The 144,179-nt window shown below is 45.3% G+C and overlaps 1 long non-coding RNA gene across 1 annotated transcript; it reads left to right on the forward strand.

Moving 5' to 3' along the window:
* The first annotated feature begins 16,927 nt into the window (after positions 1-16,927).
* On the forward strand, positions 16,928-51,008 carry LOC147584628 (uncharacterized). The gene is made up of 3 exons (XR_015255695.1): positions 16,928-17,106; positions 17,270-17,478; positions 50,466-51,008. It is a non-coding gene; the product is annotated as an uncharacterized LOC147584628 (long non-coding RNA).
* The last annotated feature ends 93,171 nt before the right edge of the window (positions 51,009-144,179 follow it).

Here is a 144,179-nt window from a genome sequence, read left to right on the forward strand (position 1 = left end):
ATTGCTTTAATGTTTGTTTATTTTTGAGAGAGAGAGCATGAGCAGGGGCGGGGCAGAGGGAGAGGGGACAGAGGATCCGAAGCAGGCTCCAGGCTCCGAGCCATCAGCCCAGAGCCCGACGTGGGGCTTGAACTCACAAACTGTGGGATCAGGACCTGAACCGAAGTCGGACGCTCAACCGACTGAGCTGCCCAGGCGCCCCTCTTGACCCATTTTAAAGCAGATGAAATTGAGAGGAGCCTGGGTGGCTCAGTCGGTTGAGTGTCCAACTCTTGATTTCAGTTCAGGTCATGATCCCTTGGTTTTGCAAATTCGGGCCCCGCTTGGGCTCTGTGCTGGCAGCTCAGAGCCTGCTTGGGTGTCTCCGTCTCTCTCTCTTTCTATCCCTCCTCCACTCGTGCTATCTCTGTCTCTCTCAAGATAAATATAAAAACTATAAAAACCATTAAAACGAATGAAATTGAAAATTATATGTGATATTGTTCTGGGCTGTCATGTGTCCTCCCTGCCCCGCCCCCCCAATTCAACTTCCTTGGAGATCAATGTCGAAAAAGTGATTAAGCTAGGGCATCTTGGTGGCTCAGTCAGTTAAGCCTCTGTGTCTGACTGTTTTTGGCTCAGGTCAAGATCTCGCAGTCGTGGGATGGGGTCCTGCATTGGGTTCTGCACTGAGCGTGGAGCCTGCTTGGGGTTCTCTGTCTCCCCCTCCCTCTGTCCCTCCCCCACCCCCTTCCTCTCTAAATAAATACATAAAAGTGATTAAGATAAAATGAGGTAGAGAGGGTAGGGCCCTGATCTGACTGGCGTCCAGCTAAGAAGTGGAAGAGAAAACCAGGGATGTGTGAACACAGACAGAAGACCGTGTGAAGAGGCAGCGAGAGGACAGCCATCTACAAGCCCCAAAGAGAACATGCAGAAGTAAACCACACCTGCTGATACCTTGATCTTGGACCTCCAGCCTCCAGAGCTGTGAGAACATCGATTCCTGCTTAAGCCATTCAGCCTGTCCTATTTTGTTGCAGCGGCCGTAACAGACCAATACAGGCGTGTTATGGGGCAATTGACTTGAAGAGGCAAGACGGGAAACCCAAACCCAAAAGTTTGGGGAATGGAGGTTTTACGTGTGACGCTGCGCATCTCAGGTGCATGTAGCTATTATTTGACATGATGAGCTGCCCGCCTGCCACTTTGATTAATACAGCAGTCACGGGTGCTTTCCTCCAGACTGGAGGGCATCTACTGTGCTTGGGGTTACTCTTTTGTTTGTTCATAAATGCTTCGTCAAGGGCCGTGTGTGGTGTCGTGCCGTGGGTCCCCTGCCTCACGGCACCATGAGAGAATCCACGAAGGACAGAATGGATAGGTGTTATTGTTCTGGTGTTAAGAAGCCAACGGTAAGTGATGTGAGTTAGACACACAAATGACTCCCCTTCAAGGCGGTGGCGTGAGTCATAATTGGAACATAAAGTCCTGAGGAGCTCTCAGGATGGTGGGATCACTTTCGTGGACGTGACCACAGGACGTTTGAATTCACCTTTTAAGGCTGAAGGTAGGATTTGAACAAGTGGCCACAGGCAGGAGGGTTCCTCTAAGTGGAAAGCTGGTGTGAAGAAAGGCACAGAGCTCTGAGAGGTCACAGGTATTTGGGGAGGGCAGTCACGCCGTCTGATGGAGGCATGGTGGTCAGGGGGCGGGGAGGGCGGGTGGGGAATGGCTGGAGGGTGTGCCAGACCTTCCCGGGGCAGCCCTGCCCATCGGTTCCAGCCCTCCTTCCGCCTCTCACTGCCTTCTCCTTTCTGTGTCAGCGCCAGAAACCTAGTTGTGACTGTCTTCCCGTGGGATGTGCTATATCACCCCCCCCCGCACAGCACGGCATCCATCCTCCTCTGTAGAAACTCGGCTCGGGTATCTGCTCCTCGGGAGAAACCTGTGTTAGTTTCCCATTGTTGCCCCTATAAGGCTGGACCACGGACCTGGTGGCCCCAGACAACCCCCAGCGTCCTCTTACACTTGTGGGGGTTACAGTCGGACACCCTGACACGGTCTCACTGGGCTCAAATCAAGGTGTCGGCACGTGTGCTTTGCTTTCCGGAGGGTCCAGGGCACAGCCTGTTTCTTGCGTTCTCCAGCTTCTAGAAACCACTCAACGGTCCTTGGCCCACAGCATCATCACCGGCAACGACAGGTTGAGTCCTTCTTACATCACGTCACACGGAACTCCTCTTCTGACTCCCCCCTTTCACTTTTAAGGACCCCTGGGATCACATCGGGTCCACCTGTACCCTCCAGGATAATCCTCCCACTTTAAAGTCAGCAGAGTAGCCAGTTTAACTCAATCTGCAGCCTTCCTCTTTATCCTTTGCCACATGACCTGATATATTCATGGACTGGGGAATTGGGTCACGGACATCTTAGAAGGGCATTATTCTGCCTCTTACAAAAACCTTCCTCACCTCTCCTATTAATGTCCTATTGCGCTCGTAATATCATTTTTTTTAATGTTTATTTATTTTTGAGAGAGAGAGAGAGACAGAGACAGAGTGAGTGGGGAAGAGCCAGAGAAAGAAGGAGACACAGGATCCGAAGCAGGCTCCAGGCCCTAAGCTGTCAGCCCAGAGCCCGATGCGGGGCTCGAACTCACGGACCGTGAGATCAGGACCTGAGCTGAAGTTGAGATCAGGACCTGAGCTGAAGTCGGACGCTCAACCGACTGAGCCACCCAGGCGCCCCATGCTCTCATAGTTTCTTATACACAGTGCATCTCAAGCTTTACAGTTACCACGAATTAAACCAATGGTTTTTGTTTTTGTTTTTGTCTTTTGGATTTTAAATACTGTTTAATTATCAGTTTATTTATCCTATCTTCCATTACACACTTGGCTTGTTGAGGGAAGATGCTGTGTTATCTTAGAATTGTTTTTGTGTCCCCAGTATCCGGCACAGGGCGGTTATCCTACAAAAGTGGGGGGTTGGGGATGGAGAATTAAATGCCTTACAAAATGATATGGCACGCATTAAATGATGAAAACGTTTCTTCAGTTACTCATGTGCGAAATTTGGAGAAAGGAGATGGCCGAATTCTTGGCATTTACAAGAGGATTCTTTAGGAGCTCCAGGTCCTGGGATCCCGGATCCACTGATGATAAAAGGGTGCCCGATGGAAAGCAGACTCGTGAATCGTCTTCAATAGTTCACCTTTTTACCTTTTCTTGCTTCTCTTAGCAAGAGAGGAATGAGAAAGCAGATAAGGAAATAGCCTGATGTTCTGCAGAAGCTGGGTTCAGCCGGGATTCCTGGGTGAGCAGGGCCAGCCCAGGTGTGTGACTTCACAAAACAATCCTGGGTCAACAAGCAGGCAGCAGAAGACCGGCTGCCTCCAGGGGGAAATGATAAGGAGGCAACATTTGCTCTGCTCGGGGCTCTCCCCTCCGCCTGCCTCCTCCCTGCCTTTCCCTTGACCTAATCCAAGAGCGCTGTTTTGAATACTGCTCCTGGTTTTGAGTAAGGCGATCCACTTATGTGACCCAAAAAGGCCCAGGAAGGTGCCAAAAGGGCTGAGTCATTTCGTGAGAGGAGTTTTAAATGATTCTCAGCCCCTCCCCATCTGCAGCCAGCCCGGGAGAGGGTCACACCGCCGGCCTGTTTGTCCCTGGAGCCCAACCTGCTTCCTCCTCTCCTACCAGGATTCATCAGCTGACTATTAGCCCTAAACAGTTGCAAGTTGGACCCGCCCAAAGGTTCGAAAATGACCCCAGATCTAAGTGTTTAAAACGATTCATTAGTTTGTTCTCTGGTCCTCCGTGGTTTCCATTTTAGCTCCTCTGTCTACTAATAGAAACCATTGCCTGAGCTCCTAGTCTGTGTCCAGGCGTGGTGTGCTTTCTGTTCCTACCTCAAAGTTCCCGCAAATAAATTTCATTCTGCCAATTTTATAGCTCGAGACACTTCCCCAAGGGGGAGTGCCTCGCTGGTCAGCCACGGAACACGACGTCACGTTGGTCTGACTCCAACGCCAGTCCGAGTTCCAGGCTGGGTACGTGGAGGGGTGAGGAGGGACAAGGTGGTTGGGAGGCTGCTGGCGCCAAGGGGAGTTAGAGGCGTAACAGCAGGTGAGCGACTTTGAACTGAGACTTTCTGCGGCTCCCTGCCAGGATGTGTTAGAGGAGGTGTCCCTGGAGAGTTTGCGAGGACAGCTTGGGTGACACCGGGGATGGATGCTGTTGGACCTGTCAGAACTCCTTCTCCTCTTCCTCCATTTTGGACGGTGGAAAAAAACGAAAAGATTTAGAACCAGCCAGCTGGACGCGGGGCAGATGATGGCCAAGGTGGAAGGTGGCGCACAAAGCGTGCCTGTCTGCGGCGGTCGCAGAGCACCCTTTCCCCCACCAGGCCCTGAGGCTGGGGCCACCTTGAGCGTTTCCTGCACTGAACGTCTTCTCGGGCTGTTTGATCTGGAGCTGCTTGACCCTGATGTCCTTGACCCACACTGTCAGGGCGTCACCCTCCATGTTTTCCGTGACCGTGTCCATGGTTGGGGAGCTGGATGGAGTCGTAGCGGAAGACATTCTCTCCCCGTGGGGGGCTCTCCCCTGGGTCGTGGGCCTGCCTCTGCAGTCCCGGGGGGGCTTGTGCAGAGGAAAGTGAGCGACCATGGATTTCTCCGGCTGGGAACACCTTTCAGCACGGGCTTCTTGACCTTCAAAGACTGCTTTGGCTTTGATTTTTGCAGAGGAGGGGTGTGGTGGCGGGGGTTTCCTTCTTGGCTTTCAACACCATCTTCATAAAAAGGATCTCTCAGGAACAGATGTTTTCTATCTCTTAGGATCCCTTGGCCCTACCACAATCGACAGAAATGAGGTAAATAAAAGGTGGACGTCGCTTTTTATGATGTTTGGAGGCCGATCACATTCATAAGCAAAAAATGATAAACCCTCAAAACGTGGCAACCGGGAACCAGCCAGAAAGCGGACCGTTTACACCGAGAGCTGCTCAATAGAACAGGTCCTCGAATTTACCCTTCCTGTGGGAGACCCACGGGTCGCTAATTACAAAAGAGTCGGGGATGCAAACTGCATCGATCGGCATCTAATTCCCAGGCAGATGACAAAAATGGCTTATCAATAAACTTCTACCACACCAGGGAAACGAACGAAATGCAGATTTGACAAATTAGCCTTGAGATTAGCGCACCGTGGGATCACTTTCGGCGTTTCGTTTTGCTTCTCGCCCAGATAAAATCCTCTCGGGGGTTACTGCCGCTGTAGCCTTCGCAGGGTGGAATCCACACATTACAGATTCACAGGCTTCGCTTTCAAAGCAGCAGTTTGAAAAATAAATTTGTGTGTTAAACGTGAAGATGAAGTTTAATACCTACTTGTTAGAAACCTTTGAAGAGAGAAAATGGGGCGCTTTGTTCTGGAATAGATCACTTGCTTGAATCTGACGTTACTTTTATCACATTTCCTTTGAAAGATGTTTCTGACTTAACGCTTGACCTCTTTGAGAAGATAAAAGTCCTATATCCTATTGACAAAAATGCGTGTTTGTGTAAATGAAATACATTCTGTAATCACAAAAGTACGGTTCAATGGCTTCAAGATTAGATGGCTTAGAACGAATTTCAAAAATGCAAGCTTGATCCTCTCCATTTCTAAACAGGTTTGCAAATATATCATGTAGATATGGTGCATATGTAATTCATAATAAAACATAAACCATCTTGAGTGGATATTCATATTCTATGCATTTAGGACAAGGATACCAGAGGAAAAAGCGACATATTTGTATTATTTTGTGTTTGTTTTTTTTTTTTTTTTTAATTTGAATGAAACATCAGAATTGTTTTACTTGGGTGAAGCACCTAGGAAAATATATATTTTTTAAAAAATCATTGATGCCTGGAGCGCACCTGAGTGGCTCAGTCGATTAAACATCTGACTCTTGATTTCAGCTCAGGTCATGATCTCGTGGTTCGTGAGTTCGAGCCCTGGGTCGGGATTCTCCTGGCTTGGGATTCTCTTTCCCTCTCTCTACCCCTTCCTTGCTCGCGGGCACACACACAACCACGAGCTCTCTCTCTCTCTCAAAATAAATAAATAAACCTTAAAAATATATATATATTGATGCCTGGTTCTTCTCCTAGAGCTCCTGATATAAATTGGGCTGCAGTGTGATACTGCGTCCAGAGGCTCAAAGACATCCCTGGTGATTCTCACCCAGTGGCAAAGCTCAGATCTAGTGTGTTAGAGCTTTATATGTTATCTGAAAAAAATGCAGTATTTCTTGAACTCCAGTAATCATCCTGTGTGCTTAAGTATACTTTTATAGTATACCCTAAACCAGGAGTGGTCAAACTTTAGCGTGTAACCAGAATCACCTGGAGAGTGGGCTGGGCCCGCCCCAGAGTTTCTGATTCAGTAAGTAGGGATGGGGCCTGATAACTTGCATTTCTAGAAAGTTCCCAGGTGATACTGATGCAGCTGTTCCTGGGACCACCATTTTCTTTTTCTTTTTAGTTTAGAGAGAGAGAGAGTGCCGGGGGCGGGGGGGGGGGGGGGGGGGAGAGGGGCAGAGGGAGAAAGAGAATCCCAAGCAGCCTCCACGCTCGGCACAGAGGCCAACGTGGGGTGCAATCTCATGGCCCTGGGATCGTGCCCCGAGCCAAAAATCACGATTTGGATGCTCAACCGACTGAGCCACCCAGCTGCTCCTGAAAACTACCATCTTAAACAGAGCTAATCACAGAGTCACTTGGGGCCTCTTTTAGGACACCGTCCAAAGTGAATCTTCCTCCCCACAAGATCCTGGCTCAGCAGAAATGGGGCACCATCGTGTTTTCAATTAGCACCTCCTGTTGTTCTGATACCGCTAGGCGTAGGAAGGACGCAAGAGTGTAATTAAATCCATGTAGCCGACGAAGGTGTGCTGTTCTACGAAGGCGAAAATCAGATACTGAATCAGTGCTGCTCTGGATTGAATGTTTACGTCTCCCCTAAGATTCACATGTCAAACCCCCAATCCCCATGTGATGGCATTAGGAGGGGCCTGTGGCAGGTCGTTAGGATTACGGGAGTTCGTGAGGGTAGGGCCCCGTGATGGGGTCGGTGTCCCCGTACGAGTCCCGGAACAGCTAGCCTCCCCTCCCCTCTCTGCCTGGGGGTACCAGAGTGTGACAGGTCAGCAGTCTGCAGCCTGAAGAGGGCTCTCACAGAACCCCACCGTGGTGGCACCCCGATCCCGGACTCCCAGCCTCCAGACGGTAAGAAAGGAGTTTCTGTTGTTTATATGCCGGTTGGTCCACGGCGTTCCTTTAGGGCAGCCTGAGCGAAGACAAGACAGTCAGAAGAAAGGTGAGGTACTTATTACTTTTCTACTGTCTTTCTAATCAAGGGCATATGTTTGAATAAAATCTTCATCATTTCTTGACGTTTATTTCTTTTTGAGGGAGAGAGAGAGAGAGAGTGGGGGAAGGCTAGAGAGAGAGACACAGGACCTGAAGCAGGCTCCAGGCTCTGAGCTGTCAGCACAGAGCCCGACTCGGGGCTCGAACCCACCAGCGGTGAGGTCATGATCTGAGCCAGAGTCGGAGGCTTAATCAACGGAGCCACCCAGGCGCGCCTCGAATAAAAACTTAACAGCATCGGTGTTAAGTGAGGGATGGTATTGACCGTCAGGTGCACGTGAGCTGTTAATGAACGAGCATCTGTCCTGAGGGCAGACCTGTGCCTGTTTTCCTCATGGGCCTGCCACTGACGGAGCGCTGGAGTGAGGAGGGCCCTGGTGGCTCTTGTCACACGCAAGAGAGAGCACAGGTGGGCACTTCTGTCGTCCCGTGTAACGTGATAGCTGGTCTTTGCAAAGCCCTCTTTATCAGTAAACTGTCTATATGTTAGTCTAATTCCTTCTCGGATTCAGGACTCAGATTTTGAAACAGAGTTCATATACATTAGGAAAAATGTGGAACTAGCATATAAAATCCAGCATTTTCCTGATATTATTTGACCACCAGCTTATCAATTATGCCACTATCATTCCTGAGGCTGCGGTGGGCATTTAGGTGTTGAAGAAGCGATCGGTTTTAAGGAACTAAAAACTAATAATATAGGTGTTACTGCAATCCACTACAAATCATGTAAGTGATAAAGTTGGGGAGCATTCTTTTGTACGAGAAAGAGTGATATTTTATGCAGATAACACAGATCTTTAACACAAGTTGGAATGCAGTGGGTTGTCCTGTAATTTATGCATGCTGTTGACAATTACTCACTCAGGAAGATTCAGACTCCCCAATATCTTCTTGAATTTCTTCTCTCTCTCTGTGTGTGTGTGTGTGTGTGTGTGTGTGTGTGTGTGTGTAATTTCCCTTTCAATGACAAGAAATTCCCTTTCAATTATTCAAGAAAGCCTGTGTCATAAGATGCTTTACAAAATGGCCATGATGCATCACAAATCTTTTTACAAAAAAGATTTCAGTGAAAACAAAAGCATGTCCCGCCCCCCCCCCCTTTTTTAAAGCAAAGAGGTTTCTTTTTAGAATCGAGAACATACAGTCTTTTAAAGTGGTATTTCTTGACATTTATAGCTTTGGTGACAAGGTCATCATTTCCATCGTAATGAGGTGCCTTTTAATAATGCATCAGCCCTGATGTGCATCTTCTCACGGGGCCACATGGCAGTGAGCATTTGCCACCGAGGCCCGGGAGCCTCTGAGTGGGTTACGTGTGGACTCAGCAGGCCCGGCGGCCTTTCGTGGATGGGTGCGCCCCGATCCCAGCTTCTCCAAACCGTGTTCCAGTCACCCCAAAGGCTTGCAGCTGAGAATTCTGTACTTTTCTGCCTTTATTTCAGGGAACGGTTAACTGCGAATAAAGGTTCTTGGCGCGTTCTCATGAGTTTTTAATGGTCATAGCTGAGAATGAGTAGGCGGTGAGAGGATTGGGTTTTGATTTTGGAAACGCTCTTGGGTTTTTTCCTAGTTTCTGGTGTAATGTCACATGCACAAGTGTTGCGGCTGCTGAGGAGAGAGACTTCGTCGTGCATGTCTGTGCTGATTGGACAGGAATGCACACAGTGAGAATTATACACTACAGACACAGCTTCGGAGGAAGCAGACATGAGCCCCTCACTCCTCCAGGCTGTGCGGGGGTCTCTGTGTACTTCTGCAGAGGCGGGCAGGGACACCCTCCGGACCCTGCCCCCTGCACTCCCCCCCGGCGCTGCAGCCGGAGATGGTGCTATATGTTTAAATGTTCTTCAAAAACAGAGTTTTAGTATTCTGCAGGTAGGAAAAATATAGCTTTCACATGGATCTTCAAAAGCATTAAGGGGCGCCTGGGTGGCTCAGCCGGTGAAGCATCTGACTCTTGGTTTTGGCTCAGGTCATGATCTCACGGTCTGTGAGTTCGAGCAGCGCATCGGGTTCTGTGCTGACAGCTCAGAGCTTGGAGCCTGCTTCGGATTCTGTGTCTCCCTTTCTCTCTGCCTATCTCCCGCTCGCTCGCTCTCTCAAGGATAAAATAAACATTAAAAAAAAAAAATAAAAGCATTAAAACTTACAGCTGAATTTGTTTTTTTAATTTATTTTTATATTTTTTTTAATGTTTATTTACTTTTGAGAGGGGTGAGGGGCAGAGTGAGAGAGAGAGAGAGAGAGAGACAGGGGTCCAGAGCTGGACGCAGGGCTCAGACTCACGAACCGTGAGATCATGACCTGAGCTGAAGTTGGACACACTTAACCAACTGAGCTACCCTGGCCCCCCAGATCTGACTGCCAAATTCGTATGGTTAAAACCACTGAGATGCTCTTAACCAGTGTTGAGCAGAGGCACGAGGTATAGACAGCATGAATGGACAATGGGGAGCCCGTCGGAGACTTCAAACCCATATGTATCGAATAACTGAGCGCAAGTCATGGCAAGCGAAAGCTGTAAAGCAGTGTTATGTGCAGAAGTGGTGGTGTTCTAGACCTGGCGGACGGGCCGTTCCCCCAGCGGGAAACAGAGGCACGCACTGCCCTCCGCTGACCCGAGTGCGCACCCCGCCCTGTGATTAAGCGGTTGCGATGCTGCGTGATCGTTATTCAGCACTCCTCTCTCTGAGATCTCTGACAGAGCTGGATTGACCATAAATTTTGCAAAATTGCTCTCGTCTCTCCCACCTGTGGTTTACTTTCATGTTTGTTGGCTTTCAAAAGTGAATCATGGGAGGATAACTATGTGCAAATGTCTGCCTCGATTTATCAGCCTTTCCATTCTCCACTAATCACTGGTGTTGTGCCGGCCGAGCTACGTGGTACCGGCAAGTGACGCTGGAACACAGAATCCTGTTGTGCGTTTCCTTGCGGGTTTGTTAGCGATGTCCAAGCTACCCCACTGCCTGTCATTTAGGGTGGTCTTTCCTGTTTGTAGAATGCTCATAGCATTACGGGTGTTAAATATGCATTTTTTTTCAACCGTCGTTTGGTGTTTCTTATTTAGTGAGTTGGATAGAGAGCTTAGCCCTTGGAGTCATGACTTTGTGTTTTTCTTGATTTGGTTTTCTTTTCTGGAGGCCCACCTGCTCCTGACCGGCGATGTGGCGTAGGAAGTCTGTCCCATGGCTGTCCTGCCTTCTCTTCCCTCCTCTGTGGGCTTGGCTTTGCATGACCGCCCTGTGGCTTTTCTGACGCAGGGATGGTTAACTTGAAGGCACACAGCTGCCCAATCTCTTTTGATGTTTCCTGCTTCACATGGTGATTACCTTTCTTACTTCTGTTTTGAGAAATTAAGGAAGACGTGCCTTTAAAGCAGTGTTATCTCACATGATTTATACTTGGGATAATGTAACGACTATCTGGAAATAACCTCAGATATTCTTAACGAAATTAGCCCCAAACTTCAGGAAATGACCCGAAGGTCATTATGATCACTGCAATCCTAAAAACCTGCATATAAGAAAAAGCGAGTTGATTACCTTATTTCGGGTTTAAGTTCATTTGATTTGCACACTGCTTTGGATAGTGGTATAAAAACATGTTTTTCGTATTCTGTGGATTTCATTTTTTTTTTTTATTATTATTTTTTTTAACGTTTATTTATTTTTGGGACAGAGAGAGACAGAGCATGAACGGGGGAGGGGCAGAGAGAGAGGGAGACACAGAATCGGAAACAGGCTCCAGGCTCTGAGCCATCAGCCCAGAGCCCGATGCGGGGCTCGAACCCACGGACCGCGAGATCGTGACCTGGCTGAAGTCGGACGCCTAACCGACTGCGCCACCCAGGCGCCCCAAGATTTCATTTTTTTCAAAAAAATTTTTTTAAATGTTTTTCTTTATTTTTGAGACAGAGAGAGAGATAGAGCACAGGCAGGGGAGGGGCAGAGAGGGAGGGAGACATAGAATCCGCAGCAGGTTCCAGGCCCTGAGCTGTCAGCACAGAGCCCGTCGCGGGGCTCACACTTGTGAACCACGAGGTCGTGACCTGGGCTGAAGTCGGACGCTCAACCGACTGAACCGCCCAGGTGCCCCATATTCTGTGGAGTTCTATTCTTACCTTGGGTAATATGTCCTAAGCACTTTTTCAAAAGTCGCCGCGCAGCACCAAAAGCAGTAAATTGCTGAAGAGCTCATTTTTGACATTGGCTTTAGCACCTTTGACCTTAAACTTACTTTATTTGCTCACTTGCTCTGTTAAACATTATGATATCATCTATCATACTTTTATTATACTTTTCTGGAGGAATTATTCTTCGGGGCGACTCCGTGTTGGAACAGTGCCGTCATAAAAGTATTTACAGTTACCATGAATATGGTTTCAAGCGCTTGCCGGAGGAACAAACATAAATATAAATTTAAGTATTCCTTCTAGATATTCTGGGGGAGAAAAAGTGTCTATTTCAAAATTTCAGAGCAGAAAAAGTGTTCCGATGTTCTGAGAGTTTATGGCTTGAAACGTCTATGTTTGATTCCACTCTGAAAACCCCTGCAGTCAGAGCTGGGCCTGGGTGTTCTTCTGCTGATGGCAAAGGTCCTTCCCTCTCCTCCTCACCGTAACCACACCGCTCATTTCTCCCCAGGTGAGTTTGCCTGGGTCAGGGGCGTTTTCCAAGGCCAAGCCGGGGAAGGTCTTGAATGAAGGTGGGTCTGTTAAGGCCTTGACTTGAGAAGATCAACAAGCGAAAACTCTGCCACCTTATCCCACGCCACGCTCTGCACTATCTTAGGCTGTTCTGTGAAGTTTCTGCACACCTTTACCACTACAGTCGGGGAGGCTGACTTCCCAGGACCCGACCTGGAGCATCTAAGCACGAAGGTATCACAGGAGCATTTCAACGTATCTGTCTGTGCAACAAAATGCCAAGGGGCCTGAACATACTTCGGCAGGACTCGGTTCTTTTTAAAAATTTTGTTTAAGAGAGAGAAAGAGCATGAGTGGGGGAGAAGCAGAGGGAGAGAGGTATGGGGGAGGGAGACAGAGAGAATCTTAAGCAGGCTTCGTGCTGGGTGTGGATCCTGGCTCGGGGCTTGATCCCATAACGCTGGGGTCATGACCTGAGCCAAAATCAAGAGTCAGACACTCAACTGACTGAGCCACCCGGGAGCCCTGAGACTCAGTTCTTGTATTTCTACTAGCACGGCCAACAATTTAAGGTATGTTAAAGAGTTCTTGCAGATCATTCCCCAAAATCAAGTACTGTGAATGGCACAACCGTTTCAGCAGTGGGCCTTCCTCTCTGAGTAACACTTTCCTAGGGTTCACAAACTGGTCTCTATGGAGACCAGATGGACGAATGATTTACCTTAGCATGATACATTGGTAGAGTCCGATTTTTCCAGCTCTAGTCATAGTTATTTCAGAAATCCAGCAATGGAAATAGCCTTCTTGCTGAGACGTATTTCCAATTAGGTACAAATATTATCATTATGGGAACGATTAACCCTGGATCTATCAATGGTTTTGCTTCACCGTGGCATTGAAAGAACTCAGTCCAGTGGAAAAATGATTTCATTTGCAGTTTGAGTTAAGATGAGCGGGAAAACAAACAAACAAACAAACAAACATGTGGCTTCCCTGGGAGTGACAGGTGTCCTGTGGATAGAGCTTGAGCCCACAATAATTATTTCAACACATCTTACCATAAAGATTCTTAGTTTACTTCTCAAGTGCTCCATTGAAACAACTGAGTGTAAAAACTCATTTTTATAGCAGAGGTAAGAAATCAGAGTGAGATCAACTTGCCTGGAATCACAGAGTCAGTTTCGCAGATGGCCCGACTCGTATGGAAAGCCAATTTCTGCCCTCCAGTCTAAGAACTGCGTTTCTCAGCATTAAGAAAAGAACTCGAGTTATATAGAAAGCTCGTGGCTGAGGTCTCCAAGGACACTGAAATAATGAAAGAGGAGTGATTTTTTTATATGACTTGGAGTCTCGAAAAAGGATACAATCATGCAGGGAGAATACAGAGGACTTAGGGTTTATGATGTGAGTTTTGAAAAGAAAAATCTGTCATTTTCTTTCTTCCACTTTTTCCAACATATTGATTACCTTGTGTGGCTGTTATTTTGGGAGAAACGGCAGTTTTGGTTCCTTTTTTGTACCTGTCCGCAGTCGATTGTCACTCTTCCTGGAGCCTTGCTGGATGTCTCTCATGCAGGAGGAGGAGTGGGACAGCCTCTCCTGGCAGAAACTACATTTACCCAGTTCTAGGGATAATGGAATGATCCACCTAACAGCTATTGCACAATTACAGGGTGGCCCGTCTGGCCTGAAATGAACAGTGAGTTTTCATCCTGCCGTGAAATGAACTCCTGAGGGCCGACGGTTTCTTGACAGAACTGTACCCCAGTTCTTGTGGGTTCCAGAGAAACGCTGAAGTGCATCTAAGTAAGGCACCGTCCACCAAGGTATAGCCTTGCATCACTGGAATCGGGCCGGAAATCCCAGGGTCATTCCCGATAATCAGTTACCAAATTGAGATTTGTGGGCTGGTAAAGTCCATTTTGTGCATTTCCGTAACTTTAGGAAGATCCACTTGGTTCCTGGTCCCGAATAAAAGCCCATTTTGGGGCGCCTGGGTGGCTCAATTGGTTGAGCATCCGACTCTTCAGGTCACGATCTCACAGTCTGTGAGTTCGATCCCCATGTCTGACTCTGAATTGACAGTGTGGAGGCTGCTTGGGATTCTCTCTCTCCGTCTCCCTCTGCCGCTTCCTTCTTGCACGCACATATGTGTGCTCTGTCTGTCTCTCTCAAAATAAATAAGCTTAAAAAGAAAAGAAAAGAAAAGAAAAGCCTAGCTTAGCTGTGTGCACAGGGACTAGGCAGAGCGGTGTGTTTTCCTCGAAGGAAGAGCACAGATTCCCTACCTGCCTAGTTTTCTTTTCATGAATTGTATATTGATTTATATTTTAATGAAACTTTGGCCGGTATGCTAAATGCGAGTTTCTCCGAGACAAGATGTTAATCTGTATTTAATGCATGTATCATAAGGTTAAATCTGGCATGAAAGGCAATGGAGATCACCACTGTTCTTGGTTCAGTGCTTTGCGGGAAAGAGCAGGAGAACAAATCTAATTTTACAAGGAAATTGCTGAAAGAATTGATGTAATAGAATGGATATAATAGAGCAAGGTATTTAAAATTTGCATGCTCAGATGGGTAATAAGCACTTAGAAATTATCTCTGGCCACTGAAAAAGGACCATTTTTTACAAAGACACCACTGTTTTTTGATAGCCGTGAGCCAGGTTATTAACTTTGCCTTTTTTCAATTTGATTTTTTACTCTTAAGGTGACTTTACCCCAAGCATATTTTATTTTATTTTGAATGATTCAAACAAAGTGTATGTGTGCCTGCATGCATTTGAGTATACACGCGTTCTCTCTGCCTTACATATGATTTCATCGGAATTTAATCACGTGTGTGTTTATTTAGGGGAAAATAAATGCAAATATATCATCTTATTATAAATACAATTAATTGGAAAGGGAGCGCGCTGCCATCCTTGGAATTTCTTTTTGCGTTTTAATTTTTCTTTCATGTTTATTTTTGAGAGACCGAGACAGAAGGCAAGCGGAGGGCGGGGGGTGGGGGGGCAGAGAGAGAGGGAGACAGAATCCGAAGCAGGCTCCAGGCTCCGAGCTGTCAGCGCAGAGACCGACGCGGGGCTCGGACCCACGCACCGTGAGATCATGACCTGAGCCGAAGCCGGATGCTTAATCAACTGAGCCACGCGGACGCCCCTCTTTTTACATTTTAAAATGTGTGGGTTTTTTGTTGTTGTTGAAGGGAAAGGAGGAGCTGAAAGTTATTTCCAAATTACTTAAAACTGCTGCTGAGTTCTGATTCCTGATCCAGAGAAGTTCTACATGTTTGGTTTGCTAGCTGTGTGCCTTAAGCAGGACAGCGTCACATCGAAAAAAGCGGGGAGCAAACCTGTGCTCAGGCTTAGGGGGTGGCTGTGCTCTCCCATCGTTGTGCCCCCCCCCGCCCCCCGCAAACAACCTCCTTGCTGCAGTGATCTTGGTCCTCAACAAGCATCAGGGTAACCCAGGAGCCTGGTGAGCCTTCAGGATTACAGGGTGATGCGTAGTGAAAGAAGACGGTGACCCAACGTTCTGATGGCCCAGACACAACACGAGCTGGCTCGTGCTGAGGGGGCTGACCTTGGAATTTTCCGGGCAGATAGAAAAGCGAGAGGGATCAGGCTGATTAAGTAAGACAGACAACTGAATATCTACTGTTCCCTCAGAGCAGTATTTGGGATGTAAAAGAAGGTTTTCAGAAAGATGTGCTGTTTTAAAATAGGAAGGGCAAATCAAATATCAAGAAATACAATAAATTCATTTCTAACTGAGAGAACTCTTGATGGTTAATGCACAAAAGGATGTTCAGGTCATGCCCCCAACCCCCACCACTGAAGTTCACCTATAAGATAGCTTCTTAATAACGATATCCCATTTCCGAGAACAATCTTAGTTGATAATAAAGGAATTGTTATGAATTTAGTCGGTGACCCTGACATTTTACACTAACAAGGGAGCAGAATATAGTGGTTTTATTAGTGGACGAATCTTTCTTGAAGCTCTGAGGTTAGAATTGTCTTTGAGGGTTAGAAGTTTGTGGATACTGAGAGTCCTACATATAGGGTCCCGGGTCACAGCCTGCCCCCAAGGGAGGCATTTGAAAAAGAAAAATGCCAAGCTGCCTGGGTTTCTCACAAAAGGGAACACGGTGACGTCAGGGATACCTTGTGCCGTGAATTTTAAGGGTTGACCAGTTTACCTGGGCAGGTGGGGGGCGTATTTCAGAAACTGGGGAGAGCTCGGAAGATGATTGAGGAGAGGAGACAGACGGAAGGAGGGCCGGATGCAGTGTTCAGGCTGGTGGGCGTGGCCTCGGGGCCGGAAGCTGGTGCTGAGCCTCGGTGGTGACCTGTGGCCTCTGGTTTGGAGGTTGCCAGGGATGCCGGCCCCGGCCCTTTGCAGCCATGAGATGCTCACTCTTTGGAGTAAAGAAATCGGGGAGGACGGGTTTGCCGTCCAGGCTGTCTCAAAAACAAGCAGCATCCGTTATCAGCTGTGGAAAGCTGGTTTTAACCTGGGGGACCATTCAAGTGGGGTACAGAGACGGAGTCCTGCTTAGGAGGATAAGCCCCGTGGAGGGCCCCACAGGGTGCAGGGGGCAGAGGCTGACTGGAAAGTTCTAGCAACCTAGGTGGCACAATTGGCCTCTTTTTCTAAGTGTCTCTGAGGAAGAGGCAACATTGTGGTGTGTCACAGATTGCATTGTGTTCCCTCCGAATTCAGATGCTGGATTCCTGAGCCTCATTACCCTAGAATGTGACCATCTTTGGAAATAGGGTCCTGGCAGATGTAATCGGTTGAGATGAGGTCACACTGCAGTGGGGGGGGGGGGGGGAGGGGCGGGTCTCTCTGAGCCAATATGATTGGTGTCCTTGTACAGAGGACAAACTTGGACACAGACACATGTCTGCAGACAGAGATGGGGGTGAAGCTTCTGCAAGCCAAGGGACACCAAAGATTGCCAGGAAACCACCAGAGGCTGGGAGAGAGGTATGGACCGGATGTCCCTCGCGGCCACCGAGGGAGCCAGCCTGCTCTCAAATTTGGTAAAGTTTGAGCAAGTGCTATTTTGAATTTCGTAAGCTTAGATGTGTGTCTTTAGGCATAGTGGATGGTCCGATTTAAAATCTCTGTGCACGTCCATTGTTTCTTGGTGGCAAATTCAACTTGTGTTTTGAGTAGTTAATTGTAGATTTGTCCGTATTTCAGCATCAAGTTTTGCTTTCAATGGCTCTTCCCAGTGAAAGTACACAACAGCCGTTTTTCAAGAGGCTGCCAGGGAGTGTCATTCGATGTCGCCAGAGGAACCCCCCCCCAACAGATCTCATGAGACAGCGCACCCAGGCAGAGTGGGCCACGACGGGCCTCCTCACTGCGGTCAGAAAGCTCAAAATTGAAAATTCCCAGTACTTCTTCAGGTCAGTGTAAGCCGGTTTGGCAAACAGCCCCTTTTCTGTGAAACATTAATGTCGTCTCTTAGATGTGGTTGTTAACACGCTAAATATAGGCTCCTTAATATTCACGCACATCTATAACAACAGGGTCCCCCGTTGTCCGTGAAGCAACCTGAGATCTTTTTCTCTTTTATGGGAAGGAGGAGGAGGAGGAGGAGGAGGAGGGGGAGGAGGAGGAAGGGGAGGAGGAGGAGGAGGAGGGGAGGCAATCTGAGGGTTTTGCGTTTGGAGATGAAGGAGGATAGGGAAGCCGGAGAGTAATCTGGAGGGATTCAAGTCCTCCTTTGGTGAGGTTTGAAAGCAGCTGAAATCAAAGAGGGCGCCGTCATTACTTGTCCTGACACAGGATCAGATAAAGCCAGAACCTACCCCCTGCTTGCAGGCACCTTGCTGAAAGTCCCGAAGGTCAGTGGGGGATAATCAGGAAACGTGTTGGGGGAGCCAGCCAGTTAACTGCAGAGACTGTGATTTTGATCTGAGAAGAGAGAGGAAGGCGGAAGAGGTAGGAGGTTACAATCACTCTGGTTCCCCAAGTGTTCCTTAGACCCAGCATAAGATAAGGATGCACCGAAGACTGAAGAAATGAGCCTCCTCTATCGTTCTGTGAAATAGAAGGTGACAGAGATCTGGATGGCGACGTCTGCCAAAGGGAAAGTGCGAACTTTGTTCTTTTTTTTGCTGACGGTGCTGTTGTATTAATAGTAACCTAGTCATCACGGTGACAGGTTCCTCCTAAAATATCTGTGGGGAAACATCTGGAGCAGGTGGAGCCGTCACCAGGGTACCTTTCGTCGGGTAAATGAGCAAAATTGTTATGAAGGAATTTGTCTTCATTCAGGCTGCTGTAACGAAATCCTACAGACTGGGGCTTGGAAACAACAGGAATTTAATTCTCGCAGTTCTGGGGGCTGGAAGCCTGAGGTCTAGGTGCTGGCCCATCCAGCGTCTGGCGAGGACACGATTCCTGGTTCACAGAACCAGATGGTGTCTTCTCCCAGTGTCCTCACCAGGTGGGAGGGCCGAGGGAGGGAGCTCTCTGGGGTCTTTTCTTTTCTTTTTTTTTTTCTTTTTTTTTTTTTTTGAACGTTTATTTATTTTTGGGACAGAGAGAGACAGAACATGAATGGGGGAGGGGCAGAGAGAGAGGGAGACACAGAATCGGAAACAGGCTCCAGGCTCTGAGCCATCAGCCCAGAGCCTGATGCGGGGCTCGAACTCCCGGACTTCGAGATCGTGACCTGGCTGAAGTCGGACGCTTAACCGACTGCGCCACCCAGGCGCCCCTCTCTGGGGTCTTTTCTAAAGGCACTGATCCCATCCTTGAGGGCTCTACCTCACTACCCAATCACCTCCCAAAGCTCCCATCTCCCAGGAACACCAATCACATTGAGGGTTAGGATTTCAACGCATGAATTCGGGGAGGATGCAAACATTCAGTCTGGAGCATACTGGAAAGACAAGATAACATATTGAAACACACGGAGGCATATCATGTTTCCCCCCTCCCCCACCTGATTGTGGGGAAGACCATAGGAAAGGAAATTTGTGGGGTGGACCCCGAAGGGGTTGTAATTCAGAGAAGCAAATAACCTTTGAGAGGCAAGGTGGTTCTGTGGATATTCTGGAAAAAGGCTTTGAACGGTAATCCGCTGCTCTGCCCAATGCTCGAAACACTGGAAAGCAGTTCTTATTCAATGAAAATAGCCGAGACGACAATCTCCAGGACTTCCTTTTCTTACAGAAATATGGTCAAGGCACAAGTTGCAAACCAGCTTTATTACTCTACGTTTAATATCCCTTATTTGTTTAGCGATTCTTTCAAAGTCCGAATGGAATGGAAGTCCAAAGTCCACCCCCGCTGCTTTTTTTTTTTTTTTTTTTTTGGTGACTCAAATAACTTTTTTCAGGAAATTGCTTGTATAGGTTTTCAAATGTTTTGTTATGAGTTTTCCAGGCCCCTCCCTAGAATGGAGCTGTTGCCCTAAAACCTGAATTTAGCTTTATATCCACCTGAGAAACTGTCTTAGCCGGGGCTCCAGGCCATCCTGCCCAATCCACGGCAACTGAAGCTTAGGGAAACTTCTGAGCTTCGCCTGGTTTTCCAGATCTTTCTCCCCACCTCCCTCCCCGCCCCCCTGCCGACAGCTGTTGCTTGTGTATCTGCAACAGGAATATCCTCTGGGTCCGATGGTCGGTTGTGCTGGGGTACAGGGAGGGTTGCAAAATCCTGACCGAGGCCCCTTAGCTCTTTGGACCCCTGGCTCACGCACCTGTTTTCCTTCTTCCCACTGACCTTCCCACCACACAAAAACCTTAAGATCAGTCATGATAACAGGATGGCAATAATACAATAATACAGTAGGTACGGTTCCTGGACAATGTATTTATTTATTTAAATAAACAAACTAACATCTGTACAGTTCTCAGACCCTTCTGTCTCTCTCTCTCTCTCTCTCTTTTTTTTTTTTACTGGTTATTTATATTTGACAGAGGGGGAGAGAGCGCAAGCAGGGGAGGGGAGGAGAGAGAGAGAGAGACAGGATCCGGAGCGGACTCTGCTCCCGCAGCAGCAAGCCCGATGTGGGGCTCGAACTCGTGAACTGTGAGATCATGACCTGAGCCGAAGCCAATGTTCAACCGACTGAGCCACCCAGGTGCCCCCTGGGTGAACAATTGATCGAAATGAAAGGACAGAGCCTGGGAGGAAGGAGAGGCTTTCCCGTGTAAACATGAGGGGCTGGAGCCCAGGGACAACCGAAAAGTCCCACGTTACTGGAGCAACAGCCCCAGGGAAGCTCAAACCGCCTGCCTGTGCGCCCGGGTGGCGGTGAGCAGAGACCCGGAGCCGATGCAAGGGGACGTTCGCCATTGTGCTGGATTGTCCTCCGTGCAGGCAAGAATGTTCAAGAAAATAAAAGCCCCCGAGATGATTTCTTACATCTTCAATTACTACAGTCTTCGTAAGATTGTAGAAGCATGCCTTCTCTGACAAGGTCAAATTTATAAATTTCAGGCCTGGGAAAACTTAAGGATTTTTCTCAACCTTTAAAAAAGATAGCAGTGGGGGGATCACGTGTCAGCGTTTGCCTTTAAAATAAAATCAAACGTGTGGGTGTTGGAATCAAGATGCTGTTGGGCAGGTATGATTTAATAAATATTTTCACGGAACAGAGGGGGAAGAGGGTCGAAGACATTGCATCAAGGGACGCTGACGCCCTTGACTAGAGGGAATCTTATAATTTAGTATAATTTATTTCCAAACGTGTTCATCTTTTAAAAACACTTTTTTTAAAGTTTATTTCTTTATTTTGAGAGAGACAGAGAGTGAGCGAGCAGGTAAGGTACAGAGAGAGAGGGAGAGAGAGAGAATCCCAAGCAGATACCACGCTGTCTGCGCAGAACCCAATGCGGGGCTTGATCTCGTGACCATGAGATCATGACCTGAGCCCAAATCAGGAGTCGGACGCTTAAGTGACTGAGCCGCCCAGGCGCCACCCCCCCCACCCCCAGAACATTTTATTCTAAAATAATTTCAGATGGATGGAAAATTTACCAAAAAAAAGGGTAGCAGGGCTCCCATACTGCCTTTTCTTGGGGTGGTAGGATGAATCATACCTACCAGGTTATACTGCCTGGAAGCAGAGAGTGTCAGCTTGTAGGGCAGAAAGAGACCTTGCAGATGGGACCCCTCTAGGACTTTGCATGGAGGGTTATCCTGCATGATCCACATGGGTCCCTACTGGTTTTGGAAATGCCCTTATAAGAGGGAGGGCAAGGGAGATTTGGCTATAAAGAGAAGTTGACGAAAGAAGCAGGACCCTCCCTGGGTGACGTACTTTGAAGCTAGAGGAAGGGGCCATGAGCCAAGGAGAGGGCCAGGGAATCTCCCCTCCCCCTGCCGGGGCGCCCCGCCCTGCCGCCCCCTGACTTCAGCTCACCGAGACCGACCTCACACTTGTGGCCTCCAGGACCTCAAGAGAATACATTTGTGTTGTTTCAAACCACTAAAGTTGTGCTAATTGGTCACAGCTGCAATAGGAAACGAATCAACCCAGATTCACTTATTCTTAACATGTTACCCCATTTGCTTTTCTGTTCCCTCATTCTTCCCCTTATGCGTATAGACGCTTTGTTATGGGTGGTGGTGCTGTAACCCCTGCGAATCAGGGGAGAGTAGTGACCCGGCATGTTTTCTGTAGTAAAATGGGGACAGGACAAGAAGTCAGACCAGGGCTGCTCTGGGAAGATCAGCTTGGTCCACCAACACACTTCATGATTTTCTACTGCCTTGGCCAGTGGAGACGTTGTCCTGTGCTGTCGACCCGTCCTTCCGGAAGATGCTTTCCACACCTTCTTGTGGGCTCTGCATGAACACATGCCTCTCGTTGGTCTGCACTGGGGAGTCCCTGCGTACCACCAGGACCTGGTGGCCCCTCTCCATCCGGACCTTGGGTCACTGTCCCCTCTGGGTCTCCCTGGGCAAGCTAGCTCCTTTGGGCCGTGGACCCTCATGCACACCTGTCCCTGCCTGTCCACTTACCTGGCGAACTCGTATTCACCCAGCAGCCTTAGCCTGCCATCATCCCCCTGGGAAAGCCTTCTTCTGTACCCCAGTTTTCCACCACCGCCCCCACCCGCATACTAGTTTAGAGTTCTGGTGGATACGTCCACATTACCTCGTGCTTTCCCGTGTAACACGTATCATTATTATAAGGACTTAATCGTGTGTGTATGTAGCATGCTGGTGAGATTCAAGCACAAAAAACATCGCCTATCTCCTACACATCTGGGATGTTCCCAATTATGGAAAAAACAAGTCATTTGACTTCCTGCCTTTGGCCATGTGGGGGTGATGCAAATCCCTCCCAGCTTGGGTATGTGAGGGGGTGCCGGATCGCTGAATCATCTTTTCAGATTTCTTTTTCCTCTGTCTTAGCAAAGGCTGCACTTCCCTTTGGCGTCTATAATGCCTGGCGAAGGAGGCAGGGGTTTTCATTAGGAGCCCACAGGTCTTTGGGAGGGAGGGGACTGAGCTCCCTGCGGTAGCCCCCATTTCAATGTGGGTGACGCCGGAGAGAGGGCGGAATGCCTGGACAAGCCTGCCGGGGGAGAGGAGAGACCGAGCTGGCATGATTTTGCAAAACTCGCAGCAACCATTTTGCCTGAAGCTGGAGCCACCTACGTGCCCAAGCATCTGGTCCTGGACCGGGTGCTTTGGGAGCGATGAGGGCGTGTGTGAGTGTGACGTAAGTAAGCGGTGCACCGGATCCTGGGTCCGCCTGCAGGCTCCCCACTGGATCTGGTGCGTGAAAGCACCTGGGGACGCTTGTGTGCTCGACTGGGAAGGGTCAGCACTACAGTATGTTTGTACCCCTGTCTAGTGAAAGTAGATCACACCAGATAGCTGTGATCGCGTCTGCCCTCCGCGACAGAGTGACAATATCTTGAGGGCAAGGCTGTGTCTCATTACCTGGGGCAGCTGATAGACCTCGCGCTGCCTGGGACGATGCTTTGTTGAATGAACGGGTGAAATGACACCACAGTAAGAAGATCCACTCGAGGGGCGCCCGCGTGGCTCAGTCAGTTGGGTTGGCTGTCCCACTTCGGCTCAGGTCCCGATCTCACGGTTTGTGAGCTCAAGCCCTGCATCGGGTTCTGTGCTGACAGCTCAGACTCTGCTTTAGGTCCTCTGTCCCTTCTCTGTCTGCCCCTCTCCTGCTCGCACGCTCCCTCTCTCTCAAAAATAAACATTAAAAAAAAAAAAAAGAATATCCTCTCCAATATCAACTTCTCCACAGACCTTCACAACTAACCTCACTCTCTTCACTTGGTTTGGTAAATGCAGGAAAGCTCTATGTTATCTACCTATCTCTGTATCTACGTGTATATATATGAGTAGTACTTGCATGTATAATATCTATTTCCAGGATCATCGTTTTTTATTTTTTTGTGCCTTTTTTTTTTTAATGTGTATTTATTTTGAGAGAGATGAGGGAGGGGTGGAGAGAGAGAGGGAGAGAGAATCCCAAGCAGGCTCTGTACTGTCAGCCCACAGCCTGACGCTGGGCTCAATCCCATGATCTGTGAGCTCATGACCTGAGCTGAAACCAAGAGCTCAACCCGTAACCACCAACTGAGCCACCCAGCAACTCCTATTTAAAAAATTTCTTTAGGGGCGCCTGGGTGGCGCAGTCGGTTAAGCGTCCGACTTCACCCAGGTCACGATCTCGCGGTCCGTGAGTTCGAGCCCCGCGTCGGGCTCTGGGCTGATGGCTCAGAGCCTGGAGCCTGTTTCTGATTCTGTGTCTCCCTCTCTCGCTGCCCCTCCCCCGTTCATGCTCTGTCTCTCTCTGTCCCAAAAAAATAAATAAATGTTAAAAAAAAATTTTTTTTAAATTTCTTTAACAATTTCTGTATTTACTGGGACACCTGGGTGGCTCAGTCAGTTGAGCATCCGACTTCGGCTCATATCATGATCTCACAGTTTTTGAGTTCAAGCCCCGAGTCGGGCTCTGTGCTGACAGCTCGGAGCCTGGAGCCCGTTTCAGATTCTGTGTCCCCTCTTTCTCTGCCCCTCCACCACTAACACTGTGTCTCTGTCTCTCTCAAAAATAAATAAACATTAAAAATTTCTGTATTTTCTGATTTGAGAAAAGCAATGGGCATATATTAATTCTAAAATTACTTTTTAAATTAAAAAATATATATATATATTTTAGAGAAAGTGCACATGAGCAGGGTGGAGGGGCAGAGGGAGAGAAACTTTTTTTTAAAGTTTGTTTATATTTATTTTGAAAGAGAGAGAGCATGTGCAGGGAAGGCCCACAGAGACAGAGAGAGAGAGAGTCTCAATCAGGCTCCATGCTGTGAGCATAGAGCCCGATTCGGGGCTTGAACCCATGAACCGTGAGATCATGACCTGAGCCAAAGTAGGGCGCTTAACCGACTGAGCCACCCAGGTGCCCCCGGTATTATTTTAAAATTCTGCACATTATGTTTGACTACTTTTCTTCTGTCTAATTGACCTACTATTTCTCTATCAGTTCTTTGGTGGGACCATAATGTTCTTTTTTAAAGTTGCATTACCTCACAACATTTTCAATTGAAAAACCTGCCTCTTTTGAAGCCCCAGAACTCCCTTCCCTCCCCCAGGACAGTAGCTGTATTCTTAGTGTCCTTTAAGAAAATACCTGTAAAATCTGAAGTTCCAGAGAGCTCACCGTTCATCAACCACTGCTCTATGTTATCCCAGAAAAACACCTACATGCTTCTCTGTACTCGAGCTGGCCTCCATGTGAGAAGACTAAACATCGTCTTCCAGGATGTAATGTAGGGGCCAGAGAGGCTCCCCCTGCACCCCAACACCTTCCCTTTAGTTGGAGAAAACATTCCTTCTACAACTGAGGGGGAGAAAAGTCCTTAGGTTGAATTCACTTTCTGCAGTCTATGCCTGGTGTGGGGTTCTGGCATTCAATCGGTGGCAGGGGCACACTGAATGACCCTTTTGAGAACCAAATAGCAAAGTCCCCCCGGGGTAGGGAAGAAATGGGCTGATAAAGAGAAGCCGGAGGTGCCAGAGATGGAGTTCACCAAGTTCACGGTTTTGTCCGGGGCGCAGGCTGGTCCTCCTTCTCTGAATGCTTTTATAACTGTTTTTGGCTGACTTGACATGGAAGTTTGCATAAAATAGGCTTATTTAATAGAAACCGACCTTGTTCTTTTTCCGGGCCCGCAATGGAAATTTTCAATCGGAGAAAGTCTGTTTAATAAATGCATTTTGTAAACATTACATCGAATTTGCCCAAAGTGTCTTTACTTTCATGCTGCTTTGCACAATGAGTTCCATCCGGGAAAAGCCACATTTTTCGGGGGTGGGAGTGAATTTCTTCTATTTTCTTCTCAGGACAGTCTGTGAAATCACCAATCTCCCTGGTGCTTTTGACCAGAAAAATGAAACTTCATGAGGTGATGGGGCAGTTGGGGGGCTGCTCGTGATGAATCAGCAGCAGTTTCTGCATGACCGTTCAATTTTTAATGCTGTGAACTGACTTTTTAGCCAGAGAGCACCTACTGGAAAGCACTGGACCCTGCAGTGTGTTAATTACCCAAGGTCCATGTTCCACCCCTTGCGATGAATTTCATTCTGCAGGTGTCTTTAGGAAATGAGAGAGTTGTCTGGGGGTGGGGGGGGGGGGTGGGTTACATTTCTTTAATAGGGCAAGATACATATCCGACGTGGGAAGGATCATGAGGAATCATCCAGGGGGCATGGCTCTTCCAAGGAGAAACCCCAAATCAAAAAGATCCCAAAGCACTAGTTGGCGGCGGGGCTATAATGATGAGGCGTTATTCTGGCTTCTAATTTGCACTGCGTGTTAGTAGAGGGATTCCTTTGGAGTCCCAGTCATTCCCAGCAAGTCTCAGGCTTAATTTGTTTTCCCAGTGGCAGGAAAATATTCACATCCATGTCCAAACTCGCAAATTGAATCCAGAAATTTACTGAAGACTGAGGAAAGTGTCCTAGGGTAATAACCACTCCTCCAAACTGTGGAAAAGCCGAAAATCTCTTTAGCACATGGAAGGCAACGGTATTGGGTTGTTGGAGGCGAGAGTTGTGTTCCTCTCCATTCCCATTTGTCTCTGTGACCTACATACAGTGTCCCCCGAAATTGTGGGGGATCCACACGGATATGAGAGCGAGCAGGGTCCCCGGCCCACCCCGGGGTTCTGGCCTGGTGCAGTCAGGTCAGCCTAAAGAGACTGAGAGGTGGGATGTTCCAGAGGGAAGAACACAGTCCCAGCTCTCTGGTATCCGTCAAGGTTTTAAGAGTGTGATTCCGTGCCCCAGGTGACAGCCAAGGATTTGCTTCTGATCCAAAGTCAGCCATCCTCAAGCTGAACAGCAATCTACAAGTTGGCCTTGCTTTAGCACTCTGACCCCAGGGGTGACTGAACACCTGACCCTTGGGGCGCCTGGGTGGCTCCCGTGGTTACGCGTCCAGCTCTTGGCTTTGGTTCAGGTCATGATCTGAGGTTGTGGGTGCGAGCCCCACACTGGGCTCTGGGCTGACAGTGCAGAGCCTGCTTGGGGTTCTCTCTCTCTGCCCCTCGTGCTCTCAAAATAACATGAAACCACCCCCCACCCCCCACCCACCGCCCAAAACACAAAAACCTGCCGCTTGTTCAAAGACTGCGAATGGAGACCCACTGAAAGGGACGCAGGAAGTTTTTGAGACGTAAGAAACACCCAGACAGCCTCAGCTTCTGTGAGTCCTGGTTATGTGGCTGCCGGATGGCTTTTCTTCGAACACATGTTTTAACCTTTCTGTGTGTTTTAACGCTCGACTGCTGCAGACCTGTGGACCTTAAGGTTGAGTGTTTGAAAGCACATGGTGGGTTAGGAATTCGGGCAGGGCTCACGATGCTACTCCTCGTGCCGTCGGCGGGTCTCACTTTTTCCTCCGCTCAGCGGACTGTTGGGGCTGAGCTGGAAGGTCCAAACAGGCTTTGCTCACGCGGCTGGCTCCGTGGAGCCCCTTTCTCGCCACATGAGCCAGCTTGAACTTTTCACCACTTGCTGACTTGGGAGTAGTCGGCCTTCCGGCATGGAGACGGGCTTCCAAGCAGCAGGCTGAAGAAAGCTGGAAGGCTGGCCTCGGCACAGGCACGGCACCACTGTTGCCACATTTTGTCGCTTGCGGCACTGTCCGAGACCAGTGGGAACCCAAGGGGAGAGGGACAAGGGTTTTCCTCCGGCTTGAGGAGCAGCATAGGCTGCCAGAGGGGTAGAGAATGGATGGTGGCCATCGTGGGAGATTGTCCCCTATGCACCCGCCCCCATTCATACGTTTGTGCCCTCACCCCCAAGGTGATGCTGTTTGGAGGAAGGGCCTTTGAGAGGTGAGTACCGTCAGATGAGGTTAGGAGTGCAATCCTTGTGACGCCATTAGGAGAAGGGACACGAGATCTCTGTCTCCCTGTCACGTGAGGCCACGGCAGCGAAGCAGCCATCTGCAAACAAAGAAGGGAGTTCGCCAGACCCTGCGTCTGCCAGCATCCGATCTCGGACTTGCAGCCTCCAGAACTCTGGGAAATAAACAGTTGTTGCTTCAGCCCCCAGACTATGGTATTTTGTGATGACAGCCCCAATGGACCAAGACGCGACAGCAAGAGACAGAATTTAACAGAGCGAGGGGCTGGTAGGACTCCTTGCCTTTGAGGCTGAAAAGTACAACTTGCGGAGACGCGCTGAGTCATCGCTGCAGGCAGCGAATGGCACGGAGGGCGCTGCTCGGTGGGCGCGGTTCTTGGCAGTGAGGACGCCGAGTAACAGGATGGAGAAGAAGGTCGTTTCTCGGAGCGACTGCATCCGACGCCTGGAAGGAGGGCACTTCTCTTCTGGGTTCCGGACCTGGCTCAGTCCGTGGAAAGTCCATATGCTTTCTCCTCCTCTCCCTTCCCTCCTGCTTCTTGCAGCCTCCTCGGATACACAGACTCGCAGCACAGACAGCCTGTGCCACCCCCCGGGGCGGGGGCAGAAGACAGCTGTGATGGCATGCCTCCCCTCCCACCCCGGTCCCCTCTCTCACCCCTGGGGCTCACCTGTCACCAGCCACTTCCAGCTGCAACGTATGAAGCCTCTCGGCAGGTGGTCACTCTGGCGTTCCTGGAGGGTGAGGGCTTTCGGTGGGTTTTGTTTTTGTTTGGAGACCGGCTCCCTTCTGGTGGCCATATGTAGCCCCTCAGGCCTCCCATAAACCACCCTGGCGACAAGGCAGGGCTCTTAACATCATTCTAGTTTTTCGTAGACGTGCTAACCTGAAATTAAGATACGATTCGTTCATCTTGTTAAGAAGATGGGTCTCTCAAGTCAGGTTAATCTACTAGTGCATTTTCCAGCCATTCACATACTCAGGGAGAGCCTTTTCTGCTCCTGAACCTTCCAACATTTCAGTCTACGCCCGGGGGCCCTAATTTGGGGCAGGACTGGGTTCCTTTCACCCCTTCTATCAATCATTTTTTGCTCCCTGTGCAAACACGGCTTTGTCATTGTTCCAAAAATAGGTGCTTTCAAGGAGCCTGGTAACTGGTTGATCTTGTTCTCCTCTATGGCTGTTTTTACTTGTAGCAACAACGAGAAGACGTGACCACCATTTTTCACTGCCGTAAAACGGTTCTCTCGTGGATATAAACAACTCACCTTTTGGCCTTGTAGTTTACTCACTGGGGAGCATGATTATTTTTTTTATTGCCTTGTAAAGTAGCTTGCCTGTCACATTATAGCTTAATTGGGAACACAACATAATAAATAATTTAAAATAGGAATATTGCTGTCTGTATAGGGAGGCGAGGAAAACACAACCCAGATTAGGTCCCTCTGGTTTTGCTCAAGGGTTCTAGACCTGTGGTGCTTTAAATAAAATTTGCACCGAGAATGCCTCTGAATCTTCTCTTTCAAAATTTGTTTAATGTTTATTTATTTTTGAGAGAGAGAGAGAGACAGCGGGGGAGGTTCAGAGAGGGAGGGAGACACAGAATCCGAAGCAGGCTCCAGGTCTGAGCTGGCGGCACAGGGCCCGACACGGGGCTTGAACCCGCGGACCGCGCGATCGTGACCCGAGTCGAAGTTGGGCATTTAACCAACTGAGCCACCCGGGCACCGCTACCTCTGGATCTTTTCTCAAGCTGTTCTGCCTCTAATTCCCCAATAAAAACAGGTCACATGGTTTTGTTTTCCCATCTGCAGATTGAGGGTTTTTTGTCGTCAGAATGTGTTCGGTGGAAAGGATCTTAATACCTTTCCTTTGTAGCTCCATGGGTTTGTTAATAGCACCCACATCACAGAGCCGCTGGCCATACACGAGACGGCCACACAGCCTGGCAAAAAGCAAAGATTGAACGACTATCAGGCGTAAAGTCAAGGGCTTTCTTCCAAACTGGACCTTTAGATGCCAACAGAGCCGACTCCGTCCCTGAAAACATGCTCGAGATGTTGCTGTGAACATAGTTTTCAGATGTGATGAACACTTTCAACCAGTTGACTTTCAGTAAAGCAGTCGTCCCCTTACTCTGAGCTCATCCCATCAGCGGAAGGCCTCAAGAGCCAATACTGAGCTTTCCAGGAGAAGGAATTTTGCCTCAAGCCCACAGCACCGAGATCCTGCCTGAACTTCGGACCTGCCAGCCTGACCTACCGACTGTAGGCTTGCCAGTCCTGTGATCACGTGAGCCAATTCTTTAAAATCACTCTGTCTCTCCAAACAGATATGTGTCTCGTTGCTTCTGTTTTTCTGAAGGGCCCCGTCTAATACACTGTGCTCCTGTGCTGTTTGAATTTATCTTTAACCGCAGCCGTGTATTATTTTCACAAAAGAAACTACTGGATTTCAGGGTGTAGATAGACGTGGGGCAGACTATTGGATGCTTCTTCATTCAACACCTGAGACGTGCAGGCATGGAGACCGTCTGCTACAGAGTCACTTCAGGAGCCCCCGGGGGGCATAAGGGTGAGGGTGTGCCAGCTTGTGGCTTCTGGACGGGCAGGTGCTAACTAGACTCGAATTCCTAAAGTGGAAGTTGGCCTCCACATAGTATCAGTTGTCAAAATGGAAAATGCTGTTTCGTGACCATTGGGAACCTATTGTGGGTAATCAGGAAATCGTGGAGTTGTTTGAGGGGAATATGTGGTATTTTTGATATAAGCACTTAATCTTTTGAAGTGTGGGGATAGTTTGGGGGACAACCAAGAAAGAATTTACTTCTGAGTAGCAGAGAAAGGGAGAAATCTAGCCATTTAACTCACTGTGCAACTGTGTGTAAACGTAAGCCTTGTTCCTTCCTAAAAACGAGAAAGTTGGAGGTAAATGATCTCGTAGATTCATTGTCCAGTTCCACAGGGTGACAGGTTCCTGAGGATACTGTCCTGACCCGTCGCGCTGTCTCTTACGCTCTTTGCCCGTGAGCGCACTCCCTTGACCAGCTGTGCTGAGAACCAGGCGGTGGTCCCAACCCAGGATGGCGTCACTGCTTGGCTGCAGGGCAGTTGGATGAGGTGGTTTGTCTGGAACTGATTAGAAGGTCCAGAGACGAGGTGGGAAACCAGAAGCAGCCTTGTGGTGGGGGACTCGGGAAAATGCCAAGAAGTTGGGCATAGCAAAGCAGCGATCGGGAGAGCCGCATGCGAGAGGAACGTGGATTTGCGTACATCCAATGGCGACGTTGCCCACAATGTTGGCCTGGACCTTGATCTGATGCGAACTGATAGCTGATGCCCTTAGGTTGGAAGTCGGTGGCGAGGCGCTTTCTCCTACCCAGTCGCTGCTGTGTGTGGAGCACTCCGCACGGGTTATGGTTAATCTGGATTAATCTTCACAACAAACCTGTGAGGTTGGCATTATTTTCCTAAGTTTATTGTATTTATTTTGAGAGAGAGGTGGGGGAGGGGCACAAAGAGAGGGAGAGAGAGAGAGAATCCCAAGCAGGCTCCACGCTGCCAGCATGGAGCCCGACGAGGGGCTTGAACTCCTGAACTGTGAGATCATGACCTGAGCCGAAATCAGAGTTGGATGCTTAACTGACTGAGCTCTCCCAAGCATCCCTTATTTCCCTAATTTTTACTACACGATGATACTGAGGCTCAGATACTGAAAGAGCTTTCCTAGGGTCAGAGAGCAGAGTATTCAACTGGGAAATAGTGGAGCTAACATTCTGCCTTCGGTCTTTCTGACCCCAAATCCATAGATGATCCATTATACACCTGTGCTTTGAGTGATTGGCTAAAGACTGAATGAACAAATGAATGCATATTTGGCCTGTTTGATATCTTACAGCAAAAAATTACCCCATCCCTTGCATAATGCACTTAAAAATAATTTTCAGGGGCTCCTGGGTGGCTCAGTCGGTTGGGCGTCCGACTTCGGCTCGGGTCACGATCTCGCAGTTGGTGAGTTTGAGCCCCGCGTCAGGCTCTGTGCGGACAGCTCAGAGCCTGGAGCCTGCTTCGGATTCTGTGTCTCCCCCTCTCTCTGCCGCTCCCCTGCTCATGCTCTGTCTCTATCCCCCAATAATGAATAAACATTAAAAAAAAGTTTAAAAAAATTTTCAAGGGGCTCAATTGGTGGTTGATTTCAGCTCAGGTCACGATCCCAGAGTCGTGGGATCAAGCCCCCTGTGGGGCTCCACACAGAGCATGGGGCCTGCTTGTGACTCTCTGTCTCTTTCTCTTTCTCCTGTGCTCTCTCAAATATAAATAAATAAATAAGTTAATTAATTAATTAATTAAGAATAATTTTCAGAATTGCACTTATAAGGGTGGAGAGGGGCCTTTAACCAATGTGGGGCTTTGGCTTTGGGACCCTCTGAGGGCAGGAAGAGCACAGAACCAATTCCGTCCTTTTTAGGCTAAGAATTCGGCCAAGTGGGGCTCGGGGAGCTGCTCAAGGGTGCTGGTTTCAGACGGATCACAGAGCCACCCATACATAAATGCTTGCTGCTTTAAGCTCTTTATCTTTTTCCAGCCTGGGATTTGGTGCCCAAAGTCTCCCCCTTCGACATGGAGCTGACACGCTGGGCAGATAAGTCCCATCAACTATGTCACTGCCTCACCTCATGGTTAGTCACGCATGCTTGTTTTTATGAATGGTGTTGAAGAAAGAATTCATGACTACGGGGCTTGACTCAGACAGGGGTCCAGATGCTGTAGTCAGAGAAGCCTCTTTCAGGGCTTTGGGAGCAAAGAAAGCACCCCGTTCTCCCTACACACAAACACACACACACACACACACACACACACACACACACACACAGACGTTCTTCTCCCAAGAAAGCCCCTCGGAGAAACGGCGATGGCACACTGTCACGAGTCACGGCTAAGTGAGACATTTTACCTAAAACCACGGAGAAGTGTGAGGGGTGAGTTGAGCAGCCTCCACTCAGCCCTCACCCCAGCATGGATTGTCTTATCAAGTCACCGTGTCCCATCCTACAGAGACAAGGGCCAGCCGGCCTCAATGTTGTGGGGCAGGCAGAAAGCCCGGGAGCCTGGTGGGGCGCAGAGGACGGCCCTGGGTTGGCTCCAGTGCGGGACTCAGGAGCTGGTAGAGGAAAACCAGAGCGTGGCCAGATACTTGTGGTTTGACAGATAGGAAATATGTGCATTCGACTCTTTGGATGTTTTGGGAGGGATTGTAAAAGCAGGTAAACTGGGGCGCCTGGGTGGCTCCGTCGGTTGAGCATCTGACTTTGGCTCAGGTCACGATCTCTTAGTTCGTGAGTTCGAGCTCCGTATCGGGCTCTCTGCTGTCAGCGCCGAACCCACTTCGGATCCTCTGTCCCTCTCTCTCTGTGCCCCTCCCCCGCCGAAGCCCCCCCCCCCCCAAATAACAAAATCATTTAAAAATTGGGCAAACCATTTTAAAGATTTGAACTCATGGGTTAGAAGTGTAAACTGATTAATGACCCCAGTTTTGAAGAATTTCAATAAAAATCATTTAGGCTTTTTTTTTTTTAGTCATAGAATTATGTTTTCTGGATGAAATATGGATCAGAGAGAACGCAGAAATGGTAGCCACACACCTTCTCTCTCCGTTTGGTTTGTTCACGGGGTCGTGAACTGCCCATGTACCTGGTGTGTGGCCTCCAGAAAGTTCTTTCACTTTTCTGAGCCTCAATGCCCTCATCTATTATTTTAAAATAAGCACATTGGATTGTACGAGCCTTCCATGACTTTCTGGGTCTGAAATTCTCGGATTTTTCCATAACTCGTTCATTTGTTTTTCCCCTGATCCAATTTCAATCAGGAAGGGGGGAGAGAAAGGGCAGCGAGGGAGGGGAAAAAAAAAAAAAGACAACTATTGAACAAGTATCAACCAAATACCAAGCACCATAGGCTCATTATTTCATTTAATTATGGTAACAAATGTGGGAAGCACATAGCATTATTGTCACATTGGACAGGTGGAGACACAGAGGTTCAACTTTGCCTGAGGTTGAGCGATTGATGTGATCGAGCTGATTATTCAAACCTGAGCCTGGACGACTCTGGAACGCCGATTCTTTCCTTTGCGCGTCTTTCCACCATGAGGCATTGTCTCCCAAGAGGGGCACAAACAGAAGGGACAGTGAGATTGGGGATCAAGGGAAGAGATGTGAGATGCTGAAGGGCCAGAGGAGATGTGATGTAGATGGAATACGGGACTGCTACCAAGTTCTTAACACTGTTCTCCCCCACGGCCCGGAGGTGGCCACACGTCCCCCGTGGCACCGAGGCTCCTCAAGCAGAGAGGTGGGCACTCTGGGCAACATTGGGGAGCCTCCCAAACTCCTCTTGGGACCTCTCACGGCCTCACTGGGGACAGTCTAGGCACCATAGCAAGGGAGACAGGCCAATCAGGGAAGGGGGGAGGAGCAGAGATAGGTATTTATCTCTTTACCCCTCTCTGGAGGACATCTCTAGACTCAAACTTGTAAGAACTATTCCAAGAAGGCCAGCTTTATGTTGCAAGGATTTAGATCCACTGTTAGCCTGCCCTTCAAAGTTGGCTGTGACTTTGGGACACAGATGCTTCCCCGTTGGCCGCCGGAGAGGGCAGGGCTGGGAGCCAACTTCTCACTGGATGTTCGAGACCTGTAGACATCCCAGTTTTGTTGCTGTAATTGCTCCTTGCTTTCGGGAGATCGGAGTTGCTACGAGGTGGGATTAGAGCTTCCAGATACGGTGGCGTGGGAGTGAGGCAGGGGCCTGTCGCTGAGAGCCGCTGTCTGTCCATGCTGAGACCCAGGCTGCTTTCCGTGGATGCCCGCCCTGCGTGGGAGCCAGTGGTGGGGTGGGTGGTAAATACCTACGACGTGTGTGTCCCTGTGTGGTCGACGTGGGCAATGTGCTGTGCCTACTGCCCGAGGTGAGGATGTCAGTGTCCTCTGTCCTGTGTCTTGTTAAAGCTGCGGTCGTCGAGGCTCCTGGGGCTTGTGCACAGCTGGGAGCACGTCCAATCTGGGGACCTGCTGGGTCACTGCCTGGCACTCATGCCCCAAACACGGTCTCCAGAGCCGGGGCTGTGCATCCAGTCCCCTGGGAGCATCCTTGATGCTTATGTCTTCCCTTCCCTGTTTGTGGCTTTTGTTTGCCTTAAATTTAAGCTTGTGTAGATTCCTTACGTTTTAAAGGAAAACGTGTTCTCTTTTCTGAAGGAGAAACATTTGATTTTTTTTTCCCCCTTAAATTATGTAGATGGAGATATGTCTGCACTCGGTTGGTCTCATGTCTACCAAGATGTCATTACTTATAGAAGAGCCTGGGATTTTCAAGAATAGTAACATGGCAATTTGTCTTTCAAATACTGTTTTACTTATAGCAGCAATAACAGGAAATGTGTACTATTTTTCAGTGTTATAATCTGATTCACCCTTTGATATAAACAGCTTTATCTCATCTCATTGTTTATATCACATTCCTATTCCTCTGGAAAGAACAATATTTTTACCCTGAAAAGTAATATATTCTTGTCTAAGAATGGCTTAAATAAGTAACAGATGGTCTTTGTGTGTGTATGTGTGTGTATGTGTGTGTGTGTGTGTCCCCTACTCCCACTCATTCTCTGCATTTGAGCAGATATTAAAATCAGTATTTTACAAAACATCGCATGAGCCTGAAGTTATAGGTATGTTTCCAGCTTGGCTTCTTTTATTTATGTGATGGTGGTGTTGCTTGGAGAGTTTTAGAATATAGACGACTGAATACATTTATTTGTGCTTATCAAATGGAATGTGCTTGAACAAATGTGCTTTCTGGTTCCTAGTGACCCAGGTTCACCAGGGGAAAGACGGACTGGAACGTTCAGTGGTGCCTTGTGACCGTGGCTATGCAACAGAGATCACTGGGCACCAGGTCCTTGCCATGCGACTTATTTTTTTTTTTTTAATTTTTTTTTAACGTTTATTTATTTTTGAGACAGAGAGAGAGACAGAGCATGAACAGGGGAGGGGCAGAGAGAGAGGGAGACACAGAATCTGAAACAGGCTCCAGGCTCTGAGCTGTCAGCAAAGAGCCCGACGCGGGGCTCGAACTCACGGACCATGAGATCATGACCTGGGCTGAAGTCAGACGCATAACCGACGGAGCCACCCAGGCGCCCCCCCCCCCCCCCGCCATGCGACTTATTTATATCTCTGTTCTAATGTTAAAGTTGGTTCCGGTACCAGGAACGAATTTTTCTGGTCAACACAAAGTTTTGTTCCTTGACTCTGCTCAGGGGAAAGACATGACATTAGAAGCCAGTTTTCTATCATTGCCTCGCTAGCACGCTGTCCCGGGACCACCTCATGCTTGTTTTTCTATCCATAGACTGCAGAAAGCTTACCTACTGCAAAGGATGTTGTGACTGTAACATGAATTAATAATAGCTATGAAGATGCTGTAAAAAGTCAGAAGCATTTTAGGTCCCAAATATCATGTTTTAGATATTCAAGTCAAGTTACACCTGTTTCATGTAAACTCTTTATCTATAACTCTGTGGTTGATAGGTCATAGGTTGATATGGTCAAATGACCTTTCCAAGGTATATTTTCTCTGCAATGGGAGTTTCAAGGAAGGAAACACACACATATGTAAGGTCATCACTGCAGACTTCTATAAGATGTCAGCCTAGAGCAGGGATTGGAGACAGTTCATTTCTGGTTCAGATGCGCACTCTACGATCCTTGGGTCTAGCAGGTGCTTAAATGTATATTGAACGAAAATATGAATATTGTGGTAGATAAAGCTGTCCTCAGTTCTTCTGTGAAAATCTTTGAATGTCAAAGGTGGTACAGTTCTGTGCTCTCCAATTACTCGTTCTTATCGTCATTGAAATTCTTTTTTTGTCCTTACCGGGTAGAAAGTTGAGGTGTGATCCCTCTTGTTGATATCTTCTCCTTGTCCCCTTGTTTTGTGGTCTGAAAAGCACGTGTTTTCATGTCATGACAAAGTTTGCACATGATGATTGGAGACAGTCCGGAAAAATAAAGACATATGAAAAGGAAATAGCCACCCGTTTTCCCATATGTATCATAGGGACAGATCTCCAACGTATACTGGTAGTGTCTAGAAAAACCAAATCATGTAACAATATTTTATGTAACAATATTTATATGACAGCAATTACGTAAGGAAAATATATGTGTGCACACAGATGACTGTGTTTCTATATGGGTATATCCATGGATATGAGTGACTAATAAAGATGGAAAAGCTAATTTATTTTATTTTTAGTTTGTAATGTTTATTTATTTATTTTGAGAGAGAGAGAGAGAATCCCCAGCAGGCTCCCTACTGTCAGCACAGAGCCAGATGTGGGGCTCGAACTCATGAACCGTGAGACCATGACCTGAGGCAAAATAAAGAGTCGGATGCTTAATGGATTGAGCCACCCAGTCACCCCTAGAGAGGCTATTTTAAAGGGATAGATTATGTCTGGAGAGCCAGTGGACAGGAGAAGTTCAGAGAGAGAAATCTTTGTGGGCAGGGATGTTTGGGAGCAGTTTCATGGAAAAGGTTGGGTTTGGGCAGAGCTTGAAGGATGGGTACAGTCTGATAAAGAGAAAGTTCGGGAAGCAGACCCCTGGTGAGGCACTGCACCTGGACAGAGGTGTGGAGGTGCGGTGTGAGGCATCGGTGTGGTGGTTGAGGGCGTATGACTAGTCTGATCCCTCATTGCGTGGATGACACAGAGCGAGCTTGGAAAGCAGGATCAGGGAGACTGGGCACTGGAAACTGCTAAGCAGGCTATCAGAATGAAGAACGAGGATCGTATGAAGACCAGTCAGATGGTGCTTGAAGTAGAACAAGCCAGAGCGGGGAGAGCCCAGAGACGGCGGCAGGACTGGGAAGGGACAGGGAAAGCCCAGGTATGCGGTGACCGATCTCAGCAGGAGGAGGAAGCCACTGCAGGTAGGTGGAATAGAGAAGAGGAAGACGCCCTGAAAAGTCACAGGACTTGGTGCCTGATGAGATGCCGTCAGCCACACAGGAGAGGAAGAAGGTAAGGTAACAGTGACAAAGGTCACAACCTAAGTGACGGGCCTATTGACAGAAGTAGGAAGGACAGGCGCCGTGTTGTGTAACAAAAAGCCTGATTATCCTATTTCTTACTGGCAAAGATCCGAATGTCAGGAGTTGGTACGGGGCTTCAATTGTCAAGATTTCAGGCTGCTAGCTCTTGGAAGTGTGATACAAAATGCTGTGATGTGGTACGTTGCCGCAAATTAGGTTATCGATTTGGTTTTGTCGAGAAATATAACATCTCAGAAACAGGCAGGCTGTTGGAAACGATACCCCACCGGCAGGTGTGGGTGCAACCGCGCGATTTCCTAGCGCGGGAACACACGAAGAGCTGACAGCGTTGACCCCGGCACAAACAACATCGAAAGCAATGCTTTCCTTTGCGAAGCCCGCTAGCTAGCAAATCGGTGTCCACCTGCCAGCCTCACCCTGCCCCGTGCAGTGATGATGCACGTGGCAGTTCCGAGTGCCATATGGAGACAAAGAAGGCCCTCTCCGTCCTTCTGGCAACGGGTTTCACAGGTAGACAAGAAGATCTCCATTTACTTTGGGCTCAGGAACAGGGGGTTGTGACTAGAGGCTGTGATTTGCAGACTCAGGACAAAAGGGCAGCACCGGCGAGAGGGAGGCGGGGGTGACCCAAAGGCGAGTTCTGGAAATGTGCTTACTGGTGTCCTGGGGTGCTCCTTCCTTTTATCGCTCACCGGCCACGAGCGTCTGCAGACTCACACAGCTGTCCCTTCGTGGGAGGACTTGTGTTTGAGAACCTGGTGGGAGTTTGTGTTTTCCAGGCTATTTCCTTGGTCTGTGGCCTTTTGTGTTGTTCTATCATTTATTTAGCTGGGATTGTGGCAACGAAATATCTTTCGCTGATAAAATTAGTATACGCCATGACAAAGATACAAATTTAACATATTTAAATATTTAAATATATTTAATGTTTAAATAATTAAATATATTTATTTTATTTTAAATATATTAAACATAGTACCAGGTTTAGCTTTAAAACACCTTAATAAAACCGTATGTTAGCACAGCTACAATCGCAAGAACTAATACATTTGTACAGTAAGAAGAACTAATACATGTATTACTATTATATCATCTTTACGTAACCTTGTTCTTGGCCCTTTAAGAATGATGCTTAAAGTCATTAAGAAGCAAATCGATTTCCTATCTTTGATAGTAACCGGCCTTTCTGGCATTGCGAGTACAAGCAGGTAAGGACAAATCAGTTCCCTGTCTTTTGATATTAATTGGTATTTCTGGCATTGGGAGTACAGGTCGGCAAGGGATCCGTCTGTTGTGAAAGTGAAGTTCGCCTGTTTTCTTAGCGTTTGAATCCTTTTTATCGGGTACCAGAAAGCGTGTGGTTTTGTTATCAACCCGTTCTGCCATTTCATCTAGACGCGATGGTGATTTTCTGCCACTATACCTGCAACGGCCATAAATGACGACCGTGATGCCCTGTTGTGGCCACTGGCTCAGAAGCCAACGCTGCCCAGAGCCTGAGCTGTCACGTGCTGGGTTCCGAGGCACGGAGGGGGCTCTAGACAGGGCTCTGCCCCGCCCCCCCCCCCCCCCCCCCCCGCTCTCCCCCTCAAAGCTGCTCTCAGTAGAGCTTTTTTTTCGTTTTGTGTTTTTGTATCCAGATCAAGTTCAATCTCAGTTGGTGGCTTGAGGAAATACCAAAGCTCTTCTGTTCTGCTGAAACTGGGCCGTGAACTCAGACGCCACAGAGAGACTGTGCGTGCGTGGGGGTGTGGTGCACGGCCTGCAGGTGGGCCACAGCCACGCAGTGGGAATGGGTGCCCTGGGTGTGAGGGAGTCGTTCCCTTTTTCAGAAATGGCCTTTCTTCTTCCTGGTTGCCCTTGAGTGGCCTGGGAGAGGCCTGAGGAACTGACTTGTCAGCGTGGCCCCCCTGCAGGTCACAGGTGTGGAAGAGAGTGCAAAAGAGGTCACTCTTTTGCGTGTGTGACAGCCCTCACACACGCCTTCCTCTGAGGCCGCCGTGTCCTGTGCTTTTAAGAAAAGACCTGTGGCTTCAGACGTCAGCCAGGAGAGAGCGAACGGACCCCATCACGTACTCACTGATTTTCCACCGGCCAGTCTATGTGCCGCTCCGGCTGAAGACATTCTCCACGGAACAGATGCCGAGGCCCCAGAATCCAGACAACCGGGTGATGTGCGAAAAACCAAAAATCTTCTCGGATAAAAAAACATTTCGGATGTGACAAACACCAGCAGTTGCAGAAAGTTTCAAGGTTGTCATCGACCATTTGCTCAACTCTTACAAAGATATTCAGGCGTCGTGCTGTATACAATCTGTCACCATTGTCTATTTCTGGAAAAACCAGTCTAAGGATTAATGTACATTTGCTTTAATTACATATTAAACCATCTAAAAGTATAAAGGATTAATACCTAGACTCTAAATAGATATTCTTAGAAGGTAAACTCAAATTAATCCAATTAATCCAAAGATTCTAACCTAGAGTTATCACAGCTAATGGAATATGTATTTGGCCTACACAGCAATTTATCACGAGGTAGAACCACCATTAAATTCACTAATAGCTTTAGTTTTAAGCTACAAATTAAATGTATTCAAACTAATTAGGTATACAGCCTTTTCTTTTATTCATATTTTTTGTTGTTGATTACTAATTTTTCATCCTAAGGATCAAAATAATAGCATCACTCCTTCGCAATGCTTTCCTTCTGTTAAATAAACAATTTTCTGGTGTTATCTCAAACAACTATAATCTCCTCGCTTTTAGTGCTCTTTCCCAAATAAATGCAGGAAAGTCTCCTGTGTCCCTACGTGTTGAGAAGGGACTGTGTAATCCCTCAGAATGTTCACTTTGGCCATCACCGCCCAGGCATTTTGCTGTTCATCTTTCTTAAGAAAACAAGTCTTTCCTCTTGAAAGCTTGGGGCTTTAAAAATAACAACTACAAAGTGTTTTTATGTGGTAAATGCTCGTCACAAATTATTTTTTTTTGCCGAGTCCTACTGTGTCTCATCTTGAAGAACGGGAGGGGGGTGGTTGGCTCTGTGATCCGCCCATCCAGGGTCCGGTCATTTGCACTAAATTAACACTTCCTGGGGAGATTTGACTAATTCTCTACCAGATGACCCAGTTACTATGGCTATTCTTAAAAAAAAACAAGCCTCTCATGGGAAACACACCCCCGCTGGGCTGAAGCAGGAAGAAAAAGCTAAACTCTGTTTCAAATCTGGACCCTTTGACCCGTGAACTCACAACCCTCTTCCTGTAGGTTCTCTGAAAGCCCTAATGACCGAGATGTGACTCCCTCTGCAACGTATGAGCCCAAGCAGACGGAGGCCGGTTTTCAAGAAGCTGTTCTAGGATTATGCGATTACCAAGAAACCAAGAGAAATCCTACTATGGGACGCAAGGAAGTTTCATATGATTATGGCCAGTGATTCAACTATTCCTGTCCAAATTCTTCAGGTCTTTGAAATAGGATGACTTTGGCAGGGATCTTCTCGCAACTAAGACTCACTGAAACAAGAGAAAGGGTAAGCTGCAAGGGTGTGCACAAAGGCACGTGAACACCTACACGTACACAAGCCACATAGCCCTATGCACCTGGGCTTTTGTTTGCCCCCCACCTGCTTTTCTTTACTGTTTTGGAGGCTGTGGAATTCTGGGCCAAGTGATGATTTGGTCTCCAACTGGTAAAAAGTCTAGTGACTAGGTTTTTTAGAGAGAGTGAAGATCATACTTGAGAGGGTGTGCTGGGGCCCCAAGTATGTGTTGCCTTGGGAACAAGTTTTTCTTCACTCAGCCAATTGATAATGTCTCGCGGTTACCTCGGCTTCGACGGGGAAACATCCACTCTCTTACCTGGGCCTTGCACTGAGGCAGGGACCAGTCTGGCACTCCCTGGGACAAGCTGGGAGCCCTGGGGGTACAATAGCATTCAAATCTCCACTCAAAAAAAAAAAAAAAAAAAAAAAAAGAAAGAAAAGAAAAGAAAAGAAGAAAAATAGCTAACCAAACCGCTGAAATGGATGCTTATTGTTGCTCTAAACTGCGTAAGGAAGACATTTTAAGCAGATCATGAAGCCCATAAAAAAAATTGATCAAGTTGACTCCAAGGAAAATTTAAATTCCATGCGAAAAAACTACGAAAGGTCGAAATACAAAAGAAGAACTGGAAACAAATACTGAAACGTCATTGAGAACAATTACTATTTGTGATATGCAAAGAGGTTTAAATGTCTGCAATAAAACATGCCCACAGAAAAGTGGATAAATCATAGAAGCGCATATTTCATACACTAAGAAGAATATCCAATATAAAATATGCTAAGTTTCAGAAAAATCAAATCCATACAAAAGAGATATTTTGACTTGGAAAGACAGATGCGAATATATAAATTTGATCACTCTCTACCGTGGCGGTGGTGGGGGGCAGGTTGGGGAAACAGGCAGTCTCATATGTTATTGATAGATGTGCAAATTAATATAAGTCTGCTGAAGAATAATTTGGCAATATCTATTATAATTTAAAATAGTCACAGCTCTGAATGATTCTAGTGGTTCCAATTTTAGGAAAGATCCTATACAAGCTCTGGTACGACCGCATAAACAAGAATATCTAAATCGCAGGAATTGTTTGTAATGATAAAGCATTCGAGTCGATCCAAACGCCTGTTATTGTGTAAAAAAATGTAAATACTTACATTGGGATGCTATACAGTCATTTGTAAAAGATACAGAGCTCCGTACACTGATGTGAAAAGGACTTGAGAGGAAGCAGTAAGGGGGTGAGATCGGCTGGACGCGTGTCATGAGCCCCAGACTCTCTTCTTTTTGTCCCTGCTGTTCCCCGAAGGCCCCTGAGCGTCCAAGTGCCCTTCACATCTCATTTTCCTTTGCTTTAGATCCTGAGCTCGTTTCTTTCCTGGACTCCAGAACATTTATGGTCACTTTGTAGATAAGGGACCAGGCTAGCTAGTATAATAATCATTTAAACCTCTTCCAGGGAAGGTGGAAATGGATGTTAATGCTTAAAATATTACTCCTTTCTGGGGAATAGGTGTGCAAGGCCAAACCAAATGAGTTGATTAATTTAAAATATTTTAAGGCAAATATGTTAATTCTTACCGGTGAAAATGCTGGGATCATTGAACGAATGGCAGAATGAGTTTGTGGGCTGGAAAGAGGTGGCGGGAAGGAGAGCCCTGCCTCTGAAATGTTTAAAACTATGCCGATGTCGCAGAGGCATCGTTGCTTGGGTTTTGTACCGTCTACTTTTCTCACTCTGCACGATGGCCCCATTAAATAGGCACACATGGCTGATTTGTAAAATTTTATTGTTTGAGTTAATATACAACAAAGTAGAGCTTTCGTTATTTTGGTCTATGCATTTTAGAATGGGTATAGATTGTGTAACCATCACCTGCATCACCTACAGAACAATTGCACCTCTCCCCAAACTTTCCCGAGCTACCGATTTCTAGTCACACCCACCGTCACCCCTGGCAACCACTGACCTGGGAGGTGCCATGACTATGTATTTTGTCCTTTTGAGAATGACAAGGAAGTGGAACCATACAGCGCAAAACCCTTCTGAGACCGGCTTCTTGTACCCAACTTAATGGCTTAATGGCCTTTGCACACGTTCATGGCTTTGAGATTCACCCAAGTTGTGTGTACCTCTGGGTCGTGCCTTTTCATTGCTAAGTAGTATTCCATTGTGTGGATGCGCAAGAAGTGGTTTCCTGTTGGAGGACATCTGGATTGTTGTTAGTTGTTGACGATTATGGACAGACCTACTGTAAACATTTGTGTTCAAGTTTCTATGTGAAAATAACTTTCAGTTTCTCTAGCATAAATACCTAGGAGTGGGGTTGCTGGATGATATGGTTCAGTGTGTGTGATTTTATAAGAAATTGGGTCTTCGGAAATGCTATTGCTTTTTGAAATTCTGGTTTCCAATTGTTTGTTGCTAGTGTATAGAAATGCAAGTAAATTTTGTGTGTTGGTCTTGTACCCTACAGTCTTACATAACTCACTTTTTCATTCTAGGAGGCTTTTTTTCTTTAATTTTTAAAATTTTTTTTAAAATTTATTTTTGAGACAGAGAGAGAGCATGAGCAGGGGAGGGGCAGAGAGAGAGGGAGACACAGAAGCCGAAGCAGGCTCCAGGCTCCGAGCTGTCATCACAGAGCCCGACGTGGGGCTTGAACTCACCGAATTCATGAGATCATGCCCTGAGCCGAAGTCGGATGCTTAACTGACCGAGCCACCCAGGCACCCCTAGGAGGCTATTTTTTAAAAAAAGTTTCCTTTGGGCGCCTGGGTGGCTCGGTCGGTTAAGCGTACGACTTTGGCTCAGGTCATGATCTCGCGGTTTGTGAGTTCGAGCCCCACGACGGGCTCTGTGCTGACAGCTCAGAACCTGGAGCCTGCTTCGGCTTCTGTGTCTCCTCCTCTCTCTGCCCCTCCCCTGCTCATGCTCTGTCTCTCTCTGTCTCAAAAATAAATAAAACATTTAAAAAAAAATAAAAAAGATTCCTTGGAACTTTTAAAAAAGACAATCGTATCATCTGCAATTAGGGACAGTTTTTTTTCATTCCTTTAGAATCTGTATGCTTCGTAGTTCTTTTTCTTATGTTATTGGGCTGAATAGGCCCTCCAGGATGAGGTTGAGTGGAGTAGTGAGAGAATGCACCCTCGACTTGTCCCCAGTCTTACGGGGAAAATAGTTGGTCTTTCATCATCAAGTACAATTTTAACTAAAGTTGTTCCTGATTGTTTGCTTGCTCTGGTTGTTGTCCTTTATCAGACATTCCCTTGTATTCCTAGTTTACTAAGAGGTTTTCTTTTTTTTTTTTTCCCTGTGTTTAAGTTATGAATGGTTGTTGAATTTTGTCAAAATTTTTTTCTTCATCAATCGATATAATCATGTGGGGTGTGTGTGTGTGTGTGTGTGTGTGTGTGTGTTTAGACTTTTAATACAGTGTAGGTTATACTGATTGAGTTTCAGATATTGAACCAACTTTGCATTCTTGAGATAAACCACAGTTGGTTGTAGTATTATTGTTTCCATATATTGTTGTGTTTGATTTGGTAATTGTTAATCCCTTTGTTAATGAGGGATAGTGTGGTTTTCTCTCCTTGTAATACTTTTGTCTGGTTTGGGTGTCAGGGCAAGGCTGGTCTGTTGGACTGTTTCCAGGTTTGGCTATTACAAATAGTCTTTCTACGAAAGGTTTTTGTATGTGCATCTGGGGTACATATGTATGAGTTTCTATTGGGTACAGAGAGTATCATTGCTACTCCACAGGATTGTCTTACTTTTTCTAATCATAGTAAAAACAAGGAAAAAGAAAAGAAAGACCTGATCTGCCACAAAAGAGTGCAGGGCATATTATTTAAAGTCTAAAACCAGTAAAAGTATTCTACGGTGACAGAGGTCAGGATGGTGTTAATCTTTGGAAAGGAGGGTGTTCGCGATATTCTATTTGTTGGTCTTGTGGCGTTTGCATAGATGTGGTTTTGCTTTGTGAAAATCCATTGGGCTGCACGCTTGCGATTCGTGTGCTTTTCATTAGGTTGGTTACACTTTAATAAAGAAGTTTATTTAAAGAATCAACAACAAGGGGCGCCTGGGTGGCGCAGTTGGTTAAGCGTCCGACTTCAGCCATGTCACGATCTCGCGGTCCGGGAGTTCGAGCCCCGCGTCGGGCTCTGGGCTGATGGCTCGGAGCCTGGAGCCTGTTTCCGATTCTGTGTCTCCCTCTCTCTCTGCCCCTCCCCCGTTCATGCTCTGTCTCTCTCTGTCCCAAAAATAAATAAACGTTGAAAAAAAAATTAAAAAAAAAAAAAGAATCAACAACAATCTACACTCAGTGTCAAGAGGCTGTTTATAGGTTAAGTTTTCACATTCGTAAACTGGGAAAGGTAGTGGTACCTACTTCATTGTTCTTTCGTGATGGTTAGAAAAGAAAATGTCTGTAAAGCGCTAAGCCCAATGGTTGACATACAGAAAAGTACCGTAGAGGTAATGGACACTATTATTATCTTTATTTGGTAGGACCTTATGGTACCAACCTGGAGAAAAATCACTGAAACTCTATTATGGAACACTCAGTACATGATACGGTCAAAAGCAAAGTGCCATGGGATGTCAGACACCCTGGTTTTAGGTGAAATGACTCCACTTCAATGGAATTGAAAAGAAACTACATTCTGCGGGACAGTATTTTTTTTCAAGTGTTTTGTGAAAAAGTGCCTCCTGGTCAAAAAACATGGGAAAGCATATCTACTGTAGTCACCCTGTTGTAGCTTGCTAGGGTTGCTGTAAGAGACTACCACAAACTGGGTGGCTCGAACAACAGTTTCTTTATTGTCTCAAGAGTGCCAGGGGCTGGAAGTGTAAGATCAAGGGGTCGGGAGTGTTGGTTTCCTTTCAGGGCTGTGAGGGAACGATCCATTTGAGCCCTCTCTCTTTGGCTGGTCGATGGCCCTCTTCATGGTCCTACGGTGTTCTCCCTCCATGGGTGTCTGTGTCCAAATTTCTCCTTTTTATAAGGACAGCAGCCATATTAGATTATGACCCATTCCAATCACCTCATCTTAACTAATTACACCGGCAATGGCCTTGTTGACAAAACAAAACAGGTTACAATGTAGGTCCTGGGAGGTAGGATTTCAACATGTGACTTTGGGAGGGAGGATATAATTCAACCCTCACGCACGCTTACCCTGAGATCCCCAGTGTATGGATTCACAAAATAATTGGAAAAATTCCGTCCTCGTTCTGTCCTCAATCGCTACGCCACGTGCATCGGTACTGTTGATGCCCAGCCAATGTCTGTTCTACCTTTCTTCCTTTGGAAGAAAACCACACTCTCGTCCAGGAGGCTAACACGCTTACAAGTCCACACTCGCTTTAGCCGGAGGTGAACATGTGATCCAGTTCTGGCCAACGCGATTTAAGTGGGAGTCTTCTGAGTAAAATTTTTGGTAATACTGAGAGCTAGCAAGAGAATTTGCCCTTCACCCATCTGCCTGGAACAGAGTCCCGAGGCCGGGAAGCGGAGTAATCACCTTGGACTGTGAAGGTCAAGGGCCTCCCTGGAAGGATGAGGCAGGAAAGTGCCTGACTCACCCGGCCAGTGGCTGGCCCAGCCCGGGTTGGTGTCACGTGAGAGAACTGCCCCCCTTTCCTCGTGCTTCTGCAACCTGATTCTGTTCCATGAGGCCGAAGGCAACATCCTGGAGACACCATATACGCGTCTCTCTGCACGTCCCTTAGGACCAGTGTTCTCGGCAGAGGCTGATTTAACCAGAAAGGGTCTTGTTCATCTTCTTCCTAATACTTTTTAGAGAACAATACGTCATGGTGTTCCTAATCGTTTCTCTAATGAAGACACCAAAATTAAGTGACTTGTTCATTGTAAACAGTGGCAGATAGATACAGAGTCTACACGTGCTGACGTTCAGCCCTGTCACCTTTTACCCCGCTGTGGGGTCGCTTTGCATTATGTCCCTTCCTGGAATGTCAGTATCCTTACTTACAAAGTACTGGAAGAAAATGGACCCTAATTCCCCGTAGAGTTAATGTGAGCACAACACTCCGTGACACACACAAAGTTAGTAAACTCTTAAGAATTTCTAGTGGAAAATCAACAAATGCATGGTGACTTGAATTGATGTCATTTCTCCTTGTTGGGCAAGAGAGAATTAGTAAAATATGTTAGCTTTTTAAAAAAAAAATTTTTTTTAACCTTTATTCACTTTTGAGCAACAGAGAGAGACGAGCATGAGCAGGGGAGGGACAGCGAGGGGACACAGAATCCAAAGCAGCCTCCAGGCTCTGAGCTGTCAGCACAGAGCCCGACACGGGGCTCAAACCCTCAAACCGTGAGATCATGACCTGAGCTGAAGTCAGAGGCTCAACCAACGGAGCCGCCCCGGCATCCCTGTTAGCTTTTGATTTAAAAATATTGATGGAAAAAAATATACACACTGATGGAAATTCTATCACGTGGCCAAGGATGCAAAAGTCAACAAGACAGAGGAACGCCTTGCCCTCATGGGTGTTACAGCCCAGAGGTGGAGATGACGTGAATCAATACTTACTGAATCGTCCGTGCAGGAAATCGTAAATTACGTTTTACGGTACGGCGTCCCTGAGACTCTTAGGCAAAGCTGAGAAGCGTGCAGGTCACGGTCTCCCCACACAACCCAGAGCTCCTTGTTGTTAACAGCTTAAGGACAATGAGAATCTCACGGCCAAGCAATTCCAGGAAATCTAGGATGTGCTTTGACAGTTTAGAAATCGGGCTTCCCTTGTCAGAGAGGACCCGTCTGTTCTGAGAGCAGTTCCTCCAAAATGAACATTTTCTTAATGTAGGTTTACTCCCAGATAGTCACACATGTGTTTGAAAACCAGACATATCTGGGTCGACTTTTGTTGCATTTTGTCTCCCCCTCCATATTCTGTAAGTTTCTCATGATCTTCCGAGAGGTGGGTCCTGCTTGAAAACTCTGATGTTTCCTTGACTTGCCGAAAGTTCGGGTTTTTTCTTTTTTCTTTTTTTCATACTGGAAGACTAGAATTGAAATGTATGTGATCAGGGATGATGGCATTAAGGAATTTAATGAATTACAGAAGTATTCTATTAAGGAATAAGAGATCACTCTTACAAACCGTGAATTAATTTTTATGAATTAGGTCCAAAGAGCTTAAGTAAAACACAGCTAATATTTCATGAGTAATTTCAGCCCTCTTTAATAGTACAAATCTCTAGTGTGTAATATTTAGGTAATGATTATCATAAAATAGACATCTTTTGAGGGCAATTATGTGTTCTCAATACTTCTTTATGAGGGACCTGGGAGGAGGATGTCATTACATCTGACAGTATATTTGTCTCCCCTAATGTTCATGATATTCTGACGGAGGAACAGTTATCTTACTATAGATGTGTATATTTTTGGAAGCACCGAATACTGATTCATGCCACTAAACCTGTTCAGACACGAAAGGCAGCTCCCAGCAGCCAAGCAGGGACTGTTTCTGGGCATGCAGAGTCTGTTGATGAAAACAACACGACATTTGCAGATGAAACGCCCCTGGGGGTGGGTGCCAGCCAGAGAGAGGGAGCTGGGTGGGAATGGGGAGCTGGGCTCCCGAGGGGGACAAAGTGACATCGCCTCTACAGACCAACGTGAGGATTTGGGGGCTGATGTTTTGGAGAAGATTGGAAAGGACTGAGGAAGGCCCCCAGGACAGGCAGTGAGCCACAGACCTCCATGTGTTCCTTTTTTTTTTTTTTTAAACTCTTCTTTTCGGGGGGCGCCTGGGTGGCGCAGTCGGTTAAGCGTCCGACTTCAGCCAGGTCACGATCTCACGGTCCGTGAGTTCGAGCCCCGCGTCGGGCTCTGGGCTGATGGCTCAGAGCCTGGAGCCTGTTTCCGATTCTGTGTCTCCCTCTCTCTCTGCCCCTCCCCCGTTCATGCTCTGTCTCTCTCTGTCCCAAAAATAAATAAACGTTGAAAAAAAAAAAAAAAAAAAAAAAAAAAAAACCTCTTCTTTTCGGACTAATTTTAACATGGAGGTTATGCTAATCCCTGTCTTTGCTATAACGTTTTCAGGTGTTCACAACCCTTTTGGAATATTTTTTTTGAACCCCCTAATATTCTGTAGGGAAAGGAATAGTCTAGTTTTCCTCATTTACGGGATTGAGAACCGAGACTCAGAATGTCCTCCAGTTAGTATATCACAAAACTGTAACCCAGAACCTTAAAATAGGCGTCCAACAGCCAGTCTGTCATCAGATGACAGGACGGTATCTGGCACATCCCACAGACTCCCAGGGATCAGCTCCCATCGCAAGCCCTAGGCTTTGTGGCTCCCACCTCAGCTACCATGTCTCAAAGCCTGAGGGGTCAGATCATAAAAGTTATTGGGTCATCTCATGGTTCAGAACTATTCTAGACTCTTCTGATGAAACTATTAAGTCCATTACCCAGGTATGAAAGAAAGAAAAAAAAAAAAAAACCACAGGAGTGAATTTGGGTTTTGTTTTGTGTTGTCTCTTGCACTTTATAATTCAGGAAAGAAGGCAGGTAGCATCTGGAAAATGAAATACTTAATCTTCTCGTCTCCATCACAGTCAGGAGGAGTTTTGGAACATAGTTGTGGGCCATTGAGGTGCAGCAGTAAGTTTCTAGGGAGAACCATACTTTTCTGGCAAACAGTAGGAGCCCAAGAGAAGAAAACCCTTCATTCTCCACGGTTTGGATTTGACGGCTGGAGGCACGGCAGCCTTCTTGTGATTCTGAAGCTGCAGTCATCAGCGAAGGTCAAGGGAGTTAGACAGACAGCGGCCCAAGTGTAGAGTCAAGGCTAGTGGCCACTGACTTCTGCAGTGAGTCTGTTTACTGAGGTTACTCTTGGTCAGGCATTCTGTTTTTTTTTTCTTTTTGTTTTTTTTGTTTTTTTGTTTTTTTGTTTTTTTGTTTTTAATGTTTATTTATTTTTTTGAGACAGAGAGAGACAGAGCATGAATGGGGGAGGGGCAGAGAGAGAGGGAGACACAGAATCGGAAGCAGGCTCCAGGCTCTGAGCCATCAGCCCAGAGCCTGACGTGGGGCTCGAACTCACGAACCGTGAGATCGTGACCTGAGCTGAAGTCGGACGCTCAACCGACTGAGCCACCCAGGCGCCCCAGGCATTCTGTTTTTAACGGACACGTGCACAGATTTATTTCCTAAACATTCATTTCTTTGATGATAAAGTGATATGCCAGAAAAGAACGGAGAAATATCAAATAAACGGTATATTTTTCAGACAGGCACTTAAAGTACTTTTCTAAACTCCAAAAAACTGTCCAGAATTCAACTCTTTCTTTCTTCTGTTTTAGATTCAAACGGATTTAATCATTTCACAGTTGCCCAGTGACCACATTGCTATTCACTGTGGTAGTGTGCCTCATTCAGTGTTTGAACCCGAATCTGCTCGTGAAGATACAAGACGGAGGCTTTTTTTCTTTTTTCTTTTAGAGAGCAAGAGAGGAAAAAAACCCACAGGTGAGCAGGGGAGAGGCAGAGAGAGAGAGAGAATCCCAAGTAGGATCCGCACTGTCAGTGCAGAGCCCGATGCGGGGCTCGATCATCCTACGACCCGGGGATCATGATCTGAGCCCAAATCAGGAGTCAGATGGTCAACCAACTGAGCCACTCAGGTGCCCCCAAAGATGGAGGTTTTCTGCCTTAGGGCCACCCAGTTGAAATCATACAGTTTTCGTTCCTTATGTATAGTAAAAATCTGTAGGCACTTTATTCGGTAACCTGCATTTGTCACAGGTTCCTGAGTCAGGGGATACGATGAGACCCCACAGACAGGACTCGGGGTCATAAACTAGTACCCCCCGGAGGTGCACAGTGCCCCAGACCGCTCCCTTCCAAAGTCCCAATTCCCTGTTTCTAGGGGTTTCCTGGGCTGTTTCACAGGGGATCTAGGGGGTTCGTGGGTGTCTGTTTCACAGCAGATCTAGGGGGTTCCTGGGTGTCTGTTTCACAGCCGATCTAAGGGGTTCCTGGGGTGTCTGTTTCACAGCCGATCTAAGGGGTTCCTGGGGTGTGTCACAGTGGGTCCAGAGCAGTCCTTTGTGCCCTTCCCCTGACCCTCCGCTTCGTTGTAATCATGTCAGTACCTGCAGTGTCATAAAGCTCTGCCTGCAGCAGGGTCCCGGACCCTGGGAGCCTCTGTCTTTGCACAAGGCACCGTCTCCCCACCTGTGCCGCGCTCCCAGGGGCCTGGGGGCCACAACCAGGCTGAATTCCAAGCCCAAGTGGGGTGATAGCCTCTGTCATCTCTACTCCAACACGAGTCCAGGCCAACACCGGGAGCTACTTGGCATTTAGAACAACGTCTGCAAATAATAAAGAGCACATGAGATTTAGAATGATTTTTCAAATACATTTTTTAATGTTTATTTATTTTGAGAGTGGGGAGGGGCAGAGAGAGGGAGACAGAGAATCCCAAGCAGGCTCCGCGCTGCCCAGCATAGGGCATAGGAGATCATGACCTGAGCCGAAATCAAGAGTTTGATGCTGAACATCCTTAATGGACTGAGCCACCCAGGTGCAATTGTTCACGGCTGAACTGAAGCCCGCACTTATCAAACACAAATACTACATCCTGGGTTTCTATCGCTTCGCGGTTATAGGTGTCAAACGCTGTTTTTATCCCTCTCTAAGTGTTCACGTTGAATGACAGGACTGGAGTAGCTCAAACTGTTATTTATACCATTTTCGTTCTCATGGTTTATGCCAAAGCTCCCGTTTAAATGCCGGAATATTTAGAAACTCAGGGACTGGGGATATGGGCTGCCTCTGCAGTGAGCTCCAACTGTCCCAAATTCTTAGGAAGTTACTCCAGAACCTTCTGTGTGGTACTTGTTTTCTGCGTACCAGGACTGTATAACTGGGGGTTCTCGGACCCTTTGTTTGTTAAAGGATGAGTCATAAAACGTGCTAATTTGAAGCTTACACGTTTTACTAAAACACAACGGTGGCTACAGTAATCGCTTAGAACTTGGGGAACAAAAGGTTTCTTTCTGGGAGGAACATTCTCATTGCCAACATTGTTTAGCTTTGCACGGTGATAACTGAAAACAGACGTTAAGTTGGTTTTATTATTGTTTTCACATTCGCTGGAGATAATACATCTTCTGCGCCCTGCAGGGGAGGGGAGGGGAGGGGCAGGGAGAGACAGCCAGCCACTTTGCCCCTAGGCAAGTCACTGCGGCTGCTGAGTTAGCCCGAGGTCAAGGCCGTGTGAGCAGAGGAGAGAGAAAAGAGTGTGGTTTTCCCAGGATTTTGTTGGGCATCTGAGAACATTGGTTCTGTCTTGCAGCCTTGTCTGTGAAAGCCTATCTTCCTTATTGGTTAAGCAGCATGAAGTCAGGGTGTTTGGGACCTTTGAGCCCCAACCATCCAACAGGATGAGGCCGGGCGTGCTGGCCCTGCCTCTCTCACCCCTGCCCAGCTCTCCCGGCTCCTGTCTGTCCCTGCTGGGTGCATGCGGGTCAGCACTATAGACAAAGCACAGGGCTCTCTTGCCCTCTGCCTCCCTGTGGGGGTTAGCGTGGGAGCACGGTGTGATTTGGGAGGCGAGGAGGGGAGGAACTTCCTCCCTTTGCCGTCCTGATGCCCCACTCTCCAGGGCCCCAGCTCCTGCCCCGGAGCATTAACATTGGGGTCTTGCTCAGCTCTGCTGACACCATCCCCTCCCCTTTCTTCCGGCCTGGGGTGGGGGCCTCCCGCACTGTGTAGGCCCCAGGGTGTTTGGGCATCCCTGGAGGTCACCCGTAAGCCAGCCCACACCTTCCAAACAATTCCCCCATTCAATGTGTTTCACCCACACCTTCCTCTTGTGTTGCTGGAACCCTGCCTGATGCTCCTTTCAGTGGGCTTTTATCATGTTCAAAGACCCTAATTAGAATCCTGATAGTTTTCTAAGTCTCTGTGACTTTTTTTTTTTTTAATTTTTTTTTTCCAACGTTTATTTATTTTTGGGACAGAGAGAGACAGAGCATGAACGGGGGAGGGGCAGAGAGAGAGGGAGACACAGAATCGGAAACAGGCTCCAGGCTCTGAGCCATCAGCCCAGAGCCTGATGCGGGGCTTGAACTCACGGACCGCGAGATCGTGACCTGGTTGAAGTCGGACGCTTAACCGACTGCGCCACCCAGGCGCCCCGAGTCTCTGTGACTTTTAACCTGAAGTCCGATTCCTGGAGAACTTTAGCTTTTCTCTGACTTCATTCTAAATTCTCTCTAACAGCTTGTCACCCATTTCTGCTATAGGTCCTTCCCTCTACCGTCTCCGAAATGACTCTCTTTTGGCAGTCTGGTTCTGGGGGTAGGGTGGGGGGTGGCTGGGAACACGGAAGAGGCAAGGCACCTAGAAAGTGTTAGAGTTCTTTTGTCTTCATCCAAATAAAAGTAACTTTTTTTGTTGCTGCTTTTCTCCACTCTCTCTAGACCTTCCCATGGAGCCCCAGTCTTGCCCGGGAAGAGGCTGGACACTTGAACCAAACTGTGGACACGGGGGTGTGCCAGTGGCCACAGCTGGGGGAGCTGCTTAAAAACATCTTCTTTGACTTACTGTTAGTCGACTCTTGGGCCCCGCAACCCTGTAGATGCGGACAGTCCTTTTCTTGTTGGCCTCCGGGTTTTTCTTTTCTGGGGCTTACTCCATCTTGGACAGCTGTGCAAAGATATCTAGAACTATCAGCCTTCTGAAAGCTGTGCCAGTGTGCTGGGGTCGCCTGAACAAAGTGCCAAGGACCGGAGAGGGGGGCGGGGGTTTCAACAACACATTTTCATTTCCTCACAGTCCCAGAGGGTCTTAGTCCCTTTGGACTGCTTGCCAGAATGCCACAGACTGGGGGGCTTAAGCAGCAGACATTTTCCCTCCCAGTTATGGAGGCTGGGCTCCCGGTGAGGGCTGTCTTCCGGGTTCACAGATGGCCACCCTCTTGCTGTGCCCACCGGTGGCAGCCCGGGCCCCACCTCCCAGTCTTTTCTAGGTCAGTCTCTACTGCCTTGATTTGCCCCAATTCCTCCACCACGTTTCTTACTAGGTAGCTATATAATTTCAGTTCTCGGTGCATTTTGTTTTAAAGAGGCAATTTCCCTTACTAGCCAAATGAGCAGTTTCAACAGCAATTTAAGAGGAAATTCAATTGATTTCATTACACAAAGGCAGATAATATGGTCTATATAAGAGGCTTTTCCAGAAAAGCATTTTGGCAGCAGAATTTTTTTTTTCCCCCAAAAGAAATCTTACTTGGAGCTTCACTGAGGTGAACAGAAGGTAGGAGCTGTTTCCTTTCCAGCGGGGGTGGGGGTATTGGGGTGGAGGGTTGGAAGAATGGCGTTCCAAGAGTCAGGCTTTGAGGCCCCGCCCTCCGTGTGAAAGGCACTGGACATCCATGCTCTAAGGTGGTTGTTAACGTCCTCCCGGCAGATTGGCCAGTGTGGGACAGACACACTGATTAAGGGCAACCAGAGGTCGGTCTTGGAGAGGTGGGTGATAATCCATCATTGAATAAGATGATGGGGTCAAGAGCATTCTTGGTAAGGTTGTGTCTACAACGTAATAAGCTGTCAAAGTGGAACAGATTTAGTAGGGGCAAGTGGAAGGCGTCTGTCTCACTGTGCTGAGGTTATACTGGTGAAGTCAAGTGGGGTATGGAGACTATGTTTCCCTTTTATACGTAACAAAAACAAAGACGTTTCGGGGTGCCAATGATTAACTCCCCATGCTAGTAAGTAAATAATTTATTGGTGAAGGAAAAGCATTAGTACTGACTTTTGTCTCCAATCTGAACAATACATATTTAGAAACGCTACATTGTTAAAAGGCATATTTCTGGAGTAACGTTCATTTCAATGACATTTTGTGCTATGAGCGTATATTTTGGGGACTTTTATCTTTTTAAGTTAATAGGCTATCTGTAGCACAGTTTCGGTTTTACAGGAAAATGGAGCAGGAAGTAGAGTTCCAGTATATCCCCGAAGTAGAGGGTTCCAGTATATCCCCGAAGTAGAGAGTTCCAGTATATCCCCTCTCAGGCTCTCCCCCACTTGGGTTAGTTTCCTCTGTTTGTAACATCTTGCATTAGCGTGGTTTATCTGATATAGTCGACGAGACCATATTGACCTAGCCTCACAACCCAAAGTGCATAGTTTACAGAAGGGTTCTGCTTTGTGTTTTACATTATTGGGGTTCAGACAAATGTATAGCTACATGTACCCACCATTTCAGCCTTGCACAGAATTGTTGCCCTTTCCTAAAGAGCTCCTGTATTTCACCTATCCACCCTTTACCCTGCCCCCTGCACCCTGGGAAACACTCCTTTTCTTTGCCCCCACAGTGTGACCATTCCCAGAATGCCGTCCAGTTGGGATCAGGTAACATACAGCCTTTTCAGATTTGTTTTGTTTCCTACAGCAACATGCATTTAAGGTTCCTTCATGCCTTTTTGAGGCTTGATAGCTCATTTCTTTGTCTTGATAAATAATATTTCATTATCTGGATTGCTCGTTTATCCATTCACGAAGTACTGAAGGACACTTGCTTGTTTCCACGTTTTGGCAATTACGAATAAAGCTGCTATTCACGGTCAGGTTTTTGTGTGAACACAAGCTTTCAAATCATTTTGGAAAGTACCAGTGAGCACACAGTCTGGATCGTATGGCAAGAGTGTGTTTTTAGTTTTCTAAGAAACTGCCAAACTCTTTTCCAAAGTGGTTATTAATTTTTTTTTTAAACTTTTTTTGTTTTCATACAGCCTTGGTCTCAACATTTTGGTAGTCAGGTGCTCGTACCATTTGTGAGTTTTCTCTTAGTTCTCTCGCCTATATTTTGCTTTAAAAAAAAGAGATCTTAAGAATACACACATTTTTATTTTAATTTTTTATAAAAAGAAAAATCCAAGAATTAATTTTGCCTCCATGTACTAGTTTCTCAGAGGTATTAAATAAATTTAAAGTCAATGTTAAAAGTTAATTTTTAACACGGTGTTTCAAAAGCACTTTCCAGATTGCTTGAAAGCACTTCCTATTTGTATTTTTTTCTTTTGCTCAACATACTTAGTTCAGGAAAGACCACGATAGTAACAATTTCCAGTCGTTTGTGATTAATACGACTGTCAAAACTAAGCCCACGGAGTTATAATTTGGTGGCTGAAACTGAGTCTAGACCTCAGGACCGGAGCTTTGTATTTCGCTGCTGTATCAACTAAATTCCCTGGCTTTCCAAAAAGGAAGATATCAAAGGTATGTATATATTTTGTTGCAATGCCCTACTCCAGATCAGAGAAGTTCCATCACAGTCTGATAAAGTGTTATCAGGGCAGAGGAAAACAGGACAACCAGGAAATTTGAATGATGAGATTAGCTGCACATCTGAGGCCATTTCTACCGATTAGCTGTCTTTGAAAACTGCTTTAATGATCGGGAATCTCCTCTCCTTGATCAGTGAAAGTGATTTCTGCTCTGCTTCGCAGGAGGTGACTGTGAGTGGGCCCACAGACGCCAGGACTCAGCAGTTAATGAACTGTGTTTGTACCAAGGAAAAAGAAAAACCTTTTCGCTGCCTGGTGAACCTTTTGGAGGGTTCCAGGGATTTAAAGATTGCTCTTTGCTAGAAACCATTACCATACCTAGGGGGGAAAATACCTGATTTTTTCATGGGAAGTTCAGGCCTGATGGTGATAACATGTAAAAAAAAAAAAAAAAAAAAATCCAGCTCTTTGTTCTATGCAGGAAAAATACACTTAAAAATTAATCGTAGGGGCGCCTGGGTGGCTCAGTCGGTTGAGTGACCAACTTCAGCTCAGGTCATGATCTCACTGTCGGTGAGTTCAAGTCTCGCATTGGGCTCTGTGCTGATGGCTCGGAGCCTGGAGCCTGGACCCTGCTTCGGATTCTGTGTCTCCCTCTCTCTCTGCCCCTCCCCTGCTCGTTCTCTCTCTTTCTCTCTCTCTCTCTCTCTCTAAAATTAATAGTAAACATTTAAAATAATAATAATAGGGGCGCCTGGGTGGCTCAGTCGGTTAAGCATCCAACTTCAGCTCAGGTCATGATCTCATGGTCCGTGAGTTCGAGCCCCTCGTCGGGCTCTGGGCTGATGGCTCAGAGCCTGGAGCCTGCTTTGGATTCTGTGTCTTCCTCTCTCTCTGACCCTCCCCCGCTCATGCTCTGTCTCTGTCTCAAGAATAAGTAAACATTAAAAAAAATTAAAAATCAATTGTATATCATCAGGTCTAATGCTCTAATTTAGTGAAAGGCTAGAAGATACCCAGTAGAGCCATAGGATTGGGACTTTTTAAGTGTCTGAGTCCAATAAGACAAGCAGATAGAACCCTGTGATACAAGACGGGCTGTGAAAAGGCATCACGGAGCGACTTCGCCATCTGGAAACTGGATTAGTTCCTCTGTTTTTGAGTCTTCTGCTTTGAGGATTCAGATTTTACCCACACTGCACGTTTCTTGGAATGTAGGTAGAGGAGCGGGGAGTGGAGTTCTCAGGCCAGGTGTTCTCTGTGGAGGTGTGGGTGCGTGGAGAGAGGGTACCTTTTCACCTGTTGGCTCCCCACCGCTGGCTGGGTTGCACCGGAGAGTGTGAGTGGGTGTTTCATGGACACCCTCTGAATTCCGCGGAAGAACCCATGATCATTGTCTAGAAAGTGCATTTTAAAGCATGCCTGGGGACAGAAGGGCATAATCGTTTCTCCAGAAGGCTTCGAAGGAAGCCCCCTGGAACCACTGGTAACAGCTACAGCTTTTCGGCGTCTTTCCCTTCCGTTTCAGGGCCTCGAATGCACGCGCTTTGATCCAGTGTCAAGTGTATACGGTAAATCTCTCCCCCGAGCAGCCCCCTTTTATGTCCTTTCAGGCAGCCCGTGGGCCGGAGAGCCGAGGTGGCCCGGCATTTATTTGTTCAAAGTGGCACCTCTAGCTGAAGCTCATTAAGTCGGGGCTCACACACGGGCCGGCACAAAGGCAAAGCCTTGCAGGTTCCGTCTCCTTTGATATAGATTTGCCACCATTGTTCCAGGTACCGCCGGAGAGAGCTGATTTCCATATGTATGGAGCCACGATATGCGTTCTCCTGCCTGTTACACTGTCACCTAATGTATTTTTAGAAATATATAATCTCAGGAAGACGCAAGATGAGGCAGGAAATCTTAAAGCGGCAACATTGGAACATTCCCTGCCACTCGAAGAATGTTAATTAAAAGATACCTCATTCCACTTATTTTAATTGCCAAGCAACACTTGATCCCCCCCCCCCCCCCCACATACACAAATTTCCTTTCCTTTCCACAAACTGCTTCGGTGCACAGCCTGTTTTCCCTTTCTCTAGGTGTGTGTCTAATGGGGACTTCAGCCGCGCCAGTGTGGGGACGGTGGAAGGACCCTGGCAATGATCTGTAGCGTCAGGGTCTTTCTCCGCTCCCAGTCGCGCGGCCCGGATGCCGAACATGTGGTTGTCAGAGAAACACAAGGAATATATTATTGGATCCGTCATAATTAGGCATTGCTGATATGTGCCAAAGGTTTAGAGCCTCATCAGAAGGTTCTTATCCCAGGCGCTTCTGCGGGGGGATGAGTGGAGGCGCCAACAAAGGGGGTCCTGACGCCCGCTCTGCGCGGGAACAAAGAGGGACCACGCAGAGGGCCTTCCTTAGGTGTGTGTGCGAGCTCTAGTGTCTTCTTTCCCAGTCAAGCGATTCCAGCGGCAGCAGGGGACGGACAAGGCCCCGGTGTCCCGGGAAGCTCGGAGCCCTCCTGGTCCCGACGGCTCCCGGAGTCTGAGTCTCCGCAGGCCCAGTGCGGACTCGGGCCGCGTGGCCGCGGGGCCGACTGGGTGTGTCCGGCCCGGCCCGTGGCAGGTAGCCCTCGGTCCCCTTCATCGGTCCCCGGTCGCCCCGCCCCACCGGGCAGGTAGCCTGGCCCTTGGCGGACGGGCCGGGGGCTGCGGGCAACCCGAGCGCGGCGTCCGCGGCTGTTTTGACACAGCGGTGCGCGCTGTTTCCCGAGTCTCCGGCGGCGCAGGTGACAATGTGCGGCCGGTATCTGGGCCGGCCACTCGCTCGCGGGCCCCGCGGGGAGTGCGGGCCGGGCCTGCGAGGGTTCCCGGCGAAGCTGTCAAAACAAACGGGCCGATTCGTCGAGCGGGCTCCCCGGCCTTTGAGTTGGGGCCGCCCCGGCCGCCCTGCTCCTCCGCCTCCCGGGTTCATTAGCGGCCAGGTACTAGTTGGCGCCAGGAGGCTGAGCTCTTCTCCCCAGGCCCTCCTCCTCCCTCCCTCCTCCTCCCTCCATCCTCCTCCCTCCTTTCCTGCTCCTCCTCCTCCCTTGTTTCCTCCTCCTTCCTCCCTCCTCCTCCTCCCCCTCCTCCCTCCCTCCCTCCTCCTCCCTCCATCCTCCTCCCTCCTTTCCTGCTCCTCCTCCTCCCTTGTTTCCTCCTCCTTCCTCCCTCCTCCTCCTCCCCCTCCTCCCTCCCTCCCTCCTCCTCCCTCCATCCTCCTCCCTCCTTTCCTGCTCCTCCTCCTCCCTTGTTTCCTCCTCCTCCCTCCCTCCTCCCTCCTCCTCCCTCCTTCCTGCTTCTCCTCCTCCTCTCTTCTCCCTCATCCCCCTCCTTTCCTGCTTCTCCTTCTTCTCCTCCTCCCTCTCCCTCCCCCATCCTCCTCCTCCTTCTCCCCTCCTTCTCCTCCCCTCCTCCCCATCTTTTTTTCCTCCTTCCCCCCTCCTCCTCCTCTCCTCCTCCTCCCTCCTCCCCTCCTTCTCCTCCCCTCCTCCTCCCCTCCTTTCCTCCTCCTCCTCCCCCCATCCTTTTTTCTCCTCCTCCTCCCCTCCTCCTCCTCCCCTCCTCCTCCTCCCCTCCTCCTCCTCCCCTCCTCCCCCTCCTCCTCTCCTTCTCCTCCCCCTCCTCCCCATCCTGTTTTTCCTCCTCCCCTCCTCCTCCCCCTCCTCCCCATCCTGTTTTTCCTCCTCCCCTCCTCCTCCCCCTCCTCCCCATCCTGTTTTTCTTCCTCCCCTCCTCCTCCCCCTCCTCCCCATCCTTTTTTTCCTCCTCTTCCTCTTCCTCCCCTCCTCCTCCTCCCCTCCTCCCCCTCCTCCCCTCCTTCTCCTCCCCCTCCTCCCCATCCTGTTTTTCCTCCTCCCCTCCTCCTCCCCCTCCTCCCCATCCTGTTTTTCCTCCTCTTCCTCTTCCTCCCCTCCTCCTCCTCCCCCCTCCTCCTCCCCTCCTCCTCCTCCCCTCCTTCTCCTCCCCTCCTTTCCTCCTCCTCCTACCCTCCTCCTCCCCCTCCTCCCCATCCTTTTTTTCTCCTCCCCCTCCTCTCCTCTTCCTCCTCCTCCTCCTCCTTGTATTATGCTCTATTAAGCAGGATCCCTCAGCTTCAGCCCTGCAATTAACAGATTCTGAGATTCTTTTTAAATATTTAAACACAATATATGATTTATTTTTTTTAAATAAGGGTAACTTTCATTATTATTCTCTTAATGTTTATTTGTTCACTTTGAGAGAGAGAGAGAGAGGGAGGGAGGGAGAGGGAGAGAGAGTGCAAGCAGGGGAAGGGGCAGAGAGAGAGGGAGAGAGAGAGAGCATCCCAAGCAGACTCCACACCGTCAGCACAGAGCCCTGATGAGAGGCTCGAACTCCTGGTCCACGAGATCATGACCTGAGCTGAAATCAAGAGGTGGACACCTAACCAACTAAGCCACTCAGGCGCCCCTCATTCTTCTCCTTCTTAAAAACAGTCCGTGTTCACCCTAGAGGTGTGGCAGCGTGCAGATACACGACAGGAGCCATCTTTGAAGCTGTGCCCACCTCAGGGGTATCCCACATGCCCTATGTTCCACTCAACTAAAATTCTTCCGACTTGTCCCACACCACATAAGGACCATCAATTTCTTGCTTTCTTTTACAGTACAGTTTAGTATCTGTCAATGCCCCTGAAGTTCCAAGCATTTGGGAAGAGCTCTTCAAATGGACTTGCTTTTTTGTTTTTTTTTTTGCCTTCCTCTGGTTTGAAGTGAGAGCCAACCTGGGATAAGAGAATCTGGGCGTCCCTTTTGAGGTGAAATCAGAGTGAATTAAAAAGAGTGATTACACCCTTCTTTAATCAAAGGCTTCAGAGATCATGTTTCTTTTAAAAGAGAAACATCAAGGAATAGACTTAGAAAATTACTTTCATATTTTCTTGAGCGTTTCAGAGCTACAGCACATTTTAAGAGTTGTCATTTGTTCTGAAATATCAGACTGTAGTATCAGTCTTTCGCTTGTCCTTCAGTGTATCCGAAAGGCTTGAGCTTGCCCTTGCTTTGTTGTGAACAAGCCGCCGCCTTCAAATGACTAATGCTCTTGGAATCTCGCTCAGGCATTTATTCTGCCTCTGTTGCCATGGGCCCTATGTTCTCTTTTGTGACTCCTAACAATATAGCAATGTATCTAAAGTTTTGCCCCAACCCAAAGGGACTGAGTCATATCATGATTTTGCTTGAAATAATGATTGTAAAAATGATCAAATATACCAATGAACAGGTCTGTCATATACACTTGGGTGGGGTGTCCACTGCACAAGGCCAAGCGGTCCATTCTGATTTTAATCTATCTGAACAGGTTTAAAACAAGTGTCTGTTTGTGTGTATGTTTGTAATGAGTCATATGCACTAATTAACCTGAAATAATGTTACAACAGTGAAAGCAGAAGACCCTCAAATTCACACAGCCAGTGTTCATTTAAACATTTCACAATGGCTAGGGGGAAATACTACGCCTTTGCAAGTCTTAAAACTAAGAACAACTTATTTGAAATTAATGAATTGGCATTAACAGCATTTCACGTTGAAATCCTTCTTTGCATTATTTAAAAATAATCCTTTTTTTTTTTTTTTTAGAAAAAAACACCATCAGTTGTTAAAATTTTAGAGTGATAAACAGCCTTTAAAAATAAATGTTTCCTGTCTGCTTACAAGAATTTGATTGGCTGAACTCTTTGCAAATGCCAGGTCTCGTACTTTCATTTGGGGAATAATAGAGAAAGGGATAAAAAGCATATAAATGTGTGTTTGTTGCTTGACCTGAGACATTTAAAAACCACCGGAGGCCAGAATCAATTAGTAGTGGCAGAATTCTCTCTCTTTTGGCTTCTGTTTTACTGGTTTGTGCCCAGTTTAATTAGAAAATAATACAATTACGCTATTAATTTTACTTGGCAAGCTCTATTTCTACTGCATTATTGGCATTATGGGAAGTGGGATCAGTTTTTTTTTTTTTTTTTCGAGAGGCTAAGAATTCTTAAGGTCTAAAACTATATTACTCTTTTGATCTTTTTCTAACCATAGATTGTTTCAAAAAATTATGTTGGACTAATCAATTTCTTTAAAATTTTTTTTTTTTTTCAACGTTTATTTATTTTTGGGACAGAGAGAGACAGAGCATGAACGGGGGAGGGGCAGAGAGAGAGGGAGACACAGAATCGGAAACAGGCTCCAGGCTCTGAGCCATCAGCCCAGAGCCCGACGCGGGGCTCGAACTCACGGACCGCGAGATCGTGACCTGGCTGAAGTCGGACGCTTAACTGACTGCGCCACCCAGGCGCCCCAGGACTAATCAATTTCTTGATGAATACTTATGATTAAGACTAAAATTTTCTCATGTCCTGGGAAACTGCAAACACTTTAAAATGAAAATATGATTTTTAACATTTCTTATTTTATATTACTCTATTTATTGGCCAATTTCTAAGGATAAGCACTTAATATATAAGGCTAATTTTCTCAATTGTATAATGTTTCTTTGGAAATTCTGCAATGACTACACTTAACATTTTAATATCATTGCCCTTGGGGCGCCTGGGTGGCTCCCTCGGTTGAGCATTCGACTTCGGCTCAGGTCATGAGCTCCCAGTTTGTGGGTTCGAGCCCGGCGTCAGGCTGTGTGCTGACGGCTGGGAGCCTGGAGCCTGCTTCAGATTCTGTGTCTCCTCTCTCAGCCCCTCCCCAACTTGTGCTCTGTCTCTCAAAAATAAATAAATGTAAAAAAAAAAATTTTTGATATCGTTGCTCTTTATTGAAAGATATTTGATGTCCGAGTTGCTAGGCTGATGATAAAATTTAAATATATACGTGAGTTAAAAGGATCTGCATTAGATCCAATTTGTGTTAAATGCTACCATTAGTATTGTTTCAATGAAACTGACCCGATGTATCATTGTTATTAAACTCCACATTATTTTGTTCTGCGGCTTTGATACCTCCGCAGCTCACCTCTTGACTGTTTCTGCAGTCTGGACCAAAAGTTGCATTTACACAAAGATATAAAATTCCCTTCATTTCATTCTTTTAACATCATGTGTCCTGCATGTCTACAGAGTAAGCATATGGTGATGGCACGCAGATAATATTATTTAAGTGAATAATAAAGTGATAATATTATATAAGTGAATATATAAAGTGAATAATAACACACAGCATGCATGTTAACAAAGTAACTTTAACACCCACTGTTTAAGTGTAGCTCCTCATTAGGATGGCCATTACAAGCATTAATACTGATGCACCTGATAAATACATAAGACACCGATGAAGTCTACGTGAAGAGGTGCCGTGGAGGGTATGCCATTTGATAAAACAAAGCTAAACGTTGATGGCTTCAGCATCATTTCCTTTTATGAGGCAGAGGAGGTATGTGAACTTGAATTGTATATGTGAGGTTTTATTGCCTTTCGACAAAAGCGACGGAACACGAGCTTCTGAAACCTAGGCCTGAACTTTTCCTCAGCCAATGAGATGATGCTTTCAAATGAATGCATTATTTGGATTTGAACTTTTTTTTTTTTATGCTAGTGTTTTAATTACCCTTATTTTTATTATCCCTTGAAGCTAGAGGTTAGGTAAAACAGAGAAATAGGACGTTTGCATTCTTTCAGTAATCTTTTTAATCCAATTCAAGACTTTTTTTTTTTTTTAATTTTTTTTTTTTTTTTTCCAACGTTTATTTTTGGGACAGAGAGAGACAGAGCATGAACGGGGGAGGGGCAGAGAGAGAGGGAGACACAGAATCGGAAACAGGCTCCAGGCTCTGAGCCATCAGCCCAGAGCCCGACACGGGGCTCGAACTCACGGACTGCGAGATCGTGACCTGGCTGAAGTCGGACGCTTAACCGACTGCGCCACCCAGGCGCCCCTCAAGACTTTTATAAAGAACTAGGAATTGGGATTCCCAGACAACGTAATATTTGTGCTAACCTGCTTCTGGTCAGCAGACGCATTCCTGGTGGACGGCACCAAGTCGGCTGGTGTATGGGACAGCAAAGCTTGCCTGGTCTTAAGTGACTTTGAGTGGAGCAGACAGCATGCATATTTCTATAGAATGCTCATAATTACCTGTTTTTCTTGACAAAGGTAATGGGGCTCTTGAATGTATTACGCTCTCAAATATTATATTTGGTGTAAAATGTAATTCATTGTTTTCAAGTACATTCCTTGTATATTTACTAATTTTACAAAGTAACTTCTTAAACTGGGGCTAGGACAAAGTCTCTCTCTGGTTATCAATTAGGGCTATTTGAGGGGCGCTGGGTGGCTCAGTCCAACTTCGACTCAGGTCGTCATCTCACGGTTGGTGAGTTCGAACCCCCCACGCCCCCCCCCCCCCCCATCCCACCATGTCAGGCTCTGTGCTGACAGCTCAGAGCCTGGAGCCTGCCTTGGAGTCTGTGTCTCCCTCTCTCTCTGCCCCTTTACCTGCTCCTGCTCTGTCTCTCTCTCCTTCAAAAATAAACGTTGAAAAAAATTTAAAAAAATAATGAGGGCTGTTCTACACAATAAAGCACCGCATTATAGTGCATTGTACCTGTTCGTGGCAATGCCCGAAAGTCAGCAGAAGGCGAATTCTGTTGCCTTCATCGAGTGTACATAGGGTTTGGAGTGAGTTCAAAGTAATTGTTTTACCTGACAGTAATGACATGTTAATGATGTTGGAACAGTTCAGGCCTCCTGAGTGACTAACCTTTTCACACTTTGAGTTGATTTTCCCCGTGAATTAAATTAAAATAGCAACGATGCGGTGAAAAGTTTTAGGTTGGTTCACTCAGAGTGTTTTGTTTAAAATGCGTTCTTCTTTTAGCTGTCAGTAAAGTCTTCGGTAAGCCGTGTAGAAATTTTTGTTCGGCCTGGCTTATTTATTTCATTTTTGACAAAAATGCAGTTTGTAAGTATAATAGCAAAGGTTTTCCCTGATTTTTGGTGGCTGCTGTGGGAGACGGGAACGTATCTGCTGCAAACGTAGACTCCACATGTGTTTCTCAATCAGGGTAAACTGAGAGGTGTTCACAAGGAGATTTATTTTTAACGTTTGATAGCCTTTATTTTTGAATTGTAATTGTATGTATCTCTTTCAGGGACAAGTATACACCCAATAGGGTCACTTCTGACTGACCCGGTGATACTTTATAGGCTCAAAAAAGTAATTTCCAAGGGGAATATACTACAAACCTTTGAAGAAAGATCCTTCAGAAATGATCTTTTCCCAAAAAGTAGAATTCCAGATTTCAGGAAGCAGCAAGCAAACGCAGCTGCAAAAAACATTCAGGTTGAAATTTTGATCACCTTTCTACGAAAATGAACTTGAAAGCAACGTTGAGGTCATGACCAGATTCACTGGGCTGCGTTTGGAGAATTGCTTTCCCTGCTCGTAGGGCAGTAGTTCCTGACTGGGGTTTACTCGGCTCCCTCACCTCTTCCTGTGTAATCTTTAGGTGAATTTTTTTTCCCCTCCTTAATAAAATAGGCACGGTTTTTAAAGAAACAAAATGCAGCCTGGAAGACACAGCAGTTTCATTTTGTGCGGGGGCCCAGACGTTTCTCAGAAACTTCCCCGGTGTCTTTGTGTCCCGTCTCCTGAATCCAGGGCTGGGGTGACAGCCGGGCAGGGCCAGCGAGGTCTGTCAAAGCCCCAGGATATATTACAGCATCTAGCCTTTTGCAAAAGAAAAGAAGCCTTATTTATAGTTAGGGAAACCCTTGCAATTTCCTTGTCTCTGAATGCCAAATATTTTATAGGACTTCTCTGTTGACAAATCATAAGCAGCATTTTCACTTGAGACATCCAGCCTATCCTCTGAGTCTCTGTGTTCTTTACCCGGTGTTCAATCTTTACGGGCCTGGGTGATAACTTTAAAGACCTGCCATGAAGTCGAATTGTTGTCTTTCTGATTTGCTTCTCTGGAGAGAAATGCAGCGTGTTTCCTTTTTAACGTGAGTGAAAAAATAACAGAAAGGAAAAAAGTGACGGCAGCGAGAGGGGGCTCGCATCCCTGGCTGGAGCTGAGTGGGCCCTCCGATTAGGAAAATCCCTGGGCTCAGGCCTACGGGGGCCCGTACCTGCTAAAATGGCGGTCTGATAGTTTGGTTTTGAGATGGAAAGGGTGCCCAGCTCTACAGCTGACTTGGGGATGGCGCCTCTTCCCCACTTCCTGAGTTTGTAACAGCCAATTTGTAGATACCTGGGAACTGGGGGGCAGGGGGCTCTTCGGGCAGCGGAGTGATGCCAGACTTCTGCTACCTCAGAAGCTTTTCTTATCTTCCCGTCCTGTCAGGACAGCAGTATCTGGCTTACACAGCCGGGATCCGGGGGCCCTGGGTTTTACTTGCCAGGCCTATCTTTATTTCTTGTACCTAGATATCGGTGGCCTTTAAATTGGGAAAACAGGCTGCAATCTCCTTTGATAAGGGGATTTTGGACCTCAAGCTTTACTACGTAAGGGCTAGATAGACATCTGTTAGTGGGAGTTACCTTGGGGGACTAGATCATGGGGGGAATCTACACTGCAAGCCAAAGCCTGGGTTTCAAGTCAATAGGATAAGTGGAATTTAAGCAGGAAACCGGGCTTCTAAATCAATTTAGTCCCACCACTATTTTTATGTGCCAGTAGGGCTGGCGAGCGGTGGCCTCCCTGCGTGTACAGAACAGAGCCCGTCTGTGCGTCTCATCTCAGAGATCAAAGCCGACTCGAATACCAACTTCTTATGGGGGCAGATTTGTCACCCCTGCTGCTCTGAATTCCTTCGTGTCCCTCCCAATTTTCCAACCTTCAAAGCGCGTGTTCGGTCTCAAATAGCACCCTACCAACGTGCAGCCACCTCTTATCTGGCACCTACTCTGTGCTTCTGTGGCTCAGAGTCCGGGATGCATCATGGTCTCTGGAGCCACGTAACAGCTGCGTGGCCTCGGATAAAATTCCTAACTTCTCTGCCGTTCGTTACCAAAGGGACATAACGGTAGTACTGGGTCGTTGGGAGGTTTACGTGTTAATATACGGACCTGTGGAGGTACCTCGTTTACATCCCTCCCCTGCCCCTGGAAGGTGAGAAGCATTCTTTCTTACGTTCTGCCTTAGCCCTGGTTCCTTTGATTTTTTTTTTTTTTTTTAATGTTCATTTATTTTTTGAAAGAGAGAGAGACAGAGAGACAGAGAGCGAGCATGAACAGGGGAGGGGCAGAGATAGAGAGACAGAGAGAGACAAAGAGACAGAATCTGAAGCAGGTTCCAGGCTCCGAGCTGTCGGCACAGAGCCCGATGCGGGCCTCGATCTCACGAACCGTAAGATCATGACCTGAGCCGAAATTGGAGCCACCCAGGCGCCCCAGCCCTGGTTCCTCTGAAAGCGAAGCCTGTGCCCAGTAAATAATTCCAGAGAGCTGGAGTAAAAGACTGGGGAGGGAACCAGGGGCAGAGGGAAAGCCAATACAAGCATGTACTTTGAAGTTGTCCCCCCAGTGGGCTGGACACGATTCCATGGGGCCCCTTGGAAAGGCTTGAGAAATGCATCCCAGAAGTGTCTACCTGGTGGGCAGAAGGGAGAATGTTTATCCCTCGGCTTCCATTGTCCCATCAGTCAAGGCCGATGAGTAGCTGCTAACCGCCCCGTTTGTGCCTGCTGGGGCGTGTTCCACGGGTACCACACGCAGGGGTGTTAAAAGACATCCCAGGGCAGCCTCAAAGGAGCTGCTCTCCCCCTTGACCTTCTCAAAGCTGGTGGGACTTAGGTGCAGCTGATCTCTCCAGCGGTGGCTGAAGGAAGAAGCCGGGCAGAGAATATTTGGAGTCCTGCACAAGCATCTAATACATACCCATTTTACAGATACGGAAACCGAGTGTCTCCAAGAGAGTAACCAAGGCCACCTTGTTAATCACTCACAGTCACCTTTGTGACTCTGAAGCCTGGCTTTTTCCGTTCTGCCGCAAATCTCTAACTGTGGGCAAACCTCCTTCACGATGCATAAGGATGTATTTATTTCTGCCTAAAAGTGTAATTCTGAGCACGTAGACGATTGGGAGAGAAAAGTAGCGAAAGGATTTAAAAACTTGAGATTAAAAAGGGGACAATTTTTATATTGGGAAGCGATTCAAAACGCAAAAGTGTAGTACCACATGAGCACCTTCAAATCTGAGTTAACACGTTTTAATTTCTGTTGCGGTTTTGTTTTCGAAAGTGATATTCAATGTTAATAGAGATGAAAGGAAACTCAGTGAAAAAATGGGAATGTTGCCAGTGGTACATTTTTAGTCTGAAATTAGAATGACTAAAAAAGCCTTCTTTCTTGGTCTCCTCCCCCACCCCCTGTGCTCAAAGTAAAGTGCGTGTGTTTTCCCGTGTACTTGGGGATGTGACTGTCTCCCAAAGAAACAATACCATTAGGGCAGTGTTTCCAAAAGACAGGAACCAAACCCGATCGTTTTACTTTTGAATCATACCTAATGTAATTTATGATTTTCTTGTAATTATACATGCGATGTATCTAGGATGATAATACGCAATTTGAACAGTATGGAAGAAAGGCCGCGACTAACGTTTGATTGAGGACATTTTTTTTCCCTCAGAACTTTACATATGAGAAATTTCTCAAATTACAAGCATCAGTGTCTCTGGCTTTAAAAAGCAAATAAAAAGAGAAGTCCCGATCAGATCCATTCATTCATTTGTTCTAAAAATATTTATGGCAAGCTTTGCGCCCCGTGCTGGAGAGAGAAAGACAAAAAGCCATTTGGTGCCTTCTGGAAGCCTACAGGGCTTTTTGGAAGGTAGACAATAATTGTAGTTAGAAGGCTCACCGGTTTTGGATTATGATAACAGTGTTTTCCCTGATTTTTCTACAGTCACATGCCTGTCTACCCCTAGCCCTTCTTCCCCACCCCCAGCTGCTGCTTCCTCACCTGTTCTCCTGTGCCTCCCCTCTTGGCCCCACAAATCTGAACCTGCTGCCAGAAAGGTGTTTTTTGCCCGTCTCACATTTGTTCATTCCACTGCCTAGCACAGATTCCTTCAATAGCTCCTCATGGGATCCAGGAGAAAAACTGTGGCTAACTCAAAGGCATACATGCACCCCGGTGTTTATAGCATCATTATGAGCAAATAGCCAAATTATGGAAACTGCCCAAATGTCCATCGACTGATGAGTGGCTAAAGAAGAAATATTACTCAGTCATAAAAAAGAATGAAATCTGGCGAATCGCAGCAACGCGGATGCAGCTAGAGAGATAATGCTAAGTGAAATAAGCCAGTCAGAGAAAGACAAATAACCAGTCACCCTTATGTGGAATTTAAGAGAACAGATGAACGAAGGGAAAAAAAAGACAGACGAACCAAGACAAACCGAGACTCTGAATGCACTGACGGTAACCGGAGGAAAGGGGGTGGGGGGATGGGGTAAATAAGGGATGCAGATTAAGGAGTGCCCTTGTCACGATGGGCACCGGGTGTTTGAAATAAAAACTAAAAAGGAAATGTGTGGCTCTGATTCACAGCACGTGGCTCCCTCGCCTGTCTCGGGCTTTTTGCTGCCATTGGATGCAGCACCCATCAGCCCCTTGTGCCTTATGGAAGCTTCTGGACTCTCGTATCATTCCTGCTTAAAATCGTGTTCTCAGGGGCGCTTGGGAGGCTCAGTCGGTTGAGCGTCCTACTTGGGGTTCGTGGGTTCGAGCCCCGTGTCGGGCTCCATGCTGACAGCTCAGAGCCTGGAGCCTGCTTCAGATTCTGTGTCTTCCTCGCTCTCTGCCCCTCCCCCATTCACACTCTGTCTCTCTCTCTCTCTCTCTCTCTCAAAAATAAACATTAAAAAATCGTGTTTTCAGATGATGAGTATATCTTCTGATTTTGATACAGAATGAAGACTCGATCTTTATCACTGGTTTTGGGCACTTGGATTTTGATGTGCCTTTGCGTAATTTTCTTCATCTTTCTTTTGTATGGGGTTTGTGGAATTTCTTGGATGTGTGAGTCTTTGGTTTTCATCAAATATGAAATGACTCTAAAAAATCTCTAATAATTGTCTTTGCTTTGTCTGATGTCAACATAGCCATTCCTGCTTTCTTCTGATAGTGTCAGCACAGTATATCTTTTACAATTCACTTACTTTTAACCTACATGTGTTCAATATTCAATTTTTTTTAATGTTTTATTTATTTTTGGGAGAGAGAGAGAGAGAGAGAGAGAGAGAGAGAGACAGCACGAGCAGGGGAGGGACAGACAGAGAGGGAGCCACAGAATCCAAAGATAGGCTCCAGGCTCCAAGTTAGTTGTCAGCATAGAGCCTGACTCGGGGCTCGAACCCATGAACCGGGAGATCGTGACCTGAGCCGAAGTCAGATGCTCATCCGACTGAGCCACCCAGGCGCCCCTTTGTGTTCAATATTTAAAGTGGGCTTGTTGAAGGCAGCAGATAGTTGGATCTTCTTTTTTATCTAATTTGACAACGACTGCATTTACTTGGTGTGTTTCCACCATTATAGTTAACATAATTGTTGCAACTGGGCCCGGATCTGCCAGGTTGCTTCTGTTTTCTCCTTGCCTCATCGGCTCTTTGTTTTTCTTTTCTTCATTTCCTGTCTTATTTTGGATCCATTTTGTGTTTCTTCCCTGGTTTTGGGCGATTTGATTTCGACATGTCTTTGTGGAGTTTTCTTCGTGTTTCTTTTTCTTGGAGCGTGTTGAGTTTCTTGGATGTGTGGGCACAGAGATCTCACCAACTTTTGAAAACGTTTTGGATTTTAAATCCTCGATTATTTTCTCAGTCTCCTCCTTCTCTCCTTACGGGGACTCCAATGACCCCTCTCTTAGGCCTCTTGAACCTGTCCCATAGCTCAGGGATACTCTACCCTGCAAACTACGGCACCCTTCGCTCCTCCAGACCTTTCCCAGCTCGGTCTCCTCAATTTCCAGAGTCAGCCTGGATTTTCGCTTCTGGTGGCTCAGCTTGGAAACTTTCTGCAGGAAGTGAGCTGGGGCGATGGTGGGACTCACCCTGTTCATGTCCTCTAGCATCATTGTCTTTGTTGTTAAATATCCAGTGCCTTGAAATTGTTATTTCATACATAGGTTTCTGGTTTACTGGATGTACAGGTAAGAGGCTAAATGCAGTCTCTGATACTTCTGGCTGGAATTTGTATTTTTCCTACACGTATCAAAGTTTTAGATTCCAGACAGACTTCTGGTAAAATTTCGGTATGTACAGAGAAAAGTTCAGACTGGAGGAAAAAAGTTTAAATTATAACCTTGAAATGAGAAATAATTTATATTCTTTTCTTTTCTTTCTTTCTCTCTTCCTTTCTTTTTGAGCGAGAGGACACAAGTGAGAGAGGAACAGAGAGAGAGAGAGAGAAAAGCAGGGATCACCCGAAGTGGGGCTCATGCTCACCTGATGCGGGGCTCGAACTCACGAATTGTGAGATCATGACTTGAGCTGAAGTCAGATGCTTAACTGACTGAGCCTCCCAGGTGCCCCCTTTATATTGTTTTCTGTTTGGAACATTTACTACGCGTGGAAGAGAATAACCAGAGGCGTGGCTGTAAAATTAAGCAGAGAGAAGCTAAAATTGTAGTCTTAAGTTCCCAATGATGCCTTTTTTACAAGAAAGTTTATTTATTTATTTTTGAGAGGTGGGGGGAGTCAGTGGGGGAAGGACAGAGAGAGACGAACAGAGGATCCAAGCTGGGCTCTGCGCTGACAGCACGATAGAGAGAGGGGAGAATCAGGACAGCGTAATATCACACAGTTCCTGGGAAGAGAGAGTTTCAGGAAGGATGGAGGGTGAAAAACAGGTGCATGCGGCTGCTGGACAGTCATTGGTGGGTGGCCTTCAGATCATTTCAGTAACTGACAAGTATCGAAGGGGATCGCGATGGGCCCAAGAGGGTGATGAAGGAGGAGCATATGAGGAACCTGTCTCTTCAGGGAAGAGTTCGTGCTGATCAGGGATCAGCGGGTGAGTAGATTGAGGGGTGAGCCTGGTGAGGGCAAGAATTCCCTCTGCACGCCACGCAGCATACAATTTTACAAGGACACATTGGAGACGGAGTCAGACATCAGAGCAGGCTGGCGCGGGAGGGTCCTTCTGGCAGTGGTGGATTTTCAGTGTTTTTTGTGTTACCGGACTCGTAGGGCGTCTCTGTGTGTATATTCTCCATCCTCCAGGCAACTGGGTGGCCCAGGCGGTTGAGCGTCCGACTTCGGCTCAGATCATGATCTCACAGTCCGTGAGTTCGAGCCCTGTGTCAGGCTCTGTGCTGACAGCTCAGAGCCTGGAGCCTCCTTCCGATTCTGTGTCTCCCTCTCTTTCTGCCCCTCCCCTGCTCATGCTCTGTCTCTCTCTCTGTGTCAAAAATAAACATTAAAATAAAAAATGTATATTCTCCATCCTTTGTTGCTTACCTCCTTATACGCCAGGCCTACCTGGTGAGCTCGTTCCCATGAAGATTCCGGGGCCCCGCTTTACAGATTCGGTTTCAGTAGGTCTAGGGTGGGGCCCCGGAGTCTCCCCGCACACAAAAATATTTATTTACTTTTTGAGCAGGCAACACGTTCACGTGGTCCAAAAGATGCAAAAGGAATGGGGTGAAAAGCCGCCTTTCCACATGTGTTCATCACTCAGTCTCCTTATTCCAGAACATTCCATTGTATCAGATTCCTTTGTCACCTCTGGGGGTTTTTGTTTGCCTTTTGGTGTTCTCATCTTTAATAAATGCGGAAGCTAGAGTGTATATAATCACAAGGCAAGGGCTGGAAGGAATTGATAGAGGATTGCGCTGCACTTACAGGTAGGATTTGTGGCTGGCGTAAACATTAAGTGAAGCTTCTCCTCTTTAGGGGTCTCGAATTTTCAAAGCGCGAAGAGCGATGGTGTCGACCTGGATGAAGCAAATGGTCTCCAAACCTACATCAGTTTCAGCGCTCAAAACCTTGAATGTGTGCATGGGGACCATGGTCAGTTACAGGTGTGTCTGTTTTTATTATTAATTGTCTATTTTTATTTATACCACATGTATTGGACTAAAAGAGGGATTAAAAACTTGCCTCTGTGGTTCCTTGCAAACATGAGCTCTAGGTGGCTTTCATGTTTTTCTTTGGCTGTCTGGTCATATGATCTCAAACAGCATTAAATGGATTCAAAAGATATGACTTTCCAGCACCAAAAACATTTTAATAAATAAAGATGAGCACACAGGCTGCTGACTTCCTCTTGGTTCTGTCATGTTCTACTTACCTACCTCACCCCCTGCATTTTATTTATTTATTTATTTATTCAACGTTTTTTTATTTTTTTATTTTTTTTATTTTTGAGACAGAGAGAGACAGAGCATGAACGGGGGAGGGGCAGAGAGAGAGGGAGACACAGAATCGGAAACAGGCTCCAGGCTCTGAGCCATCAGCCCAGAGCCCGACGCAGGGCTCGAACTCACGGACCGTGAGATGGTGACCTGAGCTGAAGTCGGATGCTTAACCGACTGCGCCACCCAGGCGCCTCACCCCCTGCATTTTAAATAACCCTCTGTCAACACTGTGGGTGTTCAAGTTTCAAATGTCATCTAAAGGTAAATGGCTCTTTTACTAATAAGATTTTCCAGTTCCTCGCGTATTTTTGGTAAGAGCTTGTTAAAAATCCACATTGGCAGTAAAGAGTAAAGCGTCTGAGAAGTTTTGTGTTATTCTACTTTGAGGTGTGTTATTATGTTTCTTCAAGGGCACTTCTTATTTTATGCAGTTGTTATTAAAGGGATGGTAATTTTGGGAAGTCCAACTCAAATATTAGTTTATTTATTTTTAATTAAAAAAATTTTTTTAAATGGTTTATTTATTTTTGAGACAGAGAGAGACAGAGCATGAGCCGGGAAGGGGCAGAGAGTGAGGGAGACACAGAATCCGAAGCAGGCTCCAGGCTCTGAGCTGTCAGCACAGAGCCTGATGCGGGGCTCGAACTCACAAACCTCGAGATCATGACCTGAGCCAAAGTCGGATGCCCAACCGACTGAGCCACTCAGGTGCCCCTCAAATATCAGTTTAGATGAACATCTTTCTCCGACTCTTCTTAAGGTCTTGTGCAAAGGCTCAGAAAGCAACCACCCCAGTTAAAGAATCTTCCCACTGAGACAGGACCCAATCCCTGGTGTGCATGGGGGCTCTGGGGCAGATTTACAGAATTACTCCTCGAAATGGGCTGGGGATACAGATTCAGGCTGAAGAATATGCTTGACAATCTTAACAATGACTGGATGCTTCAGGGGGGACAAAAGAATGAGATGAGAGATTATAGTAAATGTTAAACATGAAGGGGAAAATGTTTTTTCTTTTGCAGATTTTTTCCTTTAAATTACACAGACGACAGTTAGCTTGCTGGTTATGGATGTGGGTTTTTTTCTTTTTCTTGCACCAACGTTTATTTTTTTAAATACTTCCGTATATATGTGTGTATTTAGTTTTAGACAGAAAGAGTGCACGTGAGTGGGGGCAGGAGAGAGGGAAAGAGAGAGAGAGAGAGAGAGAGAGAGAGAGGGAGAGTCTCATGCAGGCTCTGTGCTCAGCTCAGAACCAGACTTGGGGCTCGATTCTATGACCCTGGGATCATGACCTGAGTCGGACACTCAACCGACTGAGCCACCCAGGTGCCAACTTCTTGCACCAACATTTAGGTAAACTTATGTTTCAGATCTGTCAATGCCCATTGGGCGCAGCCAATTTACGTCGAGGTAAGTCGAAGACATTATTTTAACCTAATTGGGAAGATGTATAAAAATGAGGTGATTCGTGGGGCGCCTGGGTAGCTCAGTCGTTTGAGTGTCCAACTTCGGCTCAGGTCACGATCTCATGGTTTGTGGGTTCGAGCCCCGCGTCGGGCTCTGTGCTGACAGATTGGAGCCTGAAGCCTGTTTCGGATTCTGTCCCCCTGTCTCTCTGCCCCACCCTTGCCTGCACTCTGTCTCTCTCTCAGAAATGAATAAACGTCAAAAAAAAATTTTAAAAATGAGGTGATTCTCTATAGCATTAAGAAGTGAAAGAAATTCCTGTCATTTTGTCTTTACATTCATTTTTACTTGGATGTTTCTACTAAAAGTAGCTATATAAAATAATTCAGAGTAATAGAAAAATGGATAAAAATTGTTTTGTGACTTTTTAGGGTGGTATTTATTATTAGAGGGAGAACTGAAATAAGCATTTGATGGTATTTTCTAAAGGATATTCAAAATATCCTAGCTCAAGGTAAAATATGAATATGGCGTTATTACATTTTATTTCTTATAAATAAATAACAAGTACATAAGTGTAGATTATTCGAACTAGAAAATGATTTGAGAACATTTTGAGAGCATGAGAAGGTAGGTAGGTTGAAATAACATTTTCCAATTACGTAAAAGAAACATAAATGCAAATTTGGTTCTGCATCTATCTTATGTTAAAATATGGGAGGTAAACCTACCTTATAAAAAAATGTCTGCAGCTCCAAAATTTAATTATATAATTATCACCAAAGTTGATGGAAAACTTAAAAATAAGCAAGGAGTGCCATTATATATATGTATACATATATTTAGAAGAAGAGCAACAAACTTGATTGGAACCTTGGGGACGCCTGGGTGGTTCAGTCGGTAAAGCGTCCACGTCTTGGTTTTGGGTCAGGTCAGGATCTCATGATTCGTGAGTTCGAGCCCCGCATTGGGCTCTGCACTGACAGTGTGGAGCCTGCTTGGGATTCTCTTTCTCCCTTTTTCTCGGGGTTCTCTCCCCTGCTCGTGTTTTCTCTCTTTCAAAATAAATAAGTAAACTTAAAAAAAAAAAAGAACTAGTAACGCCTCTCAGCTTGCCAATTTAAAGAAAGTCAGGGACTTCCTTTTTTTTTTTTTCCCCAGTTTTTTATTTTTGAGAGAGAGACAGAGTGTGAGCGGGGGAGGGGCAGAGAGCGAGGGAGACACAGGATCCGAAGCAGGCTCGAGGCTCCGACCTGTCAGCACAGAGGGGGCTTGAACTCACGAAGCGCACGATTATGACCTGAGCTGAAGTCCGATGCTCAACCGACTGAGCCCCCCGGGCGCCCCAAGAAAGTCAGGGACTTCTAACACGAATAATATATAAACATAAAACGGGAATAGGCAGGGGGCTTGCCGCATTGCACCCAGAGCTCAGAAAAGTAAATACCTATAAAATAGTTCATTGATTAGGAAAATATGCTAGATTTTAATCGCATAGTAATGGTTAAAGAATGATCTGAGTAATCTATGTGACCGCGATGGTTTCCCGTGTGATAACCATCCCTGTTTCGGAAGGCGGTGCTTGCGTCACCACAAGGCCGTGGTGGTAGGAAGAGACATCGAAGGAAAGTGAACTTGAGAATTGTATGTTAGGTGGCGGCATCATCTGTTTCATGCATTTTAATACGTGTCTTGGAAATTTAATTTTGAGAAACTGGAAGAATCGGACAAAACAAAGTGCCCATGTAAAGAATAAGTCTAACTTTTCCCCCTCTAAACAGTATCTTTGCTGCAAAGTCTCAGATTCATTGTATTTGAAAGGCCAAAGTATAGCTACCTCAAAGAGATGACATTGAATTCAGGGCCCGGGAGGGCTTCCCAGAGACGCAGCTTTCCTGCCTTTGTTACCCCTTTGATGGCAAAGATAGTCCTTTCTGTGCTGATGCTAAGTCATTCGGGAGATCTATTTCATCAGTTAAGAATCAAAAAGGAAAAAGGGGAAGGGGACTAAGGGTAGAATTTTGAAGCTTGGCACTAAAAAATTATTGCTTAGATGAACACATTTTAATAGCACACAGGAGGGATGGTCGGTCTTCAGACTTCTGTCAAAACACGGGACCTGGGTGCTGGCTCCCGGAGGTGAGAAGGAGAATCACCAGATATTCCTGCGGGCTCACAGATCTCCCTGCAGAAGGTGGAATAGAAATCACACCCAGCCTGGCCCCTGGGGACGTGGGGGTTCTTTATCACGAGGCCCTTTCTTGCTGATGTGGGCCTCAGTTTCCAAAGTGCTGATTGTTTTTGCTCTCGGCAGGAGACTGCTTGCAGCTGAGTCAACGGGGGATCCAAAGTGTTATGGAAAGAAATCCACCAGGAACCTGAGAATCTTCCTTGTGACTATTTCAAAACCGTAGGCAAAGTTTCAGAACACTGCAGGGTCAAGTGTGGCTTTGGGTCGCAAGATAACACGAGCATTTAATTTCAATAGTTCCCTTTTACTTCTTTTTGCCACGAGACAAAATTTTATTGTTATAAACGCTCCTCTAAAGCATCAGTATTAGTAGGCTGAGATTCGCTTTATGATGAATAAAGGTGAAAGAGGGAGTATTTAGAAAAATGTTTTCTGTGTATGAGTAGTGGGAAATTTTTGCCTCTTAAAAACATCCGCTTTTAAGAAGAAAATTAGAAACTTGTTAGTTTACATCTTTTTGAAATTATCGCTCATTTCTTAGTGAAGCCACCTTTGTTCCTGTTCAAGCAGGTGTGAAACAAAGTCATTTTTGCCTTCTCATTTATCTTAACAGAAAATAACAGATGCTTTGAGGTACTTTTCGAGAGCAAATTTATTAATAGAAGAAATGTCCCCTTTTTTTTGGACACGAAGATGCTGCTGGTCTTTTAATTTTTGTCTTTAAAGGGCAAGTTCTAAATTTCTTTTTCATGTGGATGAAATGAATCTCGCTGAAAGATTGAGAAAAGATTTTAAACATGCAAGGGGAGTAATTTAATTTAATTCTGTTAACTTCGGTGTCTACTTTTGAGTGGGTGATTTCCTATTGTCCTGACTCGGGAACAGCTCGGAAATGTGCTTGTGACGCAAAATAGACACTTAAAAGTTTTGAAATTCACCACCCATGTCCCCGCCCCCCCTTTTCTTTCTCCGTTATTTTTTACTCTGATTAAAGTAAAATAGACCAAAAGAAACAACCAAAAAGCAACTAAACAAACTATATTAACAACTCAACTTGTGCGCCATTCAGGAAGACTTCCATTGGTGAATGGCTCAGAATGAGTCATTTGCATTAGAATGATCCTTCTTTGATTTTCTTGGATAACGTTAAACTCACAGTATTTCCTTAACGGAAGCCCAGACAGTGTATGGTTTGTAAAATTACCACAGTTTGTACAACTAGGTCTTTACTTCTATGTAAATTGGTCTCTCAGAATGGCTTCTTAGAATAAGCAAAGAAAGGAGTCCCCGTCCCCTGACCCTTGTGTGTGTGTGTGTGTGTGTGTGTATGTGTGTTTTGTTAATGGGGAAGTAAAGGCAGTATGCCTGCTACACAGTAGGATTATTAGTGGAGTGTTCCAGAGCTTACTCTGGGTGCCTGGACCTGCTCTATTCTTCATTAGCAGGGATGGCAATTTAAGAGACGTCATAAAAGTGAACACAGGGATTCATTCTTCTTGATGCAAATTACATCAAGAGAAAATATTGGTGTAATATTATGTAACTATTGCTTCCAGGTATTTGTTGCACATTATTTGTTGCAAAAACAAATATTGACACCAATATTTGTTGTTGTGTAGTTTGGTAGGTTGTTTTTTTTTAATGTTTTTATTCCTTTTTTGAGAGACAGAGAGAGACAGGGCATGAGTCGGGGAGGGCCAGAGAGAGGGAGACACAGAATCTGAAGCAGGCTCCAGGCTCTGAGCTGTTGGCACAGAGCCTGATGTGGGGCCTGAACCCACGAACCGTGAGATCATGACCTGAGCTGAAGTCGGATGTTTAACCGACGGAGCCACCCAGGCGCCCCTTGATTTTGTTTTTTTTAAAGTGTATATATTTTGAGAGAGAAAGAGAGGGTGACCACGGGAGGGGCAGACAGAAGGGGACAGAGAGAGAATCCCAAGCTGGTTCTGCACTGTCAGTGCAGAGCCTGACATGGGGCTCAATCCCATGAACTGTGAGATCATGACCCGAGTCAAAATTAAGAGTTGAACACTTAACTGACCGAGCCACCCAGGCGCCCCAATTTTTTTCTAATTATGGTAAGTATAAATAGCATGATGTTTACCATTTTGACCATTTGCAACTGTACAAGTCAATGAAATAAAATACATTCCTAATATTGTATAACCATCACCACTATCTATACCCCAACCTTTTTTATCGTCCCAAATAAAAACCCTGAACCCAAGAAACAATTAAAAATTATTCCCATACTTCTCATAACCTCTATTCTACCTTCCTTTTTTCTGGATTTGCCTATTTGAGGTATCTCATTTGCGTGGAATTATCAAGCGTGTGTCCTCCTGTGTCTGATCTATTTCACTAAGTATCATGTTCTTAAGAGCCATTCATATTGTAGCTTATATCAAAATTTCATTGTCTTATGGCTGAATAATATTCCACTGTGTGTACCTACCACGTTTTGTTTATCCGTTCGTCTGTGGATGGACACTTGGGCTATTTCCTCCTTTTAGCTCTTGTGAATAATGCTGCCATGAACATGCAGGTGCCAATATCTATTGAAGTCCCTGCTTTCCATTTTGGGGGGACCTATACCTGGGAGTGAAACGGCTGGGTCACGTGGTCATTCTCCATTTTATCTCTTGAGTAACTGCCAACCTGTTTTCCACAACAGCAGCACCATTTCTATAAAGTGAAAACGAGACTTCTGCGTCCGGTCAAGTTCTAAAGTGCATTTCGCCCCTTCCAAGATGACGGTCATTGCCTTTCCCCAAAATATTTCTTATTCATCGTGCTAATGGTGATGGAAATATTCTAGTTGTAGCCGAATCTCTGCTATTCTGGAAAATTCACTTAAATTGTTGCCCCGATAAGAATGATTTTAATTAAAAGGCTCTATGGAAAGACAGACCTCGGTACCTTCCCAGGCAGTTTCTTCCTGTTTTGTCTGCCTCTTGCCTCCTGCTTCTCCCTTTTTCTCTTTGCCTCGCTGGCAGTTTGTTACTTTCAGCTCTCCTTCCTTTTCTGCAAAATCAAACTCAAGCCCTGAGCACGGTGTTCCCGGCTAGCCCAAATCCTCGGAACTCTAGTTCTCTTTCTGTCCCTAGTCTCTTTCTGTCTCTTTCTAGTCACAGCTGACGCACGCCAGACTTCTGGTCCGCACTTTTCTGCGTTTGGTCTGCCTCTGACGTCCGCCTGGAGAAACACACCTCATCTCTGTTCACTTTCCAATCTCAGATCTCCTGCCGCCCCCTTCACATCTGTTGTTCCAGCTTGCTTCCATTTCCCTTCCCGATTCGCCCTTCTCTGCGTCGCAGGATGCTGTCTGGGCTGCATGGACAGGTCCCAGCCTGCAGCTTCTGGTTGGGGAGGCTCGGTGGGGGGGGGGGGGGGTCCCCGGGAGGAGGTCGGAGGAAGGAGGAGAGAGAAACCAGGGAAGTCTGTCCTGCTATGAGGTCACTTCTGGCTGGTTGTGTCCTTGGACTCTTGCTGCTTCTCTGCAGAAATCTCTCCACCCCTTCCCTTTGAGTGAACACTTGTCCCTTGAGGCTGGGAGGGTGGTGACTCTTGCTGCTACCAGCTCTGGGGTACTGGTTTGCGGTTTCCCACCCCACACCTCACTGGCAAGCACCCTCAGTTTCCTCCCGGGGCACTCCCAGCCCCACTGTCCTTTGGCACACTGGATGGAAATCGACGTCCCCCTGCAGGTCTGGAGAGTGGCTTGCCCCTCCTTTACGCAACTTAATGAATGACGTATTTTAGTGATTTATGCAGGTATTTTAACTCCCCTCTTCTGCTGATACATTTCCTATGAAAAAGATACCGTGTTTTACTTGTTTTTGCATTTCTCGTGTTCCTTCCCTGAAAGAATGACTCCGTGATGACTATTATAGAAGCCACGCTAAGACGACCACCTTTGGTTCTAGGTAAAGGATTTTGACGGCCATTGGACATCCCTCATGCCCATGGTGCACATTGGAGGATACACTTTAAAAGGTCACCCGATTTCAAAGAAAGAAAAATGTTGGGATGTATTAAAAGCAAATGAGAATTATATTATTGAAAGAGCTGTAATGACCTTAATTAAATTGAGAATTTGAAAATGAATAGCTGCTTCTGCACAGAATTATTAATTTGGAAAGGGCGTGAGGTTGTGCTGTTTTAGGCCATGACAAATAGATAATTAGACCCGCAGCAGAGCAGTTCTCTCATGCAGTGTTATCGGGTACGCATGGTGTACTTTCAGATGGAAATTTACCAAGCAGCACCTTGGAAACAATTTTGTTCCAACTTTTGTTCAAGCTCTTTGCACGCTCTGATCCCTCCCCTCCGTGTTATTCCTGTCAGTACACAGACGGGTGATGACAGCAATCAGATGGAAAAACAACTCTTTCTCAACCTGGGATCCCTTTACAGAGCTTGCTCGGTTGGTGTCCGTTCACTGTCACCAATCCCCACCTCCCATCTTCCCCTTAACAAATTCATTCCAACATAGTGCGGTCCCCACCACCTTCTCTATGGCAGCTTTTGTCAGAATCACCAGTGAGTATCATGAGAGATCCAGCCATCAATTCTTGGTCTTCCTGTGCTCTGACATCTCAGACGCATCTGACACGATAGACCAGACTTTCCTTCTTAAGACATGGTGTTGGCTTTACCCTAGGGACCCCTCTCTCCCTGCATTGTCCCCTGACACCAGTGGCCATATCCAGCTGCCCTTATTTTTCAGGCACGCTTCCTGTGGACGGCCCAAGACTCCTCTTCCTTCTCCACGTTGTCCTGTCCCAACCTTACGCCGCTGCTGACATTCGTCCCCAGCCTGGAGTTCAGCCCTGAATGTGAGACTACTACAGCCCCCAGGCTGTTCGTCAACTCTCTCTGGAAGTGCCAACAGGCTTCTCAAACAGTTAGTCAGAGGTCTCCAGAGAAACGGAACCAAAAGGAAACGGAAAGAGAGCTACAACAGGAGGCTTACTACAGGAAGTGGCCCACACGATCATGGAGGCCGAGAAGTCCTGCCACCTACTATCTGCAGGCTGGAGACCAGGAGCACCGGTAGGGTGACTCAGTCCGAGTCTGAAGGCCTGAGAACCTGAGCGCCCGCGTATGAGAGCAGGGGGAGCTAGATGTTCCGGTTGAAAGAACAGATTTGCCCTTTTCTGCTTTTTGTGACCCAACCAAGCCCTCCATGGATTGGGTGACGTCCACCAGCTTTGGTGAGGGCGATCTTCTTTATTCAGCCCACCCTATCAATCGCTAATCCCTTCCGGAAACATCCTCTCTGACACAACCAGAAAAATGTTTTACCAGCCATCTAGGGGCCCCTTTGCCCGGTCAAGTTGAGATAAAATCAACCATCTCCCCGAGCAAGCGCAACAGGTATCCTTGCTTCTCCTCCTTTCCTTATTCTCCCCGGGGCTGCTACATATCCACAAGCACATCGCCATTGTGGACCCACGGTAGGTGTCCGCTCTCCTCCTGAGTCCTCCCTCTCTCTTTTCTTTATAACTATATAAAAATAAAGTAATTTTACTTATTTATTTTACATGATGTTGGGTGTAGGCGTGTAGTAGATTACCCCCCCCCATACTTGTCTTTTATGCACTGTGTTCCCTTTCCTAACATCACCACTCATTCATTTGTGTATACTTGTACAATTTAACACAATTATACAAGAAAATGCAAATATTTGTTCTTTTTGTTTAATGTTTATTGTTGAGAGAGAGAGAGAGAGAGAGAGAGAGAGCAGGGGAGGGGCAGAGAGAGAGGGGGGGACAGAGGATCTGAAGCAGATTCTGAGCTGTCAGCGAAGAGCCCGACATGGGGCTGAAACTCACGAGCCATGAGATCATGACCTGAGCTGAAGTCAGACACTTAACCGACCGAGCTACCCAGGCGCCCCTGCCAATATTTATTCTTACTTTTCTTTCTTTTTTTTTTTATGTCAAAGGTAACATCTTCAACATACTTTTCTTCTGCACTTTGTGTGGTTTTTTTTTAAAGTCAGGTTTATTGAAGTATAAGTTATATTCAGTAAAGTGGACCACGAAAATGTGAATAGTTCAATGGGTTGTGACCAATGCTTATGATTGTGTAAGCACCACCAGGATCAGGATCTAGAATAGGCCATCACCCTTTATGAAAGTTCCTTCATGCCCCTTTGAAGCCAGGCATTTCCCCTGGAAACCTGTCTTCTGAGTCCTATCTCAATGGTTTTGCCTTATTCAGAAGCGGATCTGAGTGTGACCACGCGATACGCGGCCTCTGTGTGGGGCTTCTTCACTCAGCATGTGCAATGACTCTTCATCCAGACAGACCCTGTATCAGTAGTTTGATCCTTTTTCCTGCTGAAGAGCATTCCTTTGTACAGATGTTAGACGTTGTTTTTCTGACTCAGTAAATCTTGTCAGTTTATGGGAAGCTTCTCAGTGCCCCGGCTGCTGTGAAGTAGTTTGCTGCATGGATATACCATATCCATGGATATACCATGCATATACCACAACGTACTCTGTCTCCTGGAACCAGACCCTAGGCACCATCTTCTCCCTCTCTCCTGTGAGTGCTGGCCTGACCTCTACTCACTGGTAGCCTCGAGTGTGCACCTCACCGACCTCCTACTGAACTTGTGTAGCTGAACATGGGCCCTGCTGAGCTTTGAGATCCATTGCTGTGTTTGAGCTGTAGCTGCACCTCTCCAGGGCTGTTCCTTGCTAGGGACTGTGTGTGGCAGAGCTCCTACAGCAGCCATTCCTTGGAGATGTGAGCCTCCTTGTTAGCTGACTCTGGCGCAGGATTCTGCCCAACCTTCTTCAGACTGCGTGATGGTGCAGGATGCTTCTGCCCAGCCCAGCCCTGTGGTGAGACTTGGGGGGCCCTCTGGGTGTTCCTCCAACCTTCCTGACTCCCATCTGGTCTCCACAAGGTGTTTCCATAATAACACCATTGCCCAGTGCATCCCTTCTTGACATCACCTGCTGAAGACCCAAGATTAACCTAGCTTCTGGTCTCCACTGTAGCTCCTGTCCTCCATGCCCCGTCGTCCCTCTCCTGGACCCTGCAGTGGCATTTACATAGTCTTCTGCACGCATCCTCATTTTTGGACAATCTATTTGTCACACAGATCACAATCTTGGAAAAATGTAAAATAGATCATGTCATTTCCTATATCCAATTCTAAAGGGTCTCCATTACAATGAAGGTAAAGAATCAAATCTTAATGTCCCTACAGGATCAAATCCTGGTCTTCCTCTACGCTTCACCCCTTGATGGTCATGCCGTTGCCCCAGTGGGACCCCAGAGCTTCCTGACTATGGACTTCTTCCCACAGATCTCTGAATGGTCTGCTCCTTCTCACCATTCAGGTGGCTGCTGAAATGTCACCTCCTGGGGGAGGACTTCCTTGACAACCCCTCAGCCCCACCAGATGGTCCACATCCTCTGCCCCTGTTTTAATTCTTTCATAAACAGTGCAACTCCCTAGATTTATGTTATCTATTACTTGTTTACTTGCCAACAATCCATGCCCACTCCAGGAAGGTAGGTCCCTGTTCTGTATTATTTCCCCGTCACCTAGAACAGTGTCCAATACTTTGTAGATGATCAATAGTCATTTGTGCAATGAATGGGTGGATGTGTTTTAGAGGCTAATAAAAATGACAAATTTGATGTGTCTGGTGTATACTGAGTAAGTTTTGGTGAGCTTATGACTATTCTTTATACGGGCCATGGTCCAAGATGAGAGCTGTGAGAACATGAAGCAGCATTTCTATATCATAGAGGAGGCAATATTTCACAGGGCTGAGGGATATTCCTAAGTATGTGCACTTGAATCTGAGTGACTTGTGAATTACATGCAAAGTTTCATCCATGTCGTCAAGTGTTATCGTTGATTTGAGCATGATCCTTCTGGTAGCAACAAACTTGGCATATATCCGTAAGCAGACACGTAAGTAAACACTTCTAAGTTGGGCATCCTGGCCAGGCAAACAGAGCTGTTGCTACCGCAGTAAGACAGGAGACCGGCAGGGATCTGGCACTTGTCAAAGTATGTAGATAAAAATAAATCCGCATTTCCGGGAGCGCCTGGTTGGCTCAACAGGCTAAGTGTCTGACTGGGTTTCGGCTCAGGTTATGATCTCAGAGCTTGTGAGATCGAGCCCTGCACCAGGCTCTACGCTGATGGTGCAGAGCCTGTTGGGGTTCTCTCTCTCCCTCTCGCCCTGCCCCTCCCCTGCTCACACATGCTCTGCCCACCCCCCTCAAAAAAAAAAAAAAAGAAATCAGTATTTCCAGTGGCCATGTTGGTCGAAGAGAATACCGTATGAAAATAAATGCATGTTAAATGAGTCTCTTTTCTTTTTTCTTTTTCTTTTTTTTGCATGATCATGATGATTAACACCACTGTGCAAACGTCAGCGCACATCTGCTACAAAGCTGAGTGGGAGCTCTTATTTCACTGATGTAACCTTTTAGGTGAATGACCTCAACCTCTTCAATTCCTCTTCCTTGGTTTTTTTGTTGTTGATTTTTTTATTTTTTTGAGTCAGCAGAGTGGAAGTCAAAGAAATGGTTGAGATTAAATGGTTAAGCCAACTGATTTTAGCTTTTAGTTATGCTCTTTTCCTGGGATTGCAGACATTTCTGTTTGTTAGAGTATTGCTGACCTGTCATGATAGTATTACTCCAAAATTCTGAAAATTTTCTTTACTTGTTGGTAATTTTCACATATGAGTTGCATTTCCATATGTTCCCTAAAATGCATAGATTTTTCTGAAGAAGATTCATCTTTAAAAAATATCACCACCTGCTGTTTGTCCCGGGGTTCCTTCTGGGTTTGAAGATGAGGAGCGTTTGTAGATTTATAATAAATAAAGGTAAATGTGGTTAAATAGAACGCATTTTATGTCATAATTAATATTTTTTTAAATAAATCAAGGCATCCAAAAGACCTAAAGAAAGTAACAACAGATTTGATATGTTGGGTAAAATGATATCATTTAAATTTATCCCTTCTTCAAATGATGTGAAAAATCTATTTGTTGCCTTTCTTTCAGAAAAGAAATGAAATGAAATCCAAAAAGCTACAGACACAGAAAAAAGTAGCTCTAGGAGCGTCCGATGTTATCTGAATATTTTAGGGTTTCTTTCCCCTTAAATAGTATGATTCGTTGTTGTTTTTTCCCTTTTCAACGTTTCAACGTCCGCCCTCCTTTTTGCTCTCATGGGACCAGGAACCATGTGCAGGAACACACTTAGGCAAAACCTGAAAATCCAAAAACTGATATTAAATAATTTTTTCAAATGGGCAAGCTGAAATGAAAGCGTTAAGAAGAGAGAGAGAGAGCTCTGAGACAGATGCAGAATGCATTCCTTTCTGAGCTCTCTCTGTGGTCAATTACCTTACGATGCCTCAGAGTCTACGATGGCTTTGGCCGAGTTGAGTCAATGAAATATTTATGGATCAAAGGGTCCTGGAGATGCTTCCTATGGGAACGTGTATAATAATATAGTATTTATACAGCGCTGCCTTTGATGTGCTCAAAGGCTGTTACAGACATTATATACTTCATCTGCACCACCCGCCATGCGGGTTGGGGGTAAGAATGAATCTTGTTTACAAATGAGTAAAAGGAATACAGAGCTGGACTCCACTGAGCTTCACAGTAGGGCAATGACAGAGCAGGAAACCCTGGTCTCTTCAAAGGTGTGAGGAGAGAGATTCATTTCATCGTGTCCACATGGTCCTTTCCTTCCAAACCTCTGATTTCTCTGGACACCCAATATCTGGGGCTTGATGACCTTCCAGTTCCCAGATTCTGTCGCTGAGTCCAGAACCACAGGCGACATGACTGCCAGAGGGAGGTCAGGCTCTGGAACAGGGTAATCCCAGGCTCGAGTCCTGGTCTTGCTGCTCATTAGGGAGGCAAAGCTGAACAAGGACGTGAACTCACGTGAGCTTCAGTGTCTCCAGCCAGGAGATGAAAATTTAATCTCTGCCTCACGCGCTTGTACTGAGGACCAAGTGAGGTGATGAGTCCTTGTCCCAGGGCCCAGCAGGGAGGTGTTCCTCAGGAAATGTGCCAGCCGGTGCAGTCCCTGAAGGCTGCAGAGACAGAAAGTGGCCTCTTACCTGCCTATCAGGCTGTTCGGTAGCGAGAGTTGGAAATTCTGTCCTTCTTATTACAAAATCGGATGTTTGAGTTCAGTTTTTCATTTCAGGCGTCGTGATTAGAGGGGTAGCTTCACTGAATATGATGGCTTTGAATCCAATGTGTGTTGATGAAGTGTGCGGGCCACCTGAGGACAGCTGGGTTCCTCCGTGGGGGGCTGCTGGCCATGGCAACTCACAAGGGGGTGTGCATGGAGTTGGTGGCTGGGGTGAGGAGGCATCCCAGGCCAGGTCATTCTGAGAGGCTTCATCTCCCCTGGAGGAACTTGAGAGCAGCCAAGTCCCACAGGACAGAGGGTAAGGAAGGGGTGGGGACTTTGGTGTGATAATGAGAACTGGAGGGACAGTCCATTTAAACAAACGTTTTAAAACTTTAGCCCACTGATGCCAAAGGGAACTTGAGGTCCTGTGGCCCAGTGTCCTCTTGGAACATATCCACTGGGGCTTGGTGTTCTTTCCCTAGCAATGCACATTTATCCCAAAGAATGTCAGCAACAGTCATGTGCTTTACTAATAGAGGAATCAATGTGTATAACCACACGCGGAAGGAAGCCAGCCAGTCAGTATATTCTTGTGTGATACAAAATTTATACCGCTAACTCTGATATCATTGACTTAGAAATAAATTCACTGATGTAGCTTTACAGGAACTAAAAATTGACAATTGAATTTGGGGTGTTTCACATTTTTGTACATAGGTACATACATATTTATACACCACGTAAATTTTTGTAGGAAAACCTTGTACAGCAATGACATTCTGGTTTTCCTTTATTTAATAAACAGCAGTTCAATAGCATTTAAAAAATGTGTATTATAACACTTTAGAAGCAGCATCATGGATATTTATATATTTTGCTAACAGAGGGGGTAAGAAAAACGATCTCTAAAGAGAAACATTGCAAGTTGTCACAAAGTTCATGCATTAAATAAGTAAATAAATAACACTTTCTTTTTAAAATGAGTTTACTATTATTTTTTATTTTAGAGACAGAGCACGTGAGCAGGGGACAGGGGCAGAAGAAGAGAGAGAGAATCTTAAGCAGGCTCCAAGCTTAGCATGGAGCCCAACTCGGGGCTTGATCCCATGTCCTGGGATCATGACCTGAGCCAAAATCAAGAGTCAGCTGCCCCACCGACCGAGCCACCCAGTCTCCCCAATACCACATTCAAGATAAGGATTCATTGTATTTTTTATGAGCAAATTGTAAGAGGAAATGGCACTGGGTGCCACATAGGCAATGGTGTGCTCAAAAACTGGCTCTAAAAACCAAGTGCAATTTGTTTTCTAGCAAAAAAACAGCCCCCATTTGTAGCGTTTGCCAATTTCCATTATGTAAAGACTCCCACCCGGGCACCTGGGAGGCTCAGTCAGGTAAGTGTCGGACTCTTGATTTCGGCTCAGGTCGTGATCTCACAGTTGGTTGGTTCGAGCCCTGTGTCAGGCTCTGGGCCAGATAACATGGAGCCTGCTTGGGATTCTCTGTCTCCCTCTGTCTCTGCCCCTCCCCCGCTCTCTCTCTTTCAAAAATAAATAAACATCGAAGACTCCCACCATGGCGGGTCCGGATTCCCCACGTGATGTCACTGAAGGAGGAGGGTGGGAGACAAGTTCACGGTTGGCTTCAGGGGACAACGAGGCAGCTCCCACACATCCCGGAGAGGATCCTGCACGGACAATAGCAAGAACAGAGCGCATCGAGGGAGGACACAGAAAAACAATAGCCATTTTGGCGAGAGGCCACGAAAGCTCAGCATCCTGGAGTTGTTTTAACATGGGAGCAAGTAGCTGTTCTCTTCCGCACAAACAGAGCACAGTCATTTGCAAACATGCTGATGCTCTGAATAAAGAGCTAAGTCAGCTCGGCCTGGGGACTGAGAGTGTCACCTCCAGCACAGACTTCCGGCCCGCCCACGAGGGGGTCAAGTTGTCCGCCCGGCCTCCATTTCCTTTCGGTAAAATGCAGGCTCTCTGGGTCCGCCTCGCATGGCAGCGGGGGCGTGAAGTGACCACACGGGGAGTGTGGAGAATGCGCCTGACCTAGTGCTGCGGGCTGAATTGTGTCCCTCCAGCCCCCCCAGTTCCTCTAAAGGTCGCCATATTTAGAAGCAGGGACTTTGAAGAGGTTATTAAGTTAAATGCGGCCACCAGGCTGGACCTGGTGTCTTTATAGGAAGAGGAACACCACGGGTGCACGTGCACAGAGGGGTGGCCGTGCGACAAGGCAGTGGGAGAGCGGTCGCCCACGGGCCAGGGAGAGAACACAGGATAAGCCCACCCCTCCAGCCCCTCAGTCTTGGACTTCCGGCCTCCAGAACTGTGAGGAAATACGTTCCTTCTGTTTAAGCCCTCGGTCTGTGGCATTTTGCAAGGCAGCCCACGCAGGCTAATGCACAGCAAATAAAAGGCTTGGGATCCCTACTAGTAACTTGTGCCGGCATTACAAGGAGTCCAGAAAGTAAGCGACTGGAATAAAAACAACCCCCAAAAGTACTTGGGGAGGGAAAGGTAGCTAAAAGTCAGTCGCTTAGAACGCCTTCTTTTCTGACGATTTCTTATGAAAAAATGTTGTGATGTTGTTCTTACTTTGGGGGAAAAATTTAATTACCATGTATCGTGTTACCCTAGCAACAAAAATGCCTTCTTAGAAGAGTGAGCGTGTGTGTGATTGGCATGGGTATTATTGGTTTTTACCCTGTGTGTATATTCAAGATGTTTGGAAGCAGACCTGCTTTGTGCAGGTCTGTGTGTATTCCCAAGGGTGGTTCCTTGTGATGTCTTCAGTTTGCGAGCAAACCTAGGCATCTAACGTGGCCTGAAAGGCCGCATGTTAAAACGTCACCTCTAACCCTGTCTGGCTTCCAGTATGTATTTATTGTGGATGTTGTTTTGCTTCTATTTCCTTGTTTCACTATTAAAAAAAATTTTTTTTAATGCTTATTTATTTTTGAAAGAGAGAGAGAGAGAGAGAGAGAGAGCAGGGCAGGGGCAGAGAGAGAGGGAGACACAGAATCCGAAGGAGGCTTCAGGCTCCGAGCTGTCAGCACAGAGCCCGACGCGGGGCTCAAACCCACGAACCGTGAGATCATGACCTGAGCCGAAGTCGGACACTTCACCGACTGAGCCACCCAGGGGCCTCTCCTTGTTTCAGTATTAAGTAAACCATCACGGCCCAAAAAGACTTCTGACCTCTTAAGGGGTGAACTCTCAGGTCAAAGGCCCTTTCTTTTCAAAAAATGAGATAAATACGTCTCGTACCTCAAGGGGAGAGAAAAAGAAAATCCGTCTCCTTCTTGACTCTGGAAGAGGTCTTGCTGTGTTTCCCTTGAGCAAGTGCTGACAGTGTCTGTGATGAAGGAGAGAATCCTCCCATTTGCAGCATCCTTCCCTGCAGGACATCCTCCAAGGAGAGCTGAGCTGTGACCTCTGAGCGCTGACTGCAGAGAAACACATGGGCAATCAAATCCAGCTAGAAAAACACGACACGATCCACATTGGAATCCTAGCACTCTGGGAGCCTTTCATGATCATCATTAAAAAGTATCCATGAACTCTGACCCACGATGTGAACTGAGGTGGGGCTTTTGCGGGACCACGTTGTTACCTTTTAAAAACCATCTTTAGAACAGGAAGAGAGTTATATCGACGGAGACCACAGGCTCCAGGGCCAGGGAGAAAAAGACCTCATTAAAATATAAATAATGAAGCACCTCGGTTTAGAAGAGGTAGAGTGTTCAGTTCTGCCCAGGCTAAGACTTCTCAACATTTAAGATGCAAAAGGATCACTGGGAGATCTTATTAAAATGTCAGTGCTGCTTCTGCTGGTGTGGAGGTCTGCTGGAGACCTGGGACTCTGCGTTTCTTTTTTACTTACTTATTTTTTAAAGGTTTTTTTTTTTTTTTTTTTTTTTTTTTTTGAGAGACACAGAGAGACAGAGCATGAGCAGGGGAGGGACAGAGAGAGAGGACAGAATCCAAAGCAGGCTCCAGGCTCTGAGCTGTCAGCACAGAGCTCGACGCGGGGCTCAAACCCACGAACGTGAGATCATGACCGGAGCTGACGTCGGATGCTCTACCAACTGAGCCACCCAGGCGCCCCAGGACTCTGCGTTTCTAACAGTGCTGCACCTGCTGGTCTGCGCCCCACACTTTAAGTAGTAGGGGTCTAGGGCTGTGAGCTTCTGAAGACCGGGAGCTATCTTACTCCTCTTCGTATGTCCAGGGTATAGTTCAGCGATACCACTGACTGCTGACTATGTTTGCAGGGCGGATGGCATATGCAGGTAAAGGCAAGACGTGCGGCTGGGACACATGCATTTGGGGTTTATTGTGTTCCCGGGGGTCTCCTAAGACTCCGGGCTTAGCAAAACCTGGACAGCTGCTACCATTCTAAAGTTTTCTATGGGTACAAGAACAGATGGGGGGAGGCAAAGGGAATTTTCCATTAACAATAAGGAAGTACTTCCTAAGAATAAAAGCTTTCAAACCATGAATGGCCTGAAGTTTTGTATTTTCTGTCCCTGGAAGTAAGTATTCAGGCATAGGCAGGACAGCCATTTGGGTTGATTATAACACAGATGTGTGTGCCTGGTGGATAAGACTAGAGAACATTTAAGATTTCTCCCAACCCGGGGCCCCTGGGTGGCTCAGTTGGTTGACCGTCCTACTCTTGATGTCAGCTTAGGTCGTGATCCCAGGGTTGTGGGATCGAGCCTCGCGTCGGGGTCCCTGCCGAGCATGAAGCCTGCTTGGGATTGTCTCTCTCCCAACCCTAAAGTAATTGCTGTTTCTTCAGCATAGGGGTGTGCCGGTCAGGGTGTCACAAGGGGCTCCTCTCCCCTCCCCCGGTTGTAGCTGATGGTAGGGCTCGCTGATTTCCGTGGGGGGAAATACTCTAAAAAGTCCTGCCATGGCCAATTTCGAGGTAGCAATGGTTGGACAGCCTGCCTGCAAAATTCCTGATAGTTCACCAGTTGGCTCTGGAGAGTCACTAAAGCTGACCTTTGGTGACCTTGAAGCATGAAAGAGTATCCCTTTTCACTTACCCCGCTCCCCTTCCACGAGGCAGAGACTCCCCATCTTAACAAAGCTTGCGTGTGGGGTGAGAAGGGACGCGAAGGAGGAAGTAGGACTTGGACGGACTGGGGATCAGCTTACCTGTGGACACCCTAAAGCGTGGAAATTGGCACCCGGTGGGCAGCACAAAAGCTCCACAATCAGCTCGGGAGCTGCACGGATTTGCTCCCGGGATAAAAGTGGAGGGAAAGATATTGTGAAACAGCGGGAAGTTCGGGACTGAAACCAGCCCCACAGTGGGCAGGTGTGTTAAAACAGATGGCTTTTGTTGGAGTGTGTGCTCCTAAAATTTTTAATGTTTAAAACTCTCTTATGTGTCTCTCCGATTAAAGTGCGATATTCACGAGCATAATTACTCAACAGTCCTTTGTTAAATGAATTTTGAATTTTAAAACCGTATTCTTCCAAATTGGCCATTAAATATATGAGCGTTTCTATTTGAATTTAATTCCATTACCTGACACGTGTTAGTTCTTCATAATAATGACAAAAGTGAGATTAGATCATTAAGTTCAATGCATCAGAACTATTTTCAAATGATACACTCTTCATGCATTTGTATGAAGACATGGCCTGATGCAAGGCCAGGAATCAAATATACTTCCATCATTGTTAAAAGAGTGACATTCTCCGGTGAGGTTGATGTCAGGTCATATGAATAATTTCCTTCTCCCATTTATGAAATAACACAGTCTTGGTTGACGGGAGTATTGGACACATTCATCGTTTAAGACAGGAAAAAAATTCTGTAATGAGGAACAACACTGCCCTGGCCTTAACAGTTTAGCACGAGTTTTTCTGATTAGCGATCCTATTTTTTCATGAAATGAACATATGCAATGATCACATCCCTCAGACTGATGTATTCAGAAGTTTGCCAAAAGCCATTGTTTTGCCCAGTTTTATTTGAAAAAATTTTTTATTTTATTTTTTTATTGTTTTATTTTGGAGATAGAGACCAGGAGCAGGGGGCAGGGGCAGAGGGAGAGAGAGAGAATCTTAAGCAGTCTCCACCCGCAGGGCAGAGTTGGACGTGGGGCTCCATCCCACGACCCTGGGCTCATGACCGGAGCTGAAATCAAGAGTCGAACGTTTAAATGACTGAGCCGCCCAGTTGCCCCTTGCCTGATTCCTAGTCATACATGATTGATACTATGGCTATGAATTCTATTTCAGTTTTCTCCACTTCGTGGCTATTTACGGATCTGAACTTTGGAGGTAATACCCAAAATTAAATAGCTGAAAGAAATTCATGACTGTGTGGTAGTGTTAATGTCTTGAATATTCATTATATCCTTGTAAAGAACATATACATAAGTTGGATTCGGTTTCTTCTTCCCTGAAGTTCTGTGTGCTGATAAAAGAGGTGTTGGTCATAAATAGGGACAGTCCCAAATACAACCCCATTTTTTCTGGGCTGGGCCTTGATTTTTTTTTTTTTTTAATGTTTATCTTTGAGAGAGAGAGAGAGAGAGTTAGAGGCGGCGGGGGGTGTGGGTGGGCAGAGAGATAGAGGGAGACACAGAATCCGAAGCAGGAACCAGGCTCTGAGCTGTCAGCACAGAGCCCTATGTGGGGCTTGAACTCACGAACTGTGAAATCGTGACCTGAGCTGGAGTTGGACGCCCAACCGACTGAGCCACCCAGGTGCCCCATGCTTTGTCTTTTTAATCTGGATCCCAGGATGGTCCCAGAAATTGAGGCAACTTTTTATTGTAACATCCAGCTACGTTCTTTTTACTTCAAGTTTATAAGAAAAACAAAGGGATTAGTTGAGCAGAACTGCAACCATCTGGTATGAGCCACACAGAACTCCAGAGCAGTTTTTAAGAGCTAAATCGTGTACAAATACTTGAAGAAAATTATACATAATTTATGGCATAATTGCCTCGTGAATCTGGCGTTAACTAAAAACCTCTTCTCTCATTGCATGGGTATCAAAGCAGCTCTTAGATGGCACTGGGGGGATTGTGCCCCGTGTTTGCTTCCCTGTGTCAGTCCCCCTGGAGGTAACAGCTTTCAGAGGGGCACCTGGGTGGCTCAGTCGGTTAAGCGTCCGACTTCAGCTCAGGTCATGATCTCGCGGCCTGTGAGTTCAAGCCCCGTGTCGGGCTCTGGGCTGACAGCTCAGAGCCTGGAGCTTGCTTCGGATTCTGTGTCTCTCTCTCTCTCTGCCCCTCCCCCGTTCATGCTCTGTCTCTCTCTGTCTCAAAAATAAATAAAACGTTAAAAAAAAAATAAAAAAAAAAAGCTTTCAGAGTTTGGACAGATAGGTCTGTGCTTCTCTTTTTTTCCGATGTCACACTAATTTCTTGTTTGGGTCAAAGCAAACATCACCCTCTGCCTTGTTTTCAACGATTTAAGTCCGTTTGTAAGATTCAAAAACTCCTGGGGCGCCTGGGTGGCTCAGTTAGTTAAGTGTCCAACTCCTGATTGCGGCTCAGGTCACGACCTCACTGTCAGTGAGCTTGGGCCCCACACGAGGCTCCGTGCCGACGGGTAGAGCCCGCTTGGGATTCTCTCTCTCTCCCTTTCTCTCTGCCCCTCCCCCACTTGTGCTCTCTGTCTCTCTCAAAATAAATAAAAACTTAAAAAAAATTAAAAAAAACTTTGAGCCTTAATAAACTGACTTTCGATCGCTCTGCTATTCTATTCCTATCCCCTGTTGGCATTCAACCACCCAGCCAAGTGGAGAGATGTGAATCTGTGCTCCCTTTGAATGCAAACGCTTTCCAAGACTGTTTGGGAATCTAGTCTGCAGGAGGCTGTGTGTTCCAAGGCCACAAACCTGTCTCATTTTCAAGCTTCGTGAAGTGTCTTGCCACATGTAGGTCCCTGGGGCTTTGTTGTCTAACTGTTTTGCATCTGCTAAGTGTCGGTAATTCTCGTTGGCTTATGGCTGCCGTGTCCATCCAAAAACACCACACAAGCCTTCGCCGAGATGGTTCTGTAAATGTGACTGCTGGCTGTGTAACTAGGCTTGTAATTCTGTTACATGTCAGTGCCGCACCTTGGCTTGTCTTAATTAATCACAACATAAGGTACAGGGCATTGCACGTGAGGACGCGCTTCCTGCATGGTGCCCCTCGCCGCCCTCTATCCTGGGGTTGAAGTGCTCCCGAATGCTGGGTAGGAATTTCCACCAGCATACTTTCCATTCAGATGTTGAGCTTTGCATCTGTAGCTATGGAAGGGTGGTGATGACTAAAGATCTTCCGATGAGCCCTTCTTTTTTGCCCCAGAGAAGGAAAGACCCCAATGTACGTCACCCAAGACACCCTTGGCTTAAATGGAGGTGGGGGTTTGCTCCCAAGGGGATGCAGAGGGAACGAATGAGGAGGTACCCAGCTCTTGGTGTTCCAAGTTGAAGCGTTTCAGAAACCGATCGCCTCGTCAGGCCATTACGTGGAGAATGAATTTCCAAATTCATTTATTTCCACACTTTCCCTGTGAACAGCTAGGCTTGGATCCCTCAGCTGATAGAGAGGAAAGGGGAGGGAGACAAGTTAACTAAGTGAATGTGGCTCCCAATTTCTCCCCTCTGTCCGTATTGGCCTGGAGTGGGGTGATGCCTTGAACAGCAACAGTAAACCTTATCATGGGCTGAGGGACTCTTAAAGCCCTGGCCCTATTAATTCATTTATTTTTACGCTTCTGATTATGAGTGGCTCCTACGGGCACCTCATAAACGCTTTCTGATATGATGAACTCAGGATTAAGTGTTGCATTTAAGCAGAACGCTAATTAGGACCGTTTCACAATGTGTCAACCCTGATACACCCAGTCATGATGTTTTAGGGAGTTTTCCACAATACGCGACACAGGGTTAGTTCAGGTTTGATCCCTTCTCTATGTTGGCACCTCAACTTGGACCTTGTTTTTCCTGTAACCTGTTGCCCTCCCCGCAAGAAACTTTGTGGCGAAAGATGGGGAGCAGCAGTCAATTATGCAAGTGGTTATTACAAACCCCGAGGGCTGCAGCAGGACACGGGATGAAACCCAGAACCAATGAGGAGGTCTTCATGAAGGGCGGTTATAGAGGTGAGGTAAGGGAGCCGACAGGGATGTTAGGGACCCAGAGACCAGCCTCCGTGGGACGCCTCCCAATCTCTAAGGCCAAGGAGGCAACGTGAGGAAGTGTGTCACTGATGCTCGGTGACCTGGAGGTGTGGAGGGGGCCCCCTGACCCAGCTCTCCTGGCGGAGATTCGGGGGCTGCTAGACGCCCGCCATCTTGAACTTCCCCCGGGCCCTGCGATGCTGGCCCACAGGGAAGGTGATTTCCCACCGTTCGTGTTGTGGGAAATGGTTTCCTGCATTGAACTGCCCTTCTCCATGTGAAGAGATGGGACTCAGGGATGTGTCCTTTGTCCGCCTAGGGCGCAGACCCTCTCCACTCCCTTTGTTGGCCTCATAAATGATTAGGTGAGCTACTGAGAGGTGGGAACAAAATGCTGGTTAATCAAACTTTGGTTAAGCTTCTCTCTTGCCCCCAGGTGCCGGAACTTTGGCCCACCCTCCGCCTGAGCCCGTAGACCACCCCTCCTGAGAACAGGCTGACCTCAGAGTCATTCTCTGAGGTACTATCCCATCATGCTCCCCCTTTCATTCACTCCCCCACACCTGGATCTTTCCATCCTTGTTTACTCCTCTGTAGGAAAGAAAACCCCTGTTTGCCTCACTCTGGAGATGCTTGCAGGTGTTAGGGTCCCGACATTCTCCCCCTTTCCGTAGTCCTTGCCCCCGGCCCCCCACAGTAATTCTTCCGAATAAAATCTCTCCTTACTAAGTCCAATTTTGTTGATGTTGTTATGTGATGAGACACAGAGTCAAACGGGAAGGAAGTGGGGACCAAACACCCTGACCTCTCTGGTCTCGCTCTCCAATTTCCCACAAGTGCCTCCTATTTCCCGAAGCTGACAGGAAGTCTGCAGGCTCAGCCTTTCAGGGAACATCAGGACGGGGCACACGGAGAAAGGTGGGGGTGGCAGTGAGGTTGGGGGGGCTACAGCGTGAGGGGCGGACACTGGGGGCTTTGGTCTCTTTGTGTTTACTTAGCTTTACTAGGGTGGTGCCTTGTCCTGGTCTGTTTTGTTTTACTGCCCTGACGTGGTTCTTCCGGTCCAGTCCCTGCTGTTTATTTCTGCACCCCAAGATTGTCCTGGAATGCCTTCCACACTTTTAGCGTTCAGAAACCACTGTTAAGAGTTTGACGTACATTGCTCCGGACTTGTATCTATGTATGTTGTGTAGGCACATACACCCAAACATGTACATCACTTCTTCACGAAAACGGTGTCATAGAGTAGTATATCTAGTTTGGCAACTCTCTTTTTTAAACTTAGCGATATGTTTTGAGTGTCATTTGGTGTGGGCACGCTGAATGGTCCTTTACTGAGAAAAAGTCAGATTGTTCCTAATGTTTTCACCACTACAAAGCATGTTGCAAAGAATGTCCATCGTTTTTCACATATTTGTGTGGGTTTTTCAATGGGATCCATTCTCAGAAGTGAAATTGTTAAAGAACATGAACATCAAGCATTTTAAGAGAGATTGCAGTTTTTCCTTCTAAAACACTAGCGGATTTTTGCACTCCTGCTAGCAACGTGCGACAGAACTTGTTTTCTCATATTCTTGCCAACACCGGGAATTATTAATCTTTCAACCACTGCCAATTAGAGAGTTGAAAAATGGCATCTTATTGTTATTTGAATTTAATTATTTGTGAGTTTGATTAGCTTCGCGCATGATTAATGGCCACTTCTGTTTTGTCCTCTGTGAAATGATTCTATATCCCTTGCCCAATTAAAAATAGATGAGGCGCCCTTTCCCCATTGACTTGTAAGGTTTCATAATGTCAAGAAAATTAGCTATTGTCAGATGTGTTGTAAATATTTTTCTCAGCTTTTCCATTCATTTTTTAAAGGTGACTTATTTTTGATACAGAATTGATGGTCATTTTTAGATGTATTTTTATAAAAATTATATAAAAATTATGCATTTTTTTTCAACGTTTATTTATTTTTGGGACAGAGAGAGACAGAGCATGAACGGGGGAGGGGCAGAGAGAGAGGGAGACACAGAATCGGAAACAGGCTCCAGGCTCTGAGCCATCAGCCCAGAGCCTGACGTGGGGCTCGGACTCACGGACCGTGAGATCGTGACCTGGCTGAAGTCAGACGCCCAACCGACTGCGCCACCCAGGCGCCCCAAAAATTATGCATTTTTAACATAACTATACCTAGCTAGGTAGGTAGATAGATAGATAGATAGGTGGAAAGATAGAAAAGAAAGAGATAGAAAGAAAGATAGAAAGATAGATGATAGATAGATGGACAGGTGTATAGATAGATATATAGAGAGACAGATAGAGAGATAGATGATAGATCGATAGATGGATAGATAGAAAGATAGATAAAAAGATGATAGAAAGATGATAGAAAGATGATAGATAGATGGACAGGTGGATAGACAGATATATAGAGAGATAGAAAGATAGATGATAGATCGATAGATGGATAGATAGGAAGATAGATAGATGATAGAAAGGTAGATAGATGATAGGTAGATAGATAAATAGAAAGAGATGATAAATAGATAGACAGATGATAGAAAGATAGATGATAGATACAAAGAAGACAGATAGGTGGATAGATGGTAGATAGATAGATAGATAGATGATAGATAGAAAGATGATAGATAGAAAGATGATAGACAAGTGGATAGATAGAAATATAGGTAGATAGATAGAAAGATAGATGATAGATGATACATACGAAGAAGATAGGTGGATAGATAGGTAGACAGACAGGTTACTTTATAGACTTTGCATTGGGCTAGAAGACATTTACTGTGCCATAATTATAAAAATATTTAGACTTCTTTTCTTCCATTATCTTAATGTTTCACCTTTAAGCATTTGCTCCACCTGGATTTTACTCTGGTCTTGGAAGGAGAGGTAGAGACGCAGGTGTGTTCATTCATTTACCTTATGGGTGGTGATCTTTGCCAACCCCGTGGGTTGACAACTGAACGTGCTCACATTCAGCTGCCTCTTTATCGCGTGCTGCGCCCACACATCCTGAGCTCTTGTCCAGACTCCGTTTTCTTCCACCGCTATTTCTCTGCATCCTCACTCTCCCCTTGTAATTATTATTTGGAAATGGGCTATTCTCTTCATTCCTCTGAATTGTTCTCGTTATTTGAAAACCCGTCCTTCCAAATAAACTTTGGAATGGTTTTATGGACTTCTTAAAAGATTGTTTTAAAACTTGGATTATAATCACACTTCATCCAAATGCTACTTGGTGGAGAATTCCTGTCCTTGCAGTATCGTGCGCTCCCCTTCATAAACACACGTCTCCCTCTTTGTGCTACTTGGTAGAATTGCGTCGTGCGCTTCCTGGGGCTTCTTTGACTTCCAGATGATACCAGACTGGGACTCTTTACCCAAAATGTTCAGACCTGGCAGCAGAATTGAATTGACCTTGAAGGTTTTGCTTCTGCCAATTCACAATACTCTCCTTGCACAAGGCAGTTCCAAGATGATTTAGAAATGTTGACAGTCCTCATACACAGGTCCACTCTACGGTTTGACGTGTGTTTATATTTTGATTTGCATAGGACTGGTCCCTAAGTACACTGCACGTCAAGTCGAGCAGCACTCCGGCACAGATTCAAACTGTTTAACCATACATGCTCTCTACCCTTTCTACCCACCTAGAGAGGGAGGGTCTGGGATGGTCATCTTCAAGGGACAGGGCGTTCCCTTGGCAGCTAGCATGTCTCGTGCACCTGATACATGCGTTCGCCCCTTCTGCATTAACTGCGAAGGGAAGGGAAGGGCGATATACAAGAAAGCGGGAAAAGGTGGGCATTTTCCCAGCTCCTCGAGACTCCGTTGTCCTTGAAATGTGGATGTGTAATTCCGTTTGAGTGTTGCGAATTACAAGGACGTCAGACACATGTACATTAAAATGCAAAAGGAAATTTGCATTCCAAATTCAATTACATTTTGGATTATCCACTGTCTTTAAATATTTCCACAACTTCACCCCACTTCTAGCTCTCTTCATTCCCAATTCCCTACCTATGATTCTATTTCGTACACAAACAGATTAAAATATGTGCTCTTTCTGAGGGAAAAAAAAAAAGTTGGCTTGAAAAAGGGTGAGTGGATAATTTTTCTTTTCAAGCTGCTACCACATTTCTATTGGATCCCTTTGGCCCATCTGTGCCAACCATTTACTAGTATATCGACATTGCGAAATCCAGTGCCATTAAAAAAAGAAATTAATTTGAAAAATCATTATAAATTAGACATATTCTCTTCTGTCTTCCTTTAGCGTGTGATGATATAACAGTTCATCTGCTCGTGCTAGGTTATTAAATTCCAAGCCAAACCATCTTGTGTTGGAGGAGGGGGTGGGAGAGCTCATACAAAATATGATAGATCACTTGGGGTTTCCACACTTTCCCAAACCGCCATTTTTATTTCATGCCAATATCTTTCTTTGCCAAAATGCACTCTGATTATGGCAGTAAATTTGGATAACTTATGTTATAATTTTTGGAGGAGAGGAAATTCACAAAAAGAAATACAGTTTACAAATTAGGGATGACTTGGAATCCACAATATTAAAAAAAAAAGTCAGAAAGCCTACAAATGCCATTTTTCGTATCACTTGGGTGTAATTGGTTCTTGAAAGATTGGCTCCTACATATTTTACTGCCATGATATAGTACATGGCTCACCATCTTGCTGCATGAAGTAATTTAGTAATTGTCAAATGAGAAGGAGGTTTTAAAAATAAGGAAGGAGAAAAAGATATGGCTTTAAACTTTGTGTGTTTTGGTGTATGCATTATCTGCTCTTTGAAGGAGTTTTAAGTAATATCATTTTTCCTTAAAACAACTACAATTCGATCTTTTTTTTTTTTTTTAATGTTTATTTATTTTTGAGAGAGACAGAGACAGAGCGTGAGCAGGGGAGGGGCACAGAGAGAGAGGGAAACACAGGATCCAAAACAGGTTTCAGGCTCTGAGCTGTCAGCACAGAGCCCGTCGCGGGACTCAAACTCAAGAACCATGAGACCATGACCCGAACCAAAGTCGGACGCTTAACCGACTGAGCCACCCAGGTGCTCCTATGATTCGATCTTAAAACCAAAACATGTACAGGCCTAAAATTTTTTGTGGTGAAGAATTTCAAGCATTCAGAAAGAGATAAAATCCTAGTGAATTCCCAGGAACACATGTGCTAGTTCGGACTCCCTTAACCAGCTACCACAAACATGGCAACTTAAAAACAACACAAGGGGCGCCTGGGTGGCTCAGTCGGTTGGGCTTCCGGCTTCGGCTCAGGTCATGATCACACGGTCTGCGAGTTCGAGCCCCGTGTAGGGCTCCGTGCTGACAGCTCAGAGCCTGGAGCCTGCTTCGGATTCTGTGTCTCCCTCTCTCTCTGCCCCTCCTCCCACTCACGCTCTGTCTCTCTCTGTCTCTCAAAAATAAATAAATGCTAAAAAAACAAAACAGAAATGTGATTGCCTGTGTGGCTCAGTGAGTTAAGCAACCAACTGTTGATTCTGGCTCAGGTGATGATCTCACTGGATCTTAAGATCAAGCCCCACCATCGGCTCTCGCGGACAGCATGGAGGCTGCTTGGATTCTCCTTCCCCACCTCTGCCCCTCCCTTGCTCGCGCCTGTGCTCGGGTACTCTCTCTCTCTCTCTCTCTCTCTCTCAAAATAAATAAGTAAACATTGGGGGAAAAAAAAAGAAATTTCTTCTCTCCCTTGTAAATTTCTTCTCTTAGAGGTCAGAAGTCTAAAATCAGTATCACTTGCTTGAAATCTAGGCATGGCCAGGGGACTCGAGAGAGAATTTTTTCTAGCTCCTTTCAGGTTTTGGTAGCTGCTGGTATTCCTTGGCTTGTGGCCACATCATCGCGGTCTTCAAGGTCAGCGTCTTCAAATGTCACTGTGCTCCATCTCCACAGTGCTTTTGTTCTTGTGACATTCATATTTCCCGCTGCTCCCCTTCTGTGAGCATACGTGTGATTGCATTTAGGGCTGACCGGGATAATCCGGCATAGTGTCCCTAGGTCAAAATCCCTTATACCATCACATCCTCAATGGCCCTGCCTTTTGGGGGCAAATAAGGCAACAGTCACAGGTTCCAGGGTTTGGAATGTGGACACATATTTTGGGCGACTGGCCATTTTCCAGCCTACTGCAATATATTGCCTCTATTTATTTTTTGCCCCACTGTTTTTGCTATATACATTAAGTTATTGACGATGTGACATTTGCCCTTGAATATTTCAGGCCGCATTGTAGAGAAACAAGAACATATACCTATATAGTCACAATTCCGTGAAGTTACCTAACAAAATTGATGCTAATTTCTTTTTAAAAAGTTTTTTTAAACATTGATTCACTTTTGAGAGACAGAGTGTGAGCGAGGCAGCGGCTGAGAGAGAGGGAGACACAGAATCCAAAGCAGGCTCCAGGCTCTGAGCTGTCAGCACAGAGCCCGATGCCGGGCTTGAACCCACAAACTGAGATCATGACCTGAGCAGAAGTCGGACACTTAACCACTTAACAGACTGACACCCAGGTGCCCCATTGCTAATTTTTTTTCCTTTTTTTTATAGCATCCAATATCTAATCCATAAACACTTGTCCTGAATTTGTCCTCAAGATCTCTTTTACAGTTTTACAGTCAACGTTTCTATACTCCATTTAGGTGAATCTCTTCACTCCTAGTCTTTCCCCTTGACATTGTTTTGTTGATGACTTCTGGATAGTTTTCCTGTAGAATATCTGGCCTTCTGGATTTGTGTGACTGATTCCTCATGGTGTTATTTAACTTGATTTTCTACCCACTGCATCTTCTATCGATTAGAATTAAGTTGAAAAGTTGGATTTCACTCAGATTAAACATTTTTGTGAGAGATTTTCATAGGTGACACTGTCATACAGGAGATACATAATGACAGTTATCCCAACATTAATGATTGGGTTGATCATTGCTTTGGAATTAACTGTCCTTAACTTTATTTCAATCTTTTCTCTATCTTGAGTCTAATGAATGGTCCCTTATTTGCATCATCATCTGATTAAAAGATAATCAACCATCTAATTTAAAAAAGAATCTTATTTAGTCTTCAGATTATAAAAGGAGTTAGTAATACTTGCAAACAGTCAGAAAAGATGCGAAGAAGACATTAAAAGTCCTATGTAATCCCATGATCCACAATGTTAGCACTGATTAACCCCTGTGTGTGTGATCCTGAGTGTGCATGTGTACATCTGTTCCATAATATGTGGCAACTTGTTGAAATTTGTTGACTCCCAGGTAAATATAACTCTGAGTCTAGGGGCACCTGGGTGGCTCGGTCGGTTCAGTGTTTGACTTCAGCTCCGGTCATGATCTCACAGTTCATGAATTCAAGCCCCGCGTGGAGCTCTGTGCTGACAGCTCAGAGCCTGGAGCCTGTTTCGGATTCTGTCACCATCGCTCTCTGCCCCTCTCCCACTCATGCTCTGTCTCTGTCTCTTTCTCTCTCTCAAAAAAAAATATTAAAAAAATTCAATATAACTCTGAATCTTGTGGATTAGTTCTTAAACACTGTTGCAATCAACCATATAAATGATACTTTTTAAAAGTTTATTTATTTTGAGAAAGAGAGAGAGAGAGTGTGTGTGGGGGAGAGACACAGAGAGACGGAGAGAGAGACAGAGGGACACAGAATCCTGACGGTCTGCACTGCCAGCGCAGAGCCCGACACGGGGCTTGAGCTCACCAATGGTGAGATCATGACGTGAGGCAAAATCGAGAGTCGGACACTTAACCAACAGCCATGCAGGTGCCCCTAAATAACACTTCATATTAAAAGAAGATTTTGCTTGATGAGGCATGTGGGAATTCTTTAACGTTAAAATTCACTCAGCTTTTTTCTCTGGACTCAAGAATCTCTTTGGATTTGTTATTCCCTCACTTTGAAGAAAATGCTGGTTTGACGAAGACATGGTCCCATCAATGTGGAGTAATGAAAACCACTCAGCAACAGTCACTTCTAATGCTTGAGAAAGAATGGGGACGAGACAGAACAGATGATTCACAAAGGTGACGTGTGAGATTGAGTTTAAAGCAAGAGAAGCAGTTTGTCAAAGTATAAATGGAAGAACAGATAAAAAACTCTTTTAGCCAGGAAAAGAAAAATGTATAGAGGGAGAGGTTTTTTATTTGTTTGTTCTTTTTAAATGTTTTTATTATGGTGAATTCTTGAAAAAAGGCTACCCGAGTACAGTCATCTCCCAATCCCAGTAATCATCGCCTCTTCAACAGTCTCTTGAACAACGAACTCTTGTAATTATTAGAATCCAATCTCAGATATTAGATCACATCAACATTAAATATTCAAAATGTTTCTCTAAAAGATAAGGACTCCAAAACACAAAACCAAAACCAAAATCCTGTGACTCAGCTAATATAAAGATTTCCTAATGTCATCCGATATGTGAGGCTTCCTTCCACCGTTCTTATATATACGTCAGGTTTCAGGTTTTCAAAGTTTATATCAGGATCCAAGTCAAGTCTATGCATTGTAATTAGTGGATATGCCTTCCAGGCTTCTTTCTTAACTGAGGAATCACTTTACAGGCAGTGAAATGTACAAATCTTCAGCGTGTGATTTGACAAGTTTTGACAAATCTATTCACACTCCTAACCAACACCCGGTCACAATATAGAAATTCCCTTCCCCCTAGAAATTTCCCCACCAGTCTCTCTCCTTCATAGGCAACCACAAAGACATGGGAAAGGAAAGGTTTTTCCACCCAAAAACTAAGACTGGAGAAAACTTCATAAATATATAGAGCAAAAGGACTCCAATTCTTACTTCACACCAACTTTCTAGGCATAGTGTTTGCATGATATATTTTTTCTGTCATTTTACTTTTAACTACATCTTTATATCATGGTGTATATGCAGGCAGCCTGTGGTGGGTTCTTACTCACCCCACCCCCCTCCAGTCTGGGAATTTCTGACTCAGTTGGACAGTTTAGTTAATTTACATTTAATGTAATTATTTATACAGTTCAGTTTATGTCTATGTTGTGATTTACTTTCTAATTTTCCTATCTGTTTTTGGCCTCTCGTTTTTTCCTTCCCATCTTTTTATGGGTCAATTAAACATTTTTAGCATGCATTGTTAATTTCTCTCTCTCTCTTTTTAATGTTTATTTATTTTTGAGAGAGACAGAGACAGAATGTGAGTGGGCTAGGGGCAGAGAGAGAGGGAGACACAGAATCCGAAGCAGGCTCCAGGCTCTGAGCTGTCAGCACAGAGCCCGACTCAGGGCTTGAACCCACGAGCTGTGAGATCGTAACCTGAGCTGAAGTCGGTTGCTCAACTGACTGAGCAACCCAGGCATCCCTTAATTTCTCTCTTGATGTTTAATCTCTCTTTATGTTATTTTTAAATAGCATTTAATAATGTAACATTGTTCTGGGAATTATAATATTCACCCTTAATTTAGAGTTAATATTGTCACATTTTACTAAAAAAAAAAGTAAAAATCTTACAACTACAGAATTTCATTTACTCCTTAGTTCTTTGACCTCTTGTTGGCATATATTTACATTCAAATACATTTAAAAAATCTCTCGATATGGTTAACATTTTTGTTCTTAACACTCGGTTGTCTTTAGAAGCATAGAAGAGAAAAAAGTGGTCTTTTATATTGACCCAAATATTTAGCATTTTTGGTACTCTTCAGTCTTTTGTGAACACCTGACTCTTTCCTCTGGCTGGAGAACTTCCTTGAGCAATTCTGGTGTGCTGGTGAGGATTTTTTTCAGATTGTTTATCTGAAAATGTGTTGATTTTATCTTCATTTTAAAGGATATTTTTGCAGGGTATAAAATTCTGAGTTGATAATTTCCCACACAGTTCTTTGAAGATGCTATTTCATTATCCATGGCTTCCTTTGTTTCTTTTTTTCTTCTAAATAAGAAGTCAGCTGCCATTTCTATCACTGTGCTTGTGTGAGGTATTTGTCTTTTTTCTCTGAGTGCTTTTGGCATTTTCTTTCTGTCTTTGGTGTTCAGCATTTTAACTGTAATATGATTAGGTGTGTGTTATGGGCTGAGTGGTGTTGTCCCCAAATTCCTGGATTGAAGCCCTCACCTCTAGTACCTCAGAAGGTGACTATATTTGGAGCTAGGGCATTTCAAAAGGTCATTAAGTTAAAATAAGGCTATCAGGATGGGTTCTAATCCAATTTGAGTGGTGTCCATCCAAGGAGAGGAAATTTGGACTCACAGAGAGACAGCAGACATGCGCAAGCACAGAGAGAAGACCATCCAAGGACACAGCAAGAAGGTGGCCATCCACAAGCCAAACTACAGGCCTCAGAAGCAACAAAACCTGCAGACACCTTGATCATGGACTTCTGGCCTCCAGAACAGTGAGAAAATAAATGTTGCTTAAGCTTCCCAGTAGTGACATCTCCTTATGTCAGCCTTAGCAAACTAATACAGCATGGATTTCTTTGTGTTTGTTGTGCTTGGAGTTCACGGATCTATATAAATTCTTGGATCTAAAAATTGATGTTTTCCACTAACTTTGGGAAATTTTGCCATTAATTCACCAGACATTTTTCCTTCCTCATTCTATCTTCCCTTCCTGTTTGGGAATCAATTATGTGTGTGTTACACTGCTTGATATTATGGAATATGTCAGTGAGGCTCCGTTTACTTTTTTCTTCACCTGTTTCTTCTCTTTTTCTAATTAGATAACTTTTCTTCATCTGTCTTCCAGTTTATAAGCCTTTCCTTCTATTACCTCCTGCCTGTTGCTAATCCAGTCTTATGAGCCTATGTCAGTTTATCTACAATGTCTGTTTTTGTGGGCACTCTATATGCTATTTCACCAAAATATTACATAAGTCTTTCTGTACAGTTAAAACAAAACAAAACAAAACAAAACCCTGTGTTTATATAGTGCTTTATTTTATTAAAAAAAATTTTTTTTTCAACATTTATTTATTTTTGGGACAGAGAGAGACAGAGCATGAACAGGGGAGGGGCAGAGAGAGAGGGAGACACAGAATCGGAAACAGGCTCCAGGCTCTGAGCCATCAGCCCAGAGCCTGACGCGGGGCTCGAACTCCCGGACCGCGAGATCGTGACCTGGCTGAAGTTGAACGCTTAACTGACTACGCCACCCAGGCGCCCCTATAGTGCTTTATTTTAAAGGAACTCTACCAGTCTCTAAAAACAAAAGTCCCAATGACTACAAGTTCAACTTTGGATTTGTTGTTTGCCTTTGTCACACAGCATAGGGGAAAATATGTACTTTTTAATTACAGGCAAGAAATAAACAATTGTAATAAATCAAATCAAGAAGGTCCTAACGATAACAGTGGAAAAATATTTTTAACCATCCCAACGACACTGACTAACCAGCTAGACTAGTAATTTGCCTACTCATAAAAGTTGTTGGAGAGACGAATGATCCGTTTGCATTTTCTGTATTTAATTAATACACACATAATGTTGTTAAAATATTATTTAGCATCATAAGACATTTCCTTTGACCTTTAAAGCACATGTAGGTTGAAGAGCTGTTTAGAATGCAGCAGAATCATGCCAATAAGAAATGCTTGTAAAACTTCTAAAAGCATGAGGTACACAAATGTGCTTATGTCATTGCAATAGGGATTAGGGGGAATGATTTAACAATTCAGCCCAATCCATGAAGCTGATACAACACTACGCACCATATTTTTTTTCAGACCTGTTTTTCCTTCCCATTGTCTCTCCTCTCTGATACTTAAATGTAAACTGAACACCAGACTGAAAGAATATATTCATTGACTTTGTCAAGGTGTTTTGACCATGAATGCAAACATCCTCAAAATAAGCTCAATGACCATCATGAACTGTTCTTCTCTTTGTTGTGATCCTGTTCAGCCATGGTGTCAAAGAGGAAGTAAACTTCCAAGAAGCTAGCAGTTTAACCATGTTTTTCAGAGCCTTATGGTCTTGTGGGGACAGGTGCTGTGTGAGAGAGACTTCTTCTGCATACCAGACAGGGCCATGCGTAGGAACATCAGAAGCTTGCTCCTTGTGCCTCACAAAAGCAGACGTTCCATGGGATTTATAAATTTTCTTTTTAAAATGCAGTGGTTCTAGAAAGGGTTAATCCTATGAATCATTTACATCTTAAAACAGCTACTCTTAAAAAGGCTGCATTCCTCCAAAACACCAACTGAGAGCAATTGCCCTGAGCACAAAAGCAATTGGTTGAGGGGCGGGTCTTGCTGAAAGTTGAGTTACCTGGAAGTAGTTGAGTTACCTGTGAAGTACAATGGGTCGGCCTCTATATAGCCAGATAGAAATATAAAGATTTTGTGTATTTGGAGAAGAAGCAAAGACCTTACATGGAGGAGAGGATAAATTTTTGCCCAGGATCCTACTCTTTCTGAAAAATCACATTTTATGTCACTTTTGCTTGAGACAGACCAAACATCTGAATAATTGAATGGGTGTTGGAGTTTCCATTGATGTGCTCGGCTGTTTGGAGTTTCCTATTGTTCAGAAAGCACTGTGGGAAAAGCACTATGGAAAGGAAGCAAATAAACAAAATATTTGATTCCTATTCTGCAGAAGCTTCTGTTACACAGAAAGGCTGAGCTTGAGAGGTTTGTAGGAAGATTTAACAAACTCACCAATTTTGGGTTTAGCTTCTTTTATGTGGAGGTACTGTTTTGCACCCTGGGGACATGCCGGCAAATAAAACATACCAAAATCCCTACCTTTGTGGAACTCACACTGTCATGGGTGAAGCCAGACTGTAAATGTAATAAATAAGTAAAGCACATAGTGTATTAGCGATCGTTATTTCTCTATAACATGTGATTTCTAAATAGTATGTTAGGACTTACCTAGCATGTTAGGAGTTGTTAAGTGCTACAAGAGAAAAAGCAAAGGTGACGAGAACACATGGTGCATGGTTGTATTATTAAACAGGAGAGATGGGTGGGAGCCCACTGGGAAAATGTCATTTAAGCTAAGACTTGTAGGAGGTAGAGAAACTATTTATGCAGGTTTGGGGGTGGGGAAAGGAAACAGGTAATAGGAAGGCTTTGAGGTAGAAGTGAGACTAACCATTTTAGGAATAACAAGTTGGCTGATGGAATAGAGTGGGTGAGTGGGGGGAAGACTTACAGAGATGTGACAGGGGGCTTGACTGGGGGGGGTGCCTTGAGGTCATGAGAGAGGATTTGGAGTTCACTGGATGAAACTACTGGGGAACCACTCAATGGTGGAGGAGTCCCATGACCTGATTCATGTCTTAAAGGACGTTCTGGCTGCTGCATGGAGAACAGATTGTTAGGAGACAATGGTTGGAAACAAGGAGACATGGTGTTGGGAGACCAATGCAATAATTTTGATTAGAGACTCTGGTATCCAAGGACTGTAGCAGTGAAGGTAAAGAGAAGTGGCCACATTTGGATGTATTTTGAAGGTGAAGCCAACAGAATTTCATTCTGCTTTTCTTTTCTTTTCTTTTCTTTTCTTTTCTTTTCTTTTCTTTTCTTTTCTTTTCTTTTCTTTTCTCCTTTCCTTTCCTTTCCTTTCCTTTCCTTTCCTTTCCTTTTCTTTTCCTGTCTTGTTTTTTCTTTTCTTTCTTTCTTTCTTTCTTTCTTTCTTTCTTTCTTTGAGAGAAGGAGAGGGGCAGAGGGAGAGAGAGAATCTTAAACAGGTTCCATGCTCAGCATGGATCCTGATGCAGAGCTGGATCTCATGACCATGAGATCATGACTTGAGCCAAAATCAATAGTTGGACGCTTAACTGACTGAGCCACCTAGGTGTCCCTAGAATTTCATTTTGGATCAAGGACAAGGTATGAGAGGAATTGTGTAGTCAAGGATGATTCCAAGGTAGCAGGAGGGATGGAGTTGCCATGAACAGAGAGGAGGGGCAGGGAGCAGGTTTGCAGGCCAAGGTCAATATCAAATTAGTTTTTGTTTTTAATCATACATATGAGAAGTCATTTGGAAACCATCTCATGAGAACTAAAATTAAGGAAAATCTTGCCCTGTTTGGACAAGCAAATGCATCTTTGTTGAGGATATTATACCGTAATGGGCTCTCTTTTGATGTGTCATTGTGGTACAGGATCTTTTTAATGTGGTATTCTCTGATTGGAACCTAAGAGTGACAGTGAGGTCTGTGTGGTAGGTCAAAGGAATGTTTATGCTTCTCGGATTTATTTATCCTGAGAAAGTACTAAAACATATTGCATTGGAAGTTATTCATTTAGTCCTAATAATTCAGAAACTGAAGATTGAAGTTTCAGTATTTCAACACCATTAATTTATGATCCCTGTGAGGTCACAGAAATCGTTTGAGTTCTGTAATAGCTGATAGATTTTTTTGAAGTCTACACAAACGTCTGTTTCCAACACCTCACAGCCCTGAGTGTCTGCCCAGTTTTTGTACCTGCCCTTTCTCTTCTTGTCTTCTGTCATCTTCCATTTTCTCCTACTCCATGACTTCTTTTTAAAAAAAATTTTTTTAATGTTTATTAATTTTGGAGTGACAGAGAGAGAGAGAAAGAGAGAGCATGATCAGGGGAAGGGCAGAGAGAGAGAGAGGGAGACACAGAATTCGAAGCAGGCTCCAGGCTCTGAGGTGTCAGCACAGAGCCCGATGTGGGGCTCAAACTCATGAACCATGAGACCATGACCTGAGCGGAAGTGGACACCTAACTGACTGAGCCACCCAGGCACCTGCCTTACTCCATGACTTCTAATCTTCCATCCGTACTGTCGAGAAGACTAGATATGCAGCTTTGGTTTTTCCATTTCTAATGCTTTGGGAAAGGTAGGTTAAATTGAACAGGAAACATTGTATCTAATACATAAAGTAAATAGCAGGTCATTTGGGGTTTACATATGCTTATTTGTTACCATTTTGGATGATTAAATTCCATTTCAAAATCATGCCTAAGCCATACAATCAGATACATCTCTAATTGCAAAAATTCCCCTTTCCAAAGGTTACTTAGGACATAGTGCTGGATGGAGCAAAGGAGTTCAGCCATGGAGAGAAAGAAACGGGGAGCATCTATTAGTTTGCTAGGGCTACGTAACAAATACCACAGACTGGGTGGTCTTGACAAGAAGAAATTCATTTCTCATAGTTCTTGAGGCTAGAAGCCTGAGGTCAAGTTGTCGGCAGGATTGATTTATTTAGACTTCTGTCCTTGGCTTGTACATGGCCATCTTCTCCCTGTGTTATCACATGGACTTCCTTGCGTGTGTTTCCATGTCCTAATCTCTTCTTATAAGGACACCAGTCATATTGGATTATGGCCCACCATGTGACTTCATTTTACCTTAATGATCTCTTTGAAGGCCCTATCTCTCAATATAGTCACATTCTGAGATCCTAAGGGTTAGGACTTCAACACAGGAATTTGGGGGGAGGAGGCAGTGGACAAAATTCAGTCCATAACAGGAGGAATGGGCTTACAACATTTTATCTGCAGAGAAGAAGAGCCCAAAGCTCCGAGGAGAAGCACAAGGTACTAGCATTGTCAGGACATGTGCCCCATCCTTCTCAAACCTTCTAACACTGAGATTTGGGAACCAGCGAGTCAGGTCAATTCAGGACACTCTTGAGGGACTTTTGCTGTTGAGAGATCAGAGAGCATGAAAAGAAAAATTTGTTAATAAATGAAACTAAGGGATTGATTACCCTTTGTTCATGACAACAATAAACATTCATAATCAGTAAAAAAGTTGTTTTCTGTTGGCAATATATATGTAAAAGTTCCTTCAACATTATCCATGTACACATTGTCATTGTTTTTACTTTCCCCATCATTCGTGTAATTGGAGATTTTTACAGTACAATGATAAGACTTTAAAGAAAAATACATTTTTTAAAAGCAAAAAATGGTAAGCACATCTCTTTCATGTCAAGCTTTAATAAAAGACGACTGAATTCTTCTATCTGCTTCTCCCTTATTGCTTGCAATCTGTCGTTTTGGTTGAAGTATATAAAGACAATCCAGCCTCCCACAGACATGTTGTGGGAACAGGTAATTATGGCTTGTTTACTTTGATAATATTCCAAAACTCATCAAGTGCTCATTACTTAGAGATCAGTTACAATGTTCAATACAAGACTGGATAAATGAACTTCCTGAGGAGTCATATCAACATCTATTGATCTATCTTGCATTTCGAATGGATGTTTTATGAATTTTTATGGTAAAAATCATCTTCCCTGAAAAAATGCCGATGAGGGGAGTGCTTTTCTTGAGACGACCGACGTACATGGGTATGACACAGCAGTGCTGTGTTCTAAGTGCTCCTGTTCTATGAATAGTAATGCTGTGTTCTAAGTGCTCCTGTTCTATGTGTCGGAACATGTATTAGATTCCTGAAGCCTCGAAACACACCCAGGAGTTTTCTGCTTTTGTAGTTTTGTAGATGAGGAATCTGAGGTGTAGAGTCTCTAGTCCAAGTTTGCACAGCCAGTAACTGGTGCAGCTGGGATGGGACCTAGCCTACCTGACTCTAGATTACGTGGCTTCAGTGACTAAAGTGGCCTCATTTGTCTATTCCTAACCCTCCAGTACCTACTATTTAGCCAGGTTTAATTATGATGATACATTTGCCTTCTCAAATATTATTTGAAATGACACCTTTTTTCAAAGAAATCAAAGATGCAACCACAGGTAGCATTAAAAAAAATTATTTAGGGGTGCCTGGGTGGCGCAGTCGGTTAAGCGTCCGACTTCAGCCAGGTCACGATCTCGCGGTTCGTGAGTTCGAGCCCCGCGTCGGGCTCTGGGCTGATGGCTCGGAGCCTGGAGCCTGTTTCCGATTCTGTGTCTCCCTCTCTCTCTGCCCCTCCCCCGTTCATGCTCTGTCTCTCTCTGTCCCAAAAATAAATAAACGTTGAAAAAAAAATTAAAAAAAAAATTATTTATCTATTTTGAGAAAGAGGGAGAACGAGTGGGCAGGGGAGGGGCAGAGACAGAGGGAGAGAGAGAATCCCAGGCAGGCTCTGTGCTGTCAGCACAGAGGCACAGGTAGATTTTAAATTATACTCAGGTTTCCTAACCTCAATTACAAAACGATTCTCTTTTTAAACAGTTACCCATACTCTTTGTATTAATATATTTAGAGAGAACATGTGTTGGGCCATTCGTTTTGTGGTTAAACTAGTTTTTGAATGTATTTATAAACAGATTCACACAAACCCATGAAGAAAGCTAGAAATCGATGCCATATGACAATTTAGAATTCCTTAGTTCACATGGAATGGAAGATTTCATCAGGATGGGAAAGAAGAAGAAGGACAAGGAGGGTGCTGGTGGACAGGACCTCTGTGGAGCATCCACTCAGCAGTGACTCAAGCAGTCTTCTTAGTGGTCAAGGTGACCACTGGGACATACAGTCTCTTAACTACACATTCTTTTGTCTTTTTTTTTTTTTAACGTTTATTTATTTTTGAGAGACAGAGAGAGACAACGCATGAGCAGGGGAGGGGCAGAGAGAGAGGGAGACCCAGAATCCGAAGCAGGCTCCAGGCTCCGAGCTGTTGGCACAGAGCCTGATGTGGGTCTCGAACTCACAAAGTGAGAGATCATGACCTGAGCTGAGTGGGACGCTTAACCAACTGAGGCTCCCAGGCATTCCCACATTTTTTGTCTTTTTAAGGCTTCGAGGGTCTTTTCCCTGGGCAGTGGACAGTTCCTGGAATCCATTGCTCAAGCCCAGACCGGGAGCTTTGGAGTCACGCACTTGGGAGAGAGGCCAGCTGCCTCGGTTTACCTGCCTCCTCCGCCCAGGAGAAGCGGCGGGGCTCGCAGACCTGCCTGCAGTGGTTCCTGTTGAAGAGCCCGAGGGCGTAACATCAGCGATTCCCATGTCAGTAACACTGCTTTCCGTAGGCACATGAAACACTGTCACCGTCTGTGGTTCCCGGGAGGTGAGCAGGGATCCAGAGGACTCCGTCCTGCACCTGCCGCACAGGTGCTCATCCCTCCTCGCAGGTAAGTATAGCTCATCCCGACCCAGGAGCGTTCTAACTTGTGACCCGATGTAGTTCGTTACAGGTCCCCTTCCACTCTCACAGGCTGACACAAATAAAATAAAATAAAATAAAATAAAATAAAATAAAATAAAATAAATAAAATAAAATAAAATAAAATAAGATAAAATCAAGACAATAGGAAAAGGACCTCGGAAGTGTTCATCAACGTTAACGTTCCAAAGAAGCCGTGCACTTGGTACTGAAACACGACAGATCTGCCCTTCGTGGACCCCGGAACCCTCCCCGTCTTTCCCTCTCTCCGCATGACACACATTCGCTTCTGAATTTTATGCGATGTCAAACTCCCTCGAGTGGTGTGAGGAACAGCTAGAAAGTTCTGAGTAAAAGGTTTCAGGTCATGATTGACACCGCAGGGTAAGGGCACGGCTTTCCTGACAAGCTGTAAATTCGGCGGTGAATTACAGGACACAGGTGCTGCTTAGGAAGGCTCTGAGCAGATAATTTGTGAACATCGGCCTATATATCAAGTGCGGCTTGCAAACGGCTCCGGTATTGGATGCAGACGCGTCTTCTCTTTGTGAGATGGGCTCTTCCCTGAGCCCAGGACAAGGTGTGCGTGTGGCTGTGACAATGAATCACTGCAGCCAATGGGGGGGGGGGGGGGCGCGGGTGGTGGTGGTTATGGATGATGCTCATGAAAAGTGCAACCATCACTCAAACCAGCTCTGACAGAGCCTTCCAATCAAGATTCCACTTCCTGGCCCTGGTGGATTAAGTAAAAAAAAAAAAAAAAAAAAAAGAAAAAGAAAAAGAAAAAAGAAAGTGCCTGAGGTTCCATCGAGGAACGTGCCACATCTTCATAAATCAGCCTGGGCATGAAAGGTGCTTGAAGACCTACACTCTGCAAACGTAAGGAATGTAAATCAAGGGCAAAATGTCTCTGTGTGAGCGGCCGTGTCCCGCTGACTGCTGGTTTCCTTTTTGTCGATAAGAACTTATTTTTATTCTCTTGTTAGACTCAGGCGTTTCTTGCCTCATCAGGATTTGAGGTGAGATTCGGTTTCGGATGAAGGGAAGGGCGGGGGGAAGTGACTTGATTAATAATATTAAAATATGAATCTAGAGATATGTGAAAGAACTTTGCATTGTATTTTAACCTTTCATGTGACAGTCTAGGCAAGGTTGCCTGCCTGTCCCCTCCACTTCCTACCTGCCTCCCACCCCTCCCCCCCTTAATGTTTTGGCTATTTCTGTGACCCCTTTGAAATTTGGGTTGGAGCCCTTAAAGATCTTTTCCATTTTTTTATTTCCACTGATGTTCGGCTTTAAGTTAATATATTGTTTCTAACGTTTATTTATTTATTTTGAGAGAGAGAGAGAGCGCAGGGAAGGGCAGAGAGAGGGGAGGGCGAGAGAGAGAGAATCCCAAGCAGGCTCTGAGATGTCAGCACCAGCCCTATGTGGGGCTCGAACTCACCAACCCTGAGATCCTGACCCGAGCTAAAAGAGTCAGATGCTTAAACAACTGAGTCACCCAAGCGTCCCTGGCTTTAAGTTAATCTTATGGGTGAAAACTTACGATTATTTCGTTGTGATTTTTCTTTTCTCAATTGCTTTTTGCCCCCTGCAATCATATCTACTGGTCTTTATAATAAGCAAAGGGGGGATATATTATTTAAAAAAAATTCCAAAGGCATAATATTACCTGAAGTCTCCTTCCTGCTCCCAAGAGACATTTAATGCTACACTTGTTCCCAACAATGTATGCATCCTCTTATGAAACATGAACGTACAATGTACATGCAACCATATTTTGTTTTGTTTTCTAAATAAAAGGCCAAATCACTACACATTTTAACTTGGGTTACTTTAAAAAAGTTAACAAAATTTAAGAGAAAAACTAACAAATTAAGTAGAAATTCCCACTGTCAAATAACAAAAAAGTTAAGAAAATATGATAAAACTGTTGGTATGTTAGAAAAAGTCATTTTTATATTGTTGATTATTTGCACAGGTTTAGAATAAACTCATATGGAAAAGAAAAGAAGAGGTAAGTAATACATCGTAAAACCAAACTGTTGGAAATGTACTTAGTAATTTTTATTTCTCTCTTAGATTTTTATATTAAGAAAATAAAATATGGCTCATACATTTATTTGCTCTCTCTGTATGCATTATGCTTGATATAAAAGTCTGGAAAATAAACGAGGAATATTTAAAATGAAACCTTAAATATATCAGGTAACGTCATTTATGAGGTTAGTATTTCTTTGTTATCAGTTTTCTGCGAGCATTTATTACAGAATATCTTTTGTTTTAATTGCTCAAGACAAAGCAGTTTAGAGACATTTTCAGTGAGGAGGGACCCTCAATTAACTTTCGTTGCTGAGATATTTAATGTGCATGAGTTACAATATAACAGGGTAATTACCTAATGCCTTTTGTGAAGGAATTCTAATAAAGAAAGAAATTGATTCGTACATAATGAAATTCAAGCTCTTCATTTCTCACCAAATTTTTCTTATTAAAATGGTTGTAAACTCTTGTTTTGAGACCAATGGAAGAAATTTCTATCTTACATATAATGTTGAAGAAACTTCATAATTGTAATTTATTCTAAAGTAAATCAAGAGCTAAGTTACTATAAAATGATGCACTCTTAAAAGTCATTATGTGCAGTGTGGTACCAAACTCCACTTTATTTAGAGAAATTAGACATAAGGGCCTCGCGTTCATTCCTGTAAGTCTAATTCCAAATATCACTTAATCAATAGGAAGATATTTTCTGGACTTTTCCGCCTCATAAGTACTCATTTTAATCTGCTGTTTAAAACGATCACCCATGAGCTGCTTTGAGTTTAATGGGAAATATGTATTCCTTTCTGAAAGCAACTGATGAGAAAATAGAGTGAATGCTTTTTAAATTACTTCCAAGTTTGAAAACCTCAAAAGTTGTTTTGAACTTATGAAAAATGTAACTTATCTACCAGAGTTAAAATTACTCTCGTATATTTTTCTTCTTTTCTTCTTAAGCTCGGCCAAAGGCCAATTAACGTCTGCAGCACTGGCTGTGTTTACGACCTGGGCTCTTGTCTTCGCGGAGCCCATGTGAAACGAACACTACTTTGTAAGTCAGGGCAGAGGAAGAAAAGAGGTTTGCACATTTTTGCTCTCGCTGCTGGGATGTGTTTCTACCTCCACCGCCACAAGCGTCAAGAAAGGTGTGAAAAGAAAGGATATTGTTTCTCCCGGATGCTTGAGAGCAAGCAGGAGAAGCTGAAAATAGCATCTGGAAAAAAACTGTGACAGATTCACCTTAATGAAAGATATTTAAAGATAAAATTGCCTCATCAGATTTTTATTCTCCACCTATTAATTAAAGCAGAAGAGCTTTTCTTGGTGTTTATTTAATGCTAATAAAGCCTAGTGTGCAGACACATGCACGCACGCGCATCTAAAATGTGTGGGAACCTGAAAATACAATAACCTACTTTCATAATCGTAATAATGATCAGATATCGTTTTTCGACTTAACTTCTGTTTTCCAAGGGCTATCACGTTCCACATACAGTTAATACATTTGGGGCCGAGTATTCAAATGACTGAAAAACGCAGTGAGATTCTTTTTTTTCCTTCCAGTTTTCATTTGGCAGTTTGGCACTGTGTGAGTAGAGCCTCAATGGGAGACGCTAAAAATAATGCTTGGAGTAAAAATTGTGTCTGGTTAAGGTTTCTCCGCACTGTCTCTTCAACTTGGCACTACAGTCAAGAATTTTCATGGACTGGAAGCAAAAGACCCAAATGCGGTAACTGATGTAACGTGATGACCAGTAGCGGACCAGCTGGATGGTGACCGTCTGCTGGAGACCGTCCGGGGAAGTCTTCTGCAGAGGGATTGGAGTGGACGCCTCGTCGCGATTCCCCTGGGAACCCCATGAGCCCACGCTCACCGCACACCCCCTTCTTACTAAGTCCACCTATGTTTTGGGGTCTGAACTTGCTTATCTTCACAGCCGCACCGGGCAAGCTGATTCTCTCTCTCTCTCTCTCTCTCTCCCTCCCCCCTTCTCTTTCTTACATATTCATATTCTGTTTTTCTTCTTCCCTCTTTGGGCACTTTTTTCAGTCTCCTTTGTGAATTCCTCTTCCAGGGTACATCTCTTGAGTGCTGGGAGTCATCTGCTATTTTTTTGAGCTTTCTTCCACTCCCCAGCTCCTCCCTAGCCCTCCCACCCTGACCCTCTAACAGTTTATTTGCTTAATGAGCAGGCATACGCAAACAACTTTGAACTCTAACCTTTCAGTCCAGACTTCTTTCCTGAGCCCTAGGCTCTTAGGTTCAAGGGTTAACGGAACATCTTCACTTGGATGCATTCTTAAACGTAGCGTCCTTGATACTTCCTCCCCTCCCCACCCTCACTCTTTACTGCACGCCACTTCACGTCGGTTCTCTCTCCTAAACAATTCTTGAATCCGGCCGTGGCTTTCGGTTCCCCGAGACCAGCTGTCAGTAAACAAAGACCTGCAGATCAATTCTGGCCCACTGCCTGTTTTTGTGAATAAAGTTTTATTGGAACACAGCCATGTCCATTTGTTATATATTGTCTATGGCTGCTTTTATTCTACAACTGCCAAGTTGAGTTTTGGTGACAGAGCACATATGGTCCACAGAGCTTAAAATATTTACTATGTGGCCCTTCATAGAAATGCTGGCTGAACCCTGCCGTAGAGAATACGCACATACAGGTCACCATAGCAACGCATTCTAATTATCTCAACTTACTCCTAAAGGGACTCCCTGCTTGCTACCCCAAATCCAATTCTCCACAATACAATGAGAGTCATTAATATAATATAGTTCCCGTCATGCCTCTTCTCATTAGCCCTTCCATGACCCCCCCCACCCCCCGCCCCCACTACCCCCCTTGCCTCTGGAAAGAAATCCAACTCTTTGACATGGTCAGCATGAGCTAGACTGGTACCTCTCCTTGTGTTGCAACTTGTGTTGTGACTCCCACTGTTCCAGATGCATCAGGACCACGTTCAGCTCTTCCTGTGTGTCATGTAACTTCTTACTCTGGACTTTTGCACATGTTATTCCTTAGGTCTGAATGTCGCCTCTGGATCAGATGTTACGCCTCAGGGAGACCTCCTGTGACCACCGGAGTCTGAGACAGGGCTTCCCCTTTTGGGTTTGAACAGTGCTGTGTGTTTCTTCCGTAGGCTTCTTCACTCTGAATGGAAAATGTCTGCTTGTTACTTGTGATGGTTGATTTTATGTGTTAGTATGTGTCACCATACTCAGACATGTGGCCAAACACTAGTCTTGATATTGCTGTGAAGGTACATCTCAGATGAGATTAACATTTAAATCAATAGATTTTGAGTATAGTACATTATCCTCCATAATATAGGTGGGCCTCATTCAATCAGTTGAAGGCTTTAAGATAAAAGACTGAGGTCTCCCGAGGAGGCAGGAATTTTTTGCCTCTGGACTGTCTTCAGACTCAAAATGCAACATCCCCTGTTCCCTGGGTCTCCGGCCTGTTGGTCTACCCTGAGATCTTGGACCTGCCAGCCTCCACAATCGCATGAGCCCATTCCTAAAGATCAATTAGCGTGTATGCATGGGTTTATGTATTGATCTGTCTGTGTCTCCATCCATCCATATATCCACCTGCAACACATTGGTTCTGCTCCCCTGGAGAACCCCGACTAACCACCTCTCCATATATGCCTGTAAGAGACAGGGAGTGTGTTTGCCTTGCAAAGCGTTAGCTAGCGTGGTGCCTGGAATATAGGAAACATTTTCAATACGAATAAAGAATGGGCATATTATCTCATCTAGCAACATAGTAAAACGGGTAATCTATGGGAGAGGAAAAAATGGCTGCCGTGAGAGAAGAGTCGGTCTGCTCGTCATCGCAGAGCAGCTCTAGACCGTTCTCTGTTGAGGCCAAGGAGAGTCTCTGAATGATCTACAGGTTCCTGGTGGGACAAGAATGCCACCCGTGCCATTTTTCTGGGACACAGTTTACGTGTCATAGCGGCAAGAAAGCATGAATGAAGGTCTTCCCACGCCTCAACCTATCAGAAATGGAGAGGAATAGACCCACAAGACGGGAGCTCTCCTCCCTGCACACACCCATCCTTGTTGGGGGTTCTGTCGGGGCAGTGATCGCTGTTACAGAAAATTATTAATCTGATGCTGGGGTGGAAACGTTAGTTTTGCAGGTTGGCTCTTCTCAGGAACCCTGGGAAGGGACGGGGTCAGCAAGGGCAGTGTTCCACGGATCTGTTCACCCGCGGGGACTGGCGTGAGAGGGGCCAACACGCATGTCGAATTAACCTCCCACTTCATGATGGGAATTACAGTGGTCACGTGGCCTCTAAGAAACTTGCTCTCAATTTAGAAACATTTTTCTCTTTTTTATTTCTTGACGTCCTCTCACGTCTGACCTGGGGAGACACCCTTAACCACTATTTTCCACTCAAGGATCTAGCCGAAGGCCTCCTCATCAGAGCAGTGTTTTCTGGGGGGCATCACACCCTAGATATTATTCTTTCAGATTCTTTGCTAACCTGATGTAGTCACTTTGTTTAATAAACACCTATACATAGTATTTATTACGTAGAAGGCGTTGCTCCAAGTGCTTTACTAATAATTCAATCGTCATAACACCAAGAGATAAACACTACTTTTATCTACACATTGCAAAGCAGGAAACTGAGGCACACGCAAGTCAAGTAAGTTGTCCGGGTTGCTGCAACGGTAAGCGGTAGGGGCAGTATTCACGCCATGGCGGGGAGCTAGGGTCACATCTAAGTGCTTTTCTCCATCTTGCTCTGTGCCTGACATTGAGCCCGGTTGTGTCACATTGTGGTCCCCAGCCTGGGCTTCATAAATCCTCGCTCCGTGTCCAGGATCCTCAAGCCACATCACGTCATTTCTAGATTTTCCATTTAGACCTCATCTTGGTTCTCTTACTGGCTCCCTGGACCCCCTAGCTAGCTGGCCACTCTCCTAGACACAGAGGATGGTCACGCCGAAAGAACGCAGGATGTCAACGAGAAAAGTTCTTTGTAAGAAAGAGAGTGGAGGGGCGCCTGGGTGGCTCAGTCGGTTAAGCGTCCGACTTCGGCTCGGGTCATGATCTCGCGGTTTGTGAGTTCAAACCCCGCGTCGGGCTCTGTGCTGACAGCTCGGAGCCTGGAGCCTGCTTTGGATTCTGTGTCTCCCTCTCTCTCTCTGACCCTCCCCCGTTCATGCTCTGTCTCTCTCTGTCTCAAACATAAATAAACGTTAAAAAAATAAATAGAAAAAAAGCAAGAGAGTGGAAATAAATAGAACCCGTTTTTCGTATCTTGAGTCAAATCATTGAATGAAATGGGATTCGTTTGTTTAGAAGTGTAACCACTTGATAAGAGGGGTGGAGTTAAATCACTTGCTGGCTCAAGGGAGACAGATACCACCTGGATGTCTCAGTTAATAGGCGTTTATTGTAATAAAGGTGGAAAAGACGTATCAGTGGCCTCATGGCCAGTCTGCGGAAAACCAAAATATGATTCTTGGCCGTTGCTCTGACCACTGGCCATGGTTGTGGTGTTCCAGTGACCACTGGTGTCCTGCCAGGCTCATGCCTTCAGCCTTGGACCACAGCCCTTGCCCGCCATGCCACCAGTGAGCCCTCCTCTGACTCTGGGGTCCCTTCCATTCTCTCTGCCTCCTACATGCTGTTTCCCTCATGACTTCCACTCTCCCAGGCTTGGAACTAAATGCTAAATTTGCTTCTATGACTAGAAAGGGACCCTGAGTCATTTATTCTTTCTACTTCTCTCAAGAGTCTGTATTTTATCAGGAGAGCCTATATTGTAAAGTATTACACTTAAAAAAAAAACAAAAAACCATGGGATCATTGTTCATTATAATATATGGTCTTTATGATATACAGTCTTTTTTTTAAATCAGACTCTCTCTACACGATAGTCCCCAAATGCTTTAAAAACTAATTATAGATTATAGATTTTGTTTTTATGTCTCCACCACTTGTAACCAAAAAGAGAGGAATCCGGCCAGCTTCACACGGTTAAAACTTATTTATCTCTCCTGTCCCGGGAGTTAATTGTGTTGTCCTCCAAGTTGCTACGCCCTCCAAGGGGGCAGGCGGGAGGAGCAGCTGCCACCGGTGACAGGGACAGCACAGGCGCAGGTGGTGGGGAGGCTGTGCGAGCCGGACCCCTGGAGAACTCCGCCGTCAGTCTCAGCCTGTCCTGCTGCTTTCAAGGATCCACGGCTTCCTTAGACATTGAGTGGTGCAGGCACCAAAGTTTTTTTGTTTTGTTTTTGTTTTCATTACGGAAGACATTGCCCACAGACACATTTTCTCGCTCTTGACACTTTCTTCTTAAAATCGGTATCAGGATGCCTTGTATATTTACTGGTGTTCTTGCTCCACGTTGAAGACGAGAATGAAATTTGTTTACTATTAGTAGTACGCACCCGGAAACCATCTGTGGGGTGAATTAACAAGTGCACGTAGGGGTGCACGTAACAAGTGCACGTAACAAGTGCCTTACGTAGGGGCGCGTTCTCCGCAAGGCAGTGTCAGTTCTGGAGTTCTGAAGCGAAGGCACCTCACTCTTTTTATGTGTAAAGTGTGGCTATACGCACAGCACACAGACGGAAGGACAGTCCACCTGTAGCAGGACAATTTCATAGCGAGGGCCCTTAAGGGAAGTAAAAGATCTATGAAGTCTCTTTGGATGAAGAAGGCAAGGCTGGAAAACTGTTGAGAAAAACACCGCCGCAGAGATCGAGATAAACATATTTCGACCACTTTGGTGTTTGTTCACCTCGTGCAGCCTTGCAGCGGGGCCGAGAACCCGACCGAGGGTTTCACCAAAGTTTAGGGCCACTCTTTCTGTGAATGTGGCGAAGTCATTTTCATTTCAAGGACAAATTAATCACGGACCTAATATAATTTGGGGGGAACAGACTTTATTCTTCTGGTAAAGGCCTGTTACTCATTATACGTCGTAACATTAGGATTTTTTTAAGTGTAATTTGGAAAGATGAAAGAGGGGTTCCGATGGCTGCGCTTTCCCATCTACACCCTTCATCTGTCATCTCCCCGTTCAGCAAAGTCTTCTGAAGGCCACATGCGGCTGACTGTTTCATATTACAGTCTACAATTTGGGAGTTAATTAGGAAAATATTCTGTTAATTAATTTCCTGAGCGCTTCTTATCAGTACACAGGCAAACTGTCAAGCTCATTTTAAGGAAACATCTCTGCTCAACTCTTGCCACTTATTAGGCACTTCATTGATTTCCAAGTGTATTTTAGGGAATGGCGGAGCACGATAACTGCAGTTTTGCTGGGTTTCTTAAAAGGCAGGAAAGTGGATTACGCCAAAGTGATGGAGGCAAAATCGTTTTTTAAAAGAGGACAAGGTGTATGACCCTAATTTTAATATACACGCACGGGAAGCATAGCCTTTGAAAATAGAAATATGATGCCAGCTAAGTAATGTCATAGACAGTACGTGCCAGTATCTTTCCACAATCTACAATTTATTTGGAGAACAGCGGCCAAACCTTGTATGAACGAGTGCGCATATATGGGTGGAATACAACTTTCCGGATACCGGCAACTCTTAAATAAGTGGCCTGGCAGTGGTGAGCGCAGTTCTTGTCATGTGGACTGGCTTGCTTATGGTTTTTGCTTTTCATTATTGCGGTAGGCAGAGTAACGGCTCCTAAAGATGTTCGTGTCACACGCTGGGGAATGTGGGAATCTGTCAGGTTACATAGCAAAGGGGAATTAAGATTGCGGACGGAATTAAGGTTGCTATCAGCCGACCCGGAGATGGATAGATTAAACTAGATTATCCTGGATTATCCAGGTGGGTCCAATGTAATCACACAGGCTCTTCTAAGTGGAATAGGGGGGTCAGGAGAGATCTTGAGAGAGAGAAAGAGAGAGAGAGTCAGAGTCAGGATAATGCCATGTAAAGATGTGACTGACCACGCTGGCTTAAAGACAGAAGAGAGCCTTGAACCAGAGCAGGTGGGCAGCTGTCACAGAGGGGAAAGGCAAGAAAATAAATTCTCCTCAGACCTTCCAGAAAGGAACTCAGTCCGTCCTGCTGAATGACACCTTGATTTTAGCCCGTGAGACCTGTGTCAGACATCTAACCTAGAGGTTTTCTCACTGAATCTTTCAACATGTGTGTGAGGCAAGGGTTGTGATTTTCCTTTTACAAACGAAGAAGAGAAATTTTAAGTTGCTTGTCTATATACTCAGAGCTGGCGTTGGAGCCACACTGGAACTGAAGCGTGTCTGACTCTGGTCTCTTTTCTCTGCTACGATGGCTTCTTAGTCTACCAGTTATGGAAAATATCACTGGAAGTATCTGATAGGCATGTGTCCTTTGCCATGAGCAAGTCAGTTTATTTGTTTATGGTTTACTTATTTTTGAAATACACTGTTGATATAGTACTTAAGTAAACGAGAACACAAGACTTGCTCAGTAACGGAATGTTGAAAGAAAGAAAGTAGAAATGAGTCAATGAACAAGTTTGGTCGCCGCTCCAAAGGGGTGTGACATTTTAGTCAGGGGATCCTCACGTATTAAGGACAAAATGATTGCTCTCGGTTAACCACTGAAGTTTCTCTGTGAACTTTGAAGTTGAACAAAATGAGTTGCTTATTCACATAAGCTCAGATGATGTATTTTCATACTCCTGAGAGAGCATGTATGAATCTCTCCGGGTAAATTCTGAATTCCTTGAGGAGCTGGACCATGTCTTCCTTATTTACCATCATTATGATAGAGCCTCTGGGAGGTAGCCTTTGCTTGCAAGCACCAGAAACCAACTCTGAATGACACGCGAAAGAGGTCTTAATGGGAAGGTCTTGAGTGGCTCCTGGAATCGAAGGAAGATCTGACCGAGCAGCCACGGGAAGATAACGACCACAGCAATTTGTTGATCTCCCTGCAAAGGCTCTTTGACTCGGATTTTCAGCCACTTGATGGCTAAGTTCCAGCTCCCTTCTTGCCCCGGGGTCTTTGCTCAACATTCAAATCCCCAGGAGAATCTGAATGGTCTAGCCTGGGTCCCGAGCCACCTCTGGGACCCTTGGCTCTACCACAAAGAAGGTGGAAGAGGCAGTTTCCCCAAGGGAAGTAGAAGTACCGGAAGGAAGGATAAAGACTTTCTGGATGGACCAAAGCTGTAGACGTCCTCATCAAAAGGGCTTTGAGTGCATGGGTCCAGTCCTACCTCTCTCATTCACCATGTATGTGATCTTAATCATTTGACATTTCTGTCTTCACCTTTCAATGAAAATTATAATGGTTTCTTCTTTATAGTGTTGCAAGGATCCAGTGAGCTGATACGTACATATGTTTCTGGCAAAGTGCTCAACACAAAATACGCCAACAATAGCATTTGTAAAAAGAAGTGTCATACCTCAACACTGGGGAGCCACGTCCTTGACGATGAATCAGGAGAACGAATTTCTCTTCATCGTCTGATTCACTGTAGTGACTGGCCACGGGACGCCGTGTTGAGTTGCTGGAAGTCACCAGTGTGGCCCAGGGTGGGGGTGGGGGAGCCGACGGGAGGTTTCCGAGCGGGTCCAGGTGGCCCGTGTTTCGGGACAGCGCCAAGGCCTGCTGGTGGGCAAAAGATCAGACAGTGCTGCTGGCCCGTGGGTGGGAAAATCCACCCACCGAGAAACACGAGTGGACGGTATTTGCTTTTTTTCATCAATTTCTTTTCAGCCGCTCCAATTTGCCAGCTCATCACTGACCAATTCTGACCTGCTTAATTTATGAACATTGATACGATCACAGACATTACTCAATGGCTGCAAGAGTATACTTTTCTCTTCCCGTATTCATTCAGGTTGCCTGAATACCAGGTCATTTCTGGTCCTCATCTTCCTTCTCCATTTTTTTTTTTTTTTTTTTTTCCGATTGCATTGTTGAAAAACTAAAGCAAAAGCTTTTAGTTAGCTGATCTTACTCTGCAGAGTTGACAGCCTCGTAAGGCTCGGATTGTTTTATTACAAAAAGCAAACAGGCACACAGATACACAACTAAGACTGTTTGGGCAGGTGACTTCAAAGATGAATAGGTAGGTGCCCTTCTAGAATTTTTCAGGTTTGATGAAATGAAGTGGAACCTTTGTGTGTGTGTGTGTTTTAAGAAGTGTTCTTTAAAATGTTTTTCTCTTTTCCCTGCTGATAGGATCAGGATTGCATATCAAAGGACTTGATTTCAAATAGCCACAGATACATGCATACGCTGACGGCTTGCGGCTTGCATTTTGTTTCCTTCGTTCTTTTTGAAGGAGCAAATATTTTATGAGTCATAGAAGATCAAGTCTCTGTGCTCCTGCATGGTATCACGTTGCCCAAATGAAAGGGCGCTTCAGTGAAGGCGGCAGAGGTGCTCCTCAAGACCTCCCCTTCCCGGGCCGACTTCATTCTGCGGAAGGTTTTGTACCCAGGCGACAAACAGAACGTGTTGGAAAAGTCTAACGTCCTAATTAGAGGAATGTCAGAGTGGGTACTTACCACACCAGAAATACAGCACCGTTATTATTATTATTATTTGTTCCCCGAAAACTAAAGGCTTACTTTTGATGAGCTCGAAGGAGGAGACTCATTAACCTCATCATAAAGGAAACACTGCAATGACAGGGGCGGTAAGAAGATATTGCTAATGATCTCTCCGCAGTTGACGGCAGGCTTCGTCTGTCCCCGACCAATTATTAGGAACAGTGTGACATCAGGAGACTTAGAACACATACAGCAGAGGTGGTATTTCTCCTGCAGTTAACGCTTGGTTCACCAGGCTCCTTCAGCTGCACTTTAGGCAAATAGCAGGAGGCCTTTGTTCCACCGCAGAGTTACCTTTTTCCTTTGGCAACTTCACGGAACAGAAGCAACAGGAATGTGGCAGCAGAAAATTTGTAGTCGAGACAGGAAAGCAAAGTTGAAGGCATACTCAGGCTGGCAAGGATCTGCTCTGCTTCAGTAAACGAAACCGCGGTCCTAGGAGTTACCAGCAGCGTTTGTCTGGAGAATCGAGAAATGCTGGTGCTCTGGGCACAGTTGTGGTATTTGCACCCATCGTGGTAAAAGGGTCATTCGGATTCGAAGCAAGTTTCCGTCTCTCGCTAGAATGCACGGTGCCCGAGCTTGGCCGCGGCCTCGTCAGCGTCTGAAAAAGTTGGCATATTGCTATAAATTGCGTTTTCCTTCCCAAAGCATTTAAATAGTGCTCAGGAATGTTTAATTGCAAGGAAAGGGGAAAAGCCACACTGGGAACATCTTTTTCCAAGAAAATGTCAAAAGCTAATTCGCTTAATTAAAAGTCTGAATTACAACACCTATATTTTAATTGAATGAGAATATTATAATAATTAAAGACAAACAATGTTTCTGAGCAATTGAGGATTAACATTAAACGTAGAAATTCAATATCCCACCGCAGTGTTCATCTACGTTTCTGCATTTTTTAGAATCTATGTCCTCTCCTTTTGGGGGGTCTTTTCAACAGCAGACTGTCTGGGCCATGGCCGCACACGTAGAGAGTCAACCGAACTCTCTCGTCGTGGTTTGCGGTTTGCGGTTCACGGTTCGCGGTTCACGGTTATGTGTCATCCTAAAGGCAAATCTTTACGGTGGTCCATAGCACTTGCTAGGAAACTCTTAAATTCTTTCATAGGAGAGGACGCTTCGAGGCGATGCACCTATTCACACGAACAGCCTCGATTCTCTGTTATTGAAAATCCCTTCTGGGAAGTCATGTAGTAGAATGGTAGGTGTTTAAAAGGATACATCTATATCTAGCTGTATCTATATCTATCTCACTAATTAATAGAGTTGCCAAGACTGGAAGGGAGCTGTACTCTGCCTGCTCCTGTTGGCTGGGTGAAGGGGACCGAGACGGTCTGGGGTGTGGGTACGCACCACCATGGGGTGCTATCCCAGGGGCCTTCCAGATGACATTTGTACCCTAAAGTGGTGCTTGTCATCCACCTGGATGGTACCTGTGACTGGATTGTAGGATCGCCTCTCACCTTTGCCGTTGGGATATCGTGCGACTCGGTCCCATTCACAGACTTGAGCGGTAAAAGGCTCTAAGACGAGATCCAGGGTAGAGATCTAGTAATGACCAGTGGAAAGAGCTTGCAGGCAAATTGCCTGACTCCTGCACTCCCATTGTCTTCCAACTCTAAATGGGGAAGATTACCCTCCTTTGCTTCATAGGTTTGCTGGGTAGATGCACATACTCATGGGAGGAAACTGCCAGGTCAATCAAAAGGACGTGCTTGTGGCCCCGAGTGTACCAACACAGCCGCGTTCCGACTGTTGGCTTAGAGGAGACGCATATTGAACCCCAGTCTCCCAGCGTGGGTCTCGGCTGGCTGACAACATCCTCATTAAGAGTGACAAGCCAGGCTGGTGGGGGCCCACTCTCTACCCTTGGTGGAGAGGTGCTTTAAGAATAGGTCTACACGAAGCTTTCTAGGCAGGAGAGCACAAAACCCAGGCGGGAAGGAGTTGGGTTTCTCAGGGACCTTTAGGGGTAATCTTGTTAAGAAACATAGGAAGATTATTTAAATGCCTCTTAAGTAGCAGTTCCTCCCTCCTGATATTTTCAAGGCCAGTAATCTGGTCTTTGTTTTATTTCGGGACCGTCAGCCCGACTAGTGATAGGGTTGGCTTGCAGCTGATATTGGCAACGTGCTCACTGTCATCAGATGCCAGCTTTCACTGGATGCTGCACAGAAAAGCCAGAATCCTGTGCTTCAAATGCCAGCTCTGATTTGTATGAAACCAGCAGGTAATTTTCTTTGTTTGGAGGGATGATTTTTTCCCCCCTTTCATGGTTCATAATTAATTTTCTGGCTGGAAATAATCTCTGGAAATTAGACATCGTTGTCCATTACATACGGGTCCATAAAATACCAGGTACATGGGAGGCAATCAGTAAAAACTGTTTTTCGTGAAGATTAGTGTGTTTGTGTGTGTGTGTGTGTGTGTATGAGATATTGCCCATGTGGGTTCTGGGAGATTTGCTTCCCCAAAAATTGAACCCCAAAGGCCTTATTGCAAGGGTTAATGCTTTTCTTACCATGCCAGTAAAACAAGAAAAGCTGTTTAAACGCTTAGTTATGACCTGAAGAGCTTTTTTTTTTTTACAATGTATTCTAATTTAGTACCTAACCCCCGTGATGCATGGCAATGAACATAAACTTGCATAATAAATTGAGGATAATAATTTCTTTTCAGCTAGGAATGAGAATTTAAGGCATGGATTTGTCTTTAAACAGGTCGACATGATTCACTGAGGTTTTGGCTTATGACTGCCTCCTTTTTAAGTAGCCAGTTAGCTGAGAAACCTCAAATTGTTCATTCTCCAACCCCCCGCCCCCAGGAAACCTGAGGCTACAAAACAAGCTGACTATGTAAAGCCTTTCTCAAAATACACGGTCATTTTCTTGGGAGAAGTCATGGGGTTGGGTTGGAGATCGTGGAATGTGGATGGCAGTCAGTTAGGCTAACATCTAGTCTAATCCCTTCAAAATTAAATAAATTAAATGCTAATAAAACTCTCTTACTGAGGTGTCTACCAACCCCGTGAAGGTCTCAGAGGGATATCTACAGCTGCATTTGGGGTTCCGATAGAGTGCCAGATTATTTTCTCAAGTTTCAAGCTTAAATAAGCTGAAGGTTTTGTTGGTTCTGGGTTGAGGTGGGGGGTGGTTGTGTGAGGATTAATGGAGCCATTTTGAAAACCGTTGCTAATCAGGCTAAAATGAATCACACATTTATAGGAATGTTGGCCATGACGCTTACCTCTCTGTGTTTGCGCGTGTAGCATACTGAACCTACTTAGTATCTTTTGTGAAGTTATTTAAGTCAGTAGCAAGTCCTTGTTAAATATCCAAATCTTTGGGGAATCACACTATAATCCAAAATAAACTAACTTTGGAAGGTCGTGTGTATCTGACTATTACGGACTCTCGTGAAATGCGTCGTGTGGTCATTTGAATTTCTATTTGACCACAGCCCGCTATAAAGTAACAGTTCCCTGGTGGCCAAGCTTATTTGAAACAAAAGCATCTGAGTTGTTTTCTGGTTTGAAGGATTTTTTTTTTCTTTGAAATATTTGAAGGAAAATTGATTTGAAGAAAACATAAGGGTGCTTGCTAAATAATAAAAAAGGGTATTAGAAAAGATTTGTGTTTGTGAATCTATTACTTGTTTATTGCACTTTTCAAAGCACCATCAAAGTTGTTTTAGTGTTGTTACAGGCAAAAAAACTAACCCCTGTAATAAAATTGATTGTGTTTACCAAAGCTCCTTCATATAGGTGCTTCTTTAAGAATATGTATTTGGACAGTACTTTCTAGAAAATTCTATTTCTGGGGCCAGAAATGGATAGAAGTGTCCAGTCCATGAAATCCTTTGTTTGCCAATACTTCTGATCACTTGAGAATATGATATCCTGGCTGATCACAGAAAATGTGGACTATATTTAGTTGCATAAGCTGAGTCTGTATTTTAACCATAATGTGTGATTTTTGTAAGGGAGTTGGAGCTAAGTGGGTAATTACACCCACCTGACTCATTCCTCTCTAACGAAGGTTGTGTCCGTTAGGAAAAATATGTGTTACCGACTAGCCCGAGTCTTCCTTGTGACAGCTGCTTCTCTGCTAAACAGTCAAATGTGTTATCTTGGTCCATGGCTCTGATTATTTGAAAGACAATTTTTGTTAACGGCTAAAGAGGTTGGGTTGTGCACAATTCCGAGGCCGTTGGTAGTTTTACACTAAGCTGATTTGACTGTAGCAGAAACTGCTATTCAGCATTCTGGGTTAGAAGGCAAGCAGGGGCTGACACATTCAATCCCACGTAAGCAGGATAAGAACAACACAAATAAACTCTACAGCGGTTTCAGGAGTTGGTTGCCGAGAACTGATTATTACTCTGCCTTACGTTTTCAGTTGAGGATTCATGGATAAACCTCGCACATTTGTTTAAAACGTTCGGAGTAAGGCAGAGCGGAATTTAGTTCAAGATAAAACTTGTACTTCAGTCTGTGGGACAGGACGATGTAAGGGCTTCCCCCCAAGCCCGGCCCAGTTTTGTAGACATCCAGGAATTGGATAAAGAAAATCTCATGGGTTTTTGTTCATTGAAGAGACATGGTGACATGCAGGAAAACATATCAGGAAGTCTTAGGTGGCAGATGCTTCACTAGTTTCGTGTGTATTGTGACAACTTTGGTATTTTTTTACAACATAAGTTGGGGTACAGAACTACCTCTGGAGAATCTGGAAGAAAATAAAACTATACGGAAAAAAGTGTTCTTTAATGACACAGTTACTGCATTTCTATTGTGCATTCCAATTATCTGTTGGATGTCGGGTTCTTAGTAGTGTTGTGAACGTCAACATGTTATTTCCATGGGACCAACCGGGAATCGCCCTCAACTTTAAAATTATTTCCGTGATTATTCATACATGTTTGTACAACATATGCACTGGAGAATGTTGTCGTCATTTGTGGCCATTTGTATGTTTTCAAGAATGAGGTAATCCAATATCTCAATCGTGTAGAAATATTGGCATGACAGAAATAAAATAAATCTCCTCTTCCCCAGGACTCTATAACACAAGATGAATATCGGCCATGTTTTGTCTTTTTTTTTTTTTCCTTTCCCTTTGTTGCTGGACAATGATGACAGAGTTAATCTCTGGAGTCACCGCAAATGCGATTTTGATGCCTGGCTTTTCTTTATGGTTTCTAGGTACAGCTGATCCTTTAGTGAACGACTTTGGCCATGCTTTTTCAGGGAACATTCCTGTTTGGGTCTCTATAGTTTTATGAGGAGTGGGGCCAGAACGCGGTCTATTCATATCACCCATAGTTGAATGGGTTTAATCCTGCTTATTCATGCAGTCAGAGGGTCATAAAAATCTTAGTTTTTAAAGGGTCATTGAAGGTAATTTTAGGCCACCCCCCTAAGCAGGAATTTTCCTTTGCAACACTCCTAAATTGTATCAGAGGAGGAGGAGTTGGAGGAGGGCGGAAAGCAAAGCCATGCTCTCGAGACGTGGTGGGGAATATTAGTAAAACACCGCAAATAAGCAAAACGTCTCAAGATACCAGCTACTGAGTATCCCAATAATGGCCTGTGGGAGCTCAAGTGAGGAGCCAACAAGGGCAGCTGTGATTTCAGGAGTTCGAAGCCAGCAGATGAAGTAGGACCTGTTTGTGTTACGTCCGCCATCTTTAGTCCTCAATGGCTTTGGAAGCGTGAGACCAATGACTTTCTGGTCACTCACTGGAATATTAAAAAAAAAACCAAACATTTTGAATCCGACATTGAATGCTGGAGCATTTCCAGGGACAGACAACTTATTCCTATCTAAAGGTAGACATTTTGATTATTTCTTAAAAATATATAATGATAACTGTATCATTTAATAGTGTTTGTTTTGAGTCACTTACTATTTTGTCAAATTATTATCGCTTGATGAAAAAGTCCTGTTGCTTCAGAACGTGGCAACTTACTGAATAATGTACCATTCACGTGTGAATTACTCATATGCCTATAAATTTGTGATAATAATTAAGAATTCTTGAATTAAAAATCACATAGCTTCTCTGTTTGGTCTGAGCATATTTATTATTTGACGTTGCTTTGGAGGATTTCAAGATCTAGAGGAAAAAAAGGATTGAAATAGCTGAGAACGAAGGAATGTAAACTATTTTAAACAGTAACTCTCTAAGTGGATGTGAGAAAACCGTGGTGTTTAACCATTTCACACGTGGACTCCTATCTGTGTTTTGATTGTAAGAGAAAAGTGAAAGTAGGCAACCAGTCAGCAAGTATTAACAGAAAATTACAGGAAGTGTGAAGATTGATAAATTAGGCAACCGAAGGGAGAGAAAAGACCACAGAAAAATAGAAGTGTTTTTGTTTGTTTCTTCTTAAGCGGTCTTGGGGTGATTTTTTTTTTTTTCTTCTCATAGCGGTGAACGTGTGAATGAAAGTGGATTTTACAGAGAGCTGGTGTAGCTACAAATAACTCAATATGAGCTGTCAACTATAAACATTTGAGTTTTTTCTTCCAGCTACACCCTCGTTCACAGATTGTGATTTCTACCAAGGCTTTTCCCTCTGAATACCCAAGCTCATTAGCTTGGTTGCCATGGGCGCCCTTAAGTTCACGTGGCAGGTGCATATGTGAGAGCCACAAGCTGCTTGTTTAGACACACTTTGGTGAGGTGAAAGGTCATCCTTAGCCCCCCGGGGTGTCTAAGCGTCCGGTGGACCGAAGGCCAATGCAAGTACTTGGCAGTGAGATGTGCACCTGTGTGTGGAGTGGGGGTGTCCCTGTGGCACTGAAAAATGTCACTCCCTCCTGGGCTTCCCCTTGGGTCTCTGTGGGAGTTGGGAGGTTGGGGTGTCCCAGACGGAAGCAGGGAGGGCGTCTGCTCCCACGTTCCAGCCGGAGCTTCCTGAGGTAGTGCTCCCTGCCAGCTTCGGGGCCACCCGACCGCCTCCCCTTGTCCCCGTGTTTCTCCTTCTCCTCTCTCTCTGGGCCACCTTCCTGTAGCAACCAGAGAAACAGGCTTTTCAAGTGTGTCTCTGGATCTTTCTGTCTGGAGCCGCTTTCACAGACTTTGTTTTCACAGTGGATGGCCCACTCTGTGGGTGAGGAGGGGTGAGGAGAAGAGAGCCCTTTGGCTGAGGGCATTTGTGCGTGCTGTGAGAGGGAGAACAAGCAGGCAGGCCGGTCACATGTGATCACATGTCTGTCCACTCATAGCAAAGCATCCTCCCTCTCTTATATACAAACCACACTCTCGTGTCCAAGTGATTGCCATTTTGATGTCAAGATGACAGTATGTCTCCTAATGTGTGGAAATGCATCCGGAAGGACGGAAGTGTGTCTAGCGTTTCTTTCAACAGCGTCCGTTTGCAGATGGCTTGTTAGTATGTGCCTGTAACCATTCTGTTTGAGGGCACTTGGTAGTGTTAGCGCTTCCTTTGAATCGTCAGGCTGTTTTGGAAGCCACATGAACTCATTCAGGATCAGTGAAAAGAACACAATTAACACAGGCTGAAGGCTTCCTATGTGCTAGGTGCCGTGGGGAGTTCTTCATCCTCACGGTGGCCTTGTATTGTCCTCATTTTATGAGGGAAGAACTGAGGCATACGTAGGAAGAGAATCTTGTCCCAGATCCTCCAGGTTCTGGGTAGCAGGGTTGAGATTTGAAGCCCCCAAGTTTGGGCTGTGAAACGCATAGCCCTCACCCAGTCCCACGTTCTGGCCCACGATGGCTCAGAACCTGGCAGAGTTGGGGCAGGTGGAGAGCTTTCCCGGAAATTTTGGAGGTGGGAATGTGAACAGACCCTTTCTCCAACAGGCTGCCACGGAAGTGGGTACAACTTCTAAAGCATGGGTGTCACGCTTTCTGGGGGGACCGGAGAAATGAGGCATGCCGACATGATGGAAAGAAACGATTGGGAAACAGAGCAAAGGAACGGAGTGGGAAAAGGGGAGAGACTAGAAGTGTATTTCACACCCTTATTCCAGTTGTTCTTAGCACCTGGCCAATATATCCATTTGTTCACTGAATGTATATTTGGAGAGTGTCCACAATTCGGTGCCAGGTGCTGTACTGTTGGGTATACTACAGTGACCGAGAGGGACAAGGTTTCTGGTCTCATGAGTTTGCATTTATGCCTGGAGAGCCCAAGCAAATAAAGAAATAAAGAGAAAGAGACTATTTCTGGAGGACAAAAAATAAATCCAACAGAATGAGATGATGGATCACGAATGACTAAGGCTGGGTTGGCTGTGTGGTCTGGGATGTTTCCCTTGAGAAGGGGAGTTTGAAACTGAGGTCCAAATGACCGGAAGGAAGTGGTCTTGCCACGTTGGGGTTCCAGAATGCTCCACGCAAAGCAATAGTGAATGCAAAGCGTCTTGGGGGCGTGACTTTGCCATAGTCAAGGGACAGATGGGTCTGGAGAGTCATGGGTAAGAGACTCTGGAGGTAAGCTGATGTCAGGCCCTCATGTTCCTTGTGTCTTCAAAGGAAGATAAACTAAGGCCATTTTTTTTCTCCCCTAGAGAGAAAGACAGGCTAAATTCAACCACTCACCCACCCACCCACCCATCTCTGGGAGCTTTCTCAAGGCTGGCTTCCGGGACTGGGGAATGGTGAGAAAATGGTAAATGGTGCCTGACCCTGAAAAGGCCTCTTTTCTGGATGAGAAAGAAAAATGAAAGGCAAAGTCGGGTCACAAGGAACATGAGTACACCAGCTGGGCTGCGTTTGGGCAAACTAATACCATTACACTAATTATTTCCCATGAAGAAAGGAAGAGACTTTGAACAGCTAGCAACACCTTGACACCATGTCATATTTTTTAACCAAATCGAAGGTGCCTTCTATAGCAGGTGGTTACACGATGTGGGGCAGCAGGTCTCAAATTTCTGCCCGACAGAGTCACATGGAGGGTGTGTTAAAACATAGACTATAGAGGTAGGCCGCCTCTGGGCTGGGCTCCACCTCCAAAAGTTTTGATTCAGTAGGGCTGAGGTGGGAACCGAGAATCTGCATTTATCAGAAGTTCCCAGGTGCTGCTGCTTCTGTGGGCCCAGAGGTCTCACTTGGGGAACCACTGGTATGGAGTAAGCCTCGATGCATTCATATCAATCCCCTGGCGGGGGTGTCTGGTCTGGGTTGAAGAATGCCTGATGGCCTATTACTGGCTAGAAACCAAGCTCTTCTAAATGCACCTGCTGATAGATTCGGTAGGACCCCCGCGAGCGTTGCATTCAAGAGCATCTTGAGTGGGAAGTGAGTTATGATGAACTTCAAACTCTCCTCTTGGGGGAGTAGGGGTGGGAGGGGAGAAGGCGGTGACGGGGATTTCTCAGATACTGCTCTTTAGGGAAAACGAGTCTTAACTTTTAAAGCTCCTCAATCTGATACAATTCAAAGTTTCACTTTCACTAAATCACAGCAGTATTTTCATTTTTAGGTCTGGGATTTAGATCCACTCCACTCTTGACCAAACCACTGAACTCAGAAGCATATTTTTCCTTTTCCCTGCACAATGGCGGTATTTTAATCACTTTGTTTTTGTGTGAAAGCTGGGTGAAATATTTTGCATGAATAATTATAATTATGTAGACTCTACTGCAAATTTTTTGTGCTAAGTAAAATGGTTTTTACTCTAAGGACTTTAAAAGTACTTGGCAAGCATACTAAATACTGTCGTGTGTCGTATTACAATAGCATATAGTTTTAAATTTGCAAGTAATGTGTAGATGAGAAGAATGCTATTCAGATTGCATATTTCCCATTCTAATAGATTTATATTTAATGTGAAGAACTGACACACACCGTGAACGAAAAAGCAAGTTTTCTTTGTATTGGAGAATAGACGCATCTTATGCTGAAGGAGAATTAAAAAAAAAAAAAAAAAAAAAAAAAGACCAAAGGAAGGGAAAGATGGGGTCCAAACCATGTACTTGAAATTCCTTATTCTGATTAAGAGTACAGGATAGGGGCGCCTGGGTGGCTCAGTCACTTAGGTGTCCAACTCTTGATTTCTCACGGTTCGTGAGGTCGAGCCCCATGGCTGGCTCTGTGCTGACAATGTGGAAACTGCTTGCGATTCTCTCTCTCTCTCCCTGTCCCTCTGCCCCTCCCCCACTCTCTCTCTCACTTTCTCAAAGTAAATTAAAAAACTTGAAAAAAATTATAGGATACTCCCTAGGATATTTTATACTTTTATTAAACAATATCTAAACATATGCATCATTTACTAAAAGGGTATATTTAGCCACTTACCTAGTTATTCTGCTTAATATTCTACTAAATTCTTACACATAGTATTTCACCAACAGGCTCTTGTTTTGCTAGCCCCTGTACATTGTTGAATTAAATTACTTCATTTACATACTGAATTAAATTATAGAAGAAAATAGGAACCATTTTAGCCAGATGTCTGTTTCCCAGGGGGCTCGTTCTCTTGTGGGACTGCCATGTTTTTATTCTCACCTGCCCTCTGCTCCCACTGATAGGTGCTGTATACTCAAGGTTACAAACTGACCCCGAGTGGTTACATTTCTCTTTGTGGTCGAGGCAGCTGGGGATATAGTTTTGGGGCCTTCATTTTATAAATAGTTTTGGGGTAGTTTCCACCTTGTTACGCCTGGTGCACTGGTCATGTCTTTGTGTAAATACGGCCCTGAACTTCCAGTCAGTTGATGTCTAGATGTGTTCATCTTTCACAATGCGGACTAATCGATGAACTTTGTGTACTTTTTTCCTTATTGGTTAATTAATATACACTGGTACGTTTTCAGAGTTCTTCCTGTATCCCCAGGCAGCTTCCCTTACAAAGTAGGCAACTGGTTAAAAATAAGGGATGCACTTCCTTATTTTCCACTGGACATGAACAATTTCCATCGAGGGCCTCTCATAGTTTTACAGCTCCAGTTTCTTCTCATCTCACACCACTTAAATCTAGGTATCTCTTATTTTGTGTTCATACAGAAGGAAGAACCTAATTCTGATTTACAAGTTAGAGGCCTAAAAATTTTGCTCTGTTCAATTCAACTTCTACCCAAACTCCCATGTTTACCCCCACTATCCTGCTTTCCCAGCACAGTTCAGGTCCCATTTTCTCTGATTCTTGGGTAGGTATTGCTTTTTCTTTTATCTTAGTTAAAACGTAAGTGGAGTGACGGAAAGAAAGAAAAGAAAAGAGAAGAAAAGAAAAGAGAAGAGAAGAAGGAAGGTAGGAAGGAAGGAAGGAAGAGAAGGAGGAAAGGAGGAAGGAAGGAAGGAAGGAAGGAAGGAAGGAAGGAAGGAAGGAAGGAAATAAAGGAAAGAAAATTGACCAAGTGTCTTATGACTTGGGCCATTTAAATATCTTGTGCTAAATTTCCCTTGAAAAGCTTTCTCTGATTGGATTCTAATTTCGGTTAGTTTTACAGACCTAAAGAGACGTGAATAAACCCAAAACTCCAACATGCTAGAATATCAGTTTTGCTCCTTTGTTTTATTTTTTGCATAAACTTATCCAATACAGGGAGTAACATCAGCAAAACTTTCAAATCAATAGAGCTCTACCTACAGGGAATAGTGTATGTTTCTCATGAACACGGCAGCAAATAAAAGTTCCTTTTTAGCAGGTTTTAAATCCTTAATTATAAGCTAAATTTGCCTGGATGGGAATGTTAAGGTTTAATTGAAGTCTATATTTTGGTTTATTGATTTAAAATCTTTGCTTCACTAAGTATGAGCCTTCGAAAGGACCTAAATAAAATCCTACTATGCAACTTATTTACATTTTCATATTTATTATAAATCTCCAGGCAGGAAAAAAACCCCAAAAAACAACAGGTGTGAGTTAATTTATTTCACATTTTAGTCCTATGACAAGCATTTAGTTAAAAATTTTTTTTCCTTTCTGATATTTAGTCATTTTTCTCCCCCTCCGCCCTCCCCAGTTTTCTTGAGAACTCATTGACATACATCACTGTGTAAGTGAGAGACATACAGCGGATGGTCTGATTTGCATCTGTTGTGAAATAAAGACCACGGTAGGCTCAGCTAATACTGTATCTGTCTTCTCACCGGCACAATAAAAAGGAAAGAAAGAAGAAAAGAATAAAGGAAAGACATGTTCTCCTTGTGCTGAGAAATCTCAGGATCTGCCTTCTTAACTCCTCACCTAGATACCACACAGCAGGCTTCACTACAGGCACCATGTTGGAAATGGCTTCCCTAGTAAGTACGTGCTTATCTTATAACCGGAAGTTTGCACCTTTTGACCACCTTCCTTCACTTCTTCCTCCCTCACGAGTCTGATCTCTAAAAAAAGTTTCTTTATTAAAGGTTTATTAGATTGTTTCATATTATTGATCCAAAGCATATGGAAAAAAATAGGAGTCCTTGTACGTGAAATGGTGCTTTGTAGGTTAGGGATTATTCTATCACATTCTTGATATTGAGAGATTGAGACTTTTTCAACTTTAAATATATATTATCATGGAATTCTTCTCCATAACATGTTTTATCCATCATATTCATTAACAACTGATTATAGACGGGAAAAAGCAAACAAAATTTGCTTTTTTTTTTCAAAGTACCTCAGAAAAATAAATACACAAAGGGAAATATATTTTAACTTTCACTTCTAATTACTTAAGTTTTAGGCTTCTAAAAGACCAGTAGGCATTTCCGTCTAAATAATTCTCATTTGTTGAATCTACTCATGCAAAATGAGTTAAGAAATGAGATCTTGTTTTGTCTTTTCTCCTGAGACAAATCTTTTTTTTAGGATTCCACAATCTGGCATCTCAGAAAATATAAGATCTACAAAATTTCTTTGTAATGAATTGTGGGTCATGGTGGAGCTTACACTGTACAAGGGAACTGGCACCGTGCCTGGGTGACCGTCACTGGCAAAGATATTGATATGCCTTTAGATCATGTTTAGGGAGTAGTTTTCTATTACAGTTGGGTTTGTTCCTAGATTTCAATCAAATATGCTATTCTTTTGAGTCCATTCTATTAAAAAATTGAATTGCGATAGAATTGTTTCCCACTGAGATAGAAACCCATTAAAAGTACGAAAATATTTGAAAAGCCTTGATAGCCTAGCCCTGGCCATCTCTCTCCCCTTTTAATAGGTAACAGAAATAACTATACAATTAAAAACAGTTTGATGGCAACCAAATTTCGTTGTAATGAACTCGTAGGAAATCTCCTATGTTTGTGTAGTAAAATGTGTTGATAGTGATTAATATATTCTGATATAAAAAGGTAGAAACATCCAGATAAACTAACCAGATGAAACAAATTTTTGACTGCATACTGCCCCATTAAACGAAACAGAACTCTAAAAGAGCAAACGTTATGTAAGTTTTATGGTCACACTATTAAAGACAATTGGGGCAAACCCTGTGGAATGCATTGGGTCCAGTGAAAGGTAGAATAACACCTCTCTTAAATTGCAGAGCAGTTAGAACATGTTATTCCAGTCAAATCATCTCATTTTACTTGGCAGCTTCTTAGAAGTTTGAATAAGTTGCCGTAGTTTATTAAACCAAATGAGTTGCTGAAGAATGTTAGACTCCGAGATTGTGGACAGATAGCAAGTTTCAAGGTGTGTACTTGTCTCTTTCCTGTGGACAAGTCATGTCAGAACCGTGATACTGTCCAATACATGGGGGCGCCATCAAGGGCTTTTCCTCCCCATGAAGTGTAATTTCTGTAAAACTGTGTCAGCTGAAGCATACAGCTAGAAACTTACGTTCCCCTTTCTCCCGCCGCGCAAAATTCCCAGGTACGTACATATTAACTTTGCAATCGGCGCCAACGTTATCAAAAACAAATGCATCAGCAAAGGTAGCTAATGGAGCACTGCATGGGGGCAGGTTTATTTTGTGCTTTGATATTATTTACTTATTTACTTTTATTTTAAGAAGGCACCTTGAACTCTGAGACCCATGTATCTTTTCTTCAGATCAACTCTTGGTCTCATTTTCTAATTTTCCCTGTGCTCCTGTCTTCCTCTGTTTAATGGTAGACTTTTCCTGGCCTCTTATGTGGTAACTGCAGTGCTGTAGGACAATTTGGAGCAGTATTCAGTTTGTAAGGGTCTTTATGATTTTTAATGGGCTAGACGGGTGCATAGTCATAAGACTTAGTAAAACAACTGGCAGGAAAAATTAGGATTTTTCAGGGAGATTAATGACCATTAGGATTTTTCTTTGGATGGCCCTACCACTGTGCCTCTGGCCTTAATCAAAGCCAAGTGAAAACTTTGAGCCAATGTCTAGAATCAGTCTTGGTGCATTTATAATGTGGCTGGAAAAAATTCTAACAGTTTTGAGTCTCGGCTGCTTCTGATGATTGAGTTTTTCATTCATCATTCATTTAATAAACACACCTGTGGTGTGCCGGGTGTAGGGATACAAAGAAATGTAAAATCCAGAATTGTCCTCTAGCATCTGTTAGATGGCAAGGAGTGACAGATATAGACCCACATGAGTACCCCACGACGTGACAAGGGAAGATAACACATAATAGTGGTTCCAAAGGGGATGATCAGTTTTTCTTGAGAGAAGAGAGGTTTTTACAGAGTGGGAGGTTTCTGCGGGATGAATAGGAGTTCTCCATGGTGACTGGCCGGACAGTGGTTTCAAATGGAGAAAAGGCTTTAAACATGGGTTAAAGCAGAAAGCAGCCCAATGTACTCTGAAACTCTTTGTGGCCTGATGGGGCTGAAGTGTGGGCACAAGGTCAGGGATCCTGTGAGGCAGATGGCACCAGATGAACTTGGAAAAAGAGATGCTGGACCAGCCCAAGCACTTCTTGCCGGGGGGAAGCAGTGTGGCGGGCTGGACGACTGAAGGGGATCACAGCTGACTGTCACATGGCCGTATTTATGGTTTTGGAGAATTGTTTGAGCAGCAGAGGACGGTGAATGGGAGAGTCTAAGGCAAAGACGGGAGGTACACGAGGAGGAAAGAAATGACCCCAGAGAAAGACGAGCTGCAGTTGCCCGGAGTCGCCTGAGCGCTGGCTTGTTGCAGTGGCAGATCTGTGGGAGCTGAGACTCGTGGGAGCCGAGACTCCCGGGAGAGGTGCAGCCTTCAATCGGTAGACCAGCAGCCCCGCTGGCCAGGCCAGATTGAAAAGGCCACACTGCACTGTGACCGTTATTCGGATGGGTCAGCCCAGCTTGGCTGCATTCTGTATCATGTTTCTGACACAGGAGTGTCCAAGAAACAAGAACACTGGTATAGGATGCATGAAGGAGGATGAACACTTGGGGGAGTAGGGCACGAACAAAATTAGTTTGGTGGATCTGAAAGGACTTTGTAAAATGTAACTATACAAGTACTCAATGGTGCTATTATCTTCCATGTGCTGGTAGAGCTGGGGTAATAGTCCCAGGCGCAGGAGGGACAGATATCTTTGTCCTATTCTGCAGCCACAGAACTGAAACCTGAACAAAGCCGTGGTGTCATAAATGTGTCATCGCAAAGCATGTGTCTTGCCAATCATGGGGCATAAGCTTCACCTCCGTGTATAAAGGACGTCAAAAATTGAATATTTTGGGAAATTTCCATTCAATGCCACCAACTTTTCTGGAGCCCCTGCTATGTCTTGAAATAGACATCCAGGGGCGCCTGGGTGGCGCAGTCAGTTAAGCGTCCGACTTCAGCCAGCTCACGATCTCGCAGTCCGTGAGTTCGAGCCCCGCGTCAGGCTCTGGGCTGATGGCTCAGAGCCTGGAGCCTGTTTCGGATTCTGTGTCTCCCTCTCTCTCTGCCCCTCCCCCGTTCATGCTCTGTCTCTCTCTGTCCCAAAAATAAATAAACGTTGAAAAAAAAAATTAAAAAAAAAAAAAAAAAAAAAAGAAATAGACATCCAATAGTGAACAAGACCGAGCCCCTTTTTTCTTCAAGGAGGAAACCATGGGTTGGTGGGAATTTCAAGTACGTGCTTCAAGAGGAAAGACCCGATGCGAGCTGACTACGGGGCACTTGGGGAGCACGCAGCCTGCCGTATGGGTCGCAGAAGGAAGTCACATCTAAGCCGAGACCTGAGGCGAGGCAGGGACTGGGCAAGTAAAACAAGGTGTCCGTTTGGAGCAGAGGACAAACGTGCAAATCCTGGAGAACGTTTCTGTGTTGGAGCGCAGTACCCCGGGAGCACACTATCAGGAAAAGGAGCCCAGGTAACCGCATGGGTGTCTCACAGAACTCGTTAGCATGTCTCTGACAGGTCACTCGGTGCAGGCTGGGATGCTGTTTGGAGGAAGCCCAGACTGCACAAAGAAAAAGTTACCCGAGAAATGAGAGTGTCTTGTGCAAAGGACAGTGGAAATTGGTAGAAGTGGTTTGAGCCGAGGGATTTTTTCAGGCCATAGCATTGGCAACACGTGGGATGGGCTGGCTGTCGGGTGGAGATTAAGGGAGGGAGGAGGCAGACCCGCCAGGTCTGACTTGTGCACCCGGGTACAAGGATATTCAATGAACCAGAGCGCAGCTGTGAATGCACCGCAAGTCACCGTTTCGCGTTACATTTCGTTGTACGTTTTCATAGATTTCTTTATGTCTGTTGCACAGGTGATATAACGAAACACCCTACCTTGTTCTCCAAAAGGAAAGAAACAACATCCAAGTAGTAGCACGGGGCTATGGAAACAGAACATATTGTTCCATTCGCAAGGCAGAATGCCACAGGGGGGGCAGGTCTGGCAGAGGGTTACAGAGGTGAACCAGGTGTTGAGGCGATGGTGTCGGTGGGACAGGGGAGCAGTCTGCAGTAGGTAGGTAGTATGGAAACTGGGGCTAGAGAAAGAGAGAAGAAGATGAGAGAGAAGAGGTGGGGAAGAGAGAGAGATGTCTAGAC

Source organism: Puma concolor, chromosome A1 (assembly GCF_028749965.1).
Source record: "Puma concolor isolate L17-30 chromosome A1, mPumCon1.1.hap2, whole genome shotgun sequence".
Lineage (NCBI taxonomy): Eukaryota > Metazoa > Chordata > Mammalia > Carnivora > Felidae > Puma > Puma concolor.